Source organism: Glycine max, chromosome 13, assembly GCF_000004515.6.
Source record: "Glycine max cultivar Williams 82 chromosome 13, Glycine_max_v4.0, whole genome shotgun sequence".
NCBI classification, from domain to species: Eukaryota; Viridiplantae; Streptophyta; class Magnoliopsida; order Fabales; family Fabaceae; genus Glycine; species Glycine max.
The window spans coordinates 1,907,206-2,051,384 of NC_038249.2; the positions used below are offsets into that span (position 1 = coordinate 1,907,206).

At 33.6% G+C, this 144,179-nt stretch overlaps 6 protein-coding genes and 2 long non-coding RNA genes across 21 annotated transcripts in view; 4 read left to right on the plus strand and 4 right to left on the minus strand.

Moving 5' to 3' along the window:
- Positions 1-14,131: 14,131 nt before the first annotated feature.
- Positions 14,132-17,638, plus strand: LOC106794181 (uncharacterized). The gene is made up of 3 exons (XM_014765341.3): positions 14,132-17,192; positions 17,262-17,365; positions 17,429-17,638. Exons 1-3 carry the CDS (start codon positions 15,581-15,583, stop codon positions 17,636-17,638), a joined length of 1,926 nt encoding a protein of 641 aa, XP_014620827.1. The 5' UTR covers positions 14,132-15,580.
- LOC102665408 (uncharacterized) lies at positions 17,574-19,138 on the plus strand. Its single transcript, XM_014765342.3, has 2 exons — positions 17,574-17,942; positions 18,020-19,138. Exons 1-2 carry the CDS (start codon positions 17,691-17,693, stop codon positions 19,046-19,048), a joined length of 1,281 nt encoding a protein of 426 aa, XP_014620828.1. The 5' UTR covers positions 17,574-17,690; the 3' UTR covers positions 19,049-19,138.
- Positions 19,139-32,364: 13,226 nt separating this feature from the next.
- LOC100779424 (transcriptional adapter ADA2) lies at positions 32,365-50,938 on the plus strand. 10 transcript variants are annotated; one of them, XM_014766375.3, is made up of 14 exons: positions 32,416-32,483; positions 32,911-32,961; positions 35,984-36,039; positions 36,123-36,301; positions 37,008-37,073; positions 37,205-37,330; positions 37,418-37,490; positions 37,865-37,925; positions 38,001-38,059; positions 38,151-38,228; positions 40,403-40,628; positions 49,016-49,226; positions 50,029-50,334; positions 50,589-50,938. In XM_014766375.3, exons 1-14 carry the CDS (start codon positions 32,431-32,433, stop codon positions 50,778-50,780), a joined length of 1,737 nt encoding a protein of 578 aa, XP_014621861.1. In that variant the 5' UTR covers positions 32,416-32,430; the 3' UTR covers positions 50,781-50,938. The 10 variants fall into 10 exon arrangements, with proteins under 10 accessions (XP_006593862.1, XP_040863805.1, XP_040863807.1 ...); XM_014766378.3 differs by having other exon boundaries at positions 50,089-50,334; XM_014766376.3 differs by having other exon boundaries at positions 40,406-40,628.
- A 25,951-nt stretch (positions 50,939-76,889) lies between these two features.
- Positions 76,890-78,385, plus strand: LOC112998756 (uncharacterized). Its single transcript, XM_026124930.2, has one exon. The coding sequence runs from the start codon at positions 77,310-77,312 to the stop codon at positions 78,069-78,071; it is 762 nt and encodes a 253-aa protein (XP_025980715.1). The 5' UTR covers positions 76,890-77,309; the 3' UTR covers positions 78,072-78,385.
- A 31,034-nt stretch (positions 78,386-109,419) lies between these two features.
- On the minus strand, positions 109,420-110,553 carry LOC106795701 (uncharacterized). The gene is made up of 4 exons (XR_001384388.3): positions 110,452-110,553; positions 109,966-110,123; positions 109,737-109,798; positions 109,420-109,634 (listed from the first exon to the last, which is right to left on the minus strand). It is a non-coding gene; the product is annotated as an uncharacterized lncRNA (long non-coding RNA).
- A 2,063-nt stretch (positions 110,554-112,616) lies between these two features.
- Positions 112,617-122,694, minus strand: LOC102663084 (uncharacterized). Of its 4 annotated transcripts, XM_041007848.1 has the most exons (5): positions 116,397-117,138; positions 113,878-115,955; positions 113,456-113,806; positions 113,078-113,365; positions 112,617-112,983 (listed from the first exon to the last, which is right to left on the minus strand). In XM_041007848.1, exons 1-2 carry the CDS (start codon positions 116,417-116,419, stop codon positions 115,118-115,120), a joined length of 861 nt encoding a protein of 286 aa, XP_040863782.1. In that variant the 5' UTR covers positions 116,420-117,138; the 3' UTR covers positions 112,617-112,983; positions 113,078-113,365; positions 113,456-113,806; positions 113,878-115,117. The 4 variants fall into 4 exon arrangements, 3 of the variants coding, with proteins under 3 accessions (XP_040863782.1, XP_040863783.1, XP_040863781.1); XM_041007849.1 differs by lacking the exon at positions 116,397-117,138 and adding an exon at positions 122,328-122,694 and having other exon boundaries at positions 113,456-115,955; XM_041007847.1 differs by having other exon boundaries at positions 113,456-115,955.
- A 792-nt stretch (positions 122,695-123,486) lies between these two features.
- LOC106795478 (nudix hydrolase 2) lies at positions 123,487-127,818 on the minus strand. The gene is made up of 9 exons (XM_014765506.3): positions 127,592-127,818; positions 126,613-126,824; positions 126,447-126,512; positions 126,050-126,187; positions 125,111-125,188; positions 124,986-125,036; positions 124,856-124,890; positions 124,571-124,679; positions 123,487-124,038 (listed from the first exon to the last, which is right to left on the minus strand). Exons 1-9 carry the CDS (start codon positions 127,725-127,727, stop codon positions 123,844-123,846), a joined length of 1,020 nt encoding a protein of 339 aa, XP_014620992.1. The 5' UTR covers positions 127,728-127,818; the 3' UTR covers positions 123,487-123,843.
- Positions 127,819-142,301: 14,483 nt separating this feature from the next.
- The window catches only part of LOC106795710 (uncharacterized), a 3,488-nt gene continuing 1,610 nt past the window's right edge, over positions 142,302-144,179 (minus strand). The window contains exons 2-3 of one of the 2 annotated variants that reach the window (XR_003263934.2): positions 144,058-144,179; positions 142,302-143,125 (exon numbers count right to left, since the gene is read on the minus strand). The exon at positions 144,058-144,179 is cut by the window's right edge and continues 55 nt beyond it. This is a non-coding gene — a long non-coding RNA (uncharacterized lncRNA). The remainder of the gene's footprint in view (positions 143,126-144,057) is intronic. The other variant, XR_001384402.3, reaches the window with a different exon arrangement.

Consider the following 144,179-nt stretch of genomic DNA (forward strand, 5'->3'; position numbering starts at 1 on the left):
ACAAGCCCTAGCTTCTCGCTTACCATCACCATCAAAACCAAACACAAAAACAAGCATTTATAGAATACTAACCTATCATGAGTGAGTGAATGCGAGAACGCACATACACACAGAAACAAGCATTACCAACACCATCAAAACCAAGAACGAGCCCTAGCTTCTCACTTACTATCACCATCAAAACCAAACACAAAAACAAGCATTTAAAGAAGACTAACCATTTGTGAGTGAGTGAGAGTGCGAGAGTGAGAGAACGAGAATGACACCACAAGAGTGATTGTCGTGATTGCGATACCGAGAATGAGAATGATGAGAAGGAGAATGCGACCACACCGCCACAAAGAGTAGGTGAGAGTGAGAATGAGAAGGATAACGTGAGAGTGAGAAAGAGAGCGAGCAAGAAAGAGAGATATGAGTGAGAGTGAGAGATGGCTCAGAATGAGTATGAGAAGAGGAAGAGACCGATGATTTAATTTAACTAACACAACATCAGTTTTCCATGAGTTGATTAACGTCGGTTTTTAGAAAAACCGATGTTGACGTGAGTTCGTTAATATCGGTTTTGTATAAACCAACATTAACACGAGTTCGTTGAAAAACCGATGTTAACAAACTCATGTTAACATCGATTCTTTCAAAAACCAATGTTAACCAACTCGCATTATTTATGAATATGCCAATGTGTTTTTGTTAACATAGGTTTTCTAAAACACCAGGGTTAAGGTAAAAATGTTATATCCATTCTTTCTAGTAGTGGTAATTTAACATTTTAAATAAAAGGACCAAATTAATAACTTAAACATTTAGTTATAATTGAATTCATCACATTTAAACAATAAAGTGTAATATAAATTTTTTATATTTAGTAAAATAAATAACTTAATTAAATATTTGATAATCCACATTAGAACAATTTATTAATAATTTAACTTATTTATATTGTAAGTAATAGGCATGAAATAACATAATATTTGTTTATTATTTATAAGAAATGTTACTTCTATTTCATTTTTTACAATATATTATATAAAAGAATATAAATGGAAAATAGTATGGAATAAAATATGTAATATAATGGAGAAACAAAGGAAGAATTTCAAAAATAATAAATTAGGGTAAAGAATTATTTTTATCCCTCAATATGTTAATTGATGACCATTTAGTTTTTCAGAGAAGAAAAATTTTGATATAATCTTTGAATGTGTAAAAAGTATGATAATTACATCTTGCATTATGTTTTATGAGATTATTTTATCATTGAGATGTAATGTTCAATGATCAATTTGAAATTAAATTATTTTTCAAAAATTAATTTGTCATTAAATTGTATGTTAGAACAAAGGAGAATGTGGATGAAAGTTTGAAAAAAAAAGAAAGAAAAAAAAAAGGCTTCAAGTCCCACATCACTTAGGATAAACACTTGAATAGTGTTTCACTCCCTATATATAGAGAGTTCTTTTCTTCATTTTTTCTTGTCCCAGTTGAGAAGCATTTCCTCAACTTTTCTTTCTCCCTCCCATATTTCAACCGATGCATTTCTGGCAAACTTCTCCCTCTTTCTTTCTGTCGCTCTAAAATTTCGGTTGGCTATAAGACTAACTTTTTAAGTCATAATTTCGGTTGGCTATAAGAGTGACTTTTTAAGTCATATTTTTTGGTTGACTATAAGAGTGACTTTTTAAGTCATATTTTCGGTTGGCTATAATAGTGACTTTTCAAGTCATATTTTGGGGTGGCTTTAGAGTGACTTTTCAAGTCATACAAGAGGGTGTAATTCTAGAAAGGTTCCCTCAGTGCAGTGGGAATCTTATACAGTAATCTGGGATGTTTTATCCTGGGGACTTCGTGGTTGATAGTTTGCTTGCACAATTTTTGACAGTGCCACGAAACGTCTAAAGGAAAGTGACATTGTCCGCGACTCAGCCAGTAATTTTTTCGGTTTGCCATAAACTATTGTAACAACAATTTTAAGACGTTTTCGGTTCTGCTATGGCTACCGTAGATATTACTGGCTCGAACAACAATGACCTCAACAATCCTTTTAGGTTTGAAGGGTATCATTTCAAACGTTGGCAACAAAAGATGATGTTTTCTTTAACTATGAGAAAAGTTGTCTATGTTTTGAACACTGATATTCCGGTGGTACCTGAGGATGCTGAGAAGGAAGTGAAAGATAAAATGACTATGGAATTAGCTCTCTGGAATGAAAATGATTACCTATGCAAGAATTTCATTCTGAATGGGTTAGCTGATGATCTCTATGATTATTATAGCCCATATAAGTCTGCCAAATTAGTTTGGTTGGCTCTGGAAAAGAAGTATGATACTGAGGAAGCTGGGACTAAAAAGTATGTTGTTAGCCGCTACCTCAAGTATCAAATGACTGATGATAAATCAGTAGAGTCTCAATCCCATGAGATACAGAAAATTGCTCATGATATCATATCAGAGGGTATGGCATTGGATGAGCAATTTCAAGTTGCTGTCATCATAGACAAGCTGCCTCCTAGCTGGAAGGATTTCAAAAACCTTCTCAGACACAAGACCAAAGAATTCTCTTTGGAGTCTCTGATCACACGTCTGCGCATTGAGGAAGAGGCACACAGACAAGATTAGAAAGATGAAGTGTTGGTTGTGTCTCACAACAACTCTAAAAGGAAGAACACAGGTGCAGTTCTGAAGCCTATAGGCAAAAACTTTAAGAATCAGAACCGCAATGTGAGCAATACCTCCAACCGCAACAAGAACCCCCCAAGGGTCTAACATGCTAGACAACATCCACCTGCCAAGAATAATCCCGGTGAGCCATTCCTCTGCTACAATTGTGGCAAACCGGGACATATGGCACGCAAATGCAGAAATCCTTTAATGACAAGTGCTCCCCAGGCTAACATGACTCAAGAGCCATACATAGCTATGATAACTGAGATCAATATGATTGGAGAATCAGATGGATGGTGGGTAGACACTGTCGCCTCCCGCCATGTCTGCCATGATCGTGCTATGTTTAAAACATACACGAATGTTGAAAATAAGAAAGTGTTGCTGGTAGACATGGCAATGGGGCGGCGGGAACGGGGATTGTTTCCCCAATCCCCGACCCCGACTCCCCGACCTGTCCCCATACCCGTACCCGATACCCGACGGGTTTAAAAATTTCATCCCATCCCCGTACCCGTCGGGTATCGGGTATCCCCGACCCCGACCCGTACCCGATTCCAATTAAAAAAAATTAAAAATATTAAAAATTTGATTTTAAAAAAAATAAATTGATTGTTAAACATTTATTTTCAACTACTTATATATCATTAAATTTATTATAACATATGTTACTTCAAAATTCGTTAAGAAATGAATATTAAATTATGTAAAAATTCTAAAATAAAATTAACTACTAATAAATAAAATAAAGACTAACACATTTGTCTAGCATGATTCCATAATTTTTTAAGGTAAATAAAATACGTCAAATATAAAACAACATAATTCAAATGTTCATTAGTTCAAATTACACCAAATTAGAAATAAATAGAAAATGAAAACAATGTCCATCATCAAAATAACCACCAACTTCACCAAAGATGTCATCAACATTTCTTCTTCAGCGTTCAACCTGATATTTATAAAATCAAACATCATATTTTAGATGTTTCAAATCTTAAAATCACACATCACATTAGTAAATAAGTATAGTTATTACTTTACCGATCAACAATAATGTCTACTAATCTTGCAAACATTGAGTAATGTTACTGACCAAAGATCCACCTATATTTTAAAAAATTTGAAAAATTAGATATGTATAATGATATTAAAAAAAAATAGAACAACTAAAAGTGAATATACCTTCATCATCGGATTCAATCTCATCAGTAAAATTTAATTCTTCAATTGATCTAGAACCTATAAATAATAATTATAAAATAATAAATAACAAGTTATAAGTTTTAAAAATATAAGCAATTCATAAAGTATCACATAAGCATTCAGAATTTTACCTGCATTCTCTGAATTCCATAACCAACTTTTAGAACACATCAAAGCTTCTAAAGTAGTATAATGAAGTCGGCTACGATGAGGAGTTAATATCTGGCCTCCAATACTAAATGTTGATTCAGAAGCTACAGTGGAGATCGGAATAACTAACACATCCCTTGCAATTGCTTGTAGTGTTGGATACTTTAACTCATTCAATTTCCACCACATTAAGATATCAAAATCTGAACTTGGTAAAACTTCCTCCTCTAAGTAATGATCTAACTCTGTTTTCATAGTTGAGGTTCTTGCCCTTTTCTTTCTTTCAATGTATCTATCATAATCACACAATTTACTCTTTCCATCACTAACCACATCTTGTGATTCAAAAGAACTAGTAGAATCTTGATGCTTTTTGGCTTGATATTCTGAAACCAAATCATAACACAAGTTTCGGATCCTATTAACTTGTGAAAAAAAATCAATGGGATAAATGGATTCAAAGTAAAACTAAAGCAACTCCATTTTGTATCTTGGATCTAAAACAGTAGCAACTCCCATGATCACATGAATAACACTCCAATAAGAATCAAATTTTTGTAATATCTTTTCTGCCATATTTTGAATCACTTCATTAGGGGAATTGACCCATTCAGATAAAGCCATCTTGATCTCACAAATTTGAGGAAAATAAATGTTGGCAGTTGGATATTTTGTACCAGAAATCATTTCTGTAATATCATTAAATATGGCCAACCTCTTACACACTTCCTTTGCAAATTCCTATTGTGAATCACTTGGAAAACAAGAGTATTGAGTTTCACGCTGCTTTAATCGGGAAAACACATCCTTATATGATATTGCAACATCAAGCATCTTGTAAGTTGAATTCCATCTAGTTGGACAATCTAAACTCAACTTTTTGGTGCAGGGGATTCACAATTGTTTAGCAGTATCTTGAAATTTTTCCAGCCTTTTAGGTGTTGCAATCCAATATGCTACACTATCTCGAATTTTTTCCACTCCATCCTTCACAACTCCTAAACCATCTTTTACTATCAAATTTAAGATATGTGCACAACAACGCATGTGAAGAAACGCTCATTCCTTAATTAAAGTGCCTAATTGCAACTTATTCTTAATTTTTTCAATCGTGCAATCATTTGTACTACAATTATCTAAAGTGATAGTGGACAGTTTTGTATCAATGTTCCAATCCAGCAAACACTCAACTAGTGCATTGAAAAGTCTTTCACTTGTGTGAGGTGAAGGAACATAAATGAACCTAGTATACTAGCACAAAAATAGCTTAATCACACTATCACAGAAAAAGATCTAACACAATATATCAACACAAAAATATCTAACACAAAAAAATTATAAAAAATATCCAACACAATATATTGGGAAGCTATAAAATTAAGGATGTTGCTAGTACCTCAAAATGCGACTTTGCAAAGTCCATGAGCTATCAATGTAATGAGTTGTGACAGCCATATACCCTTTCTTTTGGTTCCTTTCTTCATTTTCCTTGTCCCAGTTGAGAAGCATTTCCTCAACTTTTCTTTCTTCCTCCCATATTTCAGCCGATGCATTTCCGGCAAACTTCTCCCTCTTTCTTTCTGTCGCTCTAAAATTTCGGTTGGCTATAAGAGTGACTTTTTAAGTCATAATTTCGGTTGGCTATAAGAGTGACTTTTTAAGTCATATTTTTCGGTTGGCTATAATAGTGACTTTTCAAGTCATATTTTGGGGTGGCTTTAGAGTGACTTTTCAAGTCATACAAGAGGGTGTAATTCTAGAAAGGTTCCCTCAGTGCAGTGGGAATCTTATACAGTGATCTGGGCTGTTTTATCCTAGGGACTTCGTGGTTGATAGTCTGCTTGCACAATTTTTGGCAGTGCCACGAAACGTCTTAAAGAAAGTGACATTGTCCGCGACTCAGCCAGTAATTTTTTCGGTTTGCCATAAACTATTGTAACAACATTGTATGACATGTTATTATTGTGTAACATTCCATTTTTCATAAATAAACTAAAAAGGTTTTTTTTTAGTTAAAAAATATAATTTTAAAAAAATGTTGACATTTTTTATATAATAAAATAAATGAGGAGAAATAATATTATTAATTAACCGTTGGATCGTCGTGATATTTCAGCACTAGGTTTGCAACTCAATTCTGAGAATTCTCACTGTTGGAAATTAAGAAAACATGTCTGAGCTGGGAGCTGAGAGAAATACCATTTGCATCGTAGCTTTTTCTTTTCCCGTAGAAACCCAAAACTGTCTCAGTAAAACTATGATCTTGGATTCGTTAACCGTTAGATTGTCATGAAGTTTTGATATGTTGTTTGCAATTCATTTCCACACATCTTCACCGTTAGGATTTGTAAAATAATTTCTAGAGAGGGAGAAATACTCATCGCACAGTAGAAAGAAGGCTTTAATCCCTTCTCTTCTCTCTAACGTTTGGGAACCCTATTAGAGCGGTCAGAGGAAAAACTTGAGGAATCTCAGGAAACTACTAGAGATTCCGCTACTGCTGTCACAATACACACGTGAGCCCGCTTAGAGGTAAGGGATGAATTTATTGCAACTGGGGTTAGAATGAAAATGTGTAGGGGTTCTTAAAGGATCAAATTGGAGTTTATTTTGGGATGTTTATTGTATTAAAATTCTTCTTGTATGATTATCTGAAATTGTTTGAGGGGTTTTACTCCCCGTGGATTGAGAAGTACTTTTGTATAATTTGTTTGTGTTTTGAATAAGATTAGCATAATAAATAGTTATATTGAGATTATGAAAATGTGATTGAAATTGTATATAAGTGATAAATTGAATATATGATGAATTGTAGAATAATATATTACTTTGAGATTATGATATTGCTTTGGAGATTGCGTATAAATGCAAAGTTGAATGTGTTAAATTGTGATATACACGTAAATATAAGATGGTTGATTGTGATATAATGAGATGTGAAGTTGTGAACATGAGTTTTAGTTGTGAATAAGTGTGTGGTTAACACTTGATGTGACATTACTTGTGTTGTGAGCTGTGAATTATACAATAACCCGACCAGTATTTATCTTGAGAAAAATGTTGATGTGCAGTGTTAAAGAAAAAGTGTAGGTTTCCTAATTAGGAACCAGTGTTAAACTGTAGCACAATGTGGTAAACGTGATAAGAGTGAGGTCATGGGTATTGTATAATTCATAAGCAGTGCCTGCTTATAATATTATTGTTGAAATCGAGTATAAGTACAAAGTTGAACATGTGTTAATTTGTGAGATACATGTAAACTTGTGATGGTGGATTGTGACATTATGAGATGTTAAATTATGGACATGATATTTGATTGTGAATAAGTGTGTGTGTTTAACACTTGATGTGACAATAATTGTGTTGTGAGCTATGAATTAGACAATAACCCGACCAGTGTTTATATTGAGAAAAGTGTTTATGCGTAGTGTTAAAGAGAAAGTGCATGTTCCTAGTTAGGAACCAATGTTAAATTGTAGCGCAATGTGTTAAACGTGTTTGAAACACGAGTGTGAGATCATGGGTATTGTATAATTCATAAGCAGTGTCTGCTTGTAAAAATTGTTTTAGGGGTTGGACTTGAATTAGGAAGGTGAGACCCTAACAGATTCTTCGGAGTTTAGGCCTTGGGGGTAAATATACTCGATTTGAGTGCGCCTTTAAGCCTATGTTGATCCCGTATGGTTGGAGCGTTCTCGCAAAACGAAGTGACCCTGACTTGTCACCTTATGATTTTACTTAGTGAGAGTGACTTGACATACTCATTGTGTGGTGTGTCTTGTTATATACTCCTAAGCGCCCTAGGGTGATTTTTCACTGACATGGTATCACATTGGATGTAGGTTTGAGTATTAGTATAATCGTTGCATAACGCTTGCCAACTGTTTATTATGAAATTGATGAGTGTTATTGCGTCTTGATTCAAGTGTGTGATTCATGTGTAATGTGATTAGTGATTGAAAAATGAATTTTAAAGATGAAGTGATGAAATAGTGAAGTGACGTGGATTGTATTAAGTTGATTTATGTTATAAATATTTTCATAATTAATTTTGATTATGTTTTGTTTATTTGTTGTGATATTTTTTTTGTGATAACTCACTCCATGTATGTTATTTGTGTTTGGATTATGTGATGATCTCTAACCTTGTGTTCATGGGAGCAGATGACTTTAAAGAACCTCGTGTGAGAGGATGTTGGGACACAGTGCTCTGATAGGATGTGCCATTGGGGGTGAGTTTTTATTTTAATTGCATGATGTTATTTTATTTTAACTCACTGATTTAATTTGTAAACTTTGACGGACTTGTTTTGAGTCGAATATGTTTTTAATAAATCTTATTTGGTAATAGTGAAGTGAATCTGAATATTTTACTCACAGAGAGTGTCACATATTGCACTTTTTATATATTGAGGATTAAATCAAAATTTTCTTCTTTTTTTTTCAAGGATTAAGTTGTAACATGTGTTTTGAGGAATCAAATTCGTTATTTACCAAAAAAAAAAGATATCATATACGAATACTGTAATTTTTTTAAATTCAACTAATCCATTGTAATTGAAGAACAAAATTACGATATTAAGAAGAAAATAGGAGAATAGAAAATAAATATTCAACAGAAACAATATTCAACCAAAATCTGATTGATTTTCATTTGACTAAATTATTAATTTCACTTTTCTATTCAGCCAAAAAAGAAGGAAAAAAGATGCGGGAAAATAGAGTGATTTTTATTTGGCTAAATTATTAATCTGCTCTTCCTTTCTCTCATTTTCACCCATTCCTCCTTCGTTCCTACCTTTCACAGATTTGCGGTAGCTGGTAAGTTACATGCCCTTTCATTATTTCTATTCTTTTGTTCTTTACCTTTCCCACTTTACTTCAAAAGCTTTCTATAATGTATCTCTCTCTAAATTGTGTGGCGTCTCATTTTATTTATGTAGAATTAGAATCATTCATGTGCCTCATGCTCTTTCATTGTTTGTAATTCTTTTCGTTTTGCTTCTTTTTGTTTCTTTTCTTACAAATTCTTTTGTTACCTACAACTTGATTATGAGATGAACTTCAGAACTTTGTTTAATTATGCCTTCAGTTAGAACTTTCACAAATGCATTTTCTTTATTAAATTTCTGAGACCACTGCTTCTTGCCTTCTTGTACTGATTTACAGTTCTATTTATCATAGCTTCTTTTTTCTTCTATCAAGCCCAACAATAGGTTTATAGCTTACATGATTAACCTCTATGGCATAAAACATTGATTTCTGATATGTGTAATGTGTGTCCCATGGTGTAACCTACTCTCCTCAACCACTCTTTCATGGAGTTTCATGGTGTGGCTCATTGTGATATTGAGCACTATGTGTAGAGTATCGACTGTCTCAACCCCCAACTAAAGATCACAATTGATTGCTTTGATTTGGGAGGTCTGTGGTATATCACAATTGGGAGAGGCCCATCCAATCCGTTGTTTCTCGTTGTCATAAATCACCATCTTGTCTTGTAAAGAAATGTCTATTAAATGTTAAGAGTAAAAGAAAATGCATTACAATCAAGTCATCACTCATCAAATTAAATAAAAGAAAGGAAAATCATATTTTATACTTTTATTAGTAACGGACACTACTCACCTCCAATTATGTTAGTATTTCCTAGTCCTATTTCAGTGCCATCTAGGATCAATGAACTGAAGCTTTAGAATTTAGTACTAAGGAGAGCAATAGAAAAATAAGTATCTTCTTGGGCTAAAAAAAATTTATACAAGTATTCTAACTTTTACTCTGTGAATGGAGATGACTGAGGTATTTTCGGTGAGATGATTGTGGCACATGCTCCTCCGATACTCCAGCTGGGTTCTGCAGAGAGAATGCAACAAATGAAGCAATTAATGCTATAGCATATTGCACAGCATAATTATTAAAGAATGTTGATGTCATTCTTTTGCTTTGCTGCTCCTATTCTTTTCGCTCTGCTTTGCTTTGTAATTTGGAGGATGGAGGTTTTATAGTTGTATTAGGGGTTATGGACAAGAGACTTAGACACTTAAACTACAACAGTCTCACATTGCTTTCCCTAAAAAATATGGTGTACGGGCTGCCAACAATTGAGAAGAAAAAATGGAGTATGTGAAGGATGTATGCTTGGAAAACACCACCACCAACCATTTCCAAAGAAAGGAGCAAGGCAAGTCAAAGAAGTGCTGGAATTGGTGCACACAGACCTATGTGGTCCCATGAGTACCTTGTCTCATGCTCAAAATAGGTACTTTATTTTATTCATTGATGACTTGACTCGCATGACATGGGTCTATTTTGTGAGACAAAAATCTGAAGTATTTGTTATATTTAAGAAATTTAAAGTTTTAGTTGAGAAACAAAGTGGCAGGCTTATAAAAGCCTTGAGAAGTGACAAGGGGAAAGGAGTACACCTCCAAAGAATTTGATAAATTTTGTGAAAGTGTCGAGAGGCAGCTGACTGTTGGCTATACACCTCAACAAAACGGTATATCCGAAAGGAAATATCAAACCGTGATGTAGATGACTAAGTCCATGGTTTTTGAGAAAGGAATACCAAAAGAATTCTAGCTCAAGGTTGTTAATACAGTCGTGTACCTGCTGAATAGATGCCCAACAAATGTGGTATGAAATATGACACCATTTGAAGCATGAAGTGGAAGAAAGCCTTCAATGAACTACCTAAATTTTTTTGGGTGTGCTTGCTATGCTCAAGTTCCCAAAGAAAAGAGGACAAAGCTTGAAGAAGCAAGTGAGAGATGCATCTTTATTGGCTATAGTTTCATGTCAAAGGGCTATAGACTTTACAACTCGAAGACCAAGAAAGTGATCATTAGTCGAGATGTTGTTTTTGATGAAAAGGCCTTTTGGAATTGGCGAAATGATAAGGTTGAGGAGAAAACAGTTCCAACAGTAAATTTAAAGCAAAGTTCAGCCTCATCAGAAAATAGGCAACAAATTCCAAGCACACCATCATCACCAGGCTCTAGTTCTTCATCTCCAAGCTCAACTCCAATAAAAATGAGGAGTTTGAGTGATATTTATACCAAGTGCAATTATTGTTTTGTGGAACCAACAAATTTTGAAGAAGCAATTAAGGAAGATGCTTGGCGAAAGACAATGCAAGAGGAAATAGATGATGCACTTAAAAAGTACAGGACATGGGAGCTGGTTAAGAAGCCAAAATACAAAGAAGCTATTAGAGTGAAATGGGTCTACAAGGTGAAGCATAATCCAAATAGTTCAATCCAAAAAAACAAAGCAAGACTTGTTGCAAAGGGCTATTCACAACAACCCGTTGTTGATTATGAAAAAACATTTGCACCCATGGATGTTTGGCTGCATTCCAATCGATACACCATTGGTTGCGAATGAAAAGTTAAAGAAAGAAGATGGTGGAAGAAAGGTAGATGCTAGCAACTATAGAAGCTTGATTGGTAATTTATTTTACCTCACAAGTACAAGACCCGATATCATGGATGATCTAAGCCACATTCATCTAGGTGCAACAAAAAGGGTGCTAAGATACATTCAAGACACTTTGAACTATGGAATCAAATGACAAGAAGGTGGAAACAAATGTAATTGAATTTGTTGACAGTGGTTGGGCAAGCTGTATGGATGCAATGAAAAGTACTTCCAGATATGTTTTATCACTGGGTTCAAGATCATTTTCATGGTGCTCAAAGAAACAACAAACTGTTGTCCAATCTTCTGTAGAAGCCGAATATATTTCAGCTGGCTTAGCTACCCAACAAGCAATATGATTGAAGAGAATAGTTGAAGACTTTGGTGAAAAGCAAGGGGCAGTGACTATTTATTGTGATAACAAATATGTTATTGTTATCGCTAAAAATTAAGTCTTTCATAGAAGAACAAAACACATCGCCATCAAACATCACTTTATTCGAGAAGCAATTAAAGAAGAGAAGGTGCAGCTGAAGATATGCTAGTCGAATGATCAAGTTGCCGACATTTTCACAAAGGCTCTACCTAGAGAAAAATTCCTAAAATTGATAGAAGCACTTGGAGTTCAAGAACAACACATTAAGGGGGACAATGTTGAATAACGTGCCGTAGTATTAATATTAGTCTTGGAAATTATGTTCATGTACCTAGAGAATTATTACATGTATCTAGAAAATGTATGCGTAGGTTATGAGAGTTCATGCACTAGTAAATTAATGCTTTCTAGGAAGTTTCATTGCTCACTATAAATATGTGGACTCACTAGTTGCATTTTCAAGTTAAGCCAAAATTAAAATAAAATCAGAGAATTATTCAACCCCAAATAATCTTTCTCTTATTTTATTTTCTTTGAGTTTTCACCTCTAGAATACCACCAACAGTTTGGACTCTTCAAGTACGGCTTTGCAGATACAATTCAAACTTTTAGTAGTTAAGACTTAAACCAATTGTCTTTTAGATGATGTTTCTCCAAAAGATTATGCCTTTTAAATTCACTCCTCAGTTTCCAGAAAACCATATATTTGATGCATATTTCTATTCTTTGACTCTGAAGGTTATGCAGGGTATTGAAAATGGATAAAAATTAGACTACTTTATCGTGAGCTTTAATTTAAATACAATTTAAGTGTAAAATTGATGAGTGTTGCATGAATATAAATAGAACTGTAAATCTGTACAAGAAGGCAAGAAGCAGTGGTCTCAGAAATCTAATAAAGAAAAAGCATTTGTGAAAGTTCTAACTGAAGGCATAATTAAACAAAGTTCTGAAGTTCATTTCATAATCAAGTTGTAGGTAACACATCAATTTGAAAGAAAAGAAACGAAAAGATGCAAACCGAAAAGAAATAGAAACAATGAAAGAGAATGAGGCACATGAATGATTTTAACTCTACTTAAATAAAATGAAACTGAAAATTTTGCTTCAACATCATATAGAACGCTAATTAGAGCTATTATTAACAATCATGAGTTCAGATTAGTGGAGATCCATTTCTTGTAACCAGGCTTATTTCCTACTGCCATAAATAACATTTGCTTTCATCTTTAAGTATATTATTGTGATTATTTCTTAACTAGTTGTAATAGAAAAGCAAAAAAATACATATCTGTACATCAATACCTATTATAAATTATAGTGCCTTCATGGAGATAGATTGAAGATGTTACTATTTTTGTTTAAACTCAAGGTTACATTACATATCATATGGAATGGCTATTTATCAACTATTCAGAACAGATGAATCTGGATTTAGCTGGTTATTAAAGTCAATTATAGCAAGAACTCACTCCCTTCACTCTTCTCAGTCAGAGTTTATGCAAAGAAAAAAGAAAAAAAGTATTGGCGCAAGAAGTAATAGCCTACCTCTAACTGCCCCAGAGTGGATGATACATTCACAATTCATGGTGAATCAGATAGTTGGAGGAGGGTCATAATGGATTATATAGTTATTTTAGCGCCAAAGTAATTTATTTGCAAGCATTCTTCAGCTAACTCATATGTCTGAGTCACTTCCTTTGTTCCATCATCTTCTGGGATAGCCTGAAAAATAATGACAACTCAATATTCATCACATAAGTTTTCAAATCCCTAATAATATCCACTGCCTCAAAATAAAACCTTCCAGATTTCTCACGTACTATAACATTGCAAAATATAAGAGCCAATTCCAAAAATATTTCTTCAGTTATAAGATAAGCATGATAAATTAGGTTGACATATAAACATTGTTAAAATGCTTTCACCATCCAGAATTTGAGTTAGGCTTAAGTCAATGGCAAAAGTTGTTGACAGGGTGAGGATGCACACGTATTTCACTATTCACAACCACTATCAAATAGGCATGGCAATGGGTCCAAACCCGTAGGACCCGCCTCGGATCTGTCCCAATTTTGATGGGGAAAACCGAGTTGATCGGGTTTAGGGTCGGGTTCGGGTTTTCTCTGAGAGCCAAAGTCGAATTCGGAGTCGGGGATGAGATTATTAATATCTGACTCGAACCCGTCCTACTAATAATTAATTTACAAAAATATCATTACATATATATATAACACACTAAGACATGAAACTATTGGATTGAATTTTATGCTAGTGTTGGATTGGATTTTATGTTGTCATATTGTTTACACTGGAATTTGGTAAACAACCGCTAGTCTAAGTTAATTGCTTGCGAGACCAACTAGTGAATCTCAGGAGCATGTCAATTATGTGTTTGCTTTAAATGTCAAGTTTCTGATGTTCATCGTTGCAACGAACACTTGATGGTTTTGAAGTTTGCAGAAAGTAAAATTGTTTAACAGAAATCGAAATGCTGGAAGTAACTAGGCAAGGAAAAGAAAATTGCAGAATGTAAAGGAGCAGTGAGTTCATTCGATCGAATGAACCATTTAAAAGGCAGAAATTATAAAGTGAAACGTAAATTGCATTCGAAATGTAAAGTTTACAGGAACTTAAAAATGGTTCACAAACATACATTCTCCTTGCGTACTCGTTTCTCTCTGCGCTGGGTACTTTGAGTATATAAGGATTTGTATAAATGATTTGCGACCCCGAAATCTGACTAAAAAACTACTATATATAGACATTCAAAAATAAACTGCCCTAACGGTCGAACACTACCCTAATGCCAAGTGTCCTGCCACGTACATCTTACATGCACATAACTGCTCCTTAGAACGGTTATCCATATTGCTCGAAGTCGAAGCTGATTTTGTGGAGTTTGGTCAGAAATTGTGCTAAGTCCAGAAATCTTGCTGTCTTGAACTTCGACTCGACCATACGCCAGCTTGATGACTTCGACTCGACCATTCGCCAGCTCGAATCGCCCAATGATTCGAAGCCCTCTTTCTTGTCCTAGCCTTGTACTTCGTAAATACTTCCTTGAACCTGGGAATCCCTTTCCAAAGACTCTTCTCTCTTTCCGATTCGAACAGGTCCTGACCATTGCTCTGTCATACGCTTCGAAACTTGAGACGACATCTAATGCATACTTAGAGCATATTTTAGCTCATCGAAAATATGGGCTAACAAATTGCCCCCAAAAAATGTCTGCTTCGATTCGAGATCGAAGGAGGATGAGAAGTTGACATTTTTTCTCTTCTCCTTCCAGTTCTCCTAAAACGGCGACACGATGGTCACGTTTATTGGTAACCGTCGCCTCGATCTCCCACTACCCATCATTAATTCCACCTTTCTAGGCAGAGTGGGACACGTGTCACGCTGGGGAGTCAAAAAGGAACTCTGATGTGATTGATTTCTGACCCTTGATTCTTATTATATTGTTTTTCCCCTTTTAAAAGCATAACTCCATAAATAGCGCCAGAACTCCAAACAAAAACCCCTTCAGCTTCTTCCAAAAACCCTTCTTCTTCCTTGCTTCTGAAACCTTTCTTCTTCTGCTTCATATCCATTATCTCCGGCGACGCTTCCTTATTTTCAGATAACAACTTGCTACTCCTTTCATCATCAAACTCACCGAATCTCTGAGCTCTGCCATTGTTCTCCGTGAGTCCACGCTTTTACTCACTGATTCCCTCAGTTATCAAACCCTTCACGAGAAAATCACCCCTTTTCAGATTTCTTACAATGTCGCAAGAATCAGTTCCGTTTGCTGGGAAATGGCACCGTTTTACAGTCAGGCCTGATGGAGAAAAGGTGGTTCCAGAACCACATGGTGACGCCGAACACACAGAAACCTGGGAATCGGAGGTGATGATCCCCTTCGCAGTAGAAAGGACAGTTTATGCTTTCGGTGGACCTCTGCCAGACCAAGAGTCACTTTCGAGTTCAATGAACAAGGTATTTCCCTGCTATCCAACTTGCGAACCCAGGATTTTTGATAGTGAGCCTTACAACTTTAATTGTTTAAGCAAACCCAACAAACTCTTTCGATCCGCCCCGTCAATAGCCCATAGGGATTACCTACCTTGGCTTGATAGAGTCGAACAAGCATATGAGGATTTTTGGAAGACATATGGCATCTTTGATTTGATACAATTTTCTCGATCTGGTCCTGAATATCGACCAGAAATGCTGATAGCAGCTATGCACTTTTTCGAGTCCTCTACCAACACTTTTCAATTTAAATGTGGCATGATGACCCCCACTCTCTTAGACGTAGCCGCCCTCACAGGCCTTAGGCCTAGCGGAGAAACTTATGATCCCACTAAATCTAGTGATAATATCAAGCTAGTATATAAGGAGAACACCTTTTCCAAATATATAGCTGAACACAAAGGATCGGTCGAAGAGGAAGTCTCTGATGAAGAGCATGTAGCCTTCTTGACCCTATGGCTATCTCACTATGTCTTTTGCACAAAATCCTTGCAAGTAGCCAAAAGATTTATTCCAATGGCAATACAAATTCATGAAGGTCAGAACTTTGGATTTGGACGCCTCTTGTTAGCGGTGCTATACGAATCGCTTGGTGAGGCATGTGATGATCTGAAGAAATCGAAGGATGGGTCTTCCTTCTTAGTGTCTGGGCCTATGTGGCTTCTCCAATTGTGGCTTAATGCCACTTTCGAACAAGAAATGGGATTAATAATCCCGCAAGATTATGCTGAAGAAGTTGCGAATCGCTCGATCGAAGGCCAGAGAGCACTTCGATTAACACCCAAGACCTTCGATCAAAACCCACAAAAGCTGTTCCTAAAGTACATGAGGATTTTTCTGAGCTTTGACAAGTTTCTTCCCCAACATGCTCCATTCATTAGTCGAGAGGTTGGCCCGGCCTGGTTCACTGACGATTTTCCTGCTGTCGATCCGGACAATGAAGAAGAAGTGAACGAAATATGGTCATTTTACTTGAATCCACAGATCCTATCTTGTCGTACAGGTGTTCAATCGAACTATTTAGGCTTGGTTGGATACCAGCCTAATTTGGTTTCAAGACAATTTGGCCTCTCGCAAATCCGTCCTAAAAGCTTGTTCGAAGATCCTCGAGATGTTATAAGAGGAGCCAATCTTTCAGAAAAAACTTTCAAGAAGTTTCTGAAGATTTCTCTAGATGAAAACTATAACCTGCATCCTTTTGAGTTCAACCATTCCCACTTCTGCACCATAGGGTTTGTTACCTGGTGGGAGAAATATTATTCGGGCCGTTCAGTTGGAGACACTACTATCATGATCTCCAGACTTGAGAGTGGTTTTACACAACCAACGGTCGAGAATATCCGCTCAAACCTTCAAGCTCGAGGTACTAACTTACTTTTGATTTTTCTAAATTGATATGTATTTTTGCCTTTTCTAATATTCTTACTTTCAGGCAAAACAATCATGACAAAGAAAATTGCTGAAACGTCTCGAGCTGATGTGAGACCCAAGAAACCCACTGGGGTGAAGATCCAAGAATGGAAACAAGAAGAGAAGGTAACTCTTCTGAACTTATCTTTTACTCTTAACGTCTTTGCCTCATATTTCTTTATTTTTCAGAATCAAAAGAAAGATGATAGCACTGAGACTACCACGACCTCAAAACGCTCGAAGCGTGTGGTCATCGAATTCGACGAAGAAAAAGATGCAAGTTTTATTTCTAATGTCAATATTATAACTCTCTTTCAAGTCTATATTCTGACATTTCTTTACCCTCATAACACAGGAAGAAGAGGAAAGACCTCTTGTAAGAAAAAGAAAATCACCTGAGACTTCGACCAAATCTGCTGACCAAACAGAGGCAGGCAATTCCCAGGCTCAAATGCCTAAGAAGAAAAAGAAAGTGAAGCAGGTCGAGCCTGAACCTTCTGTGACTGTCGAGGGTGGCGAGCCAGCCAGGAAGAAAAAGAAAAAGACCAAGTCTTCAAAAGAACAAGGTAACAATCATCCCGTTGACATCCAACCACCTTCGACTGATGTTGACGGCACTGAAGTAGAGGCTACTCCCTCTATTGCTGAAATGGGCAACCCTGTCGAGCAACCGAACTTACCACAAGAACAACCTACCGTCGAGGTATCATTCTTAATGTGATTTTAATCATAGCTAATACGAAACTATTTGTTAACCTTTTCCATGACAATTCGAATCAGGTACAACAAGATGTTTCTATAGAAGAAATACCCTCATGTGCTCAAACATCTCCCGCTCCTGAGACGGATGCAGTGCATGTTGAGGAACAGGGTGAAGGTCGAGGTATTGGATCCAGCAGTCCTTATGGATCGAGTCAGAAAAGTTCATCTGAAGAAAACTTTTCCGATGAAGAGGCCATACAAGAGGCTGAAGCTGGAGGTTTGGACATTTACCCGGCGTCTTCAACATCTAAGCTTTCCGCTAGCATAGGGATCGCAGAAGATACATTCATTAAAATGCAAGACGAAGACCCTGCTGCAGCCCTTCGACTCCTGCTGAACACCAGTCAAGCCAACACTTCGAGTGAAAAGATTCCTGGTGCTTCGTCCTCATCTGATGCTGACATAACCTCTTCAGTACGCCAAGATTGCCTGCTTTTGAAGTTATCAATGGAATACGCACGGGCAGACGTACTTAAATCCATTGAAGAGAACCCCTCTGCTGCTTTTGGGCACCTGAACTTTTTGAAGAAATTGCACAACCCTCTTACCTCTGATGAGATTCTAGGCAAAGTCATCCAAATCGAGTCCATTATCGATCAATTTGCAAATACTGTGCAGAAGAAACGCGAAAATGGCGCCAGACTGGATGCCCAGAAACAGGCACATATCCTTCTGCTCGAAAAAGCCCAAGCTGCTCAACATGAAGTCGAGCGTCTCACCAAAGAGGCGAAAGAAGGATCTTCTGAGATCAAAGCCTGTGATGATAACATCTCCTCCTGGGAGGCAACTATTACAAATTTGCTGTCTCAGGTCGATGATCTAAGGCAGAAAATTGTAACAGAGCAGGCCAAACGCAAAGAACTCCAGGAGAAGGCCGCTGATTCGATTCAGAAGCTCGTTGCTGAAAAAGGGAGGGAAGGCCTGAAGGCCTTTAGTGCATCTCAAGCGGTAGCAGATGAGGCGAGAGCTATGGAGAGTGCTGACCAGGTCTTGAGCAAAGAAATGGCCACCCTGAAGAAACTATATGAGGACTTAGTCATGCATTAGTAGAACTTATAATTTCTTTATTTCGAATTCTGTATTTCGATTCTACTTTTTATGTAATACTGACAAATGCCCTTTTGTGGCAATTTACCATTATCGCCATTTTTATGTTTCCAGTATTTTTCTTATTCTATGCTTATTTTAACTTCGAGCAGTGTTGGTTTATATTTTTTCAAATATTTACCATTTATACTCAAAGTACGTTTCTGAGGGGTTAATTCCTCTAATTCATAAGCACCATTCGAATAAATCTGAATTATTTTAAACGGTCCTTCCCAATTTGGGGACCATTTGCCCAAGGCTCGATCCTTACTATCCATGGGCAGGATGACCTTCCAAACTAAATCTCCGACATTAAAAGTTTTTGACTTTACTTTCTTATTATAAGCTTTAACAACTCTTTCTTTTTGTTTAGTCAAAACTTCTAATGCTCTTAATCTCTCCTCATCTGAATCAACTAACTCATCCGACATCATTTTCCAATAATGGTCGATTGGAATATCCATTTGTTTTTGTACCCTGGCTGATTGCAAATGTATTTCGACCGGAAGTACAGCATCGTGCCCATAAGTCAGTCGAAATGGGGTAGTATTAGTTGATTCCTTAGGAGAATTTCTACATGCCCATAAAACTTGATCTAACGTTTTATTCCAATTTCTTGGCTTTTGGGCAATGTGTTTTTTAATCAAGTTAATTACAATCTTATTGGCTGCTTCGACCTGACCATTTGCTTGCGCGTAATATGGTGTTGAGGTTAATAATCGAAAGCCAGTTTTTTGGGCAAATTCTTGCATTTTTCGTCCAGTAAAAACTGAACCTTGATCAGTGGTAATTGTTTCGGGAATACCATACCTATAAATAATAAAATTTTGAATGAAACTAATTACTGCTTCCTGATCGACATTTGGCAAAGGGACTGCTTCGATCCATTTTGTGAAGTAATCAATACCAACTATAATATAACGCTGGTTCTTAGAAGAGGCAGGCTTGATTTCACCAATTAGGTCCAAAGCCCATCCTCTGAAAGGCCAAGGTTTGATTATGGAGTGTAATTCACTAGCAGGTACATGCTGTATCCCTGCATGCTTTTGGCATTCCTGACAGCCTTTAGCAAATTCTATGCAGTCTTTCAACATCGAAGGCCAATACAAACCTTGTCGAAATAAAAAGCCATTTCATTTTATGGCCTGCTTGATGTGATCCACAAGCCCCACTGTGAACATGGGAAACTGCCAAGTATGCTTCTGATTCACTTAGACATTTTAGCAACACTCCTTCTGCAGTCTTTTTAAACAAATCATTTCCCACAATCACGTAATTTAAAGCCCTATATTTGATCTTTCGAGCCACATTGCCTATTGGATTTTCCAAATATTCAATAATGGACTTTCTCCAATCATTATCTAACATATTGTCAATGGCCAAAATTTGAATTTTTTCCTGAAGATCATTCATACTTTCATCTTCATTATTTTGTGGTATACTTGCCCCCACAAGTTTTGGCATTGGCAATTTAGTGCTTAATGGCTCTGGTAACACCAGTTTATCTTTTATTTCGATTAACTGAGTTAACTTTTCCTTCGACATTTTGTACCCTGAAGCTATTTGGGCTAAATCATTTGCTTCTCGGTTTTCTTGTCGAGGTACATGCTCAATGTTGATATAATCGAAATGATTCAGAAGAGAACTTGCTATAACAAAATATTTTGCTAAGTGTTCATTAACACATTTGTATTCTTGTGTTAATTGCCTCAACACTAATTCTGAATCACCTCTTATATTAACATTTCTTGCCCCCAGGCTAATTAAAATTTCAAGGCCTGTAATTAGAGCTTCATACTCAGCCTCATTATTAGAACAAAGCCCTCTGATTTTATATTTGAACTTAGTTGGAACTTTATTGGGGGATATTATTAAAATTCCAATTCCAGTTCCATGTTTGTGTTTCGATCCATCGAAATACAAAACCCAAGGCTCTGTATCGACATAATCTTGCAGCATCTCGATCAATGAATGATCTACAATAAAATCAGCCACAATCTGACCCTTAACAGATTTCAAAGGCTTGTACGTTAAAGAATATTCTGTTAATGCTAAAGCCCATTTTCCAATTCTACTGTGTAAAATCGGTTTAGACAACATGTGCTTAATAATATCATAATGAGAATACACATAAACATCAACAGGCTTTATATATTGCTTAAGTTTTGCACAAGAGAAATACAGACAAAGACAAAGTTTTTCTATGGCAGTATATCTAGTTTCTGCATCATTTAGTACACGACTAAGATAGTAAATTGCATGTTCTATGCCATCATCATCTTCCTGAGCCAACATGCTACCAATGGTCTTGTCAGACGCAGCAATATACAACTTCATAGACTTGTTTCGACTAGGAGGCATTAACACAGGAGGCTTGATCAGATATTCTTTAATTTCATCGAAAGCCTTTTGATGCTCTTCATTCCATTTGAATGGTTCATCTTTCTTGAGTCGAAGTGATGGCGAAAAAATCTGAGCTTTGCCACTTAGATTCGAAATGAATCGCCTCAAGAAGTTGATTTTTCCTAGCAAAGACTGAAGCTGTTTTTTGGTCGAAGGAGGCTTCGTCTCAAGAATAGCCTTTGTCTTATTTTGATTTATCTCAATGCCTTTTTTATGCACCACAAAACCAAGGAAATCTCCTGCATGCACACAAAAAGCACACTTTAATGGATTCATTTTTAATCCATGTTTCCTCATTCGTTCGAAAGATTGCCTAAGATAATCCAAATGGCTATCTTCTGAGGAGGATTTGATGATTATATCATCAATATAAATTTGCATAAATGTGTCAATAAAATCATGAAACATGGAATTCATGGCCCTTTGATAAGTGGCCCCAGCATTTTTCAACCCAAAGGGCATAACCACCCATTCATAAGTGCCTAAAGCACCAGGGCATCGAAATGCTGTTTTCGACACATCATTTTCAGCAATAAATATTTGGTTATAACCAGAATAACCATCTAACATGCTTAAAAATTCGAAACCAGCTGCCGAATCTACCAACATTTCCGCTACTGGCATAGCATATTCATCTTTAGGTGTAGCATTATTTAGATCCCTAAAATCTATGCATACTCTAAGAGTTCCATTCTTTTTAATGACAGGGACTATATTTGCTAACCATTCGACATACCTGGCAGCCCTGATGAATTTACACCTCAGCAACCTTTCGATCTCTTCCTTGATCTTGGACATGATTTCTGGTGCGAATCTTCTTGGTAGTTGTTTTACTGGTCTTTTTCCCTCCTTAATAGGTAACTTCATTTCGACCATTTCTCTGCTTAACCCAGGCATTTCGTGGTAATCCCAAGCAAAACAGTCTTTAAACTCTCTAAGAAGAGGCACCAGCTTTTCTTTTAAACCTGAGGTGATATTGGCACTGATATAAGTTGGCCTTTTAATCGAGCCATCTCCAATATCGACCTCTTCCAAAGGATCTTGAGCCTGCATCTTTGGCGCCTCACTTATGGGATTTTTCTCAAAACCCAGCGGCTCATCATCATAAATACAATCCAGTCTTCGATCCTTTGTTTCTTTGTTTTCATGATCTTCGATCTTGGCTTCAACTGCCATATTTTGTTGAGATTCAGCCTCAAAGGCCGTATTTATTCTATTTTCGGCCATATAAGCCGTAATTCTGGCCCATGCAGTGGCCTCAGTCATATTAATCTTCATATATATTCCACCCAGTTGGTGGAATAACTCCATCTTCAGAGGGAACAGCATCAATTTCCTCCCTCTCCCATATAAACCCATAGGTAGGATGGAGTTTGACAGAGTGGACAACATTGTCACTCGATTCGACAACAGCCTCCTTGTCACCACAAGGTGCTATGTTAGCCAACTTTTTGTCAAAGGTTTGTGCAGTAAAATTATCGACCTCTGACTTATAGAAGCTTTGATCCGCCTCTATATTTTCAACAATCCCATCCTCCCTCCAGATAATGAGCTTCTGGTGAAGGGTAGATGGCACAGCCCCAACTCCATGAATCCACTCCCTTCCTAATAGCAAGTTAAAATTAGCCTTAGACTGTATCACCAGGAAAAGAGTTGGTCGAACTATACTGCCTACAGCAACATCTACTTGAATGGCTCCCAAAGAATAGCCAGTTTTACCCTCATAATTCGAAAGCACAATGTTGTGGGCAGATAGATCAGTGTCATGTTTCCCAATCTTGTAGAGCATAGATCGAGGCATTAAGTTGACAGCCGCTCCTCCATCAATGAGCACTTTGTTGATTCCAACATTCTCAACTTTTGCTCTGATGAAAAGAGGTTTGAGATGACTTTTCATCTGAAAATCTGGCTTTTCGAAATAAGCTAATTGCTCTTCCACACAGCCATTATTCATAACATAGTAACATACTGGCTTTGGGTCAGCCATATCAAAATGATCGAACTCACTTTCGATCTCAGTAACTTCAGATTGGACATCATATTCAGATGGCAAGATAGATACCACACAGATGACATCGAAATCTGGCTCAGAATCCAGTAGATCCTCATCCTCCATCTTATCTTCGTCGACTGGAGGCAGGAGTCTCTCTTTTACTGGCCTCCTGGATACTTCTTTATACTGGCCCGTTTGCAGATTTTGTTGGGCCAATTTCTTCTGACGCTGGAACCTACGCCATTAGGTCCTCGTCATAGGATTCTTTCCTCTGTAATTGTTCCTATAAGAGTACTTATTGGCCTCTTGTGGGCCAACTTGCTTCGTTCCACTCGAACCACCTACTTCCATGATCCCTTTGTTGAACCTTATGAGTCCCTGGTGCATCCATTTTTCGACCGGCACTGAACCAGGAGGAGCGAAAGTATTCCTTCGACCCGACTTCTGATTAGTATTCGACTGCACCATAACTCTTTTGCCTTTATCGAAACGTTGGTTCTGCCTTGCCCCCTTGTTAACAACTTGGTATTTCTTGAGGCCCTCAGTAGCCTCCTTATCACATACTGCACTGCAGCGAGGGCAGAGCATCACAATCTTGTTTTCGAGTTTGCATCTGTTCAAGAAATCAATTAACTCCTCCTCAGCCTGAGGATACACAACCTTCATCTGTTCGTTGTAATCCTCTTCAGATACATCCTGAACTTGCACATGGGACACCTCCATTGTTTCGACCATCATTATTTCTTGGGGCTCCGCATAGAGAGTTTCAGCAGCTTTGGATGTTTCAGCATTTGCCTGAACAACCTTTGGTTTCTCACCAAATTTTAGCCTTCCTTCGTCAAGAGCCTTTTGAACCAAATCCCTGAAAAGAACACAACGTGAGGTTTTATGGCCAAGGAAATTATGAAATTTACAATAACCCCTTTTTTTCTGTTGTTCGATTGGGGGTACTTTCAAGCCCTTAGGAACAACAATCTGGCCATCTGTGACTAATAAATCAAATATTTCATCACATTTAGTTATGTCAAATGTATAAGTTTTAGACACAAATTTATCATTTTTAGGTTCAACAGGGTTTTTTCCATTGGAAGGTCTAAGGAGTTTACAAACATAAGGAGGTCCAGGTTTTAATTCTGCTAAATCAACCTCACTGTCTTCGATATCTTCATATATAATATCGAACTCCTGGTCACTGTCATTGGTTTCGACATAAGCAACCTTTTCCTTCTTGTGGAATTTAGAATTTCTAGCCTTTTCGGCCTTCAACCGTTCGAGTTGTCGAACTCTATCAGCCAATTGAGCCATATCCCTTAAATACTGGGTATCTAATTTCTTTCTAATCGAATAGTCTAGGCCACCAGCAGCCATTTCGACTAATTCATGTTCAGGGACTTGGGTGAAACACCTTGCCTTTAAGAGTCTGAATCTGTTCAAATAATCATCAATTGATTCAAGTGCCTTGCGTCGAACGCTGGCTAACTCTTTAAGGCTAATCTTAGACTGTCCCATATAAAATTGCTCATGGAAAATCCTTTCCAATTGGTTCCAATTATGTATGGAATGAGGAGGAAGGGTTGTAAACCATGTAAAAGCATTTTTAGTCAAGGAACTAGGGAAAAATTTCATTCTTAAATTTTCATTATTAGCCAAATCCCCTGCCTCGACCAAATATCTAGCAATGTGTTCGACAGTGGACTCATTTGTCTCTCCTGCAAATTTAGTAAACTTAGGGATTTTCACACCCCTTGGTAATTCTGTTTGTAACACATATTCAGATAATGGAGACACAAAATTAGGCCTGTGTAAGCCTAAGTTCAAACCATTCTGCACCAAAATCGTTTCGACCATTTGGGCCAGGTTATTCTGCCTATCGAAACGGTTTTGTTGAATATTCCCTATTACTTCATCAGCATTTTGGTTCCTATTTACCAATACTATACCCGAGTTTGGTTCGACCTGTTGGGGCGGTGGCTCTATGCGTACCAATGGTTGTGGTGCTTGAGCCATTTGCATCCCTGGATTGTTAGGCATCTGTATCTCTTGGACAGGCGCCTGTATTTGGATCTGTCGAATTGGTGATTGCTGTATGGGTGGTGCCCCAAAAAAGTCAGCAATTCGACTTATTTGATTTGTTAACATTTGGTAACTGTCATTTGTATTTTGAATTAAGGGGTTAATAACAGTTCCTATTTGTTGTGTTAACATGTTAACCATGTCATGGTTACTTTCATCCATTTGTTGTCTGAGTGACAAAACGGATGTATTGGTTAAATGTTGAGGAATTACCCTACCTTGATTGCCCGCTACGGATCCTGATGGAGAGGACATATTAAGATTCTCTATATTTGGTTGAGAATTTTGCAACCCTGCCATCAAAGATGTAGGCATGCCATATAGAGGATTTTGAGGCGGTCGAAAGGGACTTCCACTGGGATTCCCTAAACTAGGGTTATTCCATGGGGCAAAAGCAGACGCTGACGTGGTCGAACTTGCCAACGTCATGTTGGTCATGGGAGAAGTTACCCCTGTCTGATTCATAACCGTCGAAGCGGTCGAACTTATCGTGCCAACAGTTTGGTCAGGAATTGCTCCTATGCCAGAATTTATATTGGCATTACTAACAGATGTCTGTGTTGGTTGCCCCTCCATATTTGGAAGGTCATTGTTTCGATTACTTGGGGGTGGTCTAGCCATCCTTGTACGAGTTTTGAATTTTGTTAAGTGTGGAACAGATTTCCCACTTCTTAAATGCATACAAAATCAAAACAATTAAGAATGCAATAAACCAACTGCACTAAACAAAACTTTAATAATAATTTAAAACCAAAAACACACAATTGACGGGTCCCACCGGGCGTGCCAATTTGTTTACACTGGAATTTGGTAAACAACCGCTAGTCTAAGTTAATTGCTTGCGAGACCAACTAGTGAATCTCAGGAGCATGTCAATTATGTGTTTGCTTTAAATGTCAAGTTTCTGATGTTCATCGTTGCAACGAACACTTGATGGTTTTGAAGTTTGCAGAAAGTAAAATTGTTTAACAGAAATCGAAATGCTGGAAGTAACTAGGCAAGGAAAAGAAAATTGCAGAATGTAAAGGAGCAGTGAGTTCATTCGATCGAATGAACCATTTAAAAGGCAGAAATTATAAAGTGAAACGTAAATTGCATTCGAAATGTAAAGTTTACAGGAACTTAAAAATGGTTCACAAACATACATTCTCCTTGCGTACTCGTTTCTCTCTGCGCTGGGTACTTTGAGTATATAAGGATTTGTATAAATGATTTGCGACCCCGAAATCTGACTAAAAAACTACTATATATAGACATTCAAAAATAAACTGCCCTAACGGTCGAACACTACCCTAATGCCAAGTGTCCTGCCACGTACATCTTACATGCACATAACTGCTCCTTAGAACGGTTATCCATATTGCTCGAAGTCGAAGCTGATTTTGTGGAGTTTGGTCAGAAATTGTGCTAAGTCCAGAAATCTTGCTGTCTTGAACTTCGACTCGACCATACGCCAGCTTGATGACTTCGACTCGACCATTCGCCAGCTCGAATCGCCCAATGATTCGAAGCCCTCTTTCTTGTCCTAGCCTTGTACTTCGTAAATACTTCCTTGAACCTGGGAATCCCTTTCCAAAGACTCTTCTCTTTTTCCGATTCGAACAGGTCCTGACCATTGCTCTGTCATACGCTTCGAAACTTGAGACGACATCTAATGCATACTTAGAGCATATTTTAGCTCATCGAAAATATGGGCTAACACATATATAATCTAAAAATATGTTATGGTTGCTATTTAAAATTATATTTTTCATTCTATGAAAAAATATATTTTTTTATAGAATTTTATAAGCATGTCGGGGGCGGGGCGGGACGGGAAAAACCTGACCCGTCAGGGGCAGGGATGGGATAAATCTACACCGTGTTAGGTTTCGGGGGTGGGGTAAGCAAAACTCAACCCCAACGCTTACTACCAAAAATGTGACCCCCATCTGATATATTTTTTCCTTCCTTTATGTCTCGTTTAACTAATTTGCAGGGCCAGACATGATATCATCTTCTATAGTTCAGGAGTGAGAGTACAACCTGAACTCTCTGGAAATTTGAAAGGAAAATAAATTTAGTGGAGATCATAAACAAAATGGAAGATTGAATGGAGTCACCTATGTTACAAGTAGCTGTGGCATTTAGCATATTTTATTGATCATGTGATTAGTATAACTATGTTCCAAGTAGGTATACCATTCGGTATTGGATTGAACTTCTTAAGAAAAGTCGCAAGTATAGTTCAGTTGGATGATTGAACTTCCTATTTCTGAGATTCATAAAGTATAGTGAAGTAAAACCTTTCATTAAAAAAAACCATACTAAAAGAATATAAAACCTTAAAATTATAATAATTTAAAAATATCTCTTCTATAATATATAAAGATAAATAAATAAGTTTTTACATAAGTAAAAATATTATCTTCAAAATATGGGCATTTAAACTAAATGAACACTAAAAATATAACAAAAATGACTGCATCCGGTGTTGTCCAAAATACTAACCAAGCTAAAATAAATATAACTAAGAAAACTATATTTTCAAGTCTCCTTAAACTCAGAAACTTCTTCCTTGTGCTATGAAAACTTATAATGAGACAAAAATTTCAGTGAATAAAATAACTAACAGGAATTCGCAAGGAATTCGCAATAGTATTGTTCTCATTTGGTGGAGTAATCCAAAAAATCAACCATGATATCCACAATGAATTTAATATAAGTTTATATATGTATATATTTGCACACCAATAAAAATCATGTTAAACAATCACAATTTATGAAATTTTGAATAAATAAAATATTTAAATAAACGGAAACACTTCAATGCATCCAAATAACTACAAAAGATATAATTTAGTAATTCTCAGAATTACAAGACTCAATTCTGTTGCTCCCGGAACCAGTGTAGAATTCAAATTCTTCAAAGAGTCAATGAACTTATATTTCATACATTGACGTCTTATTATATTCCTCATCATAAATAAAGTTATTCAAAATCTCCTTCTCATCTCAAAAGGAGGAATCTATAATAATTTCATCCTCATCTCATGGAGATATCCATCATATAATCTCATAATAAAATGTATATCATCATCACTTTCGATTCACAAAATTACAAGAATACCATTCTAAAAAAACTACCAACAAACTCCCTAATTTCATGCATTTAATAATAATTCTCAAAATCACACAACAAGAATAATAGAATCAACTAATAATATGAAATCACATATAGGCATATAATATTTGCAATGGCTAGAACATAGCACACATACGTACAAATTGATTCTCATCCTAAAGGTTAAATTATATATTCATTAATTCAATGATAAAACCCTTTAGATAATGTGTGTATGTGTGTATATCAAGAAAACATATTTTAAAGAATTCATACCATAGAGGTTTAGAAAAAAGTATTTTACTCGCCTCTTAAAGCAATAAATTTGTGTTCTTTATTATTTTTTTTTCCTCCTCTACCAATTCTGTTGAAAGAATTTTTTTGCTTTTTTCTTGGTTCTTGAGTAACCCACTAATACCAAGGGAGATGGTTTATGTGTGTGATTCTAAGAGAAAGAATTATTTACCAAAAATGATATGTAATTTAAAATTTGTTTAACCGATATTTCTTTATCTATTATTTCTATTATTTTTAATTATAATTATCTTTAACCAATCCAATATATTATTATAGTAATATTTTTTAAAAAAATAAAAATAACAATTTAATATTTTTAAATAATTTAATCTATTTTACTAAAAAAATATTTAAATATTCTTATTTAAATAATTATTGAATTATTTGTGAGAGATTAGATGTAGAATTTGTAATGTAATCAAGTATTAGTATTTATTTCACGAAACTCGATTGTTTCACTAATAGGAGGATTAAAAAGCAGGGCCGTTACATGCTACGCTTTCTGCACAATAATATAGACTGCATCATTGTTAAAGGACTAGAAAAGCTTTAAATTAGAAGAATATCTATTTCTATTCTATTAGTATTTTTATTAGTATTAAATTTATTTTATAATAAGAAGGGTATCTTTAAATATTTTTATTATGGAAAACTGCATTCTAAGTTGCCACTGCAAATAAATCTACCGAATAGTAATAACACACTTTGTTACGTGAATAGGAGCACTAAACCATACACTCATTTGATATTAAACATAAGCGGCACAAACTTTGCATCACTTAACTTCTTTTGTCAGTTAAGTGATGACCAAGCTAGCTTACTTAAGTGAAAAATAGATATATTTACTACACGGAAATCATAAAAATAAGGATGGTAAATGACAGACTCACATAATCAAAAGTTTGTCCTTTGACCAGACATTTAAAAATAGAAACTAACGTAAAGTTCATAATATACGAGAGAAAACAACTATTCTAATCAAGAGACCACATTCCAATCGAACAATCTGCTATTAAACAGAACGACACTTACCAGCAAACAAAATGGAAAGTTAGTGTGTGTGAACATCGTGCAATATGATGGGAATAGTGAAAAATCCAATTCCAGTTTAACAGAGAAACGAAGATCTGAATTGACATAGTCAATCCCTATTATCACCACCAATGGCCATGTGCTGAATTTCTAATTGCACATCAAATGCAGGCACATTATTGGTTTATATTAAACGGTTTAAAAGTTTAATGAATCGTTAAATGGCAATCGAGAAGTTTTATTGATAACTGAGTAACTAGATGGAAAAGAAATCTGTCAAATTGAATGTAAATGGCAAGTGAAACTTTTACTAAATAGCAAATATTAACAGAAGCATGAGAATTGTAACTCGGAACTTTACATTATAAATTGTATCTATGAAGCTTAACATTAAAAACTCAATACAATTACAAGGCCATGTCAAAGAGGCTCTTTCTTTTTCCCTTTCCCTTTTCCTTTATGTGAAGAAAATATTTTTGGGCATGAGTAGCAACTTGAGTCTTGGTTCTTGTCTTAACAGCATGTTTTGAGATGTTCTTCCAATCACCCTTGCCAAAGTAGGCAAGCCCTTCAAGAAACAGCCTGTTATGAAAAGGAAAAAGTGACAAAAATAAATATTTGAATGAAACATTAGCAAATAGCATCTAATAAGAAAAACAATGAAATAGAATATAGTACCTGTGTTCTTCATTGGTCCATCTCTTGCAGAGATTGGGAGATGGTGATGAAGTGGGGGGTGGGTTCGCTGGGCGTGCCTGTTGAAGATGGGTGATGTCCTGAGTAGGGGCAGTGTTCGCTGACAGATGATCGAGGGTTTCTTGCAACGGAAGAAAGGGAGGAGGGTGAACCCTGAGGGTTTCTTCACGCTCACAGTGAAACAGTGGTGTCTGCGGCAATAACAAAGATGATAAATTGGAAGGAAGGTGAATGAGACTGTTCTCCCACTTAAACATCTGTAGCTCCGGGTACTTCCCAAACAGTGCCTGCTCGTTGTCGGAATCAGAATCACCATCGTCAAATCCTAACATTCTTAATTTCTTTCTCTTTCCTTTCAAAACCCTTAATCTCTCTTTCTCTTTCTTTCACAGCCAAAGCCGATTCCTTCATTCTTCTTATATCTTTGTTTCGACAACGCATTCCGCGCCTCCCTCTTCCCTCCTTTCTCCAACGACTATTTTTCAATTAATGTTTCGAAGCATATCTTTTCTCAACCTTCTATTTTAATTTTTGTTTTTCATTTTCTTATTTTAATTCTATATATTTTTTTATTTAACCCACAACTTCAATTCAACTAAAAAAAGAAATTAAGTTAACATCAAATAGAATAAAATTACCAACAATGCAACATATTATCAAAATTAACATTTTTTTTACCAGCTTACGTTTTTAACACAACCAGGACATTTGTATTTTTGGAACAACCTACGTTATCACACATGAAACATCTTTTTTCTAACTCAGTCTCCTAATCTATTTTGGGAGATAAAAGGGATATCTTCATTGTGCAATTCATCAAATAATACTGTGTACATCTTTGGAACACATTCTATCATATAAACTGAATGTATGCAGTATAATCATGGTATGAACACATGCACAGATGATACACGAATAACAAACTCGAAAACAGGTAGTGAGAGTCGATTTTTTCTCTATGCATTATCTTTCATGACCTTGGTATTTTTCGAATGATGTCAACACAATTAATATATATATATATATATATATATATTTATTTATTTATTAAGGTAAAAAATATTTATTATAATTAAATAAAAAATAAAAATATAAAAACTTATTTTAATAATCATGAATAATAAATTATACATTTTAATGAAATATAATTTATACAAAAGTATATTAGTAAAATATTAAAGGACTATATTTTCTTTTTTTTTTTTTTTGCACCGGAATTTTGAGAAATAAAAACTTTACATAAAATCATATTAATATATAATTTTACTTAAAATAAAACATATATATTGTGATAGTACTACTTCAACTTTCATCCATTTGATATGGTTCAATGCGAATTTTAAATTGTTAAAAAAATATTTGGTCAGTTAATTATATTAATAAAAAATGAATATATATAATTCTTATGTTTTAGGAAAAAAATTGTTCACAAGTGTTTCTTTCCCAAAAGAACAATTAGATCATTTACCTAATAAAATAACACAAAAAGTACACCATAATTTTTTGGTATGAATTTTGAAAATACCTTTTTAATAAAAAAAATATTGTCTTTAATTTTATAAAAAAATCATTTACCATCCTCCCTACTTTGTATTTGTAAAAGTTAATAAAATTTCATTTATTTTAGTCTTTAGTTTTATTTTTAATTAAATTAAAAAGTACACTAAATTAAAAGTGAACAACACTTACCATAAGCAATATTGTTTGGCGGCAAGCAAGGTTTCTGTTTCAGTTTCAGAGGGAGAAATGGGTCGTTGCCGAGCTGCGTCGCGCCCCGGTGACGATGACCCCAAGTACAGGTTTGTTTCCGATTGCCAAAAGTGCTTTTCTTTCAATTTCCGCGTTTGGACTGTTCTGCTGTGACATTAATTGATTAAGCTTCGGGACAAATGAAATTAAATTAATTATGGGTTTAGAGTCTTTAGAATGATGTTCGAGTTTTTCACTCACTTGACTTCATTGGACTTAGTTAGGAGGTGCCATGTCTTTTTTCTTTTGTTTCAATTTTTGCGTTTGGACTTTGCTACTGAGAAATTAATTAAGATTGGGGGTCAAGGGAAATTAAGTTAATTAAGGATTTACAATGCTATACTCTTGCTGCGTTTTTTTTTCTTATATTATTGGAGACAATGGCATGGTTTGTTTTGTATATAAGATTAGTACTTATTGGTGGTTTGATATGGTCACATGAACCATTTTGTTTGATTGGAATGTTGTTGCTTTCAGATTCTTAGGGTTTGCTTGGATGATGGATTCGGAGATTGAAGTAGAGGAGGGGTTGGTTTTGGTTTTCATTTATGAATTGAGAGAATTATATGATGATGTTTATAAAAGTGAATAAGGAATGATTGGGAGGTTATGAGTTAGTCTCTATAACCAGAGTATGAAAAATGATTTCCTATGTGTAGAGAGATAATAAATAGGATATTCCTAGAATTAACTACGGGTCCTAAAATTACAGCAACGGAATAAAAAAAGAGTAGTTGAATGTAATCCTTTCAATTAATGAGAGATGCTATGATTCTCCTAAAATTCAGGGGTTGATTAAATGCGTGGTAGAATAACCGAGGAATGTGTGTTTATGGGACCTAGGAGCCCCTATAGTGTTGGAACTTGAGGGGGTCCCTATTAATGTCACTATGGATAAGATGGAAAGATTTTGGTGCATGAAGGATGTGGTGGATAATTTTTTCTGTGATTGTATTAGCAAGGATACATTGTTCTCAACTAAAACAAGAAATATCTTTATTGATTAATAAATTTGGATACAAGTATTTCAGGTAACCAAAACTAAGATGACCAAGAGACTTGTGCCATATAAGGACATTGGAACTTTTAATTGTAGATAGGAGACATTTTTGTAAGGAAGTCTCATCTTGGTAAATCGCCTATTTCGATAGGCTCGCCTATTCTGACAAGCATTTATGAAGGGGCGGTGTTAGGAAGTCTCACATCGCCTGCTTCAATTTTCGGGGTACAACTTATATATTTATTATACAACCTCACTTGATGTCAATTGGTTTTAAGCTAAAATCTAACAATTTTGAGGAGGACCAAGTCTTGAGGGGGAATTAGAAAAGACCAGTGTGTTCCTTAGTGCAGCCAATCCATCATCCCAAAAGTCAAATCTTAAAATATGTACCAAGTGTGGTGAATAATGATTGAGAATTAAGGTCTTTTGTTAATTTATTGGCTGTCATGAGATTATACTTCAAGTCAGGTACACAAAGGATACAATTCTTATTTAAACCTGAAAAATTCAAGTTACTAGTAACAACTGTTAGATTTCATCTTAAAACCAATTGATATCAACTAAAGTTTCCCAATAGATATCTAAGCTTCATGTAACACTTCGACGAATCACATTGGAATGAGAGGGATATAGAGGCAATACTAACAAGATGCATCTACTTTTTGGTAGCCTATCACTCAAGAACTCCACAGTTAAACGTGCTTGACTTGGAATGGTTATAGAATGGGTGACCTTGTGAGAAGTTTCCTAAAAAGCATGCGAGTGAGAATAAAGCACGTTAAAAAGTTTTGCGGGAAAAGTCAATGATGCTGAGAGCAGTCAAGCAGTATCAGAGCTAGTTGTCAAGGTCTCGGAAAGGGCTACTTACAGAGGCTTCTGGCCCGTGGAGGGTTCTGACCAATAAAGATTTTGAGTGAAGTGTCACTGTGTAAAGTGTTGTAGTGTGAGAGTTGCCGAGAAGTTGACAATCAAGGGCATTATACTGCACCCCGAGAATTGAAGTAGGTGATGTGATACTTTCTAACACTAGCTACCAATGACAATTTATTGACAGTTTCAACAATCTTATGTCTTTCCAATTCTGTGGGTATGCCAAGAAATCAGCATATTTCCTGGTTAGATACTCTAGTCCTACACGGAGAAAAGCTTTTCCACAATAAACACTGCTCACAAAGGTAATGAACACTTTCCTTTCTTGTCTTTTCTAAGCATAAAAGTACTGGAGAGTGGATCCTTGATTCTGCTGGCACAGACCATTTGTTAGGGGACAAGATGAGAGAGTATACTTCTAATTTAATACTCAATAGAGAAAAGGTGTTGAACAACAGCTTAATAGTCTGCTGCGTTGCAACTCAAACTCTCACGTCTCACCAAAGATCTGTGATCAGTATGCCTTGAAGCTCTCATAATAAACTCATGTTCCTGAGTTTAGGGGGGGATACTAGAGATGAGATGTACCGTTGTACCAGAATATTAGAGATATACCATTGTGGCAAAGTATTATAGATATACTGTTGTACTTGTTTTCTGTTAATGTAACGCTGGTTGTACTTGTGCCTGTGTAGCCCAAACCCACTGGTTTAGATTGCCCAGTCAGTTGTTGGGTAGTTACTTTCAGTCCAGTCAGGTTCAGATTAGTTCAACTGAATTGCAATTTCTACTGTTTTCTAACAGTATAAATACTGTATCTCATTAGTGTAATAGTTTTTTCTGGATATAGAAACATTTTTTTCTTGCAAAACTCTTTCTCAGATTTTGTCTCTCTTTCTCTCATTTTCTCTATGAATCTTAACAGGGAGATATGCGATGGGAGTGGAAGGACTTGGTTTATAAGTTTTAAAGTGTACAAAATATAAGTTATGAAAAGGACTTGGGTGTCCAGGGATTAGGGTTTGAGTGTGGAGTGACTACTTACAATCTTCATTGATCATAATGAATTTTCTCTTTGTTTTGTATGTGACTAAGGCCTCTACTTCACTATAATATGAAAGATGTTAAATTTTGGGCTTACATTTAGGTATTTAGTCGTGAAGAATATTCCATCAATGTATTTAAAGGCTCTTCTATAATTTCCATTTTTTAATATTTAAGCAAGAAAACATTTTGTGGGAAAATTTATTGGCAAGCATATATTTAATGAAGATATTTAGGAGAATCTACAATGGTAGTTGATGTTGAGGAAATATGCATTTTTGGAATGCTTTCTGTGCATATGCTGTGAGGCATTCACGGGCACAGGATCAACATTTTGGATGCAAGGGATTCTTAAAATGCTTTTGTCAATAAGGTGGTTGTTTTCAGATTTGAAGATGGAAATAAGGAAAAAACTCAAAAGTTCTACAGTTATCAGTTTTTTTTCCTCATATAAAAGAAATATGTATACTTTTCTTGTCCTAGAATGATTTTATTTTGTCGTAGACTGTTGTTTGTGGGCACGTCCTTGGATGCACTGAAATTCTTCTTGAATGCTTCCTGCTAGCTGCTACATATTTTTGTTTAATTACTCTTATGATGTAATGTTGTTTCTTTCATTGCTTTCTGTTTTAGATCAAAGAGAAAAAGGGCTGCTCTGAATGTAGAAAATTCAGAAACTTTACCTACTGGTGATTTTTTATCAACACATACTTCACTTCCATCCAAAAGGTTCATTAACATTTCCTATAACACCATTTTCTAAATGTGGTAGGCCAAGGAGTAACTAATAGCAAGGTATCTCCTTATCACTGCAATTATTGTAACAAAGATATTTCGGGGAAGATTCGCATCAAGTGTGCTGTTTGTCAAGATTTTGACCTCTGCATAGAGTGCTTCTCTGTCGGTGCTGAGGTAACACCTCACAAAAGCAATCATCCTTATCGGATTATGGTAAACCTTCTATGCATTATACCTTTTTATATTTATTGTATTACTTTCACAAATTTGCATCTTCATTTTTTCCAAAGATACAGTTGATTAATATATCATGAATGATTGACAAAAGCTTCTTCCTTCCTTCTTGTGCTTATTTTTTTCCCTCTAAGAATGAAGAACAAGCTAGCATTAAAATGCTAGAGAATGTACTAAGAAAGTTGGTTGTTATCAATTCCTTAATGGCAATACTTTGTTGCTTGATAAACTAGGTTGTTAATAATTTGTTGAATAATTACTTAATTAGTGCTTGCTTTAATTATCTGTAAATTTTGTGCTTTATTGCTTAATGATTACAGCAATTTCTTTCCTTCGAAATATTTTCCTAAATGGGTCAGAATTGGCTGTCGCTGACTTCTTGTTCGTGCACTATTCAGCTATTCTAATATATTGCTTTTCTCATGAAGGATGCTTTTCTTAACTTTGTTCTTAGAATGCATATGATCTTTCTTTCCTTTTTCTTCCATGCCCTTCCTAGAAGATAAAAGCTGAATGAGTTCTCAACTTTCTTGATATGCATGCTATCATCATATGTGTAACATTCTGAGATAAAAATAACAAAATTTTGTTATGAATGACGTTTCCAGCATATGTGCATACATGTTCATTATTAATATATTAATATGTTAATTGAAGTTTTAAAGTATTTTTTTTTCTTGTACAGGATAATCTGTCTTTTCCACTTATATGTCCAGATTGGAATGCGGATGAAGAGATGTTACTTCTAGAGGTATGAGATTTGAGTACATGGAACACCTCTATTCTGTGTTTTTCTTTTGCATTATATGTTAAATTACGTATACTTTTCTTCCTTATTACTTGTTAACAAAATTCGTGTTTCTAAATGAATTTTTGTTATAGGGTATTGAAATGTATGGATTTGGGAATTGGAATGAAGTTGCAGAATATATTGGAACAAAAAGCAAATCTCAATGTATTGACCACTATAATGCTGTATATATGAATTCACCATGTTTTCCTCTCCCTGTAAGACTATTTAAGAACGATGTCATTAATATTATACATGCAACTATCATTTGAATGCACAGTGTAATTGTTCATGTGCACACCCAGGATTTGTCTCATGTTATGGGAAAGAGCAAAGAGGAACTCTTTGCCATGATGAAGGGGCATGAAGCCAAGAAAGGTTTGATTCTCAATGTCAACCAAAATCACAACTTTTGTAGATTTTGCATGTGAGACTTGATTAGTTTGTTCCATTCCATGAATTTGCATGCATAGTATGTAACCAACTGGTTGAATTGATAAGATTCAGGAAGTATTAGAGATAATTAGAATTACAAAGTACAATCAGTTACGTGATTTTAGTTGGAAAGGGAGGTGGGACTTAGCTTAAATAGTAGGAGGATGAGAAACCTTTTTGTGAAGGGGAAACCTTCAGAAGAGAATTCTCATTTTCTTTGTTGTAATGCCAACTTCATTGCCCATCACACGTGTTTGGTCATTTTTAAACCTAAAGTTCTTCTGCATTTTTAAACCCATTACATGTTATTCTTGCAGAATTTTCTCTAACTACAGAGCTTACTCTGAAAGAAGAACCTCCCTTTGTTGATGGAATAAAGTACGGTTACCCACTAACTGTGATTATTTGAATTGATCATTTATGACTATGCTAATTCTTTGCGTAACATCTCAGCTATGAAGAATCAAAGAAGGAAGAAATCAATGATCAAACCATGTCTAGGTTAACCTCAGGTACAATCATATAGAATGAGAAAAGTCTGCTTTTATCATTTTGTACCAAAATTTTTGTTGGGTATAATTTATATGCATGATATGGGTTCAGCATGTGGCAAAGCTTACTCAAGTACAGTTAAGAAGGCTTCCAGCGTGATCCAAAATAATGATGGAGTTAAGGTGGAAGGTATGTTTTCTGAAGAATGATGTGAAAGATACTGCCTCTTCTTCATTTTGTTTTTTGAGTTAACATTTCTTTTGGTATGTTAATTGCTCTTGACATAATGTAAACATTGGCTAGTTTAGACATTTTGAATGACTAAACCCCTAGTTTGGACTTCATGTTCAGAACATGAATTGTCTTAAAAGATTGTTATTGCATAATTTGTCTGTTGGGTGGTAATTTTTTAGATAAAAGTAATCAAGAGATTTTCTTTTCTAGGATAAATTAGACATTATTTGATGACTGAACATTTTCATTCCTGAACCAATTTGATATCACCAATCTTTCGACAATTAGGAAAATATTTCGCATTCCTAATTGGGTGTTTGACATAATTTCTCATCAAATTCAAACCTCACTAGACTATATGGGATAACAACATCTTATACACATATCAATGCTTTGGGCTTGAAAGTTTAAGTTGTAAGCTGAAGAAGCATTAACACTTCCATTCACACAATAACCCTTTGGCCTAGAGGCTCAGTGATGTAGCTCTGGAATTTATTTGAAATCAGGGTTGTACAGTGTCACAACCTACCTCACGGTAGGACGGTGAAAGCAAAATAGATAAGTCGAAGCGTTCGTCTCCAAGGGAGAAAACGAGCGGAGTCGCTACCAACGTTTATTCAAGGAAAACGTTAGAAAAACCTAAAAAAGGTCTGCGAATTTTTGAAAATAAGGGTTCGAGAGTTGTTTGCGCATGAGAAATGTATTAGCACCCCACGCGCCCGTCACAAGGGACGACAACCTTTAATTGAGTGTGCGCAACGTGACTTTAGAATTATTTACTTTTCCCTTTTTATATTTTTTTAATTTTTTTTGGGGTCGACAAGGGGGCCACCCTTGCTCCTACGTATCCTCAGGTGCGATGAGGAATTCAGACCTACGTAGTTCTTTAAGTCTGAATGTTTGTGTGCTAAATTGATTTTTATGTTTTTGAAAGATTCATTTTAATTGCGAACAAAAAGTCGTTTAAGGCATTGGACCTTAAAACGATGTTTTAAATTTTGAAAAGCGGAGAGAACATAGATCCCTAAGGGTACATAGATCACATTCAATCCCTAAGAATAAAAACTAATCGACGGTCGCATGAAGAACACAGAACAAGAAAAAGATGTAAGGAATGATTGCGGTCGCGATTCGGTAGCGCCTCGGCTTCGTTTCCTCTTCTTTCTTCTTCTTCTTTCTTAGTTCTCTCAATTCCCTCCACTTCTGAACCTTGGAACCCTTAAAAACATCCCTAGGATGCCTATTTATAGGCAAAGGGTCACTTTGGGACAGTTGCAGCTCTCCCAAGCGAGCTGAAACTTAACCCTGAAGTAGTGAGCTCGCCCAGGCGAGCATGTTTCTTCACCATGAAGCTATTTGGTGTCCCAGGAAAGCTAGGGTCCAGGAAAACCAGGTAAAAGACTCTTTTGCCCCCTTTTTTTTTTGGTATTTTTCGCATTCTTGATTAAAACACTGAATGGTCATCTGTTTCGCACTGTAACTGGCGTTCAACACCGTAAGTCGACTAGTAAGGATCAAAAGATCAACGAACGATAGTCCCCGAACGAAATTAGGGTATGACAAACAGAAAGGGAAATATGGAGATGGGGATTAGGTAGGTAGATGTTTGAAATAAGGGTTTGTCTAGGAAGAGTTCACCTTGAGCAGAAATCTGATGTTAGAACAGAAAAGGATGAATGCTGCAATAGATTACACTCTCTTGGATGTTCGAGAGTCCTGTGGCTTATCTAACTCCTCTAATTAACCACTTTGTCTATCTGTTATATAGTTTAGACTTAGAGGGGTGGGATGGAAAAGCTAGAGAGAATTGACACTCAGCCCCACACACACACGCAGCAACATTGAATAATGCAGTTTGTATTGCTAGTAAAGTGGGAACTTGTTCATGTGCGACACATAAAATGCATGATAAATTTAATGTGTTAACATGTTGAAAATTGTTTGTGTGCCAGCTAACAGTAATCCACGTACATCTTTACATGCATAATTCAGGTGCTCACGTCATATGATATTTAAATGCTCTCTATGGTTTCAAAAAAATAGTTTGTGTTGTCAGCTGCTTACTCAGATGGAAAGTTATACAATATAAATTCAATGTGTTAACATGTTGAAAATTGCATTTTATTTAGTAGAGTCTCATGCAGATCGGAGCATTGGAGAGAAGAAACTTAAATTATCAGGGGAAGATAGGCCTTCTATGACAAATTTGAGTGGATACAGTTTTAAGCGAGAGGAATTTGATGTTGAATACGACAACGATGCAGAGCAAGTGTTGGCTGATATGGAATTTAAGGACACTGATACTGAAGCTGAATATGAAATGAAACTGCAGGTGCTCCATATCTACTCAAAAAGGTATGAGTACCGTATTTTTTTTGTTAAAGAAAGAAAAATGTAGAGAAAGGAAACTGATATTATTGAATCTGAAAGTTAGTTACAAGGGAGTATTTATAGATTTCTAACCCTTCAAACTAAGTACAAAACAGAATTAACAAATAGGAGGGAAAATCTGTTAATAGACTAACAGCCTGATATTAGTGAGGTGCTGTTAGCATTTTGCTAACAGCCCTTGCAAACTGTTTTCACAGTTATTCTAACATATACTCTAATAGTCCAGGTCGCTGGCTTCTACCAAAACCGGCCAGGTCACATCGGGTTAATCTGGGCTGATTATGTAACCAATATGATGACTAACCCAGACCGGACAAGGCACCGGGTCCCAGTCGAACCGGCTGGTCTGGTTCGGTTTTTATAACACTGGGTATATGATTAAAATCCAGTAATTACATTCCCAAAAATACTATGACTAGGAATGCTATTCCTTGGTAAATTAAAAAGCATGTTTGGTTAGTATTTCATATTTTTGGGAATTATTTTCAAAGTTTGAATAACGGGAGAGAAATTTGTAGAAAGAAGTGGAAATTAATGGTTGGGTTACATGGAAATTTTCATTCTCATACCATGGAAAAAGCAACATAGCTGCTCATAATGGGAGTTGGGAATAAAATCAAGCAAAATATAAAAATGTAACTTCTTTGGGAATTAAAAAATGCTAGAAATATATATAGATCAAGAGAGAGAAAGAGAGAGGAGGGATCAACTTATACAATTCTTACTCCACTGAAAACATAAAACTGATTTTGATTCATTAATTTCTAACTATAGACAGTTAGTTACAATTGACTATCAGTGTCTTTGGGAAGATGTCTGCTGTCTATTCTCTAGATTTAATGTGTAGCAGATAGAAGTCCTTGCTGAATCCTTTCTTGCTACTCACTCAAGCAGATTCCAAGTCATCTCTAAATCTTTTATCTCTTTTTCTCTAAATTTGTGTCTAACCTGATCAATATTTCTCTCCTTTTTCTGACTTGTATTCAGCCATCAATAAAGCTATTTCCTTTTTCTTGCTATCTTCCATACATTTTCCCTGTTCTTATTTGCAGATTCAAAACTAAATGAACCATGAAATTTTTAGTGTGGCAGTTGTTGGCATGTGTATATGTATTGTTCCCTCCGTCCCAAAATAAGTGTCACATTTGAAAAAAAGAAATTGTCCCAAAATTAGTGTCATGTTAACTTTTCAATGTAATATTAATTACTTTTTGTTCACCAATACCCTTGAGAAGTGTGACTTTAGTTTTTCAATGTAATATTAATAATAAGGTTAGTTTTGTAAAATCAATATTTGCTTTCATCTATTATCTTTTCTTGGTCTATGTAAAACTACTTAGGACGACACTTATTTTGAGACAGAGGGAGTATATTATTGGAGAGGAAACATTCTGTTTTTGTATGCTTAAATTTTAAATTATATTTTCAAAGATGTTAAAATTCTAACTTTAAATGATAAAGTGAAACTGTGTGGAGTTCTATTGGCTCTGGGGTTGAAAATGGAATTTTCCCCCATATTCAGTCCCAGTTCTATGTATCGGATATAGAAGAAAATGAATAATAAAACTGAAAATTGCCCTCAATCTCTGGTTCTGCCCTCAATATGACTTTTCTATTCTGCACTGGCATTGTTAAAGTCAATTTCTCAAAATTGGCCTCAATCTCCCCCAATGTTGTTAATGGCGGATGGCAGTTTATGGCGGAAAGCCAAAAATTCGCCATAAAAATATGACGGATGGCATAGCGGAAAATAACGGATGTCATGACGGACAAAAAAAAAATACATATATATAAACTCATTGAAATTGAAAAAAATAATGGATTACATTCAAATAAACTAAAAGTTTCATGAGTTCATACAATAATCAATTACCAACACCAAATAAACTCATTAAAGAGTTCAAAATAAGAAAATGATAAAAACATAATGTAAAGTGCAAAGTGAAGGTTGAGGCTCTAATCATCTTCTTCAATCCCAACATAATCATCTTCGTTGTTATCATATGGTAATGGAGCATCTCCCTCTTCCCCATCAAACACCTCAAAATTGACCATGATTTCTTCTTCAGATTCAAGATCAATATTCTCCTCAATCTAGATCCTCATCATTTTCTTGGACTGTTTTTTGCTTTCTTGATGAAGATCCAACAACCATTGCCTGTTTTTTAGAAGTTTGGGCAGTAGTAACACTTGTTGTTTTTTGTTTTTTACGCCTAGTATACATCCTACACTCTCCAACCCCCGAAGCCTGATACACAGTTGCCCAATTTAGAGCATCATCATCTTCAAATACCAAATCATTTCCAGCATCATTATCACCATCTTGATCCATCTCTCCCACGAGCCATTCATTGCACACATCAATATCATTAAGAGAAATTGGATCAATTTCATCTCTTGCATTATATCTTTGCTTCAATTGTTGGTTGTTATTGCACACATCAATATCTTTTCTTGGAAGCTGCAACGTTACCCGACTTCCCAATCAGGTGTTGTTTGGATCTGGTTATTCCTCCCTTTGTGATTTTTTCACAGAAATTACAAACAATGGTGTTTCTATCTCCTTCCACCGGTGAATGACAATATTTTCAGCCTGGGTCTGTCTTATTTTTCCTCGTTGCACTTGCAGTAGCAGCATCGAATGATGGTTCAACCATTTAAAAGAGGACTGAACAGAAAAAAAAAATTGTGGTGTCAAATAAAATAAAAAATAAAAATGGGACTGTCAAAAGTAAAAAGAGGGTGTCAAATAGCAAAAGGGAAAAAAAAGCTGCAGACAAAGAAAAGGGGTGTCAAACAGCAAAAGCAAAACTAAAAAAAAAATAAAGCTTGCGCCCACCACTGAGTTGGATCGCGATGTTCACTGCCTTCGTGTGGGTCGTTGCTGTTGTTCGTGCCGGTGCTTGTCGCCGCCGTTCGTGCCATTCTCGTCGCCGCCGTGGGGTCGTTGCTGCTGGCTGTGTTCTGTGTGCAGCGGGTCGCACCTGGGTGTGGGGCATCGCGGCTGGTTGCGGGGGTCGCGGCTGGGTTCCGGGGTTGTGCTTTTAGTTGGAGCTTGGAGGAGGGCTGCGTTTTGATTCAACCTTGCTTGGGAGGGGAGGGTTGTGCTTTTGATTAAGTTACCGGGTAGGGTTGGGTCGGGTCAGCCCAACTCCTACAGTGGGAAAAAAAACAAAAAAAAGATGCTATTTCCGCCATGCCGCCATATCCGCCATGACCGCCATGGCTATGGCGGCCGCCATTCGAAAGCCGCCATGCCACCACTATTCGATGGCATTTTTCCAAAAATCCACCACACTTTTCCGCCATTGCGCCGTCATGGCCGCCATTTGACAACACTGATCTCCCCCAATCCAGCCAACCATTCCATCCCTAACACCAAATCCACACCACCCAATACAAACAAGTAACAATTATGTGTGAACTGAAAATCTTGCAATTCAATAGGCAAGGATCCACACACTCCTTGACACCTAACCCTATGTCCATCTCCTACTTCTACAGAATATGGGTTTGTGGGGGTTACCTCTAACCTTAGCTCCTTAACTAACTTCACCGATATGAGTTATGAGTGGCTCCATTGTCAATTAGCACAATCATCCTTTTATTCCTAATTTTTCCCCACAACTTAAGAGATTTCCGGGTGGTAAAGCCTTCAATAGGCAAGGATAGTTGATGAAACTCCCCCATCTCTTCTTCCCTATTCTCCCATTGCTGGCTCTTAGGATCTCCTTCCTCCTCTTCTTCCATAATCATCAATCTAAACTGTTTATTTTTGCACACATGTGTAGGATTATACTTCTCGCATGTGAAACACTCTCCCTTCCTCATTTCTCATTTACCTCCGTAGGAGACAAATTGCGGAATGTTCTTCTACCTTTCCAGCCACTTGTCCCTGTTTTTACAGCATTATGAAGGTCAGTCACCTTATTGTTTGCTGGCTGCCAACTTACCCATTTCTATCACGGACGAACATTTTTCTGAAAATTACTCCCTTTACCATTACTCATGGGTAAGTTTCCTAAAATTCTGTTCTTATCCTCCACTCTCCTAGCCTTAACCATGGCTTCCATCAAGTTCTTTGGTTCATGAAGCCTTACCTCGGTGCTAATCTCTTCCTTTAATCCCTTGAAGAACACTTCCACCAGAAATGGCTCCTCCAATCCCTTCACCATTCCAACGCACTTCTTAAATTGGCCTATGAATCCCTGCACTTTCTCTTCTTGTTCTAATACCAGCAATGCTTGAAAAGGATTTCCCAAGCTCGAAGCTTGAAACCTTTGGGTGACAGTAATCTTGAACCCATCCCAAGAATGGTTTGGATTCCAAGATTCCCACCATTGGAACCAACCAGAGTTTCCCCATTCATTGCGACCATAACAGCCTCCAATTTGTTCTTTTCCCTTATGGCACGCACCGGAAATATCGTTCGATCTTTGTCAACCAGCCCATAGAATCCTCACCATCGAATATGGACATTTCCAAATTCCTGCATTGATTGCTGTCATGTGCCGCAGTACCCTCATCTCCTCTGCTCGCGTCGATTGCGTGCATGTTCGTCATAGGAGATTTTTTCTCCTATACTGCCGCCAACCTTTGTATCATCCCTTCGATTGAACTCAACTGCCATTCCACTGCTTCGCGATTCTCTTCTATCACTTTCTCCATGGCTTTCATGCACGTCTCCATTCTTGCATATGCCCTTGTCACTATTAACGATTCTATGCTCCAAGATCGGAACTCTGATACCAGTTGATAGAACTGGACCAAAACAAAATAAAAAATCATGTATATTCGAATCGAATGCTATTGGCACAATGGTTACACACACTAATGAATTCGAGGTCTCATCACCCTCCTACTATTCTCGTTTTCTCTTTCTCTCTAACCTCTAACTAACCTCTCCCAATTCTATTCATAGCTTCTTAACTAACTAACAATTGGTTATAACCATGGTTATCAAACTCTCGAGTTAATTCGTAAACTTTTACGAATTTACGAGTCTACTTACTCTCTTTGAGTTAACTCTTGAGTAAATTCTTTTTTTAATAAATTCTATAAACTCTAAGTAAACTCGGTAAACTCTCGAGTTTACCACCGAATCAATAAGTTAAAAAAATTAGACGAAAATGTAAGTCATTTTGGGTTATTTTTTGTCTGTTTAGTGTTCAACATACCTTCACTTAGTGTGTTATTCTCAAATACAAAAATTATCACCTTTAATAACATCAAACTCTTGTTCTCTAATAACATCAAATCCGCGATGAGAATGATCTACCACTACTATAACATCTACAAGTTATCTAGTAGTGATGCGTTACTAGACTTGGTTATTTAAGTATTGTAAAATTTATTATTCACTATTTTGCTATATTATATTGTTGAAATGTTTAATTAGTATGTTATTTATAGATATTCTGTTATTATTTTTATATGAAGTGGACTCTTACGAGTCTACGAGTTGAGTCCACGAGTCAAGTCTATGGAACTCTCACGAGTCTACGTAAACTCTCGAGTTTGATAATTTTGGTTATAACTAATAGTTTGTTATCCTAGATGCCTAACAAACTGACAGCTCTCTAACTCTTCCAAGTGCATTTTCTAACATACACCTTTCCCCATCTATTTCCCAATCTATCAATAATTCACGGAATCGAGCTTTTCTGTGATGGAGTGATTGAAGTTTGTGTGCACTGAATTCTGATAAGGCGGCATGAGAACTCCGTTCGGCAGAGGATCGCCACCTCCATCAACTGCGGAAGCAGGCATAGTCATTTCTTCGTAGAACGATGAGAAGCTGGTGGTGGAGGAAAAAACGATCTAGGATCAAATAAGAGGAGGAGAAGGAATCGATTGAAGATAAAAGAAAAAAAAACTATGGTGCGGATCGCAACCTAGCTCTGTGATACCATAATAGAGTTTGATAAACTCTGATTTCTCATTGATCAAGAAAAAGAAAGACAAGTTACAAAAGGATAGTGTCATCTCTATATATAGAGAGACTAATTGTTAACTAACCCAATCTGTTACTAACTAACTATAGTTAGAACTGTAACTGACTGACAGCTCACTAACAGCTTAACTGTAACTAACTGGCAGCTCACTAACAACAGATAACAGAATACACAAAGTAAAAATACTAGGCAGAGTAAGTATATTATAATAAGGTCAATCCCTCCCCATCCCACCATGTTGACATCTTTTGCTGTAGCATGTCTGACTTTGTCAAAAAACTGTTATCCTTGGAAATACGGGTGTGCATAATTTGAATTTTATGAAAATCCCAACTAAAACCAAACAAAAGCAGGTTTTAAAAAACCAAACCACATTTTAATATTGGAGAGCTGGTTATTTTTGGTGAATCAATTACAAGCTAGTTTTAAAACTGGCTTGGATTTTAAAGCAATTTGGTTCCAAAACCAGTTTTTGAATCCAAAACCAGAAACTGGTTTTGCACCAGTTTTGATCCTTTAAGCTGCTTTAAGTCCAAACTGGTTTTGAAGTCATTTTTAAAAAATAAAACTGGTTTACTATGTTAAAAATTAGCATAGTAATTAAAATTTGAATGCAATGCAAATGAATGATTACAAGTTTCACATTTAATGCAAGATCACCATGTTTTACCCTCATAAGATAAATAGTCATGACCAAGCAAAACACCGGGGCTAGAAGGCTCTTTGCTATCCGAAGGTATGAGGGAGAGTGTACACAGTCTTACCCTTGCACAAGCATAGAGGCTGTTTTCGGATTCGAACCCACTAACCAAGGCGCAACTTTACCTCTATGTCCCCAAAATCCGTCCATGCACCAAACCACAAAATGTTTTTATTTCTTCTTTTTTCCCCTTCATTTGCATCCTTCAAGTTGTTTCAATTTCCTCCTTTACCACTATTAGAGTAGTAGAGTAGAATTACTCTTTTCTTTTATTTCAATCTAGCATAGTTAGCCTTTATAGTTAACTCAACTAACCTTGGGTTAGTTGACAGTTGTAATAACAGCTGGGTACAGCTGTCCTAGCTCTTGCATATATACTAGAGTTGTAACCATTTTTCAGTTGGGTAGAATATTATCAACTTCCTCATTTTCTGTTCAGAAGTTTTTCTTTCTTTCGTTTATAGAAAGCTTTTATGGTATCTCAGAGCTTTGTTCAATCTTAAGGATTAACAATGGCTTCCGCAATCAACAATTCTGATCCTCCTCCTCCACCACCAACTTCAACTCCGGTGGTTGATCCTTCTATTCCGGTGAATGCGACGGGGAATGTGATGGAGATTCCTGTTTCTGCAACACCGGTTCAAACAGCATTTCCAACAACAACATCGATTCATACAAATGGAATGCTGACACTGATTCCACAGCCGATTCCGACAGCTACTCCAACTAATGCGACCGGTGCAACACCATTGTTGCAATCCTGTAAGTGTATAAGAATAACTAACCTTAGTTTTTCTACTGTAGTTAGTTATCTGTTAGCCTAATGTCAGCAGTATAAATACTGCTCTTGTAAGAGATTTCAGTGGCTTTGTATTTTCTTCTTCAATAATACAAGTCCCGATTCTCTCTCTCTCTTTATATCTTCTCTACAAATCCTCTACTTCCTTCTCGCATTCGGTGACTGTGAAGTTGACAAATTCTAACTACTTGCTGTGGTGCCAGCAAGTAGAACTAGTGCTGAAAGTACATCGTCTTCATCATTTCCTTGCCAATCTGACAATTCCTCTGAGATTCCAAACCCTTGCTGTTCATGATCTTGGAATTTCTTCTCCAGAGTACCTTGCTTGGGAATCACAGGATCAACTCTTGTTATCTTCAATCTACAATTTATGTGGAGGTACTTCTGAGGTTGATTGGCTTTCAAACTGCATGGCATCTTTGGGATAGGATACTACTCTAATAACCACAAATTTCTCTTCTGCAACCCACCCATGTTCTTCTCCGCATGCCCCAATTCATGCTCTTCCAACAGCAGCTCCAATGTAACATTGCATGAATTCTAAGCACAACCACTTGTTCTGGAGTCATTTTTTGATTTGGAGGTTTGTGGTGTGAAAGTGGAAACATGTGTCTCAATGGTGGTGGAAGGAGGGCAAAGAGGCAACATTGATGATGGCACTGCCAAGTTCGTGGCTTGGCCCAGAACAGCCAGTAGCTCAGAAACTGGTTTTTTCTTCATCCAAACCTTTTAAATGGAGAAGTCCACTAAAAGATAGTTTGTAAAATAAAAAAAATTGGGATTCGAAAATCAGTTTCAATAATTTGGCTTTTTCTAAATAGTTTAGATTGGTTATTGGTATTTAATTAAACTGATTTTTCTGAACACCCCTACATAAATGTATGAAACTTCTGGGCAGGTTAGATGAACGGAAGCGCAGAAAGAATTTTATACTTGAAAGAGATTTACTTTATCCTGATCCTTTTGAGAAATCTCTCTTACCTGAAGAGCTTCAAATATGTCAGCGTTACAAGGTCTTCATGCGGTTTCACTCAAAAGAAGAGCATCAAGATTTGCTAAAAAATATTATTGAAGAACACAGGCTTGTCAAAAGAATACAAGATTTACAGGTATTACATTCTTCTACACACCCTGATGATGTCAACATGCGTTATCTAAAGACATTGTAGTTATTTTTTATAGATTATAAAGGGTAGGGGTATACTCCTAAAATGCATTTTGAATAAAAGCAAGTTATATGCATAAATATCCTTTTACTTAATCTGTAGTTTTTTCCATCAGCTTTATGTTAATTCCAGCCATACTACCTCGATGTTCAAAATGATGAGATTGGACATTTCTTCTACGATTAACAAGAACTGAAAATCTGCAAATAAATTAATAAAATTGTGGAAATTTTCCAATGATGGATTATCGTCTTAGAATTTGGGCTTAGGGTTTAACTCAACTCCAATTGACAAAATTAACTGGTAAAGTGAGGACTGCCCAAGCTTTATAAAGACTGCATTTGGCATATCTCTAGTCGATATGAGATCTCAACACACCCCTTCTTGCCTAAGACTAGTCTCGTCTGAAGTGTGGACAAATGCAGGTAGCTCAATAACACCACCTCCTCATGCCTAGGACTAGAGTGTGAACAAATTACATGTGACCCAATAACATATCTAAAATAGACTCTATTACCATGTAATTTTATAAGAAAATTATATTTCTTATTACGGATTGGTCATAATTACATGAGTTATATAGACAATGAAATACGTTAGTTTATGGAGCTGTGTTGGTGGAGTTCCGAAGAATGTGAGGTTTTCTGCACACCACTTATATTGGGAGAGGTTTCTTGATTTTTAGCCTTGATCAAATTATTTTAATTTTGGCCACATCTGCCGATGCATTTGAAATTTTTTTTAGGAAGCTCGAATTGCGGGCTGTGTAACTGCTGCTGATGCTTATCGATTTATTGAACAAAAGAGGACAAAGGAAGCTGAACCAAGTGCCTGTAAAGAAAGTGGTCAGATTGGAACAAGTGCTAAGACATTACAGAGGCCAAATTCTCTCAAAGGAGAAGTTGATAGTAGCCCGCAGGGTCTTCAAAAGGGGACTGCAGCTTTATTTGCTGGTGCCAAGGATTCACCTCCTGCCATACAAGTCTTCACAAGGTCGCTAGAAGAGTGGGATATTAGTGGATTTGCAGGGGCTGAATTACTATCTGAATCTGTGAGATTTCTCTCCTTATAGCGCACTTCGTTTCTTTTTAAGTTGCTGTTCTCTTTTTTTCAGCTTTCATTCGCTTTTTATTTTTTATTTTAATTTTGTTTTGGAGGATAAGGCTATGTACATCTGACCTTTCCTAGACCCTAAAATAGTGGGAGTTGTGTATTGGTCTGCCTCTATTTATTATGATGGAGGGGTTGGGGGAGGAGTGTTCTAACTTCTATCTGATAGGTTCTTTGAAAATGATTATCTTGCAGGAGAAAAAGCTTTGTGATGAGATCAGAATACTACCCTCACACTATCTCAACATGCTGCAGACCTTGTCATTAGAGATTTCAAAGGGCAGTGTGACCAAGAAATCCGATGCACATGCACTGTTTAAGGTAGAGCCAAGCAAGGTTGATAGAGTCTACGATATGCTTGTGACAAAAGGAGTTGTGCAAACATAATAAAATGCTATGCAATGATTACAAGGCCATTTTTGTAAAAAAAAAAAAAAAAATCTTCTCCTTTTCCCCCATTAAGAAAAATAACTAGATAAAGACCCATGTGATGTGGAGAAAAATAAATGAATATATTATAGTATTATTAAGAGTATTTGTCTGTAGATAACACGTCCAATTTCAAGTCATTTGTTCATTAGTAATCATTTGTCCTGTTATGTACCCTGCAAAAGATCGACCATCATACTAAGATAAATACTTATCTTAATAAAAGCAACTAAAATGTTTGGACATTTACAATTTAGCGTTGCAATTAATTTTGTATGGCACTTTGTTACAATAACAATCTATAATAAAAATATACTTTAAAACATTCATAAAATAAAAATTTAAAAATTGTAATGGTTTAAAATACTTTAAATATTATAAATAAGAGTATAAATAATTTTATTCTCAAATATGAGCATCTACAAAGTTTAACTAATAATGAACAAAGTCTTCAATTTTTTCATCTCAAAAGCTTCTTTCTTCAATTATGATAACATTTTTAATGAGATAATAATCTCAGTGGATAAAACAAGTTCTAAATGAGTTCAAAAATGGTGTTCTCGACCGGTGTGGTAACTAGAAAAATTTGACCATAGTAGTATCCGCAAAATTAAATTAAAAATAGTATATACATACTTATAAACAATCACATATTATTCATACAATGAAATAACACTCCAATAAATAAATACCAATACTTATTCAATTTTTGAACAAACAAACAAATATCACAACACAACTCAATGATTTCCATAGTCACTAGACTTAACCTTTTGAGTTTATATTCATGCAATGACATCTCACTTCTCTTTCTCATCCCAAATGAAAATATTTCATGCATATTCAAAATTTTCAAAATAAAATATGTGCTACCACTTCCCAGAAGATAAACCATTCACACATAACTACAAAATATCATTCCAGATAACTATTAAATAAATACTCTAATTTCATACACATTAATAACTCATAAAGTCATACCCCAAATTATAGCATCTTATAAGTCAATTAATAATTAATTATGAAATAAAACACACATGTATCAAAATATATTTTAATTGATATATATGATAGCTAAACATAGAACTCACGCAAGCTGATTCATGAATTTTCAAATAAAGTTTAAGATTTAATATGCAACAGAGATGAAGATTTGTACATTGCAGTATCTTTTTTTTTGTAAAATTAAATTAAATTCCACACATAGTAAAAAAAAATACATGTTTGTATGATTATATCATGCACTTAAATAATTTCACGCAAAAATACCACAAAACCTATATTTTACAATCATCACATGGATTAATTTACGCAAGGATCAATGTTGCAGTTTATCAATTTATGACCGATAAACTCAAGAAGATGTGTTTCCAAAAATTTATACCATGGAAGTGTAGAAAAAAAGTTATTCTACTCACCTCTTAAAGCATATAGTAATTCAGGCTCTTTGTTAATTATTCATCTTCTCCATTTAGTGGATCAATAAGATTCTCTTTATTTTATTTTTATCAATCTTATATGATCTACTAATTTTTCTATTCTCTAATAGAGACCGTCTATAATATTCTAGAAAAGTATATGATTTAAGATTGGGTCATGAGATATATCCTCACTTGATTTTATTAATCAAATCTTTCTTTATCTTTTTTTACTCTATTATCTATATTTATTTCATTATTAACATTATCTATTTTTTTCAATATATATTAAGATAAAATATGATAAGATAAAATCTTTTCAATGATCACAAATTCAAATATAACAATATCTTATCAAACTAAATACACAATGATATATTATTATTATAATAATAATCTTTACAATAATAATAATCTTTTAATCTTTTTAATTAGGATATAGAATTATCACATTTTCTTTTATAATTATAAAATAATTTCAACAATCTTATATTAACCACCTAATCCTTTTTTATTGATTAAATCATTGTCTAACTCAATCAATTTTAAATAAAGTAATTAAAATAAACATAATTTTTTATTTAATTGTTTTAACGATATTTAACATATCATAATCCCATTCCATATATATATATATAATCATATTTATTTTAATTCAAACAAATTCTCATACTACTACTAATAGTTATTATATTAAAATTTTGGGTATTACATATCCCACCCGTTAGTAGCACAAGGAGTTTATCAATTCTAACTCAAAAGCTCTTTTTGTAATTTTCATACATCATTATGATTTGAATACTCATTCTAATGGCAATCAAATAGATGCAAAAATTTCCAGTACATGTAAGAATCTGTAGACTCATGACAGAAAAGTTGAGAAAATATTCATTCACACAACATCAAGGAGATAAAAAAATATTAGGCGGTGTCTAAGGTGAACAAGTTAAATATGTGATATATAGTGGACCAATTTGGTTAGCCTGTTGAAATTACAATTTCATCCTTAACAATAGTCTTTTTTTCCTTTTCCACTTGAACCTAAAACCAGTGACCTTACACTTGAACCTTATATCTTGCTCTACCCATTTCAAGCTCGTCACCCGTGACTCCGTTCCGGACCCACCAAACCACCATCGCACAAAGACGCTATTAATTGATATGTTTGTGATTCAGTGGGTATTGTGGACAGAGAACAAACTGAAATTGAGCACAAGTTTTGGCCTCTGATATGCACATCACACGACCTTCTGATCGCAGAGACAAGAGGAGTGGGCGTTTTGTTGGTGCGTCCTCCTTTTGATTTTCCCTTCATTTGATGGTTGCTAAAGAAGAAAATCCAAGCTTGCTTCCATCAAATGGAATGTGCTCTTTTATAAACATTAAAATGATATATTTCAAAAAATTTACTACTTATATTAGGGTTTTACCAATGAATTTCAAAGCTATTGAACTACAATAAGGGCAAAATTGGTTCCAAATTATGTTGATTTTGGTGTTTTGAGGTAAATGCACTTGTCCCACCAGCTTGTGGGCAATATTTTTGTCCGAAGGCAAAACATGAATGATTGGGCCTGATTTTTCTATTTCCCTTATTGATTTATCTTTTATTTTTATTGTATTCGTGCATTGCCTTTCTTTTTTTCCCTTGTTTTGCATTTTCTTCTTTTATTGCACACTTCTACATTTAGAAACAGAACAACAGTAATGTAATCAAAGAGCTCTCAGTCAAAACACTATTCAAATTCTCTGTTCTCTCTCCTAGGGCGCGCACGTTAACCTCTTCGTGGTTCAACATCTCTCCCTCCTTGGACGATTTCCAGTGGCCTGGCCATCGTTGGAGAGGTGCATTTCCGAACTACTGTGGACGCTGGTGGTGCCTCAACCACTTCTTCGTCACACAAGAAATGGCTTCCATCATTTTCTGTCGGACCACTCAATAAGAGAGTTTCTGCCTACTCTCTTTTGGTCACCGAACAATCCTGTGTTCCTCCTTCTGATGCTATTTTCGGAACTAAGGTTAGCATCTAATGGGGAAAAGTAAGGGACAGAAAACAACTCCCAACCAACCTGCTCTGGTGGGGGGAGCTGTAGCTGCAGGAAATGCTTCGATTCCTTCTATTGCAGTTGTAACAGGGTCTGAGGGAGAAAGCCAGGGTGTGCGAGTTTCTTGTTCTAACACCAAGACAAACACTGCACACCAAGTGTTTGGAAAAATGTCTAAGCCAAGTTGCGCAGCAGTGGTAGGTTCGGGTAAGGAACCTATCTCTTCTACTACTGTTGTAGTTGGGGTTGCTGGTGAAGGTCAAGGAGCTCATGCTTCTAGCTCTACCACTGCACACCAAGTGTTCGACAATAGGCCAAAGTCAAATTCTGAAGTAGCAAAAGTGAATGCAGCCCAGGTGTTTGATATATTGTCTGACTGCAGGACAAAAGCTGTCCTTTCCCCAGAGGATTCCTATACTCTGGGGGAGGATGATACCTCTTCAGATGAGGAATCTTCTTCATCCAGTGACTCCGAATTGGTACCTCCAACTGCAAATACAGAGGCAGCAAAACCCTGGGTTAACCTGTTCAAGGATAACAGGAAACCCTCCAAGGGGTTTGGATTGCAATTTTCTCCTCCCTCAGCTGAAGAAGTACTGCTGGATGATTCAGACTTACAACCACTGGAGGAGGCTTGGGGCCATAGCCTTATTGGCTATGTAGCTGGCAGATTTCCGGGGAAAAAGGCTCTTATGGAATGCTGCCAGAAATGGGGTGTGAATTTTTCATATTCAACCCATGAGAGTGGCTGGTTGGTATTCCGATTTCAGAATGAAGAGGATATGAACCAAGTCATATCTGCAGGACCATACTTCATTTTCCAAAGACCCCTGTTATTGAAGGTAATGCCTCCCTTTTTTGATTTTGGAAACGAGGAGCTCAGCAAGATCCCTGTGTGGGTAAAGCTCAGAAATCTGCCCCTTGAGCTGTGGAATCCCCAGGCTCTAGGAAAGATTCTTTCCAAAGTTGGTCTGCCCATCCGTACGGACCAACTGACTGCCTCTAAAGGCTCTATATCATTTGCCCGCGCACTAGTGGAGGTGGATACTTCTATGGACCTCATTGAAGAGGTCTGCTTTAGACTCCCAAATGGTAAGGTCTTCACTTAGAAAGTTGAATTTGAAAATAGGCCCACATTCTGCAAGCACTGCAAAATGATTGGGCACCGTTTAGCCAATTGTAAAGCTGTGCCTGGAGCTAAAGCTGACCCTGCCTTAGTTAGCACCCCTGTGGTTCAATCACAAGTGGTTGGCCCAACAGATCTCGATGTGACCAAAATCCTTAATAGCTCTGGAACTCAAAAGGTTGTTCAGCCTAACCAGCCTGCTGCCAGCATCCATATTAGCTCTGGAACTCAGAAGGATGATCAGCCTAACCAGTTGGTTGCCCCTCATGTCCAACAATCTCAAGGTGCTATTTTTGTTCCTGTTCATAAGCACTCATCTGTGCTGAAAGGAGCAGGTGGTGCTAGATATGAGCCTGATGAGGAGGGTTTTATTCAAGTTAAAACCAAAACTCAAAAGAAAATAAAAAAGGTGCCTTCCCAGAAGCCAGCACGAGTTGATGAGATGCAATTAGATGCTAAGACTGGGAGACTACAAAAATCTGGCAGTAGGAAAGGGGAGGCTTCCTCCCATCCACAACTATGATTATTGCTTCCTGGAATATCAGGGGCTTTAACCTGCCTCTGAAGCATCAAGCGATGCAAAACTTTCTTCGTAGTAAGGAAGTGACTGTAATGGCTATCTTGGAAACGAAATTGAATTATGCTTCAGTTACTGAAATTATGCAAAGAAAATTTGGTGACTGGAATTTTATCCACAATTTCTCATCCCATCATGCGGGCAGAATTCTCATCTTGTGGAACCGAGCGAAAGTTGATCTCTCAGTTACAGAATCAAATGCCCAATTGATTCATTGTGCAATCCACTGTAAAATTTCTGGTAAGCGGCTACAAGCTTCATTTATTTATGGGCTGCATTCTGTTGTGGCCAGAAGGTCCTTATGGGTAAGTCTGAACAAGATTAATGCCACCATGGATTGCCCTTGGCTCCTCACTGGAGCTTTCAACACTATCCTCTCTCCCTCAGACAGATTCAATGGGGCAGAGCCAACTTCCTACGAGATTCAGGACTTTGTGGATTGCTACTCTGAACTTGGTCTAGGTAGCATGAACAGCCATGGTCCTATCTTTACTTGGACCAATGGCAGAGTCTGGAGCAAGCTAGACCGGGCCCTTTGCAACCAGTTATGGTTCAACTCCTTCAACAACTCTGCCTGTGAAGTTATGAAGTTTGAATCTATCTCTGACCATACCCCGCTAGTTGTTTCCACTGACTTGGTTATGCCCAGAGGTAACTCTCCATTCAAATTTAATAATGCCATTGTTGATCACACAGACTTTTAAAGTATTGTAGCAGAGGGCTGGAACAAACCTGTTTATGGCTGCAACATGTTCAGAGTTTGCAAGAGATTAAAAGGCCTTAAGGGTCCCCTGAAGCAATTGTACAGGAGGGAATATAGCCACATTTCTAGCAGGGTGGAATCTGCTGAGGCCGAATACCACTCTGTTCTTAATTCACTCAGGCAGAGCCCTCATAATCCTTCTCTTTTATCCTAGGCTAACCGAATTAGAGCTCAGACAATCATGCTCAGGAAAGCGGAAACTATGATCAATGCTCAGCTTGTAAAAAACAAGTACCTTCTACAAGCTGGCAGGGGCTCAAGATTTTTTCATGCTTTGATGAATCGTAATAGGCACAGCCGGTTTATCGCAGCTATAAATCTGGAGGATGGCCAGAGCACTTCCTCCCATCCTGAAATAGCCCGTGCATTTGTGAATCATTTCAAGGAGTTGTTCAGTGTTCAAGATGTACAGCAGGAGGCTCTTCCTGCTATCTGCAATCTGGGCCCTCAAGTTCCGCCTAGCTGTTTCGATGCTCTACTTAATCCTATCTCTAAGGACGACGTTTGGCAGGTGATATCAGTCATGGACAACAACAAAGCCCCTGGGCCTGATGGCTTTAATGCTCTCTTTTTCAAAAAAGCCTGGAATATCATTGGGGATGATGTATTTGCAGCTATCAATGAATTTTTCAGGTCTGGAAAAATTCTAAAGCAAATAAATCATGCCATCATTGCCCTCATTCCAAAGTCTGAGCAAGCTTCACAGGTGAATCAGTTTAGGCCTATATCTTGGTGCAATCTGTTGTACAAGATAATTTCCAAGATTTTGGCCAATCGGATTGCACCTGTTCTTGAGACTATCATTGGTGAGCCCCAATCTGCTTTCCTGAAAAATCGGAAAATGCTAGATAATATCTTCCTCATCCAAGAGCTTTTGCGCAAGTATGCCCGTAAAAGGGTTTCTCCTAGATGTCTGTTGAAGATTGATTTGCACAAGGCTTACGACTCCATTTCCTGGGACTTCTTGGAATGGATGCTTAAGTCCACTGGTTTTCCACATCAATTCTGTGCTTGGATTATGGAGTGTGTCTCTACTACCTCATTCAGTATTGTGATCAATGGAGCTATTTTTGGCCACTTCAGAGGGCAGAGGGGCCTTAGACAATGGGATCCCCTTTCTCCTTATCTATTTGTCTTGTGCTTGGAGTACTTCTCCAGAGACATGAAAAGCCTCAAAGACGATGTAAACTTTCAGTTTCATCCACAGTGTGCAACCTTACAGATCTCCCACTTAGCATTCGCGGATGACATTATGCTTCTTTCCAGAGGGAATGTGCATTTAGTATCTGCAATGCTTACCAAGCTGCAACACTTTTGCAGTGTATCTGGGCTCTCCATTAGTGCAAACAAATCTGCCTTTTATTCAGCAGGTTTAAGTCCAGATACTTGTTCTGAAATTCAGCAGCTCACGGGTTTCAGTCCTGGCATTTTCCCCTTTAGATATTTGGGAGTTCCTCTCTTATCTTCTCGGCTCAATGTCTACCACTATGCCCCTTTGATTGCCCAGATCACCTGCCTCATGCAAGGTTGGAACAGAAAATCGCTCTCTTATGCTGGAAAAGTGGAGCTTATTAGAGCCGTTATCCAGGGCATTGCTAACTTCTGGATGGGTGTTTTCCCTCTGCCCCAATCCGTTTTAGACAGAATTAATGCCTCCTGCCGTAACTTCCTGTGGGGTAAGGCGGATTCCAGTAAGATCAAGCCTTTGGTGGCATGGACAAACATCTGTTTGCCTAAGAGGGAGGGAGGTCTTGGCCTGTTCAATCTTAAGGAGTGGAATACTGCCCTCCTATCTCGCATTCTGTGGGACTTGCACTCGAAGAAGGACTCCCTGTGGGTCCGTTGGGTTCATATCTATTATTTCAATGGAGGTGATGTTTGGGACTTTAACAGCTCTCCATCTGACTCTGTTTTAATTAAGAAGATTATTCACATCAGGGGCATCATTACCAACAGAGAAGGTAATATTGAGGCTGCAAAGCAGATGTTGCACTCCTGGAGCAATAATGATATTTTACTTGTAGGTAAAGCATATGACTACTTTAGAGAAATCAGACCTGCAGTTAACTGGAGTTCTGTCATCTGGAATCCAGCTATACCTCCGAAGATGTCATTTATCCTTTGGCTGGCTAAGAAGAATCGCTTACTGACTCTTGATAGGGCTCCCTTCCTCAACAAAGGAGTCCTCTGCCCACTCTGCTCACAGGAGGCTGAGTCCCATGCTCACTTATTTTTTTCTTGCTGTAGGGCAATCCGAGTTTGGAAGCACATTAGAGATTGCTTTCCTTTTCCCAGGCAAACCACTTCCCTACAAAGCACCATCAGTCAACTCATCCGGGGCAGAAGCACCTCTGGTATTCAAGGTGGACTTCGCTATTTGGCATTGGCTACAACCGTGTATAGTATCTGGATGTCCTGAAACAAGTTACTTTTTGAGAATTGTCATTTTTCAGTTAACGATGTAATCAGTAAAACTATGTTTCTTGTTTATAGGCAGTCGCATATTCTGCAGCTGTTTTAAGGCTTGACTAGGGTCTGCTTCATTTAGTGGATCCTGTATTTTGTCTGCGGGGTATGCCCCGTTCATTGATGTATTATTTTGGGTTAATATAATTTACATTTTTCCCAAAAAAAAAAATTTGTCTTGCCCGTCATGCTTATGAAGTGTAATGCACCCAAGTGCAATCAACTGTAGTTCCAGTTGAGTTTTTAGGTTTATAAATTAGGTTATTATTTGTTCTATTCAAACTGGATAGGGTATTGTATCTGGCATTAGTTAGAGTCAATAACTTAGGAATATACTAAGGTTTTAAATAAGGAAAGATGAAAAACTTTATCTAGGTAAAAAGATAATGGATAATCTCTAAATCTAATAGATATACATTATCATTATTATCCAAGGAAAAATAAAATAAAGATATTATCTTTGTCTTTATCATTAAAAAAAATTGAGATATGTGTATCCAATTTTTCCTTTATAAAATGGAGATGATCAAAGCTCAGGTATTAAATCCTCACTCTAACCCATACACTTACCTATCTGTTTATCTTTATGCTTCTAATTTGAGCGTCGAAGTATCTTTGTAGGTACCTCCACCCTTGTCCATGGAGGAGCTTGGGAAGGATTGCCATTGTGAGAAGATTCTTCCAAACTTAGTAAAAATATTTGGCGTCCAACATGAGGTGAGAGAAAATTTCTACTTCGACCACCATCAATGGCCATAAACGGCAATAGAACACTAATAATCCAGCCAAAAAAACCACCACAGGGACGAGCATCCTGTAACATCCCAAAGATAATCCAATAATTATTTAGATAAAGATATTTAAATATTTTTTTAGTAAAATAAAAGATAGATTAAATTGTTTAATATATTAGGTTGTTATTTTTATTTTGAAAAGATGTTAGTATCATAATATATTAGATTGATTAAAGATAATAATAAATAAAGATGATAAAAATAAGAGATAAAGAAAGGTTGGTTAAACACATCTCAAAAGATATAATTTCAAATTACACAATGCTTGTATAAGGATAGAGAGTTTCGTTTCCTAGAAATTAAACACACAAATAAATTGGTACTAGTGGGTTGCTCAAGAACGGAAAAAAGGAAGCGAGAAAATTCCGTCAACGCAATTGGTAGTAGAGAAGAAGGATAACGAAAGACACGAAATACTTCTTTAAGAGAAGAGTTAAATAACCTTCTTCCAAACTTTCATGGTATAATTCTTTTATGAACAATTTCTTCTACATTGTTCTTGATATTAAAGAATTCTTGAATTAACAGTGTTTTAGACGTTCACATAGTATCAAATATATTTTAAAATATGTATAATTTCTTTAACAAATTGATTTTTATTGTAGTGTGTTGTGCTAATTTTTCCTCTCAAGACAACAAATGTAACATCCCATTTTTTTCGTAAATAAAATTTTAGAGAATAATGATGTTTTATAATTAAATAAATAAAAAAATAAATATAATAAAATAATGGTTTGAGAGAAAATAAAAAGGATATTTCATTATTCATTTGATGGAGAATAAAATAGAGTTTCTTTTTTTATAAAATAATAAAAATAAATAAATAAAGTAAATAACAGGTCGTGAATACCTCTAGCTATAAATAGCAACATGCTAGGTCAGTTTTGAGACTGACTCCTCAGCCTCTTCTACCTCTTAATTTCGTTTTTTCTTTCTTCCTATCCCAAAACCCTCTCTTTTTCCCGTAGGCCACCAAACCTGTCCCAGGACGATCTCGGACTCATTCACCGTTGGACCGTCGTGAAATTTAAACAGAATGTTCGCAACCCAATTTCGAGCATTCTCACCGTTGGGAATTGCGATATCATATCTAAGCTAAGAGAAATACCCCTCGCATTGTAGCATTTTCCTTTCCCGCAGAAATCCAGAGCTGTCTCGGTAAAACTACGATCCCGGTTTCGTTGACCGTTGGATTATTGTGAAATTTTGATATGTTGTGCGAAATTCAATTGTGCACACCTTCACCGTTGTTATTTGCGAAATAGTATTCGAGGAGGGAGAAAAAGGAATCGCACGATGACAGTACAAATAGAGGCTTCAATCTCTTCTCATCCTCTTTAACGTTTGGGAACCCTATCAGAGCAACCACAGGAAGAAATTGAGAAATCTTAGGAACTTGCTAGAGATGTCGCTATCGCTTTCGGAAGACACATGAGTCTTCTTAGAGGTAAGGGATGAGTTTATCGCAATTGGGGGTTAGAATGAACATGTGTAGGGATCCTTAGAGAACTAAATTTGGGTTTATTTTGGGATGTTTATTGAATTATAATTTTCCCTTTATGATTATAAATACAATATTATTGTGTTCTATGTACCAATTGATGTCTTGATGAGAATTGATTGATAAATTTGAGTGCTCTTGGTGTCTTTGTATTTAACCCATGATTTTGATTAATTGATTTTGATATAATTGTGAGAAACTATTTCAGGGGTTTTACACCCCATGTTGTGATAAAATCTCTTTGTATAAATTGTTATGTTGAGGTTATGAAATGATAATTCAAATTGTGAGTATGTGATAAATTGAACATGTGACGGATGATGAAATACATGTGTATTGAGATGAGATGTGTGTATTAAGTTGTGAACTATGAACTGTGTAATCACACAATTGTAAGACCCTTTAAGGGCGACGAGTATTGTGATGGGATCCACTGTGGGAACCCGACGAGTTAAAATGATTTTGAAAACAATTGAGTATTTGTGTGTATTGCATAGTTCATTGGTAAAGTGAATATAATCCATGAGGTGTGATAACATGCCATTTTGAGATTATACCATTGTGATTGAGATCGAGTGTATGTGATAAATTATGTATGTATTGTGATTGAGATGTTGTGTGCATTAAGTATGAACTATGAATTGTATAATCACACGACTATAAGTCCCTTTAAGGGCGACGAGTTAATGCTAAATCCCTTTAAGGGCGACGAGTTAATGTTAAGTCTCTTTTGGGCGACGAGTTAATGTTAAGTCCCTTTAAGGGCGATGAGTTAATGTTAAGTCCCTTTTAGGGCAACAAGTTAAAACTATTTTTGAGAACAATTGAGGAGTCGTGTGTTTTGTACAGTTCATAGATAGAGTCTGTGTGTTAAAATGTTTTCTGGGTTGGACCTGAATCAGGAGTGAGAGGCCCTGACATACTCTTCGGAGTGTAGGCCTTGGGGGTCACACGGTTTGAGTGCTCCTTTAAGCCTATGTTGATCCCATATGGTTGGAGCATTCTCGCAAAACACTGTGACCCTGACTGGTCTCCCTATGATATTACCTAGTGAGAGTGACTTGACTTGCTAGTGTGTGGTTTGTCTTGTCATGTACTCCTAGGCACCCAGCGAGGTTTTTCACTGACATGGTACCACATTGCATATAGGATTGAGTCTTAGCATAACTGTTGCATACGCTTGCTAATTGTTTATTATGAAATTGAGGTGTTATTATATCTTGATCAAAGTGTGAGATTCTTGTGTAATGTGATTGATGATTGAAAAGTGAATTTTGAATGACAAAGTGGTGAAATTACGTGAGTTATGTTTAAGCAAGTGGTATCTCATTTATATAATATGTATATTTAATTGTCTTGTTTCTTTAATAGCTAGGAATGTGATAACTCACTCCCCGTGTGTTATTTGTGTTTGGATCCTGTGATGATCTTGAACTTTGTGTTCGGGGGAGCAGATGACTAGATGAATTGCTTTAAGGAACCTTGTGCTGAAGGATGTCGAGACACAACGCTCTGATAGGATGTGGCATTGAGGTATAGGGGTTTATATTAATTATATGAAGTCTTAGACAATCTTGTTTGAACCGAGATAAGTTTATTATTTATTTGGACAAGTTTGAATATGATGTAGAAGAAAGTGAATGTGAGCCTTTTATCCCTTTAAAAGGCTTGTATTTAAAAATGTAAAAAAAAATACTTTTAATTAATATTCGAATTTTATTCCTTTGTTAGTATATATGTGAGGAGTAGAGGGTTTCACAACAAACTTCAATAATATTTTAATTTGTTATATGGGGATGTGCGGGAGTTCTTTCCCATTCAAATATTTATATTGTTGAATATAAATATAAGTCTAATTGCTTTTGATTTATGTTGGACTATATTATATTTAATTTATGAATAATAGTGGTAAAGGAAAATTTGGGATACGAATATATACTCTAATAAAAATTAGATTAAAACAATCACAATGCATGACATTCTGAATAAATAAAATATTTAGATAAATGACAACATCTCATTGCATTCAAATAAATATAACATACACAACTTAGTGATTCCTAGAAAAATAAGACTTAATTCTTTGGTTCCCAAAACCAGAGCGGATCTCAAATTCTTCAAAGGGTCGATGAGTATTCCATGCAATGGCGTCCCATAGTCTTCCCCATCATAGATGAAGTATCCAAAATCTCTTCTCCATCCCAGATGGAGGTATCTATCATATAATTCAAATTTATGAATTTATGATATGAACAATGCTTCATTCATGGTTATAATTAAATAAACACACAAATATATAAATACCAATATTTTCATTTATACACAAGGCACATGCACACTTGCAAGAAAATACCACAAAGTAACATCAACGTTTATATATGTGTGTACCCCAAACTTTCCTTTACCACTATTTTTCAAAAATTAAATATAATATTGTACTATCCAGTGTCTACAAAATACACGTGGCACGTTACCTAGCACTTAAATGAACACGTCAACCCTCCATGTCAATCCTCGCACGGGAGCACTGACATCTGGCCCTTAGCAACCGAGCTCCCAACTAACAAGTTATCTCTAACCTCTTATTATTTGAATATATTATCATTTCTTTATCTCTTGGCAGGTATTCAATTTTCTGCAAAGCTACACATTATCTGTAAGTAACTATTATCTATTAGCTTTTATTTCTAAGCTATATATTATCTCTAACTTTATCTATAAGTCACCATTATCTACCAGCTATTATCTAGCCGGTAAGTATTTGTAAGGGTTGTTATGTTTGTAATAGCCCCTATCAACAAGGACCCATAGCTCCCTCTTCACACTATATGATATGAACCCTCATGGCACAAGGGCTGACTTAGGATCGTCTAGGATTAAACCTTGATGGAAAATGCGGAAATTGATTAAGGAAAGGATGGAAAATAAGGTGGTTAATTTCGTGGGTCTTAATAAGGTGGTTCTTGGCATAAAATGGATTAATGGGATGGTAAAACATAGGTTAAGTGGTGGCTGGACAGAAATATAGAAATGGAAATAACTCAAGCTACATGGCTCTAAATGAGGTGATTCCAAAACGAGGTGAAAGGTCTCGTTTTGAAATTCAATTTAGGCTCAAGAATCACTTAATTTGAGTGCGTAAAATGGGAGTTATGGCCACGAGATAATTTTGGGCAGAAGTAGATTTTCTGGAATTGTGGTTTGAAAGAACAAGGTTGAAGATGAAAGGAAGGAAAGAATCACTCTTTCTGGCAAGGGCAACACACAAAGGTTGTGAAAGTCCTTTGATACAGCCAGGGTGTTCTTGAATTACTCAAGAATTTAGGAGAATCACTCTCACTAAGAAAAAAGAGATAAACTCTAATTTTCTGAATAAAACTCAACTTGTGTTTATTGATAAAATGGTTCAGCTTATATAGAAGCTTTACAGCAAATTTTAGTAATGACCCACTAACCTAAAATTAAAATAACTTAATGCCATTAACCTAGGGAATTAAAAAAAACTTAATGGCTGAGTGTAACTGAAATTGTGGCAACCAAAAGTCACCCCCAACAACCAACAAGTCAGCCACTATTTGGTCTCCCAAAAGGCTGATGCCTAGGTTGCCAATTGGGCCCTTATTACAACTTGAACTAAACCTAACTAAAGCCATTTTAGTTGATTAACCCAAAACATATTTTTGGTCAGCCAACTTTACAAGGATTGGGCCATTATTTAGACAAACTAAACACTCTAAAATTGAGACAAAGTGGTGCCATTTAGTCCTCCTCCATCTGGGCCATGATACAACTCACAACCTTGGACTTTTCTCCTTGAAACTTGGGCTTGTATTCAAATAGTATGGACAACACTTGTTGAAGAGCTTCCTTGGCTTTCCTTGCTCTAGCCCTTGTCATAGGCCCTCCAAGTCCTTCAAGTGGATCCTTGCCCTTGCTCTTGGTCATGTCCTCATCACTATAAGTACTAGGTTCTCTCGAAATTTTTCCACAAACACACATCTGCTCACATACGTATACATTCACTCATTAATACTCTCCTAACTCACATACTTACTTGAGCATCAAAGTCCTTTATTTTGCAGGTTTCCCTTCTTGTCCTCTTAACAAAGGCCACTCATCGTTTGACATGTGAAGTCTAGGATCCCACCTTGGCCACGTCCACCCTAACATATCCCTACTCTGGATTTTGGTAAGTACAAATATAGTCCAGCATAAATCAAAAGCAGTTAGACTTATATTTATATTCAACGACACAAATATATGAATGGGAAAAGAACTCTTGTACATCCCCGTATAACAAATTAAAATATCATTGAAGTTTGATGTCTTGAGAGGAAATATTAGCACAACACACTACAATACAAAAATAGTTAAAGAAATTATACTCGTTCTAAAATATATTTGATACTACGCGAACATCTAAAACACCGTTAATTCATGAATTATTTAATATCAAGAACATTGTAGAAGAAATTGTCATAAAAGAATTATACCATGAAAGTTTAGAAGAATGTTGTTTTACTCACCTCTTGAAGCAAGTAATTTGTGTCCTTTGTTATCCTTCTTCTATTCTACCAATTGCATTGACAAAAAATTTTGGTTTTTTTTTTCTCAATCCTTGAGCAACCCACTAATACCAATAGAGATTGTTTATTTGTGTGTTTCTAGGAAAAAGAACTGTCTATCCTTATACAAACATTGTACATAATTTGAAATTATATCTTTTGAGATTTGTTTAAGTAACCTTTCTTTATCTCTTATTTTTATTATCTTTATTTATTATTATCTATAACCAATCTAATATATTATTATAATAACATCTTTTCAAAATAAAAATAACAATATAATATATTAAAACAATTTTATCTATCTTTTACTTTACTAAAATATATATTTAGATATCTTTATCTAAATAAATATTGGATTATCTTTGGAGAAAAGATAAAGAAGGTAAAGCTTCAGACATTGAGAAGACAGTATGAGCTTCTTGCAATGGAGGAGACTGAATCAGTAGCTGAGTATTTCACCAAGATTCTCACACTCACCAATTAGATGAAGTGCTGTGGAGAACAAATTAAGGAACAACTGGTGATTGAGAAGGTGCTCAGAACACTGACATCAAAGTTTGATCACATTGTGGTGGCCATTGAAGAATCAAAGAATCTTACATCCTTCAAGCTTGAAGAACTACAAAGTTCACTTGAAGCGCATGAGCAGAGATTAAGAGAAAGGAATCCTGAGAAGCACAATGATCAAGCCTTACAAGCTCAAACAAGCAGAAAGTTTGACAAGCAAGGAGATAAATCCAAAAAGAACAAAGGAAAGTGGCGTGATGAGAAGTGGAGAAAGACTGAAGATTCAAAATGTGGTGATTCTGGATCATCTTCACAAAAAGCTGTGTCAAATCCAAGAAGCCAATTCTCAGGGAAAAAGAAATGGGTCGACAAGAAGAAGGTGCAGTGTTACAACTGCAAGAACTTTGGCCATTTTGCAGCTGATTGTAGATTCAGTAAAGGCTCTCATGTGAAAGGTGAAGAAGCAAGGTTGGCACAAGAGGAGAATATAGAAGATGATCATTATTTGCTGATGGTTACCACCAAAAATGATCTTCAGTGTGTTAATTTCTGGTACCTAGACACTGGTTGCTCAAACCATATGTCAGGGAGAAGAGAGTGGTTCACAACACTTGATGAGACTTCCGAAAGCACAGTGAAATTCACAGATCACAGCTCAATTACAGCAGAAGGGATAGGGAGCGTGATGATTCAAAGAAAAGATGGAAAGAAAGCCTGCATCTCAAATGTCTTGTATGTTCCCAAGATGAAAAGCAATTTACTCAGCCTTGGACAATTGCTTGAAAAGGGTTATACAATGGAGATGAAGGACAACGTGCTGAAAGTTTTTGATAAAGACAAGAAGAGTGTCCTAAAAGCTCCACTCTCGGCTAACAAAACATTTAGAATTGAAATTCAGATTAGTGATCAGAAGTGTCTGCAGTCCACCACAGAAATTGAAACTTGGCTATGGCACAAGAGGTATGGCCATCTAAATTTCAAAAGCTTAGAGCTACTAAATAGAAAAGGTTTAGTAACAGGCCTACCAAACATTAGAGTTCCTGAGAAGCTATGTGATGAATGCCTAATAGGCAAGCAAGCTAGAAATTCTTTTGTTTCAAGCATACCTACAAAAACTGTTAAACCACTTGAAGTTATGTATACTGATGTGTGTGGTCCTTTTGAGGAGGAGTCTCTTGGTGGAAACAGGTTTTTTGTAACCTTTATTGATGATCTCACTAGAAAGGTGTGGGTTTATCCTATTAAGAAGAAGAGTGATGTGTTTGACACTTTTCAGATTTGGAAAACTCTGGTCGAAAAACAGTGTGAGTCCAAATTGAAAGTGCTAAGATCAGATGGTGGAGGAGAATACATGTCAAATGAATTCAAATCCTATTGCACTAAGGTGGGGATTGAACATGAGGTTATAGCTCTCTACACTCGACAGCACAATGGCACAGCAGAAAGGGAGAATAGAACCATCCTCAACATGACAAAGAGCATGCTAAAGACAAAGAACCTGCCAAAGAAATTATGGGCTGAGGCTGTTTCAACATCTGTGTATCTGCTGAATAGATGTCCAATAAAGAGATTGGAAGACAAGACACCAGAAGAAGTCTGGTCAGGCACTAGACCAAGTGTGAGCCATCTCAGAATCTTTGGGTCTATCTGCTATAAGCACGTTCCAGACGCAATAAGGAGAAAATTGGATGACAAGAGTGAGAAACTCATATTTCTCGGCTACCATTCTACTGGTGTATACAGGGTTTTTAATCCTCAAACTCAGAAACTAGTGTTGAGTAGAGATTTGAAGTTTGATGAGGGTCAATCCTGGAATTGGAGTGATAAGCAGGGCACATCTGAATTGAGAACCAGAATTGAAGGTCTAAACACTGATGTAGGAACAGAAGACAATGTTGTTCATGATGAAGCAGTATCAACAAGACCTCATAGAAATAGACAAGCCCCTGCAAGGCTGGATGACTATGAAATATTCCCAGATTCCTTGATTACAGCTGATGGTGACTTTGTCCATATGGCCTTACTTGCTGAGATGGAACCTATTGGCATGGAAGAATCTTTGAAGCACTCACATTGGGTTGAAGCAATGGAAGAAGAGCTGAGGTCTATTGAGAGAAACAAGACATGGAGTCTCACAAAGCTACCAACAGGAAAGAAAGCCATAGCAGTAAAATGGGTCTACAAAACTAAGTTGAATCCTAGAGGAGAAGTAACAAAGTTCAAAGCCAGACTGGTTGCAAAGGGATTTCTGTAGAAGCAAGGTCTGGATTATGATGAAGTATTTGTCCCTGTTGCTAGGTTGGAAACAATGAGACTTGTAATAGCAATGGCTAGCTACAATTGCTGGGAAGTACACCAAATGGATGTAAAATTTGCATTTCTTAATGGCTCACTAGAAGAAGAAGTTTTTGTCACTCAACCACCAGGGTTTGTGATGAAAGGTAGAGAAATAGAGGTGTACAAGCTTCATAAGGCCCTGTATGGTCTGAAACAGGCTCCCAGAGCTTGGAACAAGAGAATAGACACCTTTCTCTTGCAAATTGGATTCATGAGATGCACTACTGAATATGGTGTGTATGTTAAAGGAGAAAGTCTTTCAGATATCCTCATAGTGTGTTTATATGTGGATGATTTACTGATAACAGGAAAGGATTTCAGTGTTATCTCGACATTCAAGCAAGAGATGAAGTCTGAGTTCAAAATGTCATATCTTGGAGAATTATCATATTTTCTGGGCAGAGTTCAAGAGGACAAAGGCTGGAATTTTTATGCACCAAATCAAATACACAATTGATGTCCTAAAGAGGTTTCAGATGCTTGACTGCAACTCAGTTTCAACTCCTGTTGAAACTAGTGCAGTGCTGGATCAATTTGGGGTTGAAAAATTGGTGGATAAGACTGTGTTCAGACAAATGGTTGGCTCCTTGAGGTATATATGCAATACCAGACCAGATGTAGCATATGGAGTTGGCTTGGTGAGTATATTTTTGACAGCACCACAGCAAGGTCATTTGAATGCAGTGAAAAGACTACTGAGGTACTTGAAAGGGACTATTGGTTTTGGTTTGCTGTTTCCTACAAACTTGAGTAGCAATTCCTGTGAGATGATTGACTTTTCAGATGCTGATTGGTATGGGGATAAAACTGATAGAAAGAGTACCACAGGGTATTTGTTTCAGCTAGGAAATGCAGCTATCAGTTTGTGTTCAAAGAAGCAATCTGTCATGGCCTTATCGTCATGTGAGGCTGAATACATAGCTGCCAGCATGAGTGCTTGTCAAACAATATGGTTAGAAGCTTTGCTAAATGAGTTGAAGGTAAAATCTGAGAATGGAATGCTGTTGATGGTAGATAACAAGTTTGCTATAAGCCTTGCAAAGAATCTTGTTGCTCATGGAAGGAGCAAGCACATTGAGACTAGATTTCACTACTTAAGAGATCAAGTGTACAATGGAAGATTGAGGTTGGATTTTTGCAGATCTGCAGATCAACTTGCAGACATTTTGACAAAACCTTTGAAGAAGGAGAGGTTTGAAGATCTGAGGAGAAAGATGGGACTTAGAAGCTCAAATGAAATTTGAATTAAGGAGGAGTGTTAGATATAAAGATAATTCAGATGATTAGTTAGTTAGTTCTATCACTTGTATGTTAGTTAGTGGTAGTTATAACAGAATTAGAAAAATAACCATATATAGCTTGTTGTAGTACTGTGTAAAAAAAATAGAAAAACTGAGTATGAGAATAGTAATCTGATTTCTTTGAATCTGTATAAGAAAAGCTCTCTTTCTTTCCTTCTTCTTCTTCCCTGTGAGATTGCCAAATTATCAGTTTTCAACACTTAGTTGAGTTATCAACAGTAATGACCCTAGTCTTTAGCACCTCTTCTTGGGACTCAGACTCCATTAATTTGGTCTCAGCATGGCAAGAGATTCCCGAGAGTCCTCAGCCGACATCATCAACATCACATTGGCATGGGCGACGTCTACCAGAGGCCGTTTAACCTTAGCACAATCAGCTTACGCCTTTTGGGACTCAGCTTTGGCCCTTTCGAACTTGTCACCCCAGAACTCGGCGATGCCCCAGGATCTTGAAGCAAAGCAAGCGGTGAAAACTTTATAAATGATAAACTTCTTTCTAGGGACTATTGATTAAACTGAAATAACTATGTAATAGTTAATCTACATGCTTAATACTTTTTTATGGTTTTAGAGTATAAAAAAATATAAAAATGGAATTAAAATTTAATTAAAAATATCTTTTAAAACAAGTGGCAAAATCAGGACTATCAAATTAATCTAAATGGTGACTTTCCCCCCCAAAGTTTGATGCGAACTCAAGTTACATAGGGATTTAATGTCTAGTAATCACCTAAGTCAACACTTACACTATATATAGGAAAAATTATTGTATCCAAACCAAGTTGAATGACATTGAGCATTCTAAACATTTCAGATAAGTGAGAATTTTCTCTTTGATTCCTTTTAAAACTTTTCTAACCTATCAAATCTTTATCATCCTTATGTATCTCCAACACTCCCTTGTATCTTGTACTCAAGGATTCAAGTGGATCACCAATCTGATTGTTAGCTTTCTTGGAGTGGATGTAATTCAAGTTCTTGTGGGATCAAGGTTCTAAACCTTCTTGAGTTCGCATCAAACTTTGTGGAGGGAAAGTCACCATTTTACATCATTAGATTAATTTGATAGTCCTGATTTTGCCACTTGTTTTAAAAGATCTTTCTAATTAAATTTTAATTCCATTTTTATATTTTTTTTATACTCCAAAAGCATAAAAAATTATTAAGCATGTAGATTAACTATTACATAGTTATTTCAGTATAATCAATAGTTCCTAGCTAGAAAGAAGTTTATCATTTATAAAGTTTTCAGTTTAAACATCATTGCTTCTAATGAAATGAAAGATACTAATGATATGTATAAAAAAAACTAAAAAGTATGTTATAATTTTTAAACTACCATAATTTTCTTGTTCGGTAAAAGATTTTTTTACAATTGAACAACTATAAGAAATTTTTAGTCAATTTGAATAATATTGGAGACCACCAGCTAAACTAAAATAACTAAGTATTAAGTAATCTACATGCTCAGTAGTATTTTTTATAATTTAAAAATAGGAAAATATACAAACCAAATTAATAATTAAATTAAAAATATTTTTCAAACAAATGGCAAAATCTAGACCATTAAAAATTAATCTAATGATCTAAAATTGAAGAAAGTCAGAATAACGTTTTGGCTTTAAAGTCACAATCTGTTTTACTCTTTATTTAAGACGACAAGTATTTTTCATTTGTTCCAGATGAATACAACATATCTAATGCAATTACATATTTAAGTCTCAAAACCAAAACTATTAATTAAATTAAAACAATCTCATGTGAATTAAATTAATCTATACACGCTTAGAGTAGTTAACTAGTAACTCTATCCACCCAGTTGATGGGATAATCATGTTTTGATAGTCAATTAGCGACAATACATTTTCCTTTACAATTAACTCTATCCAATACATTTTCGTTGGTGGAGTTTTACAAATAAATGTTTTTTTTTCAATTTCGTTATCTAAAAATTTTATCACTATATTTATCCTTTTAAATTTATCATTCCTCTATCATTTTCTCTCTAATACTTTTATTATTATATTATTTCTCCCTCAAACATATTTAAGAGTTAAGCTCGACCTGAGTTAGTATCGATCTTAACATTTCATGAATCCAGGACAAAATGATAAATAAGACAATATATATAAATATTTTAAAATGTAAACATATTTTAAATAAAATAAATAATAATTTTATTTAAAAATTATATATTTTATTACATTAAATGAATAACTTAATTTTAATAAATCTAAAAAAAATATTACATTTTGTATTCAAATTAGCTCTATACTATTAGCTTTCATCAATATCATCATCACAAATTAAATTTTACATGTATTTTTTCTTTAGTAATATACTGTTAATTTTAACTAGTATTTTCGTTTGTACATTGCATAATATTAACATTTTTATATAATTATAATTATAATAAATAAATATTATTAAATATATAAATTATATATTTATATTTATGATAAATATTTTAAATTGTAATATAAGGTTATGTTTAATTTAAAATGAATAGACAATTAAGAAAATTATATATAAGTACACACATGCATGTGTGTCTACGTGCGTGCACGTATAATAAAGATAGATAAATAATATTTTGAGATGATTGAGAGATATATTTTGTCTAATGGTAAAAAAGTGTGTGAAAATACACTTTCAAAACAAATGAGAGAAAATGTTAAAAATATCTAATTGAGGGAGTGATGGATTTTAATTTATAATATTAAAAATAAATTCCTTTACAATTTGATTTTCAATTTGTGTTTCTTATCTTGTGGGAAAACAAAATCTTATAGTCTATTTATTATCATATGTTCATGTTTCATTACATGTTTATGTGTCATATATATATATATATATATATATATATATATATATATATATATATATATATATATATATATATATATATATATATATATATATATATATATATATATATATATATATATATATATATATATATATATATATATATATATATTATCCCATAACTATATATAAATAATTTTTTGGGAGGTTTTTCCAATTGTCGGCCTTGAGTCGTTGCCCCTCTAGCCTAGGCCCAAGGTTGGCCCTGACACGAGTTGCGTGCTTTGTTGTGGTATACCTTTGTATTCTTGAGATAGGGAAATGAACTTAGTCTATTTGTAGAAAGAAACAATAAGTATTTAGAGTTATCATCCTTAGAGACTATGAGCAACAAGTAGGAAATCAACAACTAGCTTTTAGAAGCATTCGTTGCCGCGAGTTGTCAGTGCACTATGATGAATGTGTCAAGTTTTAATTTTTGAAAAGAAGGATTTTGCGATAACAATCGAATTGAGAATTTGCTATGGCAAAAGTAATTTGTTTTTGGCTTTTTGAAAGAAATTTTGGAGTGAAACAAAATTCAAATGAAGAAAAAGCATTGCTAAAATGAAATCCAAAAAATTCTACATATGAAATTTGTTCCTAATCAATCTCTTAGTTCATGCAACCAAGATTCAAACTAAAATGACTAATTATAATTCCTTAGTGATTAATCCTTGAGTTCTAAACCAAATCCCTAATTCCTTAGGTGATTTGACCTAAAACTCAGAGCTTGATCAGTGAATATAATCTTTGCAATGCAAGCATCTGATTTCATCCCTAAAATCAAATTTGCACAATCTCAATTCAGATATAGGATTTGAAGTTGTTTCCACACAATCCAAATCCCTTAAAGTTAGGTTGATCACTCCTAACATGCATCTAAGCATAAAATTGAAACAAGATCACATTAACAAAGAGAAATGGTAAGAAAACATGCCAAAGTTGAGTATGTGAAAAGATTGTATGACCAAGTGAAGGTGCAAATTGCAAAGAAGAATGAAAGATATGCCAACCAAGCCAACACAAAAAGGAAGGAAGTGGTACTTGAACCCGATGATGATCCTGGACATTTGAGGACAAATGTTTTCCTAGAAGGAGGGAATGATAAGAATCATGAAACTGGTCAAATATAGGCTAAAGGCCCAAGTGGAAAATGACGAAGGCCCAAATGGAGAAGGACAAAGCCCCCGAGTGGAGAAGGATGAAGGCCCAGAGGCAGAGACACTATCAAGACTAATAATTGTTGCTGAAGGCCCAAACTAATTTGAAGGCTCAAGTTAAATAAGTTTTTAGTTATAATTTATTTTTATTGTAATTTTGGCCCAAACTGTTTAGAAGGCCCATGTCTATTTTTATCTTTTTGTTCAGATACACTATAAGTATTTGTTTTTGTTTTCAATACAAAAAAACTTTTGGCATTTGATAAAATTTGGTGAGAGTTTCTCTCTGGGTTCCTTGTTGAACCAATTATCAGACTTATCAAGGTAATCCTTGTGGCGTCTACCCAGACTTATCTTCCTTCATCGGAAGTGGCGTCTACCCTGACTTATCTTCCTTCACTGGAAGTGGCGTCAACCAAAAACTCTACAGCCTGTATCAAGCGATTCGTGCCCCGTAAGGTTCACATCATCTGGTATTAGAGCTTCGGCTCTTGATACAGGTTCTATCCTATCCTATTATTTTTCTTTGTAATTTGTCCAGGTTCGTATTTTGTCCTTATTCTGTTATTTGCGTTTTTGTTTACATCTTGTTTGCGTCTTGTGTTCTGTTATTTGTGTTTTTGTTTACATCTTGTTTCGTTCTTGTTTGCGTCTTGTGTTCTGTTATTTGTGTTCTTGTTTACATCTTGTTTTGTTCTTGTTCTTGTTCTTGTCACGTTCTTGTTCTTGTTTCTTGTGTCTTTCACACTTTGTCAAAAAAAAAAGTTGCAAAAATTTTGAAAAAAAAGTGGGTGTTTGATCTTTGAACACGAAATTGAGGCATTTAGAGGTGTTTTTTTTGGAAAGAAAATCGTGGAACAAATCCCCTTATCTAGATTCTCCTCTGAATTCTGAGCATTTTGATATATAGTGGGCCTCAAACAGACAACCGTAGCAAAAGTTATGAGCATTTGAAGTTTACTTGTCATATCTGTTATTTTATCTGTTATCCTATTTGTTATCTTATTTGTTATCATATCTGTTATCCAAATTAAATCTAATTTGTTATCCAAATCTGATCTATTATCCAAATCAAATCAAGTCAAAATTTTTTTATCCAAATCAGATCTCTCACTCAACAACTTGAAATCTAGCTCATTTGGATTATGAAGCTGAGATTTTCAACCCCAAATGATTTTTGTTGTAGCAAGAATAAAATTCACTTGAACAAAATTACAATATAATCAAAGAACTTCTATACTTGATCTTCATGCTTCTGATCCTTGCTCTCTGTGGCGAGACTCTACTTAACTCAAGGTTTTCAGCTTGCAAATTCGCTATGATGAGGTGTAGCTTCGTTGTGTCAAATCTTCACCAATGGTCTTCTTCCGTTGTAGCAAGATTAGGTTTGCAGCTCCTCATTCTTTGAAGCACAAAATTTGTTCCTCCTCATTCCTTGAACCACAAAATTTGCTCCCATGACATCCAATTTTATCACAAAACATTAAAAACTGTATTTTTGGTTTCTAAAATGATTTTATATAATTTATTGACAAAAACAACAATTATTAACACAAATCCTAAAGAAAAACTAGGATAATTACTCACAAAATAAGGTGTGAAAAATAATTATCAGTATATATCAATTAAAACCACCAAAGCATGTAGTAAGCTTTCAAAACTTAGTGACATTCCAATTTCTATAGGTCAAATTTTATTCCTGATGGTTTTAGAAAATTAAAGCCAAGATTAAGAGGAAAATAAAACTCAAAAGAAAGTTTGAAAATGAAAAGAAAATATAAAGGAGTAAAAACCTATTGTGATGGAAAATTCACTTGAACTTCTAATAATTTCTCCTCAAGTGTGAATGTGATTCTCCATATTACTATATTTCTTTAGTACAACTGTTCACTAATAAGATATATTTTGATCAATCTTATCATGAGAAAGATTTTTTATCCAAAGATCTTACTTTTGATATCACATTTTCATCCAAGATGTTATAACATTTAAGATATGAATTACATTTTTTTTATATACCTTTCACTTATCTGTGTCTAATTAAATATAAATCTAATCCTTTACACTTGAATTTTTAATATATTTTCACTTTAATGATGGAGAATACTTGATTTTTTTTATAAATTTAAAAGTTTAATTGATAAATAAATAAGATGAATAATTACTCACCCATCAATTAAAATAATCCATTTAATCCAATTGATTTATATTATCCTTTTCTAAATTATATGAATTGAATTTAACTTTACCATGAATGAATAGCTAGGTTGAATCATAGATTAACGATTTATTTTGCCACCCCTACTCTCTTAGGGTAATTTCTGTTTTTAATATAGGGAACATCCTTTTACTTTACATAAAAAAAATATGGCATCGGATTTGGGGGAGGAAGTGCCATGTGGTGAGCTCAGATATCTGCACATGGCTTCTCTAATTTCTAGCTTTTAAACAGTAATTAAATAATCAAATGCTGGGAAGCCAGGGTTTAATTGGATGAATTTTTCAAGAGAATCAGTGACAAGGCAAGCCACTGAACTGTTGCTAGATTAAATTAATTCACTCTTTTGGGGTTTTTAATTCAATGCAGCACTTGGGAACCGTAAATCTATCCTAACTTAAGCCACTTGCCAGTACTAGGCCTTGTGAAAGAAAACAAAAACAATTGTTTTTTACTTGTTCCCTTCTTGCAAACCACTTTAGCTTCATCTTCTCCCTTCTGTTTTGAAATCTGGTTATTACTTTAATTAATTTTTTGCTTAGGATGTCAACAACGTAATTCCACTGTGAAACTTGCTCTTGAAAACCCTTAAGCCTTAGTTAATGCCTTGGTGAATTTCTCTTTCTAAAGTTCAATCTTAAGAGAAGATGCATCTCAATTCAATCACTGAACTGCCAATGTTTTAGTACATGAAATGTTCCTTCTTATCTATTCCTAAGTAAAAAGTCCTCTTTATTATTTTACTAATTATTTTTTTTTCTTCTCTTGATTTGCTTTTTCCTCCTTTGATAACACTTTTGTGCTGGGGTCATATCATACTCATCATAGCCAGGATAGGCTTTTTGAAAATTCTTCATGGGGTGGTGGAAAAGCAAAGTAGCACACCAAATGCTTCTTTCATGTTTTTGCATATTCAGGAATATCACAATATTTACACCCTCATGGATCACTGTTCCTCTTGCTCTCTTGCTGCTTTTTTCCAGTTACAAACTGGTTGGATTCATGTTCTTCTCCTCTCTCCTCTTCACATCTCTAGCACTGCTTTTGTCCACTTTTCTTCTTATCTTCTGGAAGCACAAGGCAGTACCAAATGATGAACTTGCTGAAGGAAATGGTTTCATTTTGAGTACTACTACTTCTGAGGAGAAGATCTCACATGGAAGGGAAAGTGCTGTTGCTATTGCACCAACCCCAATGCACAAGAATGCTGAAACTGTTGTGACACAAGCAAAGGAAAGTGAAGAAGTTAGTGATGATAAATGCCAAGAAGAAGGGTTGTTTTTGTCCACTTCTGAAGAAGTAGATCACACACTTTCTGATGAGTGCTCAGATGGGACAATTTCTGATGAGGACAGCCTCATAGAGATTGCACTTCCAAGTGGACACTTTGTGGGTCATAATCAGAACAAAGAAGACTCCAATTCCAAGTACAACAACTGCTGCACCTTGCAACAGAAGAAGAGGGAGTTATCAAGTGCTCATGAGGCCCTTTTCAACCAACATAGCCTGATGGAATTCTTGGCAGAGTTTAATGAAATGAATGAGGAAGATAACTTGATAGAGATTGACATAGCCATGGGTTCTATCAAGTGCTCAAGGTTTGAAATAGAAGCATAAACTAATTAAACTCTTTGTTGTTTCATGCGATATATATATATATCTGTTATATACCAAAGTTTTTTCATCCACCTAATTCTTATATATCTGGTTGGATTTGGGATGTAATTACTTTGTGTTTTCTTAATTTTAATTACAAAAGGCTAGGCTTGTGCAGCAGTTTGAAGCTGCTGTTGTTCTTCACAAGCTTCGGATACTCATTAAAGTGATTGTATTATGACCCTTTCTTTTTGACTTCTTAATGCTCATAAAAAAAGAAAAGCAATATGAATTAAAGTTGAAGAAAGCTGGTCCCAGTTAACGGAAATTCCACTTGCTAGCTAGCAATTTGCTTTTTTCTTTTCAGTACTGCCCATCGATTTTGGACTGTTTAATTGCTATATATCTTTCTTGATCAAAAGACAAACTTCGAGTTTAGATTAATTTTAAATTGAATATTAATGGAATCATGTTCTATATATAATATACTCTCTTTTGTAGCTTGAAACATAAAATACGCTGAATCTGATGTAGCAACAATCAGTTCAGTGGTAGTAATTAAATGTACTTTACTGGCTAAAATTACTTTATCTTGGTCACTTTTATAACAATTTAGGAATTTTGTGAATATTAGTAGCAGGTGGGACTTGCGAGTAAATGCTAAGTTAGTAGCTAAAATTATTTTATTTTTGTCACTTGTTTACAATTTTTCTGAATATGGTTCCATTATTCAGAATTGTAGACAGTTGCTTCTTCTCTTTCCAAACGTCTCAGTGCGTTTTATCAGCGCCAGCCAATCAAGTTATTCATTCACTTGCAAGAGAACATCAACTTTTTAGTTTGTTCCAAGCTGGATTGAAAGTCTTATTATGAATGAAATGATACAAGTCTTTTTTTTCTTTATATATATATATATATATATATAGCACAGGGCTGTTCAACTACTCACTGAATTATGGGTCGACGTCATTCATTCTTCATGCTCTGAAAATTGCGTGGAGTAAAAGGGTTGGCACGTGAAATTTCTACATTAATGAAATATGATTGGGAAGGTCGATCAAGTGTAACTCCTTAGTTGATGATATAGCCAATATGGTTGGTCACAAGCTTTAGTTCTGGTCTTTCATGAATTCTCTCTAGTGTTCCTTCGCCTGCATTTTTGCTTGTACATATGGCATGATAGCTTTAAAACTTTCTTCAGCAAGTGATTCTCCTTCGGGGTAGAGGTTTTAATAAAAGTAAAATTCAAAAATATAAATAAAAATATTTGAAATTATAAAAGAAATATATAATTATATAGTTATTTCATATAGAGAAGTAAAAAGTAGTTTAGATTTAGGGGGAAATAATTAATTTGAAAATGTAAATTATTTGAGATACAAAATAAAAAAATAACTTTGAAATAAAATTAAAATAATTAAATGGAGTTTTTTCTTATCAAATGAAATAACTATTCTTACGTGTTTTATGGAAAAAAACGCACAAGGTTCAACCAAGGTTTAAGGTGATTTTCAACTGGCAAAGTTCGAACTGATACCACATATTGCATGACGAAGAGGAAAATGTAGTAGTGACACTAACAAGAATTTCAACACTCAAGCTAGGATGTGCTTAATGAGCATGAACCACTCCATTCCATCAACATTTTGGGACTCTACTCCCTCGGGTCTCAAATATAAGAGAAAAATCAAGTTTTTTTTCATCTTATCCTTCAATGGAACTTGTTATTAGGAACAAGAAGAAGTCATTGGAACTAAAACCTCAATTATATTAAATGAAGGATATTTTAGAAATAGTACTATTAAGTATTTCTTAGGATCAAATTGTAAGGAAATTTCTTAAAAAAATTTAGCAATTTTGCTAAAAATAAAAAGTTAAAGACAAGTAACATTTTGGATAAACTTATCTCAATGAAGTGTAAAGATAAACAAAACATAAGAGAGTACATTATGGAGATGTTTAATCTCACATCGAAACTCAAGTTACTCAAATTAGATCTTGGTTAGGACCTACTCGTGTTGGTTGTTGTCTGTGGAGTTCATCATTAAGTGATCTTAAAAGATTCATCTTTGTGAACCATGAAAAAAGGATTGTACCGGAGGTTACTGAAACCTTTAGATGACAATTGAAAATTGAATTTTATTTAAATTTTGGCAGAGATTAATTTTATTATTTTCAAATATACAAAAAAAAATCCAATTTTATCCCAATTAAAAATAGAGATAAGTTCCATCTAAAAGATAATATAACAAAGTCTCAAATAAATCAAAATAAAATCCAATTTTCAATTGCAATCTAAAAGTAGTTCTAATAGAATGAATTCTTGCTTATCTTTTATCATCACTTATCAATCAATTCCACATACAACTTTGGAAATCTTGCTTACTTACGTGAGCAATAACAATAGAATGAATTCACCTACAAAGTATCCTTAGCTATAAATGTAAAATTAACTACAAAACAAACTAGAGTAAGAAAGTTACATTTCTTTACATTTAATATATAATATTTGGGACATTCTTTCTTCATGTGCCACAACTTCTTAGAAAAGTAGTAGGTAACTTTCTTCTTATTCTTTTGATGAGAATACCCTCTGCATCACTCTTAATTTTCTTCATTTTTTATTATGAGATGTTGAAGATAAGTGAGTGTTTTCAGTCTTATCTCTGTGCAACCTATCTTCCTCTTACGTATAGTGACATGTTATAAGCTCATTGAGGGATCATTTGTCGTATTGAGTGTATAACTCACTTTGAACAGAAGTGGGCAGGAAATGAGATCAAAACTAAATGCACAAACATGTCCTCACCAAGCTCTAACTCAAGTGACTTAGTTTTGATGCAAGATTAGATATATTCGTTATGTTCCTTTTGCCTTGAGTTAAGGCAAAAGGTTAACCATCTCTACCTTTTAATTTTCAAAAATGTATTGCACAATTTCCTCAAGAAACATCCTTGCACTTTGATCCTCAAATACGGAGTATTGAAATACTCGTGAAATTGAGTGATTCATGATTTTTAAACACATCTAGTTAAAGTGCTCTCACTCCTCAATTTAAACCTCTTCTTGGTTTTCTAGAGTAGAAGGGAGTTTCTTTGCCCTTAGTGTTAAATCCAAATCCATATAACCGAGCACAACAACTTCTTTCCAAATCTTAAAATTTGTCTCATTCAACCTTGAGATACTACTTGCTTGGACAGAAACATTAAGAACAATAATTAACCATATAAATCAAGAACAAAAATTAATATCTTTATATATAAATATGCAAGTCACGTAGAGTATATACTAATAAATGTACAAATAATTTGCATAATAGACTCAATAGAAGATATCCAACACAACATTAATGTATAATTTATGATATTCTTAAAATGCAATGATCAAATATTGATCATTAGTTAGATCAAATAATAATCTTTCTTTTAAACTAATTATTATTTACATATAAAACAGACACATTATAATTTTACATATTTCTCATCATAAGTATATTATTATTTAACCAAATTGTATTTTTTTTAACTTGAGCACAATTCATATGAATAATCTCAGATTAAAATTTATGTAATTTTAATTAAATCAATTTATAGATTAAAAATTGATCTAACAGTATATTGTTTCAATCAATTTAATAAAAAATTACTTGACAAATACGAATAAATAAATGGGGAGGGTCCTTATTTGCCAAATTTACGTCCAAACATCACAGCATTAGATCAATCATAAACAACGTCACAGCAAATCAATAACGCTATTCATAAATCAAGATATACGCTATCACAATTTTACACTAGCTATAAGACTATTATTAGGCATCAATCGCCGATTCGGAAATCTCATCTTTTGATTCATGAAGAATTGCTTTATAGGATGGCTAATTGTTTTCTATGGATAAAAAGCTGGAAATAATAAGCCCATCATCAAATAAGGCTAGGCTATGAAGAATTTCTAGGTAATTATAATCCTATGAAGAATTAATAAGCCCATCATCAAATAAGGCTAGGCTATTTTTTCTTTTTTAGGAATAAGATCATTTCTATTAATCACGAAAAAGAGGCCAAATAAGGCCAGGTTATTGATTTGTAACATACATAGGCTTATTATATTATACAGTTTACACTTTCATTGGAGAATGTCAAATCGTTCTCAGTTTTTATTTTTATTTTTTAATTTTCAAAACCTCATGCTTAGCCTACCGCTAATGCCTAGATGTCTGAGGAAATCATTCTAAGAATCAAACTAAAAATAATAATACACCATCCAAATAAATCTACTATCGAGATTTAAAAAAATGAATGTTATTGATTTGAGATCTAAAATGAGGAGGGTGTCGCTCACAATAAAATAATCGCATCTTGATCAGATTTATCTAGATATTAATAAATATTCATATACCAACGCAATATCTTTTTTCTAAAAATTAAATTAAGGTTCATGTAAATTAAAAAAATTAACCAAATTTTATCTCACATCAAATAGATCAACAAATTAATATGAATCTCAATAATCTAACCATAATAATCACTTTGATACAACATAGAATTTTAATAATCTTTATAAATAGTAAATATCCACGAATACATCATATTAAACTATTAAGGTTCTTAAGTTTTAAGGAATGAAGATTTGAAAATCATAGCAAAATCTAAATAATGGTCACGAATTTCTTTCTTCACGTGTCATTGTTTTTCTTCAAGACGGAAAAAGGAAAATATGTTTTCTTAATTTGGTATATTGAAAATTATAGTCATACCTTTTAATATATTAGGGTTTTAGTTATCATCTAACGGACCAAATTAAGTTTTCACACATTAAGCCCATATTAATTCTTTTTTGAAGCAACCCATATCAAATTCTTGTTAGCATTCTAATGGGTGACATTAAATTAGATAATATATATTAAGCTCATTTAATAATAGATAACTAATATAAATATTGTAATATAATATATGTAGTTGATATTAATTAATTATGAATTATAAAATTATAAAATTCCTTATATTTTTTTGGTGGGAAAAATCATTAGGTGCACATGACCTACATGACACTTAGTTACATTTATGTGCGGCATGTGAAAGGTGTATTTTTTCTCTGATTCTGCAATATTTCTTGATTCCTTCTGCTCATCTTCTTTGCTGTCCATTTCTAAAACCTTCTTGTACTTCATTCTCAGGTGATCGTCATTAGCTGAGTGGAGATCGTGATTGCTGCTCTTTACCTTTAATTGTCTTTCCTTTTCTATCTGAGAACCTTGTGGATGTTTCTTTTCAATTTTCCATTGTAATTTCTCTAATTCTGTTTCAAGACTACTATATTGTTTCATTGGTGTTTTCATTGTCATCTATGGCCGAGCACAACGAGCGCACTCGTCTTTAACAACTCCAATCACAAGTTGCAACGCTAACAGCGTGGATGGAGGACCAACGTTCCAGGGACCAGCAATTACAAGATCGTTTCGATCAAATGCAGAGATCCATAGAACTGTTGATTCAGAATCAAGCGGCGGCCACTGGTGGTTTAAGCTCAAGCGGAGGTACTCTGAATACTCTAGTTATCCATTCAGTTCCGATTTCATCTACTACATGTGTGAAGGAAATTTCATTGGGTTTTTCCCATTTTGATGGCCAATCACCAATAATGGAGTGGATTTTTAAGGCTGAGAAATTCAATTATCACCACACTCCTGATCAGGATCGTGTGAATATTGCATCCATTCATTTTGAGAAGGATGTGATACCTTGGTTCCATATGCTTCAACGGTTACAGACGGTGAATACGTGGGCTGAGCTCCGACGAGCATTGGAATCTCAATTTGGACCCTTACTATTTGATTGCCCTATGGCTGAGTTATTCAAACTTCAACAAGTTGGTACAGTTGCTGATTATTATTTGAAGTTTATGGGGTTAGCTCATCGCTTTGAAGGTTTGACTCTTGAGGTGTTGCTTAATTGTTTTATTAGTGGATTGAACAAAGACATTCGTAGAGATGTAGTTGCTCAAGCTCTTGCTGATTTTCTGCGTGCAGTTTCCTTAGCAAAATTGTATGAGGAGAAATATGTTTCAGTGCCTAGTCCTTGTTCTACCCCTTTTACACCTTGATATTCCACCTTATCTACTTCAAATAATCATAATACTCAAAATACTGCCTATAAATATCTCATTAAAAATAATTTACCTCCATTACTTCCTACTCCAAATGTTCCTCCTATTCGAAATAACGATGTTAAAAAAATAAGGCCAGCTGAAATGCAGTTGAGAAGGGAGAAAGGTTTATGCTATTTTTGTGATGAGAAGTTTTTATTCAATCATAAGTGTCCTAATAGACAATTTTTGTTGTTGCAAGATGAGACTGATGATGCTAAATTGGAGTTTCATGACAGTGAAGACAAATTTGACGGTATGGCTGGAAGCTCTAGTAATGTAGAGGTTATTAATGCCTATACAAGATAGTTACCTTCGCTTCTAGTGAGGACTGTTCCATTCTCACATTATCTTCGATATCACCCAAACTCCTTTCCTATAATGAGCGCCTCGTACTCTGCCTGGTTTTTTGAGGCTCTGAAGTTGAGCTTGAGGGTTTGCTCTAGGGTGATATTGTTAGGGCCTTTGAGGATGATCCTTGCCCTACTTCCTTTTGCGTTGGACGCACTGTCAACATAAAGGTTCCACCAGTCTAGGGTGGTTTCCAACAATCAAATAAATTTTCAACTAATAAAAAAAATTAAAAACTATCATATTTTACTAAACATAACCATATTATATAAAACTAGAAATTAACTTTTTGTGTGTCTGTGAATGATATGAAAAACGTCGAGCTTGGTGAATTTGATTACAAAGGCAAAATTTTCTTCAATCTATTTGCTAAGATATGTACTATTTGGTTGCATCTAGGAAGTGGAAATGGAGGGTGGTGAGGGCATTTGCTAAGTTCCAATTACCTGTGTTTTTATTACCTGTTTCAAGAGCTTATCTTGGTTGAAAATAATTGGCCCTCATATTGCAGATTATGATAAATTACGATTGAAGTTTATGCAGGATGGTAGATTCACCCCTTTACAAGGAGACACAAACTTAACCCTAGGCACAACTCACTTACATCATATCAGAAGAATGTTGCAAACTAATGCAGTTGCTGAGATTTTTACTATGCAATTAATTGAGCCTAATTCAATTCAATTTCCCTTATTGGAGTTACCTACGGATATGGAACCAGAATTAGTCTTGAAGTTGCACTCATCAAAGACACATTTCCAATTCCAACTGTTGATGAATTATATAAGTCATACGGATTTGAACTTGTGACTTTTGCGTTATTAGCACAACACTCTAACCAACTGAGCTAATAGGTCAATTATATTATAAAATAAATAATGTTGTTATATATAACAATAAAATTTCTAATGTATATTTAATGCGCATGTAAATTTAAATAATAAATTTTGTAACAATTAATTTGATATAACTTATACGATTAACTAATTTGTATGTTTTTTTAATTTATTAATAAATGAATTTTTTTAAATAGTACGACTCATACGGAAAATGAAGTTTGAAGCCACCAAATTAAAATTCAAACATGTTTTTAATTAAAAATTCAAAAGTACTTTCAGACACAAAAAGAATAATACGTAATTAAATTCAGAGACCAAAATATCACCAAGTGATTAAATTTAGGGACTAAAATGATAATAAATTTTTATATTGAAAGACTAAATTGAAAAATTAATTTTTTTTAATACCTAAGAGTCATTATGTAAATGACACCATTACGAGTCACTTTATCATTAAAATATCACATAGACATGATTATTTAAGTTAATAGAAAAAACTAATAAATATAACTAATTAATCATATTTTTACACATTGTAAAATAAAATTTGTTTCCTATCTTTGAGGAACTCAAATGTTGTGGCCTAACAAATTCAATAGAGAGGAAAGTGGATATTATCCTAAAATATAATTAAACTTGTGGAGGAGGGTGTATTATTAAATACGAGGGGTTAATATGTAAATAAGACCGGTTAACCCCATAAGTAAATAAAATATAGTATTTGCTAAAATGGATCTGTTTTGTAGACTGAAATTGAAGTTAACTGGAGTTAGGGTTGAGCAAATTCCAATTTCATTGTTGACGTTCGTGGTTGAGAGTTGGAGCGTTGTGCGTCTGGGATTGTGCTTGAGTGGTGGTGAATCGTTGGTGCATTCGGAGTTTTGGACGATTGTGATGGGCATTGTTTTTGGCTCCAACACTCTCTCCTGCGTCTCACTCTCACGGGCAATGAATAATGAAGTTTGATAGAGCAGATGCCCAATCAATTTTGTCGCATTTTAAGAGCAAAGACAAACAGATTAAACTTAAGAGCAAGTAATTAATACTAAACATATGCTCGTTCTCCTATTCTATCTCAACTTCCTTTTCTTTTCGTTTAATTACCACTTGCTGCATGTGGTTACTCGCCATTTCTCTCACTAAATATAAGATCAAGAAGTTTAAAAAATATACCAAAAATTGCTTAGTGCCTCATTCCTTCAATCACTTTGCTACTACTAGCTTTTCACTCTAATTGGGGTTTCATTTTTGTCTTTAGGTATTTGTCTGAGTCTTTTATCAGGGAAGATGATGTAAGCATTTGTATTTTAACTACGGTTACTTGCTCCGCTCTTTGAATGATGATTTGATAACCTAATAATAATAATCATTCCATATGTTTTATGAGTATGTAAAAACTCATGTTGAAGAAGCCTTTGGAACGCACCACCGCATTGAACCAGAGAATCATGTCACAGAGGACGATGATGTGGATTTGATTCAAATACCGAACATTAAAAGGTTGATATCGTCATCGTCGTGTCTTGATAATTTGACTACAAAGGGTCTCTACCTTCTTGCTATGGTAGTTACTGGTGGTTCATTCAATTCTGAAATAACTCGTTGCAAATTGAAAAAAGGTTATCAAGGGTTCTCTTTCAAGTGCTATAAGGTCTGTTAAGAAAGTAGTGACAGTGGCAGAGCTAAGAAGTTTACAGCTTCTCATAGAGCTGAAGGCTGTAATATCAAATAGATCCATACGCACAGCTTTTGTAACTTTTTTTATTGAATTTCTTTTTGACTGCGGTGATATGGACAGTGTTCCAAAGTCTCTATCACAGACCCTAGATGTTATTAACAGAGGCTCTAATAGCTGCATGAATCATGTATTATTCAAGAAGTATATTGAGGAAGAAGTTGACTGCATACTAAACATGAGTGCTTTGACAAAACAAACTGTATTGGATTTGTTGCCCGATGATGAATTTGATAAGGACTTTACTGATGCTTACTTGGAGCAATTGGAAGAAAGTGATTACAGCGGCAGCAATGAGGATGATAATGATAGTCAACCTCTGGAGGATATACACAATTCAGAAATGAAACATCTGGTTCAATGAAATCATTTCGTGAAGCAGAAAGTATTGGAGATTTTGCGCCATTTGAGGAAAATGTTTCATCCTCCCCACTTACAACTAGTGATAAGTTGATAACTGTAATACGGTGGATTTGGAATCCCAAGTTCACAACACTCAACGCTACATTTTTACTGACCAATGCCAAAGAGAAAGCACAGAGCATTTTCCTACATTTATGGCCTGCAAAAACAATAATTCTTCAGTTGTGTCGCCTGACAGAGAATTGGACGGAAATGTTGTAAAGAGAAATGATTTTTCTGAATCGGATACTAAAGTACATGCAACAGACACAGCTAATTTGTTTTGTAAGGAGAAAGAATCCATGCCCACTAAGTACAATGAATGCAAGAACCAATACCTCACTATCGAAGATGCTTGTGATAAGACAAGTATGCTTGCATATAATCTCATAGGTCATATGTTGGAAGAGTTTGTCATGATTGAAGGCATAGATTTAAACTTGAGCAAGAGTTTATACCTCAGTGGTAACAATCACACTGAAGATGTTGAAGGTATTGAAACTTTATGCCATCTTACCTATTTTATCCAGAACATATAATATATACCATACTATTTCTACCAATTTATTGCTGCTAAATGCAAGAGCGATGAAGCAATGAAGATTAGTAATCAAGGGTTCTCTTTCATGTGCTATATGGTGATCACTAATCTTCATTAATCTCATATAATATATACTAGTCTTCCTTGTGCACTGGTTTAATCTATTGTGAATAACATCTAACTAGTGATTTTGGCATACATTTATCAGTTATGAATATAGAGATTTGATAAGTTTTCTGCCTTCCAAAAAAAAAAAAAAAAAGAGATTTGATAAGTTGCATCCAATACTGCCAGGATAATTGTGCAGTCTACATTTATTACTTTGTTCTGTTACACGCTACTAGAGTATACTTACTCCGTCTAGTATCTTTACTTTGTGTATTATGTTATTTGTTGTTTGTAAGCTGTCAATTAGTTGCAAGTTGTTAGTGAGCTGTCAATTAGTTACAATTCTAACTATAGTTAGTTAGTAACAGATTAGGTTAGTTAACTGTTAGTCTCTCTCTATATATAGAGATGGCACTATCCTTTTGTAACTTGTCTTTCTTTTTCTTGATCAATGAGAAATTAGAGATTATCAAATTCTATTATGTTATCATAGAGCTAGGTTGCGATCTGCACCATAGATTTTTTTTCCGATCTTCGATCGTTTCCTTCTTCTCCTCTTCTTTGATCCTAGATCGTTTTTTCCTCCACCTCCAGCTTCTCGCCGATCTACGAAGAAATGACTACGCCTGCTTCCACCGATGATGGAGGTGGCAATCCTCCGCCAAACGGAGTTCTCGTGCCGCATTATCAAAATTCGGTGCACATGAACTTCAATCACTCTAACACAGAAAAGCTCGACTTTGTGAATTATCTTTTCTAGGAATCATAGGTTGAGCCTGTGATTCGTGGACACTATCTTCATCACTTTATTGTGAGCCTACAAATTCCAGAACGGTTTGCAACTCCTGAAGATCGTGACTCTGGTTGTGTCATTCTTGAGTGTCACGCCTCGAAGCAACAAGATCAATTGCTTCTCTCATGGCTTCAATCCCCCATTTTTGCTCCCATGCTTCGAAAGTTCATTGGTTGCACTAGTTCATGGCTTCTCTGGGACAATATCCACCACGCTTGAAGATGTTGAATGTATTGAAAGTTTATGCCATCTTACCTATTTTAACCAAAACATATAATATACTATACTATTTCTACCAATTTATTACTACTAAATGCAGGAGGGATGAAGCAATGAAGATTAGTGATCACCTTGCTTTCCATTTTTTTTCCTCATATTTTGAGATGAAATTGAAATGAGGTTTTGGAATAGTAATGACAAAATAACCAAAAAAATCATGTTGCTACTAGTCTGCCTGAAACTACAAGAAACACACTAAAGGAAAGGTTAAATAGTGTGTATATCAAAGATGTAAACTTTTTGCGATATAAAGTATAATATGGATAATATTGTGTTAAACATTGGTTGTCTACTGAGGATAAAAGATATATAATGAAGAACAATATGGTAGTCCAATGATAGATAAAAGGTTCTTAAAATAGTTTTCCAAATAATCAAACTTTTGTTATTCAAAAATAAGAGAGACAAATAGAATCTGAATAAAATAGTACATGTGCACTTCCCTTTTTTGTGATATTCAATCTTTTAGGCTGAATGCGGGAGTTTACCTTTTGTTAGTGTGTTATATTGATGAGCGCTCATTGGATATAGTGTGTTGGATGCTAGATTAAACAAAACATACTTTCTATAGCTGTGGACAATACTTAATGTTGTAAATTTCTTTAACATAATAATCATGTCCACTTGTCAAAACTCATCAGAATATCAATAATTTATATTAATTGTTATGCATCAAAATTTAAGGTAGATGAGACGTGTGGTTGTTTAGACCTAACAATATTTCCCTTTTTAATGATGACAAACAATACAAATTTTGATTTATAAAGATAAAAAGATTTTTAAGAAGAGAATGAGAATGTAATGCAGTTAAACTCCCCCTAAGTTCAATCATGATAAGAAGATGGAATATGATAAAAGTTGCAACGAAATAATAACATATAATAACTAAAGAGAGAATATATACATCAAGTATATACGAAAATACTTCAAGACTACTTTTATTATAGGATGTTCACTTTTTAATTACATCAAAATTCTTATTTCTCCCTTTTTTGTCATAAGCAAAAATGGGTTTGAAGATAGAAAGATTGAATAACATCACAATCAGTCTTGAGATGGTGGTGGAAAGGTTGTAGGTGGTGGTGGTATCGGAGCCAAGGGTGGCAATGAAGGATCAAGAGGTGCAGGTATAAGAGGTGGTTGAGGTACAAAGGCAGCTGCAACAACAGCTTCAAGCATAGACATTTGAGCCTGTTGAGTGTTTTGCAATAGGAAGACATCGAGGTAGGAGAACTGAGTTGTAATGGCATTTTGCATAGAGAGAGGGAATTGCTCATTCTCTTGGCATTGGCGTTTGACAAAGGACTCCATGGCTTGGCCAATCATATCATGACCTTGGTCACGAGTGACGGTGGCAGATTGCGCATAGTTGAGAGGAAAGGGGCCAAAACTGGTTGAATAAACAATGACAACAACATGTTTGCCCTTACCCCGAGAAGTGACCTCATTTGAAGTTGTAGACTGCTTGGATGCAAGATTTGGAATATGTGGTTTCACTTCATAGCTACATTGGACGCCTCACGAGTTTCATCCATGACACCAGTGTTTGTAAGACCAATGATGACTCTACGCATAATGGTTTCGTCCACAACTTTAGCAGATGCTTTGGCTTGGATGGAGGCAACAACTTCTTATGTAGCAACGACAACATCTTCTTACGATCCATGTAGAGTTTGTAGGCCTTGGATCTTCTTCATCAATTGAGTCATTTGCTTCTTAAAGATCAATGACAGTGGAATGGAGAAGGAGAAAAGGTGATTGGAGACGTCACTTCAAGGAGAAGATGAGTCAAGAACAAGTTCATCACCATAGGAGGCCATTGATAAGAGCTTAAAGGTAGGAGAAGATGAGTGGAGGGAGAAAGGGAGGCACGACTTTTATGCCTCAAATGAGGTCTGAACTTTGAAGTCTAATTTCTCAAATGATCAAAGTTGAAAAACTGCACACACAAGGCCTCTATTTATAGTTTAAGTGTCACACAAAATTAGAGGAAAATTTGAATTTCTATTCAAATTTCACTTGAATTTGAATTTATGAAGCCAAATATGGAGCCAAAATTTCATTAATTATGATTAGTAAATTTAAGCTATGGTTCAACCCACTAATCCAAGATCAAGTCCAAGATTCTCCATTAAGTGTGCTTAGGTGTCATGAGGCATAAAACATTAAGGACATGCACAAAGTGTGACTATATGATGTGGCAATGGGGTGTAACAAGCAAATGCTCACCTCCTCCTTAGGTTGGTCCAAAATTTAATTGGATTGAGCTTCTTCCAATTCAATTAAATTTTTCTCCCAACAGACACATCAAATAGTACACTTAATGCATGTGAAATTACAAAACTAGCCCTAATACAAAAACTAGTATATGTGTCCTAAAATACAAGGGCTGAAAAATCCTACATTACTAAGGTACCCTCCCTACACTATGAAGTCCTAAATACAAGGCCCAAAAATAATAAAACTCTAATCTAATATGTACAAAGATAAGTGAACTCATACTTAGTTCATGAGCACAAAATCTACCCTGAGGTTCATGAGAACCCTATGACCTTCTCTTACATCTCTGGCCCAATATTCTTGGAGTCTTTTATCCAATGCCCTTGGGGGATAAGATTGTATCATCCCCTCTCCCTTGAAAAGTATTTGACCTCAAATCTAGAGGTTCTTGAAACTCTGGGCTTCTTCCCTCAACATCTGTAAAAAAATAAAAACATATATATTAGTGGTGTTGGGTATGTTAGAGTAGGGTAAGTTCTGAAAACCACTTTCCTGGATATCTTCCCATGAGAGAACATGGTTCCTTACCAACTCAATCAGTGGTGTTACAAGTATAGAAAAGTATGGGACAAACCTTTTGTAAAAGTTTGTTAAGTCATGGAAACCCTAAATTTCCCTTATACTTGGTGGAGTGGGCCACTCAGGAATGACTTTTATTCTCTTAGGGTCCGTGGAAACCCCCTGATCACTATTTAAAAAAAATTAAGGAAAGTAATACAAAAAGATATATTTTTCTGTATTTTCATGTTGATTACTCCTACCAAAAAGTACGACAAACCTAAGGTGTCTCATATGAGCACCTAGGTTTGTATTGAAACCAAAAATAAGAACAAATCTACCTAATGAGTCCCTATGCATACGAATCATGAAGATGTTGGATGCATGGGTGATTTTACAAAAGAGGGTTGCACTACTTAACACATTTATCATACCACCTATCATAGGAATTTGATGTCTCGTAATACCTATTTTGAGCACCAATAATGCACAAAGATTTAAGCTCTTATAACCAAACCCTCATCCAACAACTCCTCTACTTAAGGAATAAACTCAAGCTTAAGAGGTATGGCAGTGCTAACAAGTGTTCTTTTACAAAGGAGAAGATGTGGAGGTTGTCTAAGAAGGGAAGTTCTTTAATGTTTATCTTTATTGCAAAATAACTTTCCTTCTTAGCTAACCTCTTGGAGGAGATACTTACTTCTTTACACTCTTCCTTAACCATTAAAGGTTGTTCTTCTTTTCTTTTTCTATTCTTTTCCTCATCCCATTTGAGTTTTATTTGCACTTGATCCTTAGCTACCTGTGAAGGTGTTTGAGGATGCAACACAAATTTAGTGCCAAGATGGGTGAGGGTAATCTCATTAGTTAGCCATTGTAAATGATCTTCCTATCAAATTGCCATGGCCTTCCTAAGAGAATATGCCCTGCTTTCATGGGAACTATATGACAATTAACTTCATCCTTATATGTCCCAATGGAGAAAAGGTACATTCACTATTGGTTAACTATCATTTTTCCTTTTTCATTGAGCCATTGAAGTTTATAAGGTTTTCAAGCAAATCAAGCATACACATTTTTTTGTTGTTCTGGACGTGTATTTTGATGTTAATCTTTATCACCTTTGATTGCTCATTTCTTTTCCTTTTTTGTTCATTCTTTTTCCATTATTTTTGTCCAAGTGTCTATTTTATCCAGTTAAAATTTCATATCAAAACTCGAAGTATTCAAGTCATAGCAGAGTTAAGAAGACAATGTGCCAAAACTGACAGCAACCAGAATTTCAACCTAGAAATCAAGAGTAGTGTTTATGTTGCTTAAGGCTTGAATAGTTACAATTTGTGTTTGCTTACGCTCAATTGTCTTAGATAACACAATTTAAGAGAGCATAAGACTTATTTTGATTCACAAATCCAGCCAAAACTCAATTTCTTCATAGGCATCATATAGGAAGCTTAGAAAACAAAAAAAAAAGTTCAACAACAAGACTACTTCTAGGAATTGATTTAGAACATGTTATGAACTGAATAACATACATGAATTAGACTCAAAATTCAAATGATAGGCTAATAATTGCAAGAATACATGAATAAATGTATCTAGAATTCAATACACAAAATTAAAATTCAACACAAACTTAGAACATAATGTGACAATTATTATGACTAAATATGACTCTAAGATAACATGAATGAAGTGATTTACACTTAGATTTTTGTGTTTTCTTTTCTAATCAATATTTTTCAAGAAAATTGAGATCTAAAGGTTCAACACAAGAAGATTATGACTGATAAAAGATAGAACCTAAAATCAACACAAAAACACGATTCAAGAGTATATCTATAATATTTGAACCATAGAAATGCAAGAACAAGTGTAGATCTAAGATTTAATCCGTTTATTTTTTTTGAATCTAATCTAAACAACACCAAACCACAAGACAATGGTGGAGATACATGGAGAAGACGATGAAGAACAAGGAATTAAAGTGAATTGACCAAACAAAAGATAGAGGAAGCAAAAGAATATCACCTAGATGAAGATGTTTTTGATACCACATGATGTAGCTCCATGTAGAGCCTGTAGGCCTTGAATTTTCTTCATCAATGGAGTCATTTGCTTCTTGAAGATCAATGACAGTGGAATGGAGAATGAGGAAATGTGATTGGAGACGTCACTTCAAGTAGAAGACGAGTCAAGAACAAGCTTACCACCACAGGAGACCATGGATAATAACTTGAAGGTAAGAGAATATGAGTGGAGGGAAACAGAGAGAAGGCGACACAAATTTTATACCTCATATGAGGTCTGAACTTTGAAGTCTAATTTCTCAAATGATCAAAGTTGAAAAAATGCACACACAAGACCTTTATTTATAGCCTAAGTGTCACACAAAATTGAAGGCAAATTTGAATTTCTATTTAAATTTTACTTGAACTTCAATTTGAATTTGTGGAGCTAAATTTGGAGTAAAAATTTCACTAATTATGATTAGTGAATTTCAGCTATGATTGAACTCACTGATTCAAGATGAAGTTCAAGATTCTCCATTAAGTGTGTTTAGGTGTCATGAGGCATAAAGCATGAAGGACATGCACAAAGTGTGACTATATGATGTGGTAATGGGGTGTAGCAAGCAAATGCTCACCTCCTCCTTAGGTTGGTCCAAAATTTAATTGGATTGAGCTTCTTCCAATTCAATTAAATTTTTCTCCCAACAGACACATCAAATAGTGCACTTAATGCATGTGAAATTACAAAATTACCCCTAATACAAAAAGTAGTATAGGTGTCCTAAAACACAATGGCTAAAAAATCCTACATTACTAGGATACCCTCCCTACATTATGGAGCCCTAAATACAAGGCCCAAAAATAATGAAACTTTAATCTAATATGTACAAAGATAAATAGGCTCATACTTAACCCATGGGCTCAAAATCTACCTTAAGACTCATGAGAATCATATGGCCTTCTCCTACATCTCTGGTCCAATCTTCTTGAAGTGTTCTATCCAATGCCTTTGGAGGGTAGGATTGCATCACACTTGAAGAACGTTGCGGTGCCCAATAGTGTCACTTCTATCATAGCTAGAAGTGGAGGCTTTCTAAATGTCCATCCACACAATCTAACTCTAGAAGGTCCTAGCATCATAAACGTTTGGAGTGCATATCGGTTGCCTACCATTAAACAATGAACTCCAATTGCAGGGGAAGTTCACAATCTCCACCTTCATCTTCCTTGTACATATCTCTTGTTTTTAGTAGCCCAAATCCCTTTTTCTTGGTAGCATCCCACATTGGTAGACACGGACAAACTCTATCAGCAACCATCTTGATGTTAGTTTCCCTTGAGATGTGCAGACCAGAAGGGTAGGTTGTGCTTGATCTCGCAAGTACATCTGTTCTTGTAACTTGCCAAGGGATGAATAATCTTCGTGTGAGAGTTGTATATCAACAGGATGCATCGGAAAGAGTATGAAAATAGGCATCCACAAGTGCACCTTCTTCTGAAATTGTATCTTTGGAGGTTCCACTCTTTGCAAAGGTTCCCTTCTTTGCTTTCTGAATAATTCCTAAGAGATGCGGCTCTGAGAGCTCTTCTTGTCCTCCAGCTTCTTCATATTGCGCCAAGCTTGAGTGAGGGTAACTTTGGTGGAAGGTTGAACTCGTTGCTGAGTTCCAGGTGTTAGCTGTAACACCTTATTTTTCGTAAATATATTAAAAAGGTTTTTTATTTAAAAATAAATAGTTTTAAAAAAATGATGAAGTTTTTGTAATTAAATAAATAAGGAAAAATAACTTTATTAATTAAAATAATGGTTTGAAAGAAAATAAAAAAGAATATTTTATTTATTCATTTGATGGGAAATAAAATAAAGTTTTGTTTATAAAATAATAAAAAAAATAAAAAATAGAATAAATAATATGCTGTGAGTACCCTAGCTATAAATAGAGATATGTTAGTTCAGTTTTCAGATTGACGATAGTATCTATGCTTCCTATTCCTCTCAATTTCGTTTACCCTTTTCCCCCTCCCAAAACTTTGTTTTTTTTCCCGCATAAACTCAAACTTGTTTCAATAAAATGACAATCTCGGATGCGTTAATCGTTGCATCGTCATGAAATTTGGACAAGAGGTTTGAAACTTATTTCCCCACAGATCTACCATTGGGATTTGTAAGATAATGTATGTGGTGGAAGAAATGTCCCTCGCACTGATCTTTTCCTTTTCCCGCAAAGACTCAAAACTTGTCCAGTAAAACTACGATTTCAGACTCGTCAACTATTGGATCGTCGTGAAATTTGGATACCACATTTGGAATCCATTTTCACACATTTCCACCGTTGGGATTTGAGAAATAATTTTCACAAAGAGAGAAATGTCCCTCGCATGTTGACAGTAAAATGGAGGCTACAATCTCTTCTCCTTCTCTCTAATGCTTGGAAACCCTAACAGAGAAAACAGAGGAAAAGTTAGAGGAATCTTAGGGAACTGATAGAGATGCCGCTATCATTGCCAGACTAACACGTAAGCCCGCTTAGAGGTAAGGGATGAGTTTATTGCAATTGGGGTTAGAATGAACATGTGTAGGAATCCTTAGGGGATCAAATTGGGGTTTATTATGGATGTTTATTGTACTGTAATTCTTTTTGTATGATTACGTGAACTATTTGAGGGATTTTACTCCCTGTGTTTTGAGAAACATTTTTGTATGATTTGTTTGTGTTTTGGATAAGATTTAGCGTGATAAATAATTATATTGAGATCCTAAAATTGTGATTGAAATTGTGTATAAGTGATAAATTAAATATGTGATGAATTGTGAAATAACATGTTGCTTTGAGATTATAACATTGTTATTGAGATTGAGTATAAGTGCGAAGTTAAATGTGTTAATTTGTGAGATACACGTAAACATGTGATAGTGGATTGTGACATTATGAGATGTTAAATTATGGACATTAAATTTGAATGTGAATAAGTATGTGGTTAACACTTGATGTGACAATACTTGTGTTGTGAGCTGTGAATTATACAATAACCCGACCAGTGTTTACCTTGAGAAAAATATTTATGCGTAGTGTTAAAGGAAAGGTGTAGGATTCCTAGTTAGGAACCAATGTTAAATTGTAGCGCAATGTGTTGAATGTGTTTGAAACACGAGTGTGAGGTCGTGGGTATTGTATAATTTATGAGCAGTGTCTGCATTCAAAAATTGTTTTAGGGGTTGGACCTGAATCAGGAAGGTGAGGTCCTAACGAATTCTTCGGAGTCTAGGCCTTAGGGGTAAAGACACTCGGTTTGAGTGCTCCTTTAAGCCTATGTTAATCCCATATGGTTGGAGCATTCTCGCAAAACAGAGTAACTCTAACTGGTCACCTTATGATTTTATTTAGTGAGAGTGATCTGACATACCCATTGTGTGGTGTGTCTTGTTATGTACTTCTAAGCGCCCCAGGGTGGTTTTTCACTGACATGGTACCACATCGCATATAGACTTGAATCTTAGTATAATTGTTGCATAACGCTTGCTAATTGTTTATTATGAAATTGATGAGTGTTATTACGTCTTGACCTAAGTGTGTGATTCGTGTGTAATGTGATTGGTGATTGAAAAATGAAATTTTAAATGATAAAGTGGTGAAGTGACGCGAGTTGTATTAAGTTAAACTATGTTATAAATATTTTTATAATTTATTTGGATTACGTCTTTGTTTATTTGTATTTTTTTTTTAGAAATGTGATAACTAATTCCTTATGTGCTATTTATGTTTGGATCCTGTGATGATCTCGAACCTTGTGTTCGTGGGAGCAGATGACTAGGTAGATGATTTTAAGGAATCTCATGTTAGATGACGCTGGGACACAATGCTTTGATACGATGTGACACTAGGGATAAATTTTTATTTTAATTGCATTATGTTATTTTATTTTACCTCATTCATTTAACAAAATTTCTTTTGTTAACTTTGATGGTCTTGCTCCGAGCTGAATAAAAACAAAATTCAAAATAATATATTTCTAATTAAACAAAAACAATAGTTATTTTAAAAAAATTAAATTAATATATTTATAATTAAAAAAATACAATAACTATTTAAAAAATAATTCAAAATAATCTTTTTTTTATTGAAAATACAATAACTATTTAAAAAAATCAAAATAATATATTTATAATTAAAAAACAACAACTATTTCAAAACAAAAATCCTAATAAAATATTTATAATTAAGAAATAAAACCATTATCTATTTATAAAGCAACTTAAAAAACTATAATTAATTAATTAAATAAATATAATAGCAAAAAATATCTCCCCTTTGCTTATTTTTTTACAAAAAAATTTATATATGAAATAAATTAATATATTTATAAATTAAAAAAACAATAACTATTTAAAAACAAAAATAAAATAATTTATTTATAATTAAAAAGAAAACATACGGATTGGGTAATTCGTATGAGTTATACGGATTAAGCAATTCATTTGTATAACTCATGGATTACCGAATCTGTATGAGTAATCCATGAGTTATGCAGATTTTCCAATCCACAAAACAACCACACCACCATAGGTATAGGGAGCACGACACTTACGATGAAGACGACGGCGAGGCTGACACTGACGACGTGAAAACCACAGAGGGCGACCACGGAGGGATTGAAGGTGATTTACAACATGACGGTGGAGCTCTGGATGCACAAAGGAAGGAAATAAACAGTAGCAACAGCAACATGATGAAAAGGGATTGAGGGAGAGAGCTTTTTAAATATTTATTGAAGGGCATTTTCACCACTTCAGTATTATTGTTGGGTGCACAAGCAATTATGTTGAGTGCACATAAAAAAACCCAAGTTTATAACAAGCTTAATGAGTACACCTACTTTTTGTAAGAACTAACTATCTTAATTTGAACCAAAACATGGCCTTAAAAAAAGAAAATCAAACATTGCACCATCATAATATTAACTATATTTTATTTACTTAAAAAATTAATATTGAATACGTGCTTACAAAATGAAGTTGTCACATGTATAACCTACATTGCTTTTGAAATTAATGGTCAGTATTCAAGGGTTTTGAACAAGAAGTTTTCAACAAACATAAAAACTTTTCAAACATTTTTTTCTCAACACAATATTCTAAACTAAATTTCTACTCATCTAAGGACTTAGACTATGTTTGGTTTACCGGTGGGAGAACTCCAAACTCAATTTGAGGGAAATGAGTTGGACATCATGTTTGGTTTCTCCCCAAAAATATATTTGAGATTAAAATTTAGTCTGAAAACACAATTTGAGAGTAACAATTATTGAAATACTTTTACAAACTGGAATCCAAACATGCACTTAATTGTTTGAAGTTTGAAAAAGAGTTTCCTCAACATTAAAAATTATTGAGTTCATCCAACATGACTCACAAGAGATTTGGCATATGTAACAAATTTTCCTCCCGCTATGTAAGTTCATTTTGTGGTAAAGTAATATCTCTAGTTGGGACTTTATGTCTAAGTCAGTGATTAAACTCTAGACTTTGGTTAAATAACCCAAATGTCAAACCACTTGTGCTAACAATTTTTGGTGAGTTATATGAGAGGAAATATTTATATCATGTGATAATACATCAAGAAAGAAAAAAAAGCAGAAAAAAATTCTTATTTCTTCAATTAATGGTGGGCTGTATGAATAGCAATTATTACAATCCAAAAGTATGACAAAACTACAGTTGATACTTGACTTTTGATGTAATAAAGAGAACTATGAAAAAAAAAATCAGTAATCCTCCTCCTATAGAATATTGGTGTGGGTTTAATATTGGAGAATACTAATTGAAAAGTCAGTATAGGCTTGTCGAAAAAATACTTGAAATATTAGGTAATAAATTTTTATTATAGACTTAATTATATTTTTTATCCTTTAATATAACAAGTTTTGTTTTTAGTTCCTCATAATTTTTTTTGAGTACTTTTAGTCCCTAGTTTTGCTTTGATCTTCCAAGTTCTACTTAATCACTAAATTGAAATATACACAACAGAAACAAGTTTTGTCTTGTTTCAAACTTTCAATTGTAAAAGAATTCCATATATATATATATAACAAAAACTTGTTTCAATTGTGTATTATCAGTTTGCACCCCATATTGAAAACTTATTTTTGTTGTGTATTTCACTCGTATACACAACAAAAAACATGTTTCTAATGTGTACACCAAGGTAAACATGTTTCCATCAAGAGCATTTTCTTAAAAATATAGTAGTAATAATAATACCGATATATGTTGGGAGGTTTTAATAACAATGTGGGGGTGGCCATAAAAAATGGTACAAAAAACAAGGCTTTTCAAAGTTTGAGCCTATTTAATTAGTTTTGGGCTTTTATGTACCAAGGGATTAGTAATAGACACAATAACCTTTGGATTTTGTTTTAGTATTGACAATTGCTATATACACTTCCCTTTTTACTAGTACACTTCCCTTTTGATTTTATTTTTCAAAAAAATATCCCTAAAAAGTACACTATCCTTTACTCTCCGCAAGTGTCTCCCACGACCTTCTCTATGGATGTTGTCATCATCTCATGGCCAAATGCTTCAATTTTTTTTACTTCATATACCAAGGATACCACTGCTCGTGAATCATGGGTGCAATTAACATTGACAAAATTATATGATTTGAGGGCTCAATCTTGGAAAAAAGATGGACTCTATTTGTGCCAAATTGCTTTGCAACTCCACTATGTTTAGGATTATTATGCGCGCATATATTTGTCTGTTACTTCAATCTTTTAAAGCAATTTTCTATTTTGATAAACACTATTTTGATTCAACATTACCTCCTTGATGCAAATTTCACATGTTTTGGGATTATACAAAGGGTTACTAGGAAAAAAAAAGAAACAAAACTAACCATGGAAGACTATGATAGCAACATCCACCATCAAGAGAATCAAGATGAAAGTTGAAGCAAAATCAAAATTCCTAACAGGTGAACAAAACTGCAAATTCGATATATTGTAGAGATAAATAGAGTAAATATAGAATATCCTTAGGATGATGAAAGTGTCTTTTCATGGTGATGTCGTAGGCAATTGCAACCTAATCTTTTCCTTAAAAGAGTGTAATTGGTAAAAGGGGATGGATTTTTGTGGTATTTTTGGGAAAATAATTAAAAGGGGAGTATTTTAGTATTTATTAACTAGTCAGTTACCCGTGTATACACACGGGTCATTCCGCTTCGCTTTGCTATATATATATATATATATATATATATATATATATATATATATATATATATATATATATATATATATATATATATATATATATATATTTTAGTACTGAAATTGTGCTTATATTAAAAAATTAATAGATCTTAGTTGATGTTAATGCAATTAAAATAGATGTAGGATTGACAATAATTTGAATGTAATTTAAATATAGTTATATAATATTTAAGTTGGTGTTAAACTTTACGTTAATTTTGAGAGGATGTTTGCAAGCTATTGTTTGAAAAACTAAAAATAGGTTGTAGTTGGTAATTTGTGTTTTGCAATTTTGTGACATTAGACCTGTATTACAACATTTGCATTATTATTAGTTGTGCAGGCCTTTAAATTGCCAATTAGTGATTATTCATAGTGCTATTTTTGTTGCTCTATTAATTTGTTTTCATGGTATTCATAATAATTCCAACATAAGGATAAAGATTGAAAAATAGGCAATAACAAAATTGTAAAAGATATTATAAGTTTGTTGTACCTTATTTGCTGACAAAGGAAAGAATATCCCCTTGGGTGGGATTCTACATAATGGTTGAGATATATTGGTTTGTTGTGCATTCTATTGGGTTGTGCTGCTATGATATTCATTATTTCACAAAATATGAACAAAGTGGAAATAGTAGAAGATTAATAACATTATCAATATAAAATGATATTTGTTCATAAAAGATGAGCTAATATAATTAATAACCAAAACATGAGAAATAAGTTAGAAGTACTCTAAATATTCACATTAGAACCTTCACAATATATTCATACCAAAACCATAAAAAATAAGCACAAGTAAAATCTATTTCCTTGCTTGAATTGGACATGTTTTTGGAATTCCTCCCTCCCCATCGATTGTCTGATATTCTTGGATCATCAATGTCAGTAGCTCCTATATTTTTTCATTCAATTGCTTGTTGACTCTTGCAAGTTCAGGATCCTCTTTGAAGAACCTAACATGAAATGTGTTGTCACCCACATATGCAAACATGATTTCCCTTTGATTGTAAACTTCATTTAATTTTCAGAATTCAGGCTAGCCTTTGTAGATGACATTTGAGTCTTCATCATATTCTATAAGTTTGACCTTTGATACCCTTCCTTGGTTGTTAACCAACTGCCATTTTGTAGTAACCTAACTCTTAAACGTTTTCCAAAACTTTGGACATATGAATAGAGTCCTATTTCATTTACATTGCAAAGTACGTTAAAAAATCGTTATATAAAAATGTCATTTAGAAATTTATTTGTTTTAGTGTTAAATACTATTTGTTAGTCAACACATGAACCAATTCTAATCTGTCCCATTTGTTTAATTAACTGTGTTTTTCCAATTAAAGTTTAAAGTTTCTAGTTAATATACAAACTTTAAGTAACACAAATACATGAGTAAATATAGAAACTTGAAGTTGCCACATCCAGATTACTCTGTTTTGGGATTAATAACTATTTAACAATCAATACATGCAATATTATATACTCTTAATTTCAAATTGTTACATTACCAAAGTTTAAGACATGCAATAAAATCAACTATATTGTTGATTGATTAAATTTGAACAATACCAAAATGGTAATGATCATACTCTGTTTATGGTTTACATAGAATTTTAAAGTGAAGAAGTTATTTTTGAAATCAATTTGGGTATCCTAATTTGTCATTGTAAATGTTTTTACTGTATCCCTTAAAAGAAAATTTGTTTGTACTTGTGAAGTGTAACAACAGAACAATAGTTGGTTCAATTTAATTGTTTTTAAAAGGGTATATTAAATGGTTTAGGTTGTGAGTAACAACACATACCTGATAGAAGATATCATATGTCACGAAGCCTCTAATCATTGCATCTCTAAGAAACATGTCACTTTTTAGCGCATCAGCCATGGTGTTCTTCGTTATGTTGGTTTGTGTTCTCCTTGCACGTGGTTTGCACTGGTTCTGAGAATATGGAACGCTCACTCAGTTGTTGTGCGTGGGAGAAGTTTCACTAGTTTTGAAATGTTTCCTTCTTTACAATTTACTTTTTGGGGCCGAAATGCATTAGTAACACGTACATGTTTTGATTAATTTTCTACCTGCACCACAAAACAGTTTGATACACCTAGAGTTTATACAGATTGGAAATTTGTTTTGGCCCAAATTTGTATAGTCATGGGCTTTATGTTGGTTAAGAGATTTCCTTTTAGTATGTTGTTGTAGTTGGAAATTTATGTTTTGCAATTGTGTTAGAACAATAGGGCATTATTATTAGTTGTGCAAGCCTGTAAATTGACAATTTGTGGTTATTTTTTCACTGTGTATGTAAGTACTATTTTCTATTTGTAAGAACATACTAAAAGGATTAGTAGTGCTATTTTGTTGCTATGCTATTTTTGTTTTCATGGTATTCATAATAATTCCTACATAAGGATAAAGGTTGACAAAAAGGCAATAATAGAATTGTAAAAGATTTCAAAAGTGTGTTGTAGGTAATTTGCTTACAAAGCAAAGAATATCTTGATGGCTGTGATTTTGCATAATGACTAAGATACACCGGTTTCTCGTGCATTCTATTGGGCATGGTACTCATTTGGACTGTGCTGGTATCACATTCATTATTTCACAAAATATGAACAAACTGCAAATAGTAGAAGATTAATAATATCATTGATATAAAATAGTATTTGTTCACAAAAGCTTACTAATAATTGATAAGCAAAAGATGAAAAATAACTTGGAACTACTGTAAATATCCACATCAGAAACTTCAAATTATATTCATATCAGAACCATTAAAATATAAGCACCACTAAAATCTATTTCCTTGCTTGAATTGAACATGCTTTTGGAATTCCTACCTTCCCATCAGTTGCCTAATATTCTTGGATAATCAATGTCAGTCGTCCTGTATTTTTTCATTCAATTGCCCGTGGACTCTTGCAAGTTCAAGATCTTGTTTGAAGAACCTGACATGAAATGTGTTGTCACCCACATATGCAAACATGATTTCTCTTTCATTGTGAACTCCATTCAGTTTCCTGAATTCAGGTCAACCTTTGTAGATGAGAATTGAATCTTTGTCATATTCTATAATTAGCACCTTTGATATCCTTCCTTGGTTGTCAATTAACTCCCAATCTGTTGTAACCCGGCTCTTAAACATTTTCCAAAACTTTGGACAGATGAACACAGAGTCTTGTTTCATTTACATAGCCATGTAATTTGTATACAATTTTGAACAACAAACACAATTTTTGAAAAGCAAAAATTGGAAGTACAAGGAGAACTAAACAAATTATTTTCATTCATTAGAAACATTTGAATAAGTAAGTTATAACCAAGCAATAATGTAGAGTATTTGGTTTCAGATGTAGTAGAATCAATCATTCTAAGTTTCATTTTCTAATTTTTATTTTATGATGTTTCAATGGATTTGTAAGATGATGACATGGCTCTGTTTTTGGGTTATTTTGTATTATTTCTATTTTACAGCCAAAGCATGCAATATAATCCAATGGAAGAAATGCAAGATAATCATTTCTATTAACACAAACACATTGTGCCACTGTGTGGATCATTACTCATCTCACGATGTTCCAAAACAGAAGAAAATTATTTGTTTGTGTTAAATACTATTTGTTAGTGAACACATGAACCAATTCCAATCGGTTCCATTTGTTTAATTAATTGTTTTTCCAATTAAAGTTTATAGTTTCCAGTAAATATACAAATACATGAGTAAATATAGAAACATGAAGTTGTCACATCTAGATTACTTTGTTTTGGGGTTAATTACTATTTAACAATCAATACATGCAACATTATATACTCTAGTTTTGGAATTTGTATTTTTTTGTTATAAATTGATGTATCCATAAATCGAAAAGGGGAATTGGTTAATCCCTTACAGGTTATAAGACATGCAATAAAATCAACTGTCCTATTGATTGATTAAATTTGAAGAATACCAAATGGTAATCATCATACTCGTTTTTTTAAAAGAAAGAAATAATTTTAAATCAATTTGGGTACCTTAATTTGTGATTGCAAAAATTTTTATTATTCCCTTAAAAGAAAATTTGTTTGTACTTGTGAAGTCAAACAAAGAAACAATCGTTGGTTTTGTTTAATTTTTCTTTTTTTAAAAAAAGGATACATAAATGAATTAGGTTGTTAGGAACAACACATACCTGACAGAAGAAATCATACGTATCACGATATTCCAAAACAAAAGAAAATTATTTGTTTCAGTGTTAAATACTACTTGTTAGTGAGCACATGCACCAATTCCAATCGGTTCCATTTGTTTAATTAACTATTTTTCCAATTAAAGTGAATAGTTTCTTATAAATATACAAATACATGAGTAAATATAGAAACCTGAAGTTGTCACATTCATATTACTTTGTTTTGGGGTTAATTACTATTTAACAATCTATACATGCAACATTATATACTCTAGTTTTGGAATTTATATATATATATATTTATTATAAACTGATGTATCCAGAAATAGAAAAGAGGAATTTGGTTGATCCCTTACAGGTTATAGGACATGCAATAAAATCGATTGTCCTATTGATTGATTAAATTTGAAGAATACCAAAATGGTAATCATCATACTCTTTTTTAAAAGTAAAGAAATAATTTTTGAAATCAATTTGGGTACCTCAATTTGTGATTGCAAATTTTTTTATTATTTCCTTAAAAGAAAATTTGTTTGTACTTGTGAAGTCAAACAAAGAAACAATAGTTGGTTTTGTTTAATTTTTTTGAAAAGGGTACATAAATGGATTAGATTGTTAGGAACAACACATACCTGACAGAAGAAATCAAATATCGTGAACCTTCCAAGCATTGCGTCTCTGAGGAACTTGTCTTTTTTTGCAGCATTAGCCATAGGGTTTTTCGCTATGTTGGCTTGTCTTCTTCTTGTGCGTGGTTTGGTCTAGTTCTGAGAATATTGAACGTTTGCTTACGTTGTTGTTCATGTGAGAAGTTTGGTGTCTTTCGAAATGTTTCCTTGTTTACAATTTATGTTTTGGGGCGAAACAAATCTGTTTTGATCAATTTTCTACATGCACCACCAAACGTTTTGATAGACCCACAGCTTATACGTATTGTAAATTTTTTTTGGCCCAATTTTGTTTAGTAATGGACTTTAGTAACAATTGTTTATGTTGGTTAAGAGATTTTTTGTTTTCATCGATTTTCTACTTGCACCACTAAACGATTTGATACACCTGAAGTTTATATGGATTGGAAATTTGTTTCAGGCCAAAACTTTATAATCATGGGCTTTGGTAATAATTATTTATGTTGGTTAAGAGATTTTTATTCCTGCACTGACCATATGATTTTATACACCTTGCAATGAGAGGTAAAAATAGGAAATACTGTTATGGGTTGTTTATAGAGATTGACAAATAGTTTTGGCTCAACATGGTGTAGTTATGGGCTTTGGTAAATATTTTGTTGCTGCACCCCCATATGATTTTGGAAAAACCAAAAATACCCTTATAGATTGCCTATATGGTTTTTCAATTCGTGTGAGGTATAGTTATTGGAAATATTGTTATATGATTTTTAGTTACATTTTTCTTCCTTTGTATTGTGTTACATAAGAAAGTATTGTTCTTTGGTTGCTTGAACATATTTGTTTATACTTGTCAGCATTTCTTTCCCTCTTTGTGCTTGAGCAACAAAATCTATATCGCTATTCTTTTTTGGCATTCATTTTTTTGTTGACACAAAAATGATAACATATCTCTTTATAATTGTTAGAATTTTTCATTATCTAAACGTAAAGAGAAGGAATAGGTAGGTTAATGGAATTTTGTTTTGTAGTTTGACTCACTGAATCAATGCATGTAGGGGAATATATTGTGGGCATTATTTTCAATAAAAATATGAACTGATGAAATGCAAAACAAAGGTTAACAAAAGAAATTTAGATGAAGAGAAATGAACACAGGTACGTGGAGAAGATAAGGTAGATGAAGGTAGAAAAAACAAAAATACTCTTGTAGATTGGCTATATGGTTTGTCAATTCATGTAAGGTATAGTTATTGGAAATATTGTTATATGATTTTTAGTTAAATTTTATATATTATGAAAAAAAGATTAGATGAAAATAATTTATCACCACTTACATGCGTATTAAATATCGTTATATCCTAATTTTTTTGGAAGTTTATATTGTTAATTATTTTGGGTAATTGGTAAATTTGTTTCTAGAAATGAAATTTTTCTGAAAATTTTGATCAATAAGATAAAAATTTTAAAAAATTTCATGATATAATTTAAATAACATAATTGAAATATTATACCATTAAAAATATTTATCTCTCAATCCTACACATGTGTATATGCAATCACATGGTGTGAGAAAGATGTCAGATCAAAAAACATTGTAAATGTACTTAAAGTCATACAATTATAATATATTATACCATTATAATAAGTGTGTGTTGTCATTGTTTTTGACAACCCAAAATATCCACTTCTAATCCTAGACATGTGTATATGCAAACACATGTTATCCGAAATATGTAGTTAAATAAATAACATTGTAAATGTACTTAAACTTTTGTTACATCAACATAATCTTCATTTTCTTCACTATTAAAGACAAATTTAACCTCATCTCCTTCCTTGAAGCTTGCATGCCTGCAAAACTATTTCCAACCTTTTCCTATTTTCACTATATTTGGCATTCGCTAATCAAATAGTAGCTTGCAGTTATGGACCATTCCACAACCATTTGTCAGGTGTAGTTCATTGATATTCTTCTAACAAATAAATGCAGTAAAATCTTTGTGGAGGTTTGCAAAATTTGAAAATAGACAAAACAAAAACAAATCTAGATGGTTGTTGTGAAAGTAAGTACAATATATACAATTGCATGATTTGTAACATCAAAATGACAGAATAAATAACATTATTAAAGTTAAGGATGTGGTTACAATTTTGCTACCGGTAGTTGTATCCTTAGTTAGTTTTTTTGAACTCTATCATCTAAGAAACAACATATTTTATGAATTAAGCTAATGATAGATTTTACTAAACCACTTCATTACAATGAGTAATTTATACTTATAGAATGGCTTGTGGATGCTCTAGGCTGCAAGCGGTTTGCAGTTGGTTTTTTAGCTGGAACAAACAAAGCAGGAGTTTTTCCCTTACAGTGATGTCTACTTTTGGGAACATTAGTCCTATTTTGCAAGTTATCATTCTTTTTGTTTGAATGATACTTTGTTCATAGCATTTTATTCATATATTTTTGAAGAAGCTTATATGAAAAAAATGATTCACCTAGATATCTAAAATATATAAATTTTAATGTCGATTTGAATGTTGCAACGCACGTAATACTTGAAATAAGTAGCAGTTATAATATTGAATGCATATATATTAAATAATAACATGAATATAATTAATTATGCTATTAAATATTTTTCAATAATTGTCCATTTTAAAAGGCATAATTAACACATAACGAACAATATCATCCATAGAACATCAATAGATTATGAGCATAAAGTTTTGCTAACATCATCTAGTATTCATGAAAATACAATTCTAAGATGTTTTAACTTGACCCAAAAAACAAAGGATGTTAAATCTATTAATTTAAAGTCTTGAATGTAAGCTTTCATTCAATTTTGATGTGCTTGGATATTTTTGTTGAAGAAAGTTATGGAAAAGCCAAATGTCAATTTGATGGTAACTGAGATGGTTGTCTTTTTGTTGGTGTAAGAGGAGTTCCCAACTCTGGATCATGGTCAGTAGTTCCATATAATGATTGTTGTACTTGGAAATTTTTTGTTATTATGAGTATGCTAACATGAAAAATCTCATTACAAATTAACATTCACATAACATAAGCATTTCTCATTGTGTAATGATCAATTAGATTCATAACAGACATAGAACCCTACGAACAAATACCTAATTATTTGTTTTTCTAAAATATTATACATGTTAGTTCTCAAAAATCAATATACATGATATAATGTATGAAATGACGTGTTTAAATATAAAATTGTTGACTACCTCGGTTTGTGATTCAATGTATGCATTGCCTTATCATACTCAGTTGTAGCATGTACATCAAGACATATAATGAGTAAAAACATATGTTCAACTCGGAAAAATAAATACATTATAAGTTTGATGAATTCCTTATCATTATAAGTTTGAAGACCTCCTCATGAGGTCCAACTCGTTCCACTATAAGTTTGATCAATTCTTGATCATTAGACATTTTCATGACACCACAATTATTAAACTTTGGTTTAACTCTAAGTCTGAACACATTTGATCCAACGGTTATGGAATCTCTTTCGGGTTATCTTCTCCAAGCTCCTTCAAAAATGACATAAGAGTTAACATATAATTTGTAAGTGTTGGAATTAAAGCCAACCATCATACACATTAAAAAACAATGACAAAGAAGCAAACATGTACCTTAATCATAGGAGCCTAAGATCACCCGTCGTCATTCCAATTAATTTTTCACACTCTCAATCCTAGAAGACAAATTTTGAATCAAACATGTTGTGATAAACTTGAACCTCAACTTTATACTTATGAATGATAAAAAAAATAGAGAGAAAGTGGCAAGAATGCAGTATTTTTTAAAAATGGGAAAGTAATTTGAATGTCATTTATAAAAACGATTACAATAAGAGTCTACCTTGTCGCAGGTTTCTCAATTTATCTACCACAAATACATGTATAAGGGATCTTCTTTGGGTCCGCACTCTAATAACAATCGGTACATCCTTCGTAGTACCTTCCATTTGGCCCAACAAAGATTTTACCAATTGTAGCAATAGTGAGACATTGGATTTCCTAATAGCATAATTTCAAAAGACTATATCAACATCATAATATTGCAAATTAATAATTGAGAAAAAATATATTAACTAAATCAAATAATGGTGTAAAATTATTCAATGATACAAAAAAAACCTATCTAGTCTCATTATTCTAACCAAGAGTTTTCACAGTTGTTTTGTACATAAATTTTTCTTGCTCTGAATATTGAAGGCTGGCAAAAAGCTGTGAGAAGCTAAGCTACTAACATCAAAGCTAAAAAAAATAATATAATAATAACATTATTCAGACTTATAATCTTATTATTAAGATTACGTATATATAAAAAATATTCAGTTGAAACCTGTTGCTAAATTTTTTATTTTCTTCAATATCGGCATTGATAAATAGTTTGGAGCAGTGATACGAGTTTGTGATTCCGAGTGGAAACCCACCTATACCAACGAATTCGGGTCAGTTAGCATTAATACCATGCTAAGAACCACACAAAATATTTTATTGCTAGTTATTATATTCACCATTTGCTTCTTTTATCTTGGCATGTGTCAACACAATAAAAATTAAATCCTCGACAATGTTTCATGTGAATATTCAATCAATTTTAGAGCATAATCTTCCCACAATTTACAATTAAGTATATTCCCACTACAGTAAATAAACATTTACATATGTCAATAAATATAGAACATAGTCAAGAGTAATGAAAAGTACAATTTATTAAAGGCAAAATTACAATTTTGGTCCCCCACTTTTGCCCCAGTTTCGAATTTGGTTCCCCTATAATTTAATTCACAAATTTAGTCCCCCATTTTTGTAAATCCATGCAATGTTGGTCCGGAATCTCCCAATTGAACATTGACCGTTAGCCTCTGTTAGCCCGAGACGTTGACTGCCACGTGTCAATGTCTGATTGGTTCGATGTAAAGGCTTGGTTTTTTTATCTTGCTGTGATGTGGTAAAAATTTGTTTACGCTGAGGATTTAACCTATTCCTTAATGAAAACCCTAAAAATCGTGTTATATGCAATCCCTAACCCTAAATAGGATTTATGCTTCATCGTGTTCGTATGCGTTGTGGTTCAATGTTGTTGTTGGTGTGGAGGTTCATCTTCTTCTTCGTGGGTGCGTCGTCGGCGTGGTTGGGTCATCGGCATGGGTAGGTCATCGGCGTCGCTGCGTAGTGGTTAACATTCAAGGTTTTGTTGCCCTCCATAAACGGCACCATGGAGAGGAGTTCGTCATCCTACACCTCCGAGACCCGAAGTCGCATGTTGTGCCTCTATAACGTAGAGGCTCCACTGGTGACATCGTGGACCGAGGATAATCCAGGGAGGCGCTTCTATGGATGTGGTCTATACAAGGTAAGGAAAAATAATTTCATAGGGGTTTTGTGATAGGTTATTTGTTGATTCTTTTTGAATATTTTCAGCATGTAGGTTACAGGTAGGAAAGGGTGTAATTATTTTGAGTGGCACGATCCAGTTGCCAACATTCGCCAGAAGAAAATCATGGTGACATTGATGAAGAAAGTTGATGAATTGGAGTCGAGGGAGAAGGATTTGCAAAGCAGAATCAGGGACACGAAGAGGAAGGAAATTTTTTTAGGGATTCTTTTGGTTGTGTGTTGGGTCTGTCTTTGCTTGTTAGTGTGTGTATTATGTACCCGAGGTCTGTAAGGTCTATAATTTGGTGTTGTAATTTGGTGTTGGTGGTTTGCAAGTCAAGATGTTGTCATTTTGTAATCAGTTAGGAAGAAAGTGATGTTGCTGAATTGGTATGTAATGAAAGAATATTTATAAAATAATATATTCCTGAATGTACAATTGTGGAATATGCTTAAGTTTGTTGAATTGGTATGTTAGTAATTTGGCTCTGTGTTTTAAGAATTTAAGCTTGTGAATGTAATCAAATAAAGTATTGTGACTTGAGTTTGAGTTATTCTGTTAAATAGGTAGTGTTCAGGTTGTATATTCCTGAATGTACAATTGTGGAATATGCCTAAGTTTGTTGAATTGGTATGTTAGTAATTTGGCTACTACCTCAATTGCAATTTACATGCAATCACACACATATATATTCTCATTAACCCCTATTAAGAATAAAGGAAATATGTCTATTGAAGCTATGGCAATGGCAGGCATGGATTACAACTGTGAACTTGCTTTGTAAACTTGCTTTGTGCCAAAATTCTAACAACACAAACTACCTAAATTCAAAACCATTTTATTTTTAAAAACAGCAAGCAATGTAGGTGATCAAAATTCTAACAATTGTGAACTTGCTTTTTAGACTTCCTCTGTGCCAAAATTCTAACAACACAAACTACCTAAATTGAAAACCATTTTATTTTTAAAAACAGCAAGCAATGTAGGTGATCAAAATTCTAACAACTGTGAAGTTGCTTTGTAAACTTGCTCTGTGCCAAAATTCTAACAACTTTGAAATTGCTTTGTAAACTTGCTTTCTGCCAAAATTCTAACAACAAAAACTACCTAAATTCAACAAGGCATCGATAAAGTCACCATATTTGCATAAAACAAGGCAGATTTAACACTGCAATAAAACATTGTTTCATATTGTGGTTGCTTAGTTACAGCAACTGGTAACAAGTTAAAAAGTGCATTACAAAGCCTTTGAATTAAACATTCAGACAGAATTAGGTTCCTAAATTAATTACACCCAAAAAACAAGGCAGGTAAAACATTGTTGTGCTGAATCTATCCTTGGCTGGTCCCTTAGCTAATTTGTGATTGTTGTGTTTCACTGGTGTTGTCACCTCGTTGATGTCCTGTAGATGGGGTTTGACTTGAGCTTGGACCAGTGTTTTGTTTCTTTGTTGCAACATGGGTGGGACATGGTGATTGTCTCTTCAAGTTCTGTCAAAATGTATAACCAAAATCATAAGAATGGTGAATGTAATTAGAATCTGTGGTAAATGATATTTACAACACTTATGCAACTGAAAAGTACCTTACTTCCCCCTTTTGGAATGGTCCTATCTGCAGTTGTCTTTCCTTTACATGTCCTTCTGTTGTGTCCAACTGCCGTACAATTTTTACACACTACTGATCTTGACTGTCTTGGCAGGTAGGCTTTTTGGTAGACTCGTCATTTTTCTTGTTCCTTGCTTTCTTGGGTCTTCCAGGAGCTCTCCTCATGACAGGTGGAAGCATCGCTGGTGTCTATAGAGGAGGCCATAAGTTGGGTCCATTGCATGGGTACACAATAAATGAATATGTGGTCAGCACAGTAGACTTCCTGCCAAATGCAACAAGTTCACATATTCAAATTAAAAAACCATGGTAAAAAATTAATAACATGACTACAAGAGATTACATAAAACAACACCTGTAATAAGAGTTGACACTGAGTTCTGGTTCAACACCATTGGTCCACATGCATGCTATGGAATGAGTGCATGGAATTCCAGTTAACTCCCATTTTCTACAAGAACATGTCTCTTGTTTAAGATTGACAACATATTTTTCCATGCCCTTTGACACCTCAAACAAAGACAGATCAACATCACCACACCAATGTGCCCGCCATGGTTCATATGCTTTTTTATTCTTTTCCATGATTTGCTGAATTTTAGGACAGATTGACCCCTCATGCCTCATCAGGGCAGCCCTCAACTTCACAATTCGAGAACTTATGTAAAATCGAATGCCCTCCAATAGTGTAATAATTGGCTTATGTCTGTAGTCCATTATTACATTATTGAATGCCTCACACATGTTATTTACTTGCAAATCACACTTTGTGTTTACCTTAAAAGCAGACCTTGTCCAACAAGCAGGTTTTAACTTTTGCAGATCATTCCAAGCTTCTTCATCATAATTTTTAATCTGCAACATGGCTTTTTGCCAGTCAGGGGTAGTTGTTGCTCGAGCTGCCATCCACATCAACTCTTTCATGTGTGCTCCCGGGTACTTCTTCTTCCAATTGCCATACAAATGTTTGACACACAGCTGATGTTCTACGTTTTCACCATGCTCTTTGATTACCTCAACCAAACCCTGCAAAAAATAGTGGACCAATTGAATGAAAGCCATAGTTCATGTTAGTTCCAATAAGTATTTACCTTCTGCTGGTTAGAAATGAAAGCCTAAGATCCCTCCTGAATACCATCTAGGTCAGCTATCAATAGATCAATAAACCACTTCCAAGATGAATAATTTTCAGATTCCACTATACCATAGGCAATAGGAAACATTTGATTGTTTCCATCTTTACCTACAGCAGTCAACAATTGCCCACCAAATTCTCCTTTTAGAAAGCAGCCACCCAATCCTATCAATGGCCTGCAAGTTGTAACAAATGCACTCTTACAAGCTTCTAGGCATACATACATACGTTCAAAAACTGGACCATGCGGACTTAAATCACACTTGATCTTCACAGTGCTGTTTTTGTTTTTATCTAGTAGCTCTACAGCATAACTTCTTAAATGTTTATACTGATCTCTAGTTGCACCTTCAATTTTTTCCATTGCTTTAACCTTTGCTCTGTATGCTTGATCCATACTCAATCTGAATCCCCACTTTTCTAAAGCAAAAGCAACTAATGCTTTTAGCCTCATGTCGGGACTATGCATTAATAATGACATCAACCTTTTTGAAACCCACTCAGGTGTAGCCTGACTGTTTCTGATAGTTCTAAAGCAACAATGCTCATTTTTGAATGAGACTGTCTGCCAATAACTGGCTTGCATAGACTTTCTCACCTGTAAGTAGAATGGACAATCCTTTTGTTTATAGATTAAAGTCACTCTCCTTTTGTCATTTTTTTTAATCTTTAAATTCTTCTTAGAAATAATAACAAAGGTCTTCACAGCCTCTAGAATTTGTTTCTTACCACTAAATTGCAGCCCAACTTCAAACTTCACATCTTCATCATTTTCAGTCACCTTAAAATGAGGATATCTAACTTTCGAGGGACCTTCATCTTCACTTCCAACTAGAGTATCCAACTCATTAGAATTTTCAGTTTCATAAGCCAAATCAGAATTTATTGGGTCCAGTTTATTAGGATCAAAATCGGCCTCAGTACTTTGAGTAAATGTTTTAGACTCCAACCATGTTGTCCATTCAGAGTTTTCTTCAAAATCACTAACTGAATCTTCACTACAGTCGCTGGAATCATCATCATCTTCCTCATCCCCAACATAATCCTCATCACTTTCGCCAGACCCCACATCATCATCAACTGTGTCAACCCCAACATGAATATCATCCAAACAGTCAACAACAACCTCCATGTCACCCACACCACCAGCCTCCTTTTCAACCTGCACCTCAACCTTATCAAACCTTCATCATCAACCTGAACCTGACCCTCCACATCAACCTGACCCTCCACTTCAACCTCAGCCTCCACTTCAATCTCACCTTCCACTTGAACCTCAGCCTCCACTAGAACCTCACCCTCCACTTGAACCTCAGCCTCCACAATTGGTTCAGCCTCCACTCCATCAATTACAACAACTTCATCTCCCTCAACATCATCCAACTTTTTATCACATCTGTCAATCACCCCATCTTCCACATACACTTCCACCACATCAAACCCAGCAACATCTTCAGCCAATTGTAAAATATCAGAGTCACCATTCAGTGGCTTCAACCCTTTCCAAAGTGCCTTTTTGGGGTGCTTGTACCATAAGCACTTGAATGCTTTGTAGCCAATAGACTTAATCACCTTCGTCAAGTCAAAGTATGACATAGTATTGACATCCCAACCCCATTCCTCTTCAACAATTTCTCCATTGACATACGCAGTCAATGGATTATAAATAAACATTCCTCCATGGTGAATCTTTAACCTCACTGTTTGTTCTTCAGTTGGCCTGCAAAAACGCGAACGACAACAAAGCCCAAAAAATTAATAAAAACAACATCACCAACAAAGCTTTTCAAAAAATAACAAAAATAAAACCCAAAATGGGGACCACAACGACAACAACAAAACAAGCATTCATGTTTGCGGTTAAACAACAACAAGGGTCCACCACAAAAAAAAAAAAAAAATTGGTCGGGACCACACCTCCAACAGAACACAACATCAAAATAAAACAAATAAACCTTCGTCGACCCCGACACCTCAGCACAAATAAACAAAACTTTACTCACAATTTAACCACCAACAAACCCCACACAAACAAACAAACACACAACCACCACACAAATAAACCAAAACCACTTCCTTGACGGGCATGCACAAACACAAAACAAAACCCCAAACTATGTGGACCACTTCCACAAACAAACCCACAAATAAAATAACTTACTTGAAAACATAAGCCACGTCCATCTTCCTAGGATCAACAACGACTCTTAAACCACCTTCATCCAACTTCAAGCACCAAAACCCACGACGGCTGCTTCACGATAACGTTCGAGGTCTGCGGTTTCCGGGACTGCGCTTCCAACGATTTTAGGGTTAGGGTTAATTAAACAAAAGTTTTTTGAATTGGTCCCTCAACGTAAACAAATTTTTACCACATCACAGTAGGGTAAAAAAACGAAGTCTTTCCATCGAACCAATCAGACGTTGACATGTGGCAGTCAACATCTGGGGCTAACTGAGGCTAACGATCAACGTTCAATTGGGAGGCTCCGGACCAACATTGCATGTATTTACAAAAATGGGGGACTAAGTTTGTGAATTAAATTATAGGAGAACCAAATCCAAAACTGGGGCAAAAGTGGGGGACCAAAACTGCAATTTTGCCTTTATTAAATTATGCATTAAAAAACACCTAAGATCTTTCAGATTTAACACTATCTTTCTCTTCCCATTTGTAATTCCTTGAAAAGTGATTTTTTCAACGACACCAATAATATCTTAACAAAAAGGCATAATTAATAGTTCCAATTTCTTAAGAAGATAAATTAATTAGAAAACAACACTATAATCAACTAAAAGCATGTTAAAAAAATGTTCAACATTGTAGGCAATTAACATGCTTCCTTGATTTTACCAATTAACACATTGTTAGCAATATTAGGAAGGTCATGTGATGCAACCCTATCCCCTCTTCCCCCCCCCCCCAAAGGGCATTGGATAGAAGACTCCAAGAAGATTGAGTCAGAGATGCAGCAGAAGGCCCAAGGGTTCTCTTCAGCTTTAGGGTGGATTTTGGGCCAATGGACTAAGTATGAATCCACTTATCTTTGTACATATTAGATTTGGATTTCATTATTTTTGGGTCTTGTATTTAGGGCTCCATAGTGTGGGGACGATACCTTAGTAATGTAGGATTTTTCAGCCCTTGTATTTTAGGACACCTAGACTAGTTTTTGTATTATTGGTAGTTTTGTAATTTTACATGCATTAAGTGCATTATTTGATGTGTGTTGGGAGAAAAATTTAATTGAATTGGGAGAAGTCCAATCCAATTAAATTTTGGACCAACCTAAGGGGGAGGTGAGCATTTGCTTGCTACACCTTATTGCCACATCATATAGTCACACTTTATGCATGTCTTTCATGATTTACACGTCTCATGACACCTAAGCACACTTAGTTGATAATCTTAGATTAGTGGGTTGAACCATAGCTGAAATTTACTGATCATAATTAGTGAAATTTTGGCTCCAAATTTGGCTCCACAAATTCAAATTCAAATTCAAGTAAAATTTGAATAGAAATTCAAATTTCCCTCCAATTCTGTGACATTTAGGCTATAAATAAAGGTCTTGTGTGTGTATTTTGGAACTTTGATGATTTGAGAAATTAGACTTCAAATTTCAGACCTCATTCTGCCTCTTCTTTCTCTCTCCTTCTCCCTTCACTCATCTTCTCCTACCTTCAAGCTCTTACCCATGACTTCTTATGGTGGTGAGCTTGTTCTTGACTCATCTTCTCCTTGAAGTGGCATCTCCAATCACCTTTCCTCCTTCTCCATTACGCTACCTTTGATCTTCAAGAAACAAAAGACTTTATTGATGAAAAAGATCCAAGACCTAGAAGCTTTACAATAGAGCCACATCATCCTGAGCCTTGAGCGTTGTTCCACTAGTAAATAACTGCTTCAATGCATGATTACATATCATATATTGTCCATCATTGGGTAAAGTTCTAAAGTTATTCATGATATATGTATTACCTTCTCTCAGCATTGCAGACCATGTATCAAACTGGTCTTTCGTACCTACACATAGAATCTTATCTCCCTAACAACAATAAAATAATCAAGTGTTTAATAAATGGACAATTTTCTATTTGACCTAAATAAATTCATTATAGCATATAAATCATGTTCTTACATTAGAGTCCATGATCACCATTTCTAAATGGTCAGAGTTATCACAAGTAAGGACAACCCATAGATCAATTATGCGAACAACAAGACACAATGTTTCCTGTGTTCCATCAATATCTTTAATGGAATCAAACTTCCTTGTCATTATTGCAACCACAACTTAAAAATAAAACTATATGCATAGTTTGCATAACATTGGAACAAATTATGCCAAAACAAAAAAATAAAAGATGCTATAATGAACATTGATATCCGAAACACTTACAATCAGCTTCTAATGACTTCATCTGCACAACAAAATAAAGTGCAAAGTCTACAAAACATTCAAAAAAACCTCAAAATTTTGTCCAAAACACATTAAACTTAAATAGAAAACCAACAATTGAATTAAAACCTTAAATGTTAACACAACGAACAACTAACCCCAAAACCCTAAAGCCAGAACTAAATGAACACCTACATTCAATTTCTAACGACTTCATCTGCACAACAAAATGTAGTGCAAAGTCTACAAAACATATGAAAAAACCCTCAACATTTTTCCCACCTCACATTAAACTTAAACAAAAAAAACCAACAGCTAAATCTAAACCTCAAATGTTAACACAACGAACAACTAACCCCAAAACAAAAAGTGTAATACGCAAAAAACTGATATCCCATAAAATAAAATAAAAATTAACACAAAATCAATTTTACAAAGAAAAAGCTCACTTACCAAATGAACCTTCGATCAAGCTTACACCAACCCCAACGATGATTGAAATATAGTAGTATAGAGGAGATGAAGAGATAAGAAGAATGTTGGAAATGTGGATGTTGTGTGGAAAAGAGAAATGAGAGATATGAGTGTAAGCGTGAGTGTGATGAACCATTTCTCCTTTACAAGAGAGAAAAATTAGAAGAGAGACAAATGAGTGACAATAGTTGCTTACTGTCTTGTCAATAAGCAAAGAAGTGTTTAGAAGTTCTTTAAAAAATTGAACCCATCGCTTTCTCATTTTTTTCTCCCCATTTTGCTAACTAAGGGAAGACAAGTATCGAAACATGAAATAAATAGCATCAATTTCCCCCACGAATGTCTCTCTTGTGCTTGCTTCAAACCTCAAACTCCTCTGCGGTTTCGCTTGTTGTTCTTCTTCATAGGTAACTCAAATAAAAAAATAATAACTGATAAACATATTTACACCATAAAATTAAACTTTGATGTTTGAAAAAGGAAAAAACCAAATAAAACTGAATACACCTTTATTTCCACTTTCATCGCCTAACTATCAAGAAGATGAGTCTATGATATTAACCCTTACCTTTTCCCTTAACCTTTGTGTGTTATATATTACTCTATAATTATGTTCAAAAATAAATTTTAAAGAAAGTCATTGTTACTTTAATAATCACAATATTTTATTATGTTTGACAAATTTACACATAACATACATAGTTGAATTCCAAAATATTTGTCTCTGAATTAAATGAAAAAAAGTACTTTTTTTTTTATTCAATGTGTTATGTAGTATTTAATAAATTCAAATAGTAAAACAATAAACTCAATGTGCAGACAGAAACACAAATTTTAGTTACACAATATTAATTATTATAAGTAAATATATGTAAGACATGCCATATTAATGATAGATATATAAGAAAATAAATGAGGAAGAACAAATAAGTAAGTAATTAATGTTGAAGAAATAAGTATGAATTAAAATTAAGTTGTACACACATCTTACTAAGAATAGATAAAAAAAACAATTTGTAAATGCATCTAAATAGAGTAATGTTTAAAACATAACAAATTAAATTATTGGATTGTCATATAACAAAAACAAATTTCAGTTAGACATACACTATTGGTTTTGTGTTAATAATAATTCAAGAATGGGAATATTTTCATCACCTTTTTTTTTGGGCAAAGGCATGTAAGAAGGTCAAACACAAATAAACTGTCAAAAATAAATTTTAGAGGGCAAGCTTATTTCCATTTCAAAGACAAAATACATTCAATTAAAATTGAAAAGGTTTTATGTACCCATGTCTTATTGAAGGCCATTAATCTGAATTAGGGTTGAAAAACATCATTGTTGTATTATGAACGTTTCAACCACAACATCACCTACAAATTTTAGAGGGAAATTGCTTAAAAATAAAGAATCCAAACATGAATAAATGTTAACTTTTTAGAGGAGCAAAAAAGAAAAAAAAAACAGCAATAATTATAATAATAATACTTTATGTATAAAGCGTTAAACATATTTGTTTTCTAAGCATATAATATTGGGGAAGACTCGCTTATTTTTGCAAATTGGATTGCAATTGTTGTTACTGAAGTTGTGTTTTGAATAAGCCAATTTAAACCTTCTTCAGCATAGTTATCATGCAACACATATTCCACCTTTCCCCCATGCATTTAAACAAAAACAAATTTATATAAAAAAAATTGTAGATTTGAAATAAGTAAACATACATATGATCTAAAATTTCAAAGATAAATTTTGAGATCCTGTTGTTGTTACGTAAATCTTGTTTTGGTCTAGACCTTGTTGTGACAACATCAACTATATCTATGTAAAAAAACATTGTGTTAGTAATATCATATATTTTCATAGAAATAAAGATATAAAATGAATAATATGTGTTATTAGCCATCAAAAACTCTGAATATTACTTTAGATTGGAAATTTCATTGATGTGGACAGGTATTAGCCCAAAGTTAGTATAGATATCAAATTCAACCTCTCTAATGTCAGTTTTTTTGTTAATTGTAGGATATTATCATGTTTGTTGGCCAGCATTATTCAATAACTTAACATTGTCAAAGGTGAAATTTTTTTCAGGATTTATCTTATCCTTTAAAACCATATCATAAATTTTCTCTTTCATTAGAGCTTCAATTCTACAACCCTGTACATCGAAATAGAAATACATATAAATGTCATGTACATTGAAATAGAAATATGCATAAATAATTGTAATCAACTTCTTTCTATTTGCAATTCACATTACTTCAAATCTCAAAAATAAAAATAGTAAATAGAAGAAAAAGTATGATCCATATTAAGAACATACCTCTGAATCTATCAAAATGAACTTAATATAAGATTCATGTTTCCCGTTGATAAGTTGGCAGAATGGCAAATATCTAATAATCTAACATTTTACAAACCATTTCACTTGAGTTGGGTTGATCTCTTTAATTTTGATTTCTCTTAAAGTATTTGAAGACATAACTGAATAGCAGTGAGAAAAGACAAAATAAACATTAAATCTATAAAATAAGATATGCTTGTAGGCATAAGCAGCAAAATATGAACGAGCAAAAACTTTAAACCGAACTTGCAAACACAAGTAGCAAAATATGAAAGAGGCTATAGAGAAACACTCAAAAACCACTCTCCAATAATTGAACTGGTAAAACAACAAACTCAAGCTCTATCCAGAAGGAATAAAATATGAAAGTGTTCACATAGAAACACTTCAAATAGAATAACCACCAAACATCAATTATTAGCATTAATAAAAAAGAAAATAATCAACTCAACCTCAACGAAACCAAGTCAACACTGGACACAACAAACCACAGTAAACCACAGTAATTATAGTCACTCAATAGCCAAAACATCTCTTCATAAAGTAAATTTGAAATCCAAACCCTCAAACCCAATCAAACAACTTCAAACTTCAAACCTCAAACAAACTCCTAACACAAAATAAGGAATGAAAACAACGCACAGAGTATTTACCTAGATTGAATCAAACATTCATACATTGCTAATAAAAAAGAATCCACAAAAAGAATTAACACGAAATCAATTGTTTTTAAAAAAACCCACAAAAAAATTAATATAAATTCAATTTTAAAAAACACACCTCACTTACTAAATGATTCTTTGGGGCCAAATTGACGATAGCCCCAACATTAAACTCCAAAATTTGATTAGAAAAACCCTCACTTACCAAATGAATCTTCGGCCAAGCCTACCACAGCCCCAACGATATTTGAACTGTAGTAGATTCAAATGAAGAGGTAAAGAGAAGAGATGAAGAGAGAAGAAAAATGTTCGGAACAGTCAAGGGTGTGCATATGATGAAAAGCTCGTGTTGATGAAGCTTGGGTCGATGAAGAGGGAGTGAGGCTCGAGTCTAATGAAGAAGCTCGGGTCCACGAAGAGGGAGTGTTCTTCTTTTTTTCTTTGAATGAGTAAGTATTTTTTTCAAAGTTCCCATTTTACCAACATATAGAGGATAGGTGTGACGCAAGAAATGAGGGTAAAATGGTCATTTCTAGGGCCTAAGAATTCTTTAAGTTATATTAGATAGATTAATCAAGTCCCAGCAAACATGCTTTGTACTTGTGCATCAGAAGTAGTATTTATTATCTGATTATGCATTATTATTGTATTCTTCTTGTGGGGTTAAAAATCCTCGTTGAATAAAGTGTCGCTAGGCTGAAATCCGAGCTTTATTCCAAACTCTTGTGACAAAAAAAAAAAACAAAGTTCAAAACAGATTTAATTACTACACCCACTTTTTATTACGCCTAACTTGCATAATTTTAACCCAAACATTGCATTATTTTTTTTTCCAACAATGGCAACAACAAAATTTGAATCTAAGACCCTGTGTAAGCACCCAGTGTCTCTAGAATTAGATCAACCCTAGTTAGTGCAGTTATAATCACAATATTAATTATTTATTTTTAAAATTAACATTAAGTATGTGCTTAAAAAAATGAAGTTGTTACATGTATAACCTACATTCCTTTTGAAATTAATGTTCAATATTCAACAGCAGTGCACAAGAAGTTTTCAAGCATTTCTTTTCTCAACACAATATTCTAAACTAAATTACTACACGTCCAACGACTTAACTGTTTGAAGTTTGAAACAGAGTTTTGTCAACATTAAAAAGTAGTATCAAGGTAATCCGACATGTCACACAAGTCACAAGTCATTGATTACTTGAAAAGCGTGTTGTATTGAAAAAACGAGTGAACAATACCACTAATTCTGTACGGTGCAAATGTATGTAAATTACATAGTACAAATAAAAAAATACACATGTTTCCATATATCATATGATCATACATGATACATCAAGAAAAAAAGAAGAAAGCTAATAAAAAAATAAAGAAATTCTTATTTCTTCAATTAATGGTGGGCTATGAAATAGCAATTGTTACAATCCCAAAGTATGACAACGCTACAGTTGACACTTGACTTTTGATGTAATAAAGAACCAAAATAAAAAAATCACCAGTCCTCCTCCTATGAATATGAATGAAAGACTTCATAAAATGAAAACAAATTGTAAATTGACAACATTACTTGTTTTTTCCCTATCCCCTTACACGGTTTGGAAGAAAATATGCCTATGATTTCAAGCTTGTGGGGATGTTGAGATCTATGTACAATGCTAACAAAACTTAATAATTAAATTGAGTGCTAAATAAGAATTAATGGAGGCCAACAAGTCAAGCTAACATGTGACCAGCGTCCTTGTTGTTGAAGTAAAAGTAAGATTTTTTGCGAGAGGAAGTGCTAGACAGTACGGTAGAAAAGCCATTGTATTTGCCATCAAATTTTGATAACCCTATTTTGGTAAGAAAGTCAAATAGCTCATTTTCTCGGACAAAAGGCTGGGCCATGTAGTCCTCAATTGCCATCCACTGAAAAAACAAAGAAAAATCACATAACCATGATTGGCATAATTCATAACTATTAATAATTGAAATTATCTCATTTAATATACACATTTCGTTAGATTATATCCTTAAATCACTTTTTAAATTTCAAAATTTTCTTCTAACTTAGATTAACTTCTCACTTTTTTTTATATTATTAGTTTTTTTATTTTATCATTTTTATTAACTGTATTTAAATTTTATTTTTTTATTATTTAAAAAATTTAGAGGAACACCCTTTTTGTAGGATTCAAAGCTAAATTTGTAGATAGCCTAGGATTTGTTTAATTTTTAAACAAGTTTTTTATTTATGTTTTCTTAAATAATTATAAAAGCATCATCTTATTTATATTTTATTTTTTCGTATTAAAAGATTTACAAAAAAATTGTGAAAAAATAAAATTGTTTTTATAATTTTAAAAAAAAATGTTGTAATTATTTGTAAAAATTTTAAAAAGTCCTTAATCTTATTCTAGATAAATTGGATGCTAAGTGTTCTTTGAATATGCATTCATACCTGAGCTGCCTCAATTTCTGAAACTTGTCTCTGAATTTTAAAGGAATGAGGTTGCAACATGCAAACAAAGAACAACTCTGATTTCCGGAAGAAAGATTTATGCCTTTCCCTGATACCAGAAAATACAGATCATTAAGGGCATACATAATTAAATTTGAAGAGAAAATGATTGCTAAATAATGTTTGTAGCAACCGATGATTATTAATGCTAATGCTAATTATTTTCATGAAACACCAAACACAGAGTATGTTTGTAGCAATCCATAATAGTATTTGATAACTTACTTAAATGCTATGACCTCCACAAACTGTGTATCTATCTGAAACAAGAACAAGAGCAGTGCCCTTAGACTTGGAAAGGGTTTAATTATTAAATGGTTAAAGTATTACGCTATTTGATTATGTTTTTGCTTACCCCAGTCTCTTCTTTGACTTCTCTAACTGCAGCAGTACAAATATCTTCACCCTGCAAATGAAATTCATATTAATCAGAAAAGTATTTTTAATGTTTAATAATCAACAATAATTTTTTAAACATACTTCATCAACGCCTCCAGTAGGCAACTTCCAGATTCCTTGGCCACTAAACCTGCCATTGCTTTCCTGAACCACAAGCACCTGTCAAACAATTTTATAAATTTAATTAGATTCGAATACACATGTTGTGTACATTATCCTCATCTAATCATGTGATTTAATTAAAAATTATTAACTTTTATAATAATTATTTTGAGTGTGGTATCTAAAGTAATTTTTAAAACATCAGTGCGTCAAAGTTGTACACCAATTTCATTAGTTTTAATATATTTAGGAAAACGAGTGGCCACTGACTAACTATAAGAAATACGAGTCTTCATCACAAAAGTAGGTAGGATAATCACACCACAAAATCAAGGCAGAGATGGACTCCAGGTTCATGTATTTCCCAGGAAGCAGGGTTGAAAAACTTGAGCAATGAAAATAGAAAAAAAGAGAGGGTAAAAAAAAAGATTAAATGACCTAATTGTTGATTTATCTTATTTTTTTATCTTTTAAAAATTTTAATTTGATTATTCATTTTTTTTTCAGTTTAATTTTTTATCTTAATTTTTTTATTCATTTTGATCATTTATTCTATTTAAAATTAAGGTCGTTAATTATTTAAAAATGATTTTTTTTTCAGTTTCTTTTCTTTCCTTCTATTTCATTTTTAAGTAAAAAAATTTATTCTTAAATAATCAATAACATCAATCTCAAATGAACTGGATGATAAAACTGAATAAAAAGAATAAGATAAAAGTTGAAAATAATTTTTTTAAAAGATAAAAGATTAAATTAAACTAAAAAAAAATGATGAAATCAAACTTTTTTTAAAAGATAAAAAATCAACCATAATAAAAAAAAGAAGATAAAAGACTAATTTAAGTCATTTAGCCAAAAGAAAAAAATCTTGAGCACTTGAACCACATAACAATGGGAAACAAACAAAGGGTTGATTACCTCCCTGTTGGCATTCATGACAAAAGCACCAACAGCAACGCGGTGTGAAGCATTTGCAGGAAGGGTATCAGGAGTATTGGGAATCCAATTCACAAGCATCAAGTAATCTGGTTCAGCATGGTGGAATCTGAATCCAGCCTGCAAAAAGAGAAGCACAACATCACAAAATGGCTTCTAATCTAGCAATTCTTTATTCTTTACGGTCATATCATAGGTGTTAACTTGTACTAGTGGTAATCCTATATTTGAATCAAATGAGACAATTATGAACCACAAAGTTCTCTTTTTGGCTGTTGCATGCATATTCAGACTTGAATTCGAGATTACTTGTTAAGGTGAAACAATTAATCATGTGCCGGTTGATCCGTGTGTTCGGTGACTTCTAACAAGTGTTTACCTTAACTGCAGAATCCACAAGATTTGAATGTTCTCTGGACAGCTTGATCCACACTCCCTTCTTTCCCTTTAGAAACCACATTTTGAACAATTGGAGGGATGAGTCCAAAGTTATCAGAAACTACTGAGCATTAGAGTTATTAATATTATTATTTTGAAATTTGTACCTTTTCCCTCCATTGTAATATTGAATCTTCTAGCAAAGAAGCAAAAACTGAGGAATCCATAGGCTCCTCAATGTTCACAATTACACCCCCATGTTGGTCTTCAACTGCTCTGAGTGTATCAATGGCTTTACTTGGCACTTCCTCTTCCTTGGCCAGAGAAGCTAAGGTAGCTGACATGTATGATCTAGGGAAACCAGAACTGTTCTTCGGGCCTAAAAGGGTGTTTAATAATCATTAATGCTTAAAACATGAGTAAAAATGAATCTAGTTCTTGAAATTATTATTATTATTATTCATTTGGTCAATAACACCAGGATAAATAGTTTACCAGGATGGTTATTATTAGTTAATTTAGTATCTCACGTTAATGCACTCATTAATGCACTTAAGTTAATTTATTCTCTAACCTCAATACTAAATGATTGATTTAATAATACTAAAGAATAAATTGATCACTTGTGTCAATTGGAGAGACTAAATTAATTGATAAATGTCAAAGTGAGGATTAGATTTTTTTTATAATGTCAAATATTAAATTAATAGATAATTTGTTTTGATAAATTTATTCATATATATTTATAGGAGAAGAAAATAAGATGATAAAATGATTTGAGTTTCTTTTATAATTTAAAATCAACTTATGGATTTAATTTTATAAGAGTTTTCTAATCTAACTTCTGCTGAAGGAAGGAACTGGGGTGTATTAGTTGTCTTAAAAGAAGTTCAATTCATTTTTTTTTTAATGAATGCTTATTAAAAATTTATTTAGATTAGACCAACATTAAAAAAAAGCTTCTTAATAAGTTAAATATTAAATTTTAGATAAGCTAATGTAAATAAAATTCCTATAAATCAGTATATGTATTGGATTAATTTTAGCTTATAAAAAAATTATTTTATTTATTTTTCTTATTTTTTTCTTAAAAGTATTTATAAAAAAAATTATCCCAACATACTCTCAAGCATCAATCATTATTACCTTGAATTTTAGGGACCATAGAGCCAACAAGAGCACTAATTTGAAGTGGAGGGGCACGAGAGGAAGATTTAAGTAACAATTTTGAAGCTGCCAAAAGAGAGGAAGAAAAAGGCTTACAAGCTCTAGAACTCATCATCACGAAATCAAATGCAATGATCAACGCAAGAGAGAATAACAAGACTAAGTAATTATTAGGTTTTCTTTGAAACTCGAGTTGTGGGAAAGAATCAAGGCTTGAGAATTATATAGCGAATAGGGTCATCATATGGTGCCAAAGGGACAATTTCCGTGGAATCTGTGGCTGGGACTTTGAATTAGTCATTGCATATGTTTAAATTACTTCAGAAACAAACTCTTAGAATTTGAAACGAGAAATCAACAAGAAGAAGCTAAATGACAAAAAATTGAAGCAATGCGACAGATCAACACCACAAGTTAGCTTTTCATATTCAAACTAAACGTAGGAATTTTGTCTCACTTTTTCTTTGAAGTTACATATGAAACGCGCTGCAGAATTCATCAACCAAGGTCCATGGACCCGTGCAGCCATTTTCAATAACAAAAGTTATTTCTTTTTGCATTAAATAGTACTTAACCTTAATTATGTAGTAATCATTTTAAATGTCTCTTTAACTACTTTTCAATATTTTAAAAGTGCCTCAGTTTTGTACTCCTCGCTTCCTAGGTGGCTGTTGAACTTGTCAACAACAACAGATACTAACAAACATGTTCTCGATCATGAAAGAAAAAAATATCAAAAGTTTTAGGGACTGTTTGATTTATTTTATAAAATAGCTTTTGGAATTTTTTTAAGATATCAAAGTGATATGGTGATTTTTTAAATCAGTTTTAAAAAGATAGGAAAGAAGAATTACGATAGTTTATGCACACATTTATTGTCATGAAAACAAAAATATTATATAGCTTAAAAAAACATGTTAAATTATTTTGATTTTCTTGATTTTAAAAACTACTTTTGAAACTAAAAACAAAAATTAACTTTATTAAACGTTTAGTGCCACATTTTTTTAATTTAGAAATTTTAGTCCAATATTAATCGATCATTAATTTTTAAGGTAATTATTGATGTGATATATAAGCGATGATGTAATATTAATATGATGACATGATAGATAATGTGATAGTTTAACATATATATTAACATGACCATGAGAGTGTATTTATGTGACGCTAAAAGTGCATTGATGTAATATTAGAGACTAAAATTAACATGTCATATCTTTTGTTAAGTCAATATGTCAATGTTACTTAATCATCAACATGTAACATTAATAATTTTTGTTGAAAAGTTGACAACAGATTAACAATAAATCAAAATTGTTTAATTTTGAAAATATAGAGGAATTCAATTGTGCAATTAAAATTTTTCAAGAACCAAAATTACATAATTGTAAAATTATAGGAACCAAAAGTAGATTTAAACCTATCAAATAAATTTTCTTATTTTTCAATTCTCAAACGAAAAAATAATTTAAAAAATATTAAACAAACAAATCCAATTTCTCTTTTTTTATTTAATCTTCTTGCATATTTTGTGTAGTTGTATTTACATAATTTAAATTGTAAACAAATTTACATAATTTTTGTTGTCGAAGTTTAACTTCATTATATGTTCATAACATGTAATCACTTGTTATTCCTATTCAATTAAGATTCAATTATTATCGATCTACAAATTTATTCAAGCCTTAATTCCTTAAATGAAAGAATCTAAGTCCCTTGATTCCACTATCAATCTCTTGAATTAGTGTAACCAAGTGACTTGTATTAAGAAAAAAGGGTTTTAGTGATGACCAATCCTCTTTACCTTATTCCTAGACATAAAGATTATTGCTTGTCTTTTCAGTTTTCAATTCAAAAAAATCTTCCAATTACAAGTGAAATTAATAATAAGATTGTGCAATTAGTTTGTCAAACTAAAAACAAACATCAGGCATAGAAGAAGAATAATAACAACCTTTAATGATAAGAGAAAAACATAATTACATGAAAGTAATAGTCTAATTACATTAAACCCCCAATGAGGATGAAATTAGCTACTCGTAACCATGAAAGATGAAGTATCTAACGAAGGATGATCCAAGGAGAAGCCTTGAGCATGGAAACAATCACACAACACTCTCTGCCCTTTGTGCCTCAAAAATCGCAATTTCAGAACCCATTATGTGTCAGAGGTTCCTTTTTATAGTAATTGAAATTTTCACACGTAAGTCCCTTTGTTAATGTTTGCTTAAGTGGTTCCCAAATAGGACTCGCTAAAGCGAGTAGCTCCTGACCTTTCTCCCGAGACTCGATTAAGTAGCCACCAAATGTGGTTCGCTTAAGTGAGGTTAGAGGCCTCAAAATTCTTCTCCCAAGGGTTTCCTTAAGTCATCCCCAAATGGAGTTAATTAGCTTATGTCAAGTCACTAAATCCAAATATCTTTTTTTTTCTTCTGTATTGGGTGACATTGCTCTTGACTCTTCTCCAAATGGGTCCTTCAACAAATTTTCTACAAAATAACAACAACCAACCAAAGATCAAGTGTAAAAGTAATAAATAAAATAATCATTTATTCAAAGCTTAATTGTTTTGAGCATAAGTATAACCTTAAAGCATAAGAGATGTCACATAATTGCATTGAAAAATACTATAAAATGCAAGTACATGGGCCAATTATCATGTATCATATTGGAGCCAATTTCTTATATGCTATCATATTGGAGCTAGATCCACACTTCTGTTCATATGGGATCCACTTGTCCAGTAGATAATATCACTTTCCCAAAGTAACTTCAAATGACACGAAGCATTCATGTAAAGAGTATAGTAACTGGACTTTCTTGCAATTGCAACTTGAAGCATTTCATTAACAAATAAACTTTGTATTTGGAGAAGCATTAAAAAACATCATTACAAATTATCAAAACCACAAGAAATTCTATCTTTTTTGTTAAGATCGTGTCTTTAATTTCTTAAACTTTGCAAGAAGGAAGCTTCCAAATTTCGATTGTTAAATTCATAGTCACTTGTTGATCTATGGACTCATTGCAAAATCACTACATCATCAACCATGAATGTCTATAATTAGAAGAGCTAACATTGAATATCCCACCATATCTATCATAAATATCCAGGTCATAAATAACTCTAGGAACTACCGTTAACAAATAACTGTGCAGATTTATCTATTGTTATTCTCACTTGTGGTTTTTTCAAGGCACATTTGGTAGCTTCGTCCTTAGAGTTTATAAAGGCACTTGCACAAATTACTTGTAGCTTCATCCTTTTTCCTCCTACTCTTCTCTATCCTAGTTGCTTTTTGTTGGAGTACAAGTGTGAAGGTGAAGTCCCACATTGGATAGGAATGGAAAAGTGGAGCAACATAAGTAAAGAAGACCCACAAATCCAATGCCTTAAGGTTTTGGATTAAAGTGTGGAGTCAAGTTCACTTGTGTGATTTTCTCGTGGATCATTAGAGAAGATCTCTCTAGTGTTTTATCCCTTACGATTTCCCAACATTTGGATTGAAAAAAAGCTTTGGCTCAAGGGGAGCTACCATGTCCAATATTTGGTAGGAATGAGAAAGTTGAGCAGCATATAAGTGAGGAAGGCCCATAAACCTAATGCCTTAAGATTTAGGGTCAAAGCGTGGTGTCCAGTTTGCTTGTGTGGTGTGCTTGTGGCCCATTGGTGAAGATCTCCCTAGTATTTTCTCCCCCTTGGTTTCACAACACTTTTGCTCCCAACTTCGAGTGTCTTCCTTCATTAGAATCAAGTTTCATCTTCTCCAACTTCTTTGAGGCTTCAATTACGAAAATAGGGTTGAGGATCAATGTTTTCTCCTTGATCCTCTTTCCTTTCTTCTTTTCTTCAAAATAGTAGTTCTCGGGTCGTCATTGTTAAGGATGAGTGTGGTTGGTTTTGTCAAAAAAGGACTGAGTTTTCTCCAAAAGGGGTTGTCACTAGAAAATAAAGGCATCAACAATTGCAATCCTTTGTTTTCGTGCACTGCAGAAGAGTTTGTTGAAAATGTTAGAAGGAGATGAAATAGAGTAGTATTAGGTTTTTTTTTGGAGGGGGGATATTGTGAGTCCTATGGGGGAAAAGAAAGGTTGAAAAATAATTTCTTTTTTAAAAAAGTTTTAATTATTTTTTATTGCATAAGCTCATATAAATGCCATTAGGATAGACATTTAGGACATCATGTGGCACTTAATATGTTACCTCATCCTTCGTCAACAACGCTATTAGCATGCATTTATTTTAGACTATTGTGATCAACAAAATGCAATTTTGAATATGTTTATGCCATTTTTCATATTTCAAAGATCGACTTGTCAATGTCTCACACTTTTAGGGACAAATTTAGTGGTTTACTTTATATAAAATATATGACATGATGGAAAGAAATACATGGAAAATAAGAGGTATGAATAAGGTGTTTTACAAAAGGGTAAAATATGTTTGGGGTCCCTGTAAAATTTGAAAAGTATTAATTTCGTCCTCAAAATTTTTCATATTAATTTAATCCCAATAAAAATAAAACATATTTTTATTGGTCCTCAATGATAACTCCGTTAGACGATAATTTAACGTGACTAAAGGACTTACACGTTGTACTTACCAAAATCTAGAGTGGCTAGCGTCAAAGGAGACATAGCCTGGATGGGCTCCCCAATTTCACACGTTAGACTATAGGTACCTTTTGGGTAATCAACACTCCCTCAAAAAAAATTATCCACACCCAAAAAGGATCGTGAGAACACAACAAAGATTACACCGTAGGAAAAATGATAATGAACACAATAATTTAGTGTGATTCGACACCTCTTGCCTATGTCCATGGAACTGTCTCAAAAATATTTCACTATCACGAATATGATTACAAGATTGTAACCCACCCTAAATTGTATATCACTCTACAAACTGGAGTATCCCACTCAACGGTTACAAGAAAATGATAACACTCTCATAAAAAGATACTTTTCTCTCAACAAAGTGACTTTGTTTCTCAATCTCTCTTCTCACACACTCTCTCCATGTATATCTTCTCCATTAATTCTCTTTTCTATTTATAATGAAGATTGCCACCAACTATAATAAATAAGTTCTCTTCAAAGTTGAAACAAAAACAACTTTCAATGCATCCATTCAAATAGGCTTCATCTAGTAAAATTTAATATTTCACTTTGCATTTAAACCACCCAAACCATAGTGGTAAAAATTCAATTCTCATTATGCATTAAATGCACCTTATCTTTTGGCTTAGAACTCTACAATTGTACCCTCTGTTAGAAGAACACGAGGGGGGACCTGCAAAATAAAGGATTTCGATGTTCAAGTAAGTATGTAAGTGAGTTGAGAATGAAATGAAAAGGATGAGATATATAGAACCTAGTATTTATAGTGTGGGATAGAAGCTTCGAGTTTTTAATGGTGTAACAACAGATAATTCTTAGCTTGTAGATAATAGCTAGTAGATAACTCATAGCTTGTAAATAATTCATCACTTATCGATAATCCAATGGATTATAGATAATCCATCACTTATAGATAATTTATTGCTACTTTGCTAGTAGATAAGTAGGTATCTGCAACTTAATAAAGAAATAATAACATTATCATTAAGATTCAAATATATAGATATTTTTTAACAACCTATCGGTCCAATAGCTCGGCTGCTGAGGGACCTGCATATGCATTCTGGTGTTAGGGTTGACTAGTAGGGCTAATGTGCACATTCTAGCGTCACACCAATTTTGTGGACTCCGGACAATACACAAGTATAATTTTATTACAAATAAATTAAACAATTTATGACGGTTAAAAATTTAAAAATGAATTAAAAAATTTCTGGCGACTAATCCCCCTCCCCCTCCAAAAAATTACAATTTTTGATCACTTAGACAAATTTCTTACACTTTTTGATGAGATTGGGAGAAAGATAAAACAACATTGGATTTTGGTGTCTTCTAAGAGTACTTGGAAAGGTAGAGAAAGAAAATAATTAAGTTTGTTAGCTATATCAAGAAATCGTCTAACAAAGTTACAACTCGGAATAAAAAAATATATTTTATTTTATCGAGACCAAATTAATACAAAATATTTATAAGAACGAAATTAATATTTTTAAATTTTACAACACCTCAAACATATTTTAACTTAAAAAATAATGAAGTGTAAAAATCATTATTTTTAAATAATGAAGTGTAAAAATCATTATTCAAGTTATAGATGATACGTGAAAAAAAAATACAAAATAGATGTATTCCTAAATTGATTTGTGTTGACTTTGTGGAAATACTCAACGAAATCGCGGGAATTAAAGTAAATAAACAGTCAATGACTGGCAACAGCGAACACGTAAGCTCCGCGTAATTCATGGCAAAGGAGTGTTGGAAAGGTAAGTGGGACATTATTCCTTTATTCGATTTTTCTCTTTATATTTAACTGTATGTTTAGTTCTTTTAATGTAGTGATTCATAATAATTTTAGTATTTTATACTATTTTCATTTTAATTTAATCTCTCATTTTTTAATTCATGCGTGCGATTATGTTTTTTTATATCAATTTCTTACCACTTTAAACTCATAATTACTTACTATTTACTCAATCTCTCTACAAAGTACAGACAATACTTGGATTATTTTTTGGAAGAACCCTCCTGAGGAGCTGCTGTAGACCACTCCTTAGATGCTGCTGCTTTTTTTTTTTAAAAAAAATTCTTCTTCTCTTTTTGCATTATGTAAAACAAAATTTCAAAAAACAAATCATTTAAATTGTTTTAAATACTTTCCATTTAAAAATTTCCCATTAGAGCATACGATTTTATCAAAAATTATAAAATCATTTTTTCTTTGAAACTCTAATTTATTATTCATTTAAGTCTCTAATTTCATCAGATTTTACTTAATTTTTTAGCTTCTAAACCTTTATAATAAATTCATAATGCAAAATTTGCCCTAAACTCTCAAATATTTGCTGAAAAAAATGAACATTTACGAGTTTTAAGTATAGAAAAACAACCGATAAGACTTCGTTATAACAGTTAAAAAAATATAAAACTAAAATCATACATGATTTATAATATACAACTTTAAAATGTACTTAAATGTATTCTGAAATCAGTATCAAATAAAAAATAATATGATATTTAACTAATATGTGATAAAAAAAATAATATGATATTCAACTAATATTCTAAGAATATTTTAATTAATGCAGAATATTTTTACGGAAATTAATAATTATTTAAAATATTTATTATAGAGCTTACATTCCTTAAATATTATACCTAATATATATGACTTTTTAAAAAAATGTTTTTCTCTTTTTCTAAGACTAGTCTTTTTTAGGTATATAGTATATTAATTATTTTTAGCTTAAATATAATTTTTGTCGTCCTATTTTGCTCACACTACTGCAAAAATGACGTACAACACCTGTTTCAAAGCACATTCAAAGACGATTCAAAATTATCTTTGAAGGCCATGTTGTCGAAAGTCAAGACTTTCGACAATGATTTCATAAAAAATCGTCTTAAAAAATTTTAAGACAGTTTTATCAATCTTAAAAAAAACACATTCTATAACAGTTCATTGATAAAACTGTCTTAAAATTTTTTAAGACTGAGAATTCTAAAATGATTCTTTCAAAAATCATATTAGAAAGTATATTTTTTAAAAAGTTTTTGAAAGAATAATGTTAGAATTATTTTAAAAAAAATAAAAATTAATGAAAATTCTAAGACGGTTTTCTTAAAAATCATCTTAGAAAATAGACTTTTTAAAACGATTTTTCATATTTCATATTATTAAAAAATATTATAATGTTTGAGAAGAAAAACTATATCAGCCCGGTTTATTTATATATAACATGCAAAACAAGAATCCACAAATCATAGGGATTGAAATCTTATCCATGCAAAAACAAATCAAGTAATCTAGTTTTCATAATAAAAAAGAATACAAATTACAATAAATACAAATAAGAAGTTTAAGCATCAAATACCGTATTACGCTTTGACATAGTCCTTGTAAGTTTTGCAGCAACACCAAAATCCCATGTTCATAATTAGCCATGAATCTTAGCAAGTATGTCGTTACAAGTCCAAGAATATTCATGCCTTAGATATGAAATCTAAATCCCAATAAATGAAGAAAGGAAGAAAGTGTAGGGTGAAGACCATGCTTTTGACGGTTAACTGAAATGCAACATACATTAGAGATTGTCAAACCTGCATAAAAGCTTGCATAAAAAGTCTAGAGAAAATTATATTTACATATCAATAAATCACACAAAGAAAATCCAAGGACCCTGAAGTTTGTTTTGGGTACTTACAAGAGGTATGTCCATTTGGAAAACTTTTGTGCCCTTCCTTAATAACACTCTTATCTCTAGTATATCTAACATTCTTTGTTACTGAATCAAACACCTGAACATAGTAGTAATCAATACCATATATATTTGAAATTACATTAATGGCTTTCAACTTCTTCACAAAATTAAAGAAACACATGATGCAAACAAAAATAATTTATTAAGTATTTATTGCATAAAACATTAAAATTACTCAATCATTATTTTTTAAATAATTAAAAAATATATTAAATGTTCCCTAGAGGAAAAAACTGCTAAAGTTATTCATCATTGAAAACCTAATAAGTTCTCATCACCAAAGCCATGGCTAGAAAACTCCAAGAAGATTGGGTCTGAGATGCAAGAGAAGACTCTAGGGTTCTTATGAGCCTTAAGGTATATTTTCGACACATGGGCTAATTATGAGCTTATTTATCTATGTGCATATTAGATTAAGATTTTATTATTTTTTGGGCCTTGTATTTAGGGCTCCATAGTGTAGGGAGGGTACCCCACAAGTTTAAGGTACCTTAGTAATGTAGGATTCTTCAGCTCTTGTATTTTATGACACCTAGACTAGTTTTTATATTATGGATAGTTTTGTAATTTCGCATACATTAAGTGCACTATTTGATGTGTGTATTAGGAGAGAAATTTAATTGAATTGGGAGAAGCTCAGTCCAATTAAAGTTCGGACCAGCCTAAGGGGAGGTGAACATTTGCTTGTTACACCCCATTGGCACATCATATAGTCACACTTTGTGCATGTCCTTCATGTTTTACATGCCTCATGACACCTAAGCACACTTAGTGGAAAATCTTAGATTTGATCTTGGATTAGTGGGCTGAACCATAACTGAAATTCGCTAATCATAATTAGTGAAATTTTGGCTTCAAATTTGGCTCCATAAATTCAAATTCAAATTCAAGTGACACTTAGGCTATAAATAAAAATTCAATTTTCCCTCCAATTTCGTGTGACACTTAGGCTATAAATAAAGGTCTTGAGTGTGAATTTTCTAACTTTGATCATTTGAGAAATTAAACTTCAAAGTTAAGACCTCATTCTCCCTCTTCTCTCTCTCAAAATTTCGTTCCCTTCTCTCCCTCTCTCCACTCATCTTCTTTTACCTTTAAGCTCTTATACATGACTTCCTATTGTGGTGAGCTTGTTCTTGACTCATATTCTCTTTAAAGTGACATCTCCAATCATCTTTCCTCCTTCTATATTCCGCTGTCATTTATCTTCAGGAAGCAAATGACTCCGTTGTTGAAGAAGATCCAATGCCTACAAGCTCTACATGGAACTACATTATTGGAAGTGTAGCGTTATTGTGGTATTATAACTAGAGTTTAATTTCTATAAGTTATGCTAGAAATTAATTATAAATAATGATAGATATATTTTAAAGATAATTATTGTTAAAAACAATAAATCATACATTATAATTATTTTATTAGATATGACAATACAAAACGTATAATATTTACACTGTAAGTTCATAAATGTACATAAAAAACACTACAAGTGCAAAAAGTACTTTTTTCTTACCAAATAAGTGCATAGTACTAATATTTTACGAACCATAGCCTTTGGAAATAAACGAGGAACTATTGGCATCATGTGTCATTTATTAGCAGTCAAATTAATGTAAACTAGCCTTTTTCCAGTGCCGATGCCCGGGCTCATACTCCTATTTGAGTATTGAAAAGTTGAAATAATTGATATTGAGTTACAAGTAGGTAATAAAGTATGATTTTAAGGCAACATGTTAATTATTTTATTAGATATGACAACATGTTAATATTATATATTGTTTGATATATAATGTTAACATATTTTAAGGCAACATGTTAATATTATTATTGTTAATATTACATATTTTAAGGCTAACATGTTAATATTAAATTTCATTGTTAAGTACCTATTAATTTGAAATGAAAACTAACAAAAATACAAATAAAATATGCTTATTAATTAAACGTTAATAAATTGACAATGATGACTGTGAAAACAAATATAAAATTGAAGCTGATTTGAATAATACGTTAAAATTGATAGTGTAATATTTTAAAAAATTGATTGTTAAGTACCTACTAATTAGGAATAAGTCAACGTCTAAATTAATTATTTACATATCTTAACAGAATATGGTCATTAATTTGAAAATTATGATTATTTCTATATCGTAACAGAATATTTAAAATTGATTGTTAAATATTTAAAATTGATTGTTAAGTACCTATTAATTTGAAATGAAAATTAACAAAAATATGAATAAAATATGCTTATTAATTAAACGTCAATAAATTGACAATGATTATGACAAAAACAAATACAAAATTGAAGTTATTTTCATAATATGTTAAAATTGATACTATAATGTTTAAAATTAATTGTTAAGTACCTACTAATTAGGAATAAATCATCGACTAAATTATTATTATTTTCATATCCTAACAGAATATGGTTATTAATTTGAAAATTATGACTATTTTTATATCCTAACATAATATTTAAAATTGATTGTTAAGTACTTATTAATTTGAAATGAAAATTAACAAAAATAAGAATAAAATATGCTTATTAATTAAACGTCAATAAATTGACAATAATTACAATAAAAACAAATACAAAATTGAAGCTGTTTTAATAATATGTTAAAATTGATATTGTAATATTTAAATTTGATTGTTAAGTACCTATTAATTTGAAATAAAAATTAACAAAAATACGAATAAAATATGTTTATTAATTAAACGTCAATAAAATATGTAACATTTAATATTTAAAAGGAAATTTTTCTCTTCTATAAAAGATACATATAATTTAGAAAGAAAAAAAAAATAGAATTTGTTGGCTATATGATTACACTTCATCTTTACATGGAAATTTATCTGTATTTTTATAACTATTAAAATTCGCTTACTTCAAACACTATAAACTTATTTAAATTAACTTACTCAAACAAATTTGTTTTAAAAAAAAGGTGGATGCATGATTGCAGTTCATCTCTAGATGTAAATTTATCACAATTTTCATAACCACTAAAATCCATCACTATTTTCTTAACCACTAAAATCCACGTAAACAAACGCTGCAATGTATTTAAATTAACTTTATCTTAGTTTAACTTTTCATTCAAATTAAGTTCAACAAATTTGGAAACATATCAAGTACTCGTAAGTCAGATAATATAACCGTATTAATATCAAATGGTTATAAAATTGTATTAATCTACAATTGTATCTAAAATAATATAACCCATTTTTATTATTATAATAATAAATTATTATCATTAATTATAAATGTTGAACCACATTCTAGAAGCTTTGTTTTTGTCTCCAATCATGAATTAACAATATTAGTCTAATCATTTTTATTATTATAATTATAAATTATTATCATTAATTACAAAAAAATATTTTTTTATTATTTTAATTTTATTATTGTTATTAGATGTAAGGCTTTCACTCTATCAGTCACACATTTGAATTCAAAATGGGATTGGATGTTCAACCGTAACTGCAGTGCAGCGACACATTTATTTTTCTTAGAAATATTAATTCATTGGAAATGGAAGCAAAATAAAGATAAAAGTCAAAAAATAATAAATGCTGATTGACATTGACGAAAATAATAAATGTTGATTGACATTAAAGCAGTAAAAATGTAGAAGGCATAAAATAGTGCGAAATTCAAGGAAACAAAACGAAGAAGCATTAAAAGTAAATTGTTTTTATTTTTAACCTGTATAAGCACAAATGCGAATAATATCTACAACACTATCTACAACAGGGATTTTGTACACATTGATACGTTACCATAATAAGAATAAAATTGGAGAAGATTGAAGATCACTCGTGAACTTCAAAGTTAATCATAATAATAAACGTCATTTTTTGCAAGTAATATAGAGATGAACACGGTAAAAAAAAGGAACCCAAATATCCAACACAAAATAGATAAAAATAGGTAGCAAATGCAACACAAGATCCATATTTATCATGTTTATTGTCTTTACTATCTTTTTTATAAAATCTCTATAGTCATGCATTGAAAGAATAGTGCATGTCACAATGTTCCTAGTATTGAGGGAGGTCGTGAAATTAATATATGCACATTATCGTTTTTATCATATTTTTCTTATGATATACTGATTTAATTTGAAATGAAAATTAACAAAAATATGAAAAATATATAATAAAATATATAATATTTAAGTCAACATCTAAATTATGATTATTTTCATATCCTAACAGAATACTAAATCATTAGGTCTGTCCCGTCCATGTGCAGTTGTCACATCATTATTTCTATACAATGGAAAATTTTAATAAATATTATTATTAATAATTAACAAAATATATAATATTTAAAATTAATTGTTAAGTATCTACTAATTAGGAATAAGTCAACATCTAAATTATGATTATTTCCATATCCTAACAGAATACTAACTCATATGTCCCGTACATGTGCAGCTATCACATCATCCTTTTTATACAATGAATTTTTTTAATAATTATTAGTATTGATAATTAATAAAATATATAATATTTAAAATCGATTGTTAAGTACCTATTATTAATTAGGAATAAGTCAACATGTAAATTGTGATTATTTCCACATCCCAACAGAATACTAAAAATTTGAATTGAGAGCTCAACAAAATTCAAACAGCCCAAGAAACATTCATTCAAGGGAAACTGAAGCAAATTAAACGCAAAAAAAAAAAAAATAAAGGAGAAGGAGAAAAGAAAAATAGGTCCGAGGAAGATATAAAATTAAAGAATGATGAGAGGGACTGACACATTCTTAGCGCCTACACTCAACAGGAATGCCTTGTGGGAATTTTTTATCATTTTAATTATTTTTTTATTTGAACAAATTAAATTTTAAAACTTTAATTTTAATCTTTTATATTTTTAAATTTTATTTAATAATTATTTATTTATTTTTTGTTTGAAACATTAATCTTATGTTAACATTATTCTTATTTTTTTAACTAACATAATTAAAATATTTAACTCTTCAATAAAATTTTAAAATATCTCCTCTTTGATTCAAGTATTAAACTTATTCTTGATGAAAAAAAACTAACTACACTTAAAGATTTTTTTCTTTTTTCAAAAATGTATAAATTATTTTAAGGTATTAGTGTGTGAGTTATTTTCATTTTTTTTATACTATGACTTACTTTATCATGTCTATTTTCTTTACTATCTTTTTTTAAAAAAAATCTCTATACTCATGCATTGAAAGAATAGTGCATGTCACAATTTTCCTAGTATTGACGGAGGTTGTGAAATTAATGTATGCACATTATCGTTTTTATCATGTTTTTCTTATGATATACTAATTTAATTTGAAATGAAAATAAACAAAAATAAGAAAAAAATATGTTTATTAATTAAACATTAATAAATTGACAATGATTACGAAAAAAACAAATACAAAATTGAAGTTGGTTTTAATAATATGTTAAAATTGGTAATGTAATATTTAAAATTAATTGTTAAGTACCTACTAATTAGGAATAAGTCAACGTCTAAATTATGATTATTTTCATATCATACAAAATACTAAAAAATTGAAGTGAAAGCTCAACAAAATCCAAACAGCCCAAGAAACATTCATTCAAGGGAAACTGAAGCAAATTAAACGCAAAAGATAAAAAAAATAATAAATGCTAATTGACATTGACGAATTTGATTTATTTTGACGATGAATAAAGGAGAAAGAGAAAAGAAAAATAGGTCCAATGAAGCCTTATGATTAAAATGATAAGAGCGACTAACACATAATAATATAATATATTTTATAAAAATGGTGTGAGGTCTCAGCGCCTACGCTTAACAGGAATGCCTTGTTGGAATTTTTTGTCATTTTAATTATTTGTTTTATGTGAATAAATTAAATTTTAAAAGTTTAATTTTAATCTTTTATATTTTTAAATTATATTTATTATTTATTTATTTATTATTCGTTTGAAACATTAATCTTATGTTAACATTTAAATTTTAAAATAATTAATTTATTATAATGATGACTAAAAACATCATGATAGAAAAACGCATTGGAAAGGCAAGTCTTGGGAACATAAAAGCCGACGGGAAAGGCAAAGAAAAGCACATTGGAAAGCCAAGCCTTGGGAATAGAAAAATGCATTGGAAAGACAAAGAAAAGCGCATTGGAAAGCCAAGTCTTGGGAACATAAAAACGCATTGGAAAGACAAACATCTTGGGAACAAAATACAAATAATTAATTGTTACATATTTACATTTACAATAGAAATAAATGAATAAACGCATCGTAATCGGAGCAAAAGCAACGCAAAAGACAAAAAGTATTAAATGCACAATAAAATTAAAATTAATCAAAATCATTAATATTAATTAATTAATTAATAAAAATAATAAATGGAGGTTGACACCGATGTTTTTGGGCGGGAATGAAGGCTCTTGACATTGCCAAACGTAAGCACAGGCTCTTGACATTGCCGAACGTAAGCACGGACGCGTCCACATCAGCATTGTGAGCAAAGAAAACGAAGCTTTCTCCCACAAAGAAAACGAAGCATGGTGAAGAATGTTCAAGAACACCAAAAAGGTCAACATAGTTCAGGAACAACAAAAAATTAAATCTTTTTCACTGCGAGAACTAACAAAACAAAATAAAGGCAGAACAAAAGAAACACGAAATGCAAAGGAAGAACAATACTCAACCACAGTCAAATAAGGCTGAGAAAAAAAATCAATATTTTGTACCATCAGAACCCAAAAAGCAAAGCTTTTCGGAGAAAAAAATCGTAGCTTTAGAAGAAACAATGAACATGCAGTGAAAAAAACAAAAAACTGAAATAAAAAAATGCATACAAATGCCAAAAGAGGTAAAAAGAAAATGCAGAAGAAGACAGGGAGGGAAAACAAACTTGTAATCTATCCAACATACTATGATTTGTGGCTTTTGTCTTGCAAAGGAAGAAGAATACTCAACCACGGTCAAATAAGACTGAGGAACACAAAAAAAATCAATCTTTTGTACCGACAGAACCCAAAAATCAAAAGGAGAAATGAAATACATCACAAACCTGTCCTCCAAATGCCAGAGACTATTTGTTGTCTTCGTTGTTGCTGTTGGTCACAAAGATACTCAATGCTACAGATCTGAACCCAAAATGCAAGAAAATCAAGAGAAAGCAACGTCGGAGAAGGCTCAGGAACACAAAAATATTTAACCTTTGATAGAAAAATCAAGAAAATGAACCTGTGTTCATGGAGTTTGGAGATAAAAATCAAAACTTTTTGAGATAAAAATGACAACTTTAGAAAAAACAATGAACATGCAGTGAAAAAACAAAAAACAAAAAAAACGCATACAAATACAAATAGAGGTAAAAAAAGAAAACATAGAAGAAGACGGGGAGGGAAAATGAAGCACATCAAAACCACATCAAGAGGGATAAAGGCAAAAATCGAAGTTTTTTGAGATAAAACAAGAAAACGAACTTGTGTTCATGGAGTTTGGAGATAAAAATAGAAGCTTTGAGATAAAAATGATAGCTTTAGAAGAAACAACGAACATGCAGTGAAAAAACAAAAAACCAGAAAAAAAAACGCATACAAAATCGAAGCTTTTTGGAGAAATGAAATACATCACAAATGTTTAACCTTTGACAGAGAAAGCAAGAAAACGAACCTGTGTTCATGGAGTTTGGAGATAAAAATCGAAACTTTTTGAGATAAAAATGGAAACTTTAGAAGAAACAATGAACATGAAGCAAAAAAACAAAAAACAAAAAAAAAACGCATACAAATGCAAATAGAGGTAAAAAAAGAAAACGTAAAAGAAGATGGGGAGGGAAAACGAAGCACATCAAAACCACATCAAGAGGGATAGAGGCAAAAATCGAAGCTTTTTGAGATAAAGCAAGAAAACGAACTTGTGTTCATGAAGTTTGGAGATAAAAATCGAAGCTTTTTGAGATAAAAATGATAGCTTTAGAAGAAACAATGAACATGCAATGAAAAAACAACAAACCGAAAAAAAAACGCATACAAAATTGAAGTTTTTTGGAGAAATGAAATACATCACAAACCTGTGCTCCAAATGTCGGACACTATTTGTTGTCTTCTAAAGTTGTTGTCGGTCACAAAGATACCCAATGCTACAGATCTGAACCCAAAATGCAAGAAAACCAAGAGAAAACAACGTCGGAGA

What these genes read in the sequence shown, in the direction of transcription:
- LOC106794181 (XM_014765341.3), top strand. Translation starts at nt 15,581, where the DNA reads ATGTCGCAAGAATCAGTTCCGTTTGCTGGGAAATGGCACCGTTTTACA. An exon ending in CTCAAACCTTCAAGCTCGAG is followed by an intron (nt 17,193 to 17,261) that starts GTACTAACTTAC and finishes TCTTACTTTCAG; the next exon opens with GCAAAACAATCATGACAAAG. An exon ending in AATGGAAACAAGAAGAGAAG is followed by an intron (nt 17,366 to 17,428) that starts GTAACTCTTCTG and finishes TTTATTTTTCAG; the next exon opens with AATCAAAAGAAAGATGATAG.
- LOC102665408 (XM_014765342.3), top strand. Translation starts at nt 17,691, where the DNA reads ATGCCTAAGAAGAAAAAGAAAGTGAAGCAGGTCGAGCCTGAACCTTCT. An exon ending in AAGAACAACCTACCGTCGAG is followed by an intron (nt 17,943 to 18,019) that starts GTATCATTCTTA and finishes AATTCGAATCAG; the next exon opens with GTACAACAAGATGTTTCTAT.
- LOC100779424 (XM_014766375.3), top strand. Translation starts at nt 32,431, where the DNA reads ATGGGTCGTTGCCGAGCTGCGTCGCGCCCCGGTGACGATGACCCCAAG. An exon ending in GAGATTGAAGTAGAGGAGGG is followed by an intron (nt 32,962 to 35,983) that starts GTTGGTTTTGGT and finishes TTTCTGTTTTAG; the next exon opens with ATCAAAGAGAAAAAGGGCTG. An exon ending in CATGTCTAGGTTAACCTCAG is followed by an intron (nt 38,060 to 38,150) that starts GTACAATCATAT and finishes ATATGGGTTCAG; the next exon opens with CATGTGGCAAAGCTTACTCA.
- LOC112998756 (XM_026124930.2), top strand. Translation starts at nt 77,310, where the DNA reads ATGGGGTGGTGGAAAAGCAAAGTAGCACACCAAATGCTTCTTTCATGT.
- LOC102663084 (XM_041007848.1), bottom strand. Translation starts at nt 116,419, where the DNA reads ATGGACGTGGCTTATGTTTTCAA. An exon ending in GACGTGGCTTATGTTTTCAA is followed by an intron (nt 115,956 to 116,396) that starts GTAAGTTATTTT and finishes GCGTTTTTGCAG; the next exon opens with GCCAACTGAAGAACAAACAG.
- LOC106795478 (XM_014765506.3), bottom strand. Translation starts at nt 127,727, where the DNA reads ATGATGAGTTCTAGAGCTTGTAAGCCTTTTTCTTCCTCTCTTTTGGCA. An exon ending in TCATGAATGCCAACAGGGAG is followed by an intron (nt 125,189 to 126,049) that starts GTAATCAACCCT and finishes ATTGTTTGACAG; the next exon opens with GTGCTTGTGGTTCAGGAAAG. An exon ending in CTACTGGAGGCGTTGATGAA is followed by an intron (nt 125,037 to 125,110) that starts GTATGTTTAAAA and finishes TTTCATTTGCAG; the next exon opens with GGTGAAGATATTTGTACTGC.